Genomic DNA, 144,179 nt, shown 5'->3' on the forward strand with positions numbered 1-144,179 from the left:
GGCACACACTACCTGCCCTATCACCCCCATAGTAGTAGCAGCAATGAGTGGGCACACACTACCTGCCCTATCACCCCCATAGTAGTAGCAGCAATAAGTGGGCACACACTAGCTGCCCTATCACCCCCATAGTAGTAGCAGCAATGAGTGGGCACACACTACCTGCCCTATCACCCCCATAGTAGTAGCAGCAATGAGTGGGCACACACTACCTGCCCTATCACCCCCATAGTAGTAGCAGCAATGAGTGGGCACACACTACCTGCCCTATCACCCCCATAGTAGTAGCAGCAATGAGTGGGCACACACTAGCTGCCCTATCACCCCCATAGTAGTAGAAGCAATGAGTGGGCACACACTACCTGCCCTATCACCCCCATAGTAGTAGCAGCAATGTGTGGGCACACACTACCTGCCCTATCACCCCCATAGAAGTAGCAGCAATGAGTGGGCACACACTACCTGCCCTATCAACCCCATAGTAGTAGCAGCAATGAGTGGGCACACACTACCTGCCCTATCACCCCCATAGTAGTAGCAGCAATGAGTGGGCACACACCACCTGCCCTATCACCCCCATAGTAGTAGCAGCAATGAGTGGGCACACACCAGCTGCCCTATCACCCCTATAGTTGTAGCAGCAATGAGTGGGCACACACTACCTGCCCTATCACCCCCATAGTAGTAGCAGCAATGAGTGGGCACATACAACCTGCCCTATCACCCCCATAGTAGTAGCAGCAATGAGTGGGCACACACTACTTGCCCTATCACCCCCATAGTAGTAGCAGCAAAGAGTGGGCACACACTACCTTCCCTATCACCCCCATAGTAGTAGCAGCAATGAGTGGGCACACACTACCTGCCCTATCACCCCCATAGTAGTAGCAGCAATGAGTGGGCACACACTACCTTCCCTGTCACCCCCATAGTAGTAGCAGCAATGAGTGGGCACACACTACCTTCCCTGTCACCCCCATAGTAGTAGCAGCAATGAGTGGGCACACACTACCTGCCCTGTCACCCCCATAGTAGTAGCAGCAATGAGTGGGCACACACTATCTGCCCTGTCACCGCCATAATAGTAGCAGCAATGAGTGGCACACACTAGCTGCCCTATCACCCCCATAGTAGTAGCAGCAATGAGTGGGCACACACTACCTGCCCTATCACCCCCATAGTAGTATCAGCAATGAGTGGGCACACACTAGCTGCCCTATCACCCCCATAGTAGTAGCAATGAGTGGGCACACATTACCTGCTCTATCACCCCCATAGCAGAAGCAGCAATGAGTGGGCACACACTTCCTGCCCTATCACCCCCATAGTAGTAGCAGCAATGAGAGGGTACACACTACCTACCCTATCACCCCCACAGTAGTAGCAGCAATGAGTGGGCACACACTACCTGCCCAATCACCTCCATAGTAGTAGCAGCAATGATTGGGCACACACTAGCTGCCCTATCACCCCCATAGTAGTAGCAGCAATGAGTGGGCACACACTAGCTGCCCTGCCACCCCCATAGTAGTAGCAGCAATGAGTGGGTACACACTACCTACCCTATCACCCCCATAGTAGTAGCAGCAATGAGTGGGCACACACTTCCTGCCCTATCTCCTCCATAGTAGTAGCAGCAATGAGTGGGCACACACTAGCTGCCCTATCACCCCCATAGCAGTAGCAGCAATGAGTGGGCACACACTACCTACTCTATCACCTCCATAGTAGTAGCAGCAATGAGTGGCACACACTACCTGCCCTATCACCCCCATAGTAGCAGCAGCAATGAGTGGGTACACACTAGCTGCCCTATCACCCCCATAGTAGTAGCAGCAATGAGTGGGCACACACTACGTGCCCTATCACCCCCATAGTAGTAGCAGCAATGAGTGGGCACATACTACCTGCCCTATCACCCCCATAGTATTAGCAGCAATGAGTGGGCACACACTAGCTGCCCTATCACCCCCATAGTAGTAGCAGCAATGAGTGGGCACACACTACCTGCCCTATCACCCCCATAGAAGTAGCAGCAATGAGTGGGCACACACTACCTGCCCTATCACCCCCATAGTAGTAGCAGCAATGATTGGGCACACACTAGCTGCCCTATCACCTCCATAGTAGTAGCAGCAATGAGTGGGCACACACTAGCTACCCTATCACCTCCACAGTAGTAGCAGCAATGAGTGGGCACACACTACCTGCCCTGTCACCCACCTTAGTAGTTGCAGCAATGAGTGGGCACACACTACCTGCCCTATCACCCCCATAGTAGAAGCAGCAATGAGTGGGCACACACTACCTGCCCTGTCACCCCCTTAGTAGTAGTAGAAATGAGTGGGCACACACTACCTGCCCTATCACCCCGATAGTAGTAGCAGCAATGAGTGGGTACACACTAGCTGCCCTATCACCCCCATAGTAGTAGCAGCAATGAGTGGGCACACACTACCTGCCCTATCACCCCCATTGTAGTAGCAGCAATGATTGGGCACACACTACCTGCCCTGTCACCCCCATAGTTGTAGCAGCAATGAGTGGGCACACACTACCTGCCCTATCACCCCCATAGTAGTTGCAGCAATGAGTGGGCACACACTACCTGCCCTATCACCCCCATTGTAGTAGCAGCAATGATTGGGCACACAATACCTGCCCTGTCACCCCCATAGTAGTAGCAGCAATGAGTGGGCACACACTACCTGCCCTATCACCCCCATAGTAGTAGCAGCAATGAGTGGGCACACACTACCTGCCCTATCACCCCCATAGTAGTAGCAGCAATGAGTGGGCACACACTAGCTGCCCTATCACCCCCATAGTAGTAGAAGCAATGAGTGGGCACACACTACCTGCCCTATCACCCCCATAGTAGTAGCAGCAATGTGTGGGCACACACTACCTGCCCTATCACCCCCATAGAAGTAGCAGCAATGAGTGGGCACACACTACCTGCCCTATCAACCCCATAGTAGTAGCAGCAATGAGTGGGCACACACTACCTGCCCTATCACCCCCATAGTAGTAGCAGCAATGAGTGGGCACACACCACCTGCCCTATCACCCCCATAGTAGTAGCAGCAATGAGTGGGCACACACCAGCTGCCCTATCACCCCTATAGTTGTAGCAGCAATGAGTGGGCACACACTACCTGCCCTATCACCCCCATAGTAGTAGCAGCAATGAGTGGGCACATACAACCTGCCCTATCACCCCCATAGTAGTAGCAGCAATGAGTGGGCACACACTACTTGCCCTATCACCCCCATAGTAGTAGCAGCAAAGAGTGGGCACACACTACCTTCCCTATCACCCCCATAGTAGTAGCAGCAATGAGTGGGCACACACTACCTGCCCTATCACCCCCATAGTAGTAGCAGCAATGAGTGGGCACACACTACCTTCCCTGTCACCCCCATAGTAGTAGCAGCAATGAGTGGGCACACACTACCTTCCCTGTCACCCCCATAGTAGTAGCAGCAATGAGTGGGCACACACTACCTGCCCTGTCACCCCCATAGTAGTAGCAGCAATGAGTGGGCACACACTATCTGCCCTGTCACCGCCATAGTAGTAGCAGCAATGAGTGGCACACACTAGCTGCCCTTTCACCCCCATAGTAGTAGCAGCAATGAGTGGGCACACACTACCTGCCCTATCACCCCCATAGTAGTATCAGCAATGAGTGGGCACACACTAGCTGCCCTATCACCCCCATAGTAGTAGCAATGAGTGGGCACACATTACCTGCTCTATCACCCCCATAGCAGAAGCAGCAATGAGTGGGCACACACTTCCTGCCCTATCACCCCCATAGTAGTAGCAGCAATGAGAGGGTACACACTACCTACCCTATCACCCCCATAGTAGTAGCAGCAATGAGTGGGCACACACTACCTGCCCAATCACCTCCATAGTAGTAGCAGCAATGATTGGGCACACACTAGCTGCCCTATCACCCCCATAGTAGTAGCAGCAATGAGTGGGCACACACTAGCTGCCCTGCCACCCCCATAGTAGTAGCAGCAATGAGTGGGTACACACTACCTACCCTATCACCCCCATAGTAGTAGCAGCAATGAGTGGGCACACACTTCCTGCCCTATCTCCTCCATAGTAGTAGCAGCAATGAGTGGGCACACACTAGCTGCCCTATCACCCCCATAGCAGTAGCAGCAATGAGTGGGCACACACTACCTACTCTATCACCTCCATAGTAGTAGCAGCAATGAGTGGCACACACTACCTGCCCTATCACCCCCATAGTAGCAGCAGCAATGAGTGGGTACACACTAGCTGCCCTATCACCCCCATAGTAGTAGCAGCAATGAGTGGGCACACACTACGTGCCCTATCACCCCCATAGTAGTAGCAGCAATGAGTGGGCACATACTACCTGCCCTATCACCCCCATAGTATTAGCAGCAATGAGTGGGCACACACTAGCTGCCCTATCACCCCCATAGTAGTAGCAGCAATGAGTGGGCACACACTACCTGCCCTATCACCCCCATAGAAGTAGCAGCAATGAGTGGGCACACACTACCTGCCCTATCACCCCCATAGTAGTAGCAGCAATGATTGGGCACACACTAGCTGCCCTATCACCTCCATAGTAGTAGCAGCAATGAGTGGGCACACACTAGCTACCCTATCACCTCCACAGTAGTAGCAGCAATGAGTGGGCACACACTACCTGCCCTGTCACCCACCTTAGTAGTTGCAGCAATGAGTGGGCACACACTACCTGCCCTATCACCCCCATAGTAGAAGCAGCAATGAGTGGGCACACACTACCTGCCCTGTCACCCCCTTAGTAGTAGTAGAAATGAGTGGGCACACACTACCTGCCCTATCACCCCCATAGTAGTAGCAGCAATGAGTGGGTACACACTAGCTGCCCTATCACCCCCATAGTAGTAGCAGCAATGAGTGGGCACACACTACCTGCCCTATCACCCCCATTGTAGTAGCAGCAATGATTGGGCACACACTACCTGCCCTGTCACCCCCATAGTTGTAGCAGCAATGAGTGGGCACACACTACCTGCCCTATCACCCCCATAGTAGTTGCAGCAATGAGTGGGCACACACTACCTGCCCTATCACCCCCATTGTAGTAGCAGCAATGATTGGGCACACAATACCTGCCCTGTCACCACCATAGTAGTAGCAGCAATGAGTGGGCACACACTACCTGCCCTGTCACCTCCATAGTAGTAGCAGCAATGATTGGGCACACACTACCTTCCCTATCACCCCCATAGTAGTAGCAGCAATAAGTGGGCACACACTAGCTGCCCTATCACCCCCATAGTAGTAGCAGCAATGAGTGGGCACACACTACCTGCCCTATCAGCTCCATAGTAGTAGCAGCAAGGAGTGGGCACACACTAGCTGCCCTATCACCCCCATAGTAGTAGCAGCAATGAGTTGGCATACACTACCTGCCCTATCACCCCCATAGTAGTAGCAGCAATGAGTGGGCACAAACTACCTGCCCTATCACCCCCATAGTAGTAGCAGCAATGAGTGGGCACACACTACCTGCCCTATCACCCCCATAGTAGTAGCAGCAATGAGTGGGCACACACTACCTGCCCTATCACCCCCATAGTAGTAGCAGCAATGAGTGGGCACACACTACCTGCCCTATCACCCCATAGTAGTTGCAGCAATGAGTGGGCACACACTACCTGCCCTATCACACCAATAGTAGTAGCAGCAATGAGTGGGCACACACTAGCTGCCCTATCAACCCCATAGTAGTAGCAACAATGATTGGGCACACACTACCTGCCCTATCACCCCCATAGTAGTAGCAGCAATGAGTGGGCACACACTACCTGCCCTATCACCCCCATAGTAGTAGCAGCAATGAGTGGGCACACACTACCTGCCCTATCACCCCCATAGTAGTAGCAGCAATGAGTGGGCACACACTACCTGCCCTATCAGCCCCATAGTAGTAGCAGCAATGAGTGGGCACACACTACCTGCCCTATCACCCCCATAGTAGTAGCAGCAATGAGTGGGCACACACTACCTGCCCTATCAGCCCAATAGTAGTAGCAGCAATGAGTGGGCACACACTACCTGCCCTATCAGCCCCATAGTAGTAGCAGCAATGAGTGGGCACACACTACCTGCCCTATCACCCCCATAGAAGTAGCAGCAATGAGTGGGCACACACTACCTGCCCTATCAACCCCATAGTAGTAGCAGCAATGAGTGGGCACACACTACCTGCCCTATCACCCCCATAGTAGTAGCAGCAAAGAGTGGGCACACACTACCTTCCCTATCACCCCCATAGTAGTAGCAGCTATGAGTGGGCACACACTACCTGCCCTATCACCCCCATAGTAGTAGCAGCAATGAGTGGGCACACACTACCTTCCCTGTCACCCCCATAGTAGTAGCAGCAATGAGTGGGCACACACTACCTTCCCTGTCACCCCCATAGTAGTAGCAGCAATGAGTGGGCACACACTACCTGCCCTCTCACCCCCATAGTAGTAGCAGCAATGAGTGGGCACACACTACCTGCCCTGTCACCGCCATAGTAGTAGCAGCAATGAGTGGCACACACTAGCTGCCCTATCACCCCCATAGTAGTAGCAGCAATGAGTGGGCACACACTACCTGCCCTATCACCCCCATAGTAGTATCAGCAATGAGTGGGCACACACTAGCTGCCCTATCACCCCCATAGTAGTAGCAATGAGTGGGCACACATTACCTGCTCTATCACCCCCATAGCAGAAGCAGCAATGAGTGGGCACACACTTCCTGCCCTATCACCCCCATAGTAGTAGCAGCAATGAGAGGGTACACACTACCTACCCTATCACCCCCATATTAGTAGCAGCAATGAGTGGGCACACACTACCTGCCCTATCACCTCCATAGTAGTAGCAGCAATGATTGGGCACACACTAGCTGCCCTATCACCCCCATAGTAGTAGCAGCAATGAGTGGGCACACACTAGCTGCCCTACCACCCCCATAGTAGTAGCAGCAATGAGTGGGTACACACTACCTACCCTATCACCCCCATAGTAGTAGCAGCAATGAGTGGGCACACACTTCCTGCCCTATCTCCTCCATAGTAGTAGCAGCAATGAGTGGGCACACACTAGCTGCCCTATCACCCCCATAGCAGTAGCAGCAATGAGTGGGCACACACTACCTACTCTATCACCTCCATAGTAGTAGCAGCAATGAGTGGCACACACTACCTGCCCTATCACCCCCATAGTAGTAGCAGCAATGAGTGGGTACACACTACCTGCCCTATCACCCCCATAGTAGTAGCAGCAATGAGTGGGCACACACTACGTGCCCTATCACCCCCATAGTAGTAGCAGCAATGAGTGGGCACATACTACCTGCCCTATCACCCCCATAGTATTAGAAGCAATGAGTGGGCACACACTAGCTGCCCTATCACCCCCATAGTAGTAGCAGCAATGAGTGGGCACACACTACCTGCCCTATCACCCCCATAGAAGTAGCAGCAATGAGTGGGCACACACTACCTGCCCTATCACCCCCATAGTAGTAGCAGCAATGAGTGGGCACACACTACCTGCCCTATCACCCCCATAGTAGTAGCAGCAATGATTGGGCACACACTAGCTGCCCTATCACCCCCATAGTAGTAGCAGCAATGAGTGGGCACACACTAGCTGCCCTATCACCCCCATAGTAGTAGCAGCAATGAGTGGGCACACACTACCTACCCTATCACCTCCACAGTAGTATCAGCAATGAGTGGGCACACACTACCTGCCCTGTCACCCACCTTAGTAGTTGCAGCAATGAGTGGGCACACACTACCTGCCCTATCACCCCCATTGTAGTAGTAGCAATGAGTGGGCACACACTACCTGCCCTGTCACCCCCTTAGTAGTAGTAGAAATGAGTGGGCACACACTACCTGCCCTATCACCCCCATAGTAGTAGCAGCAATGAGTGGGTACACACTAGCTGCCCTATCACCCCCATAGTAGTAGCAGCAATGAGTGGGCACACACTACCTGCCCTGTCACCCCCATTGTAGTAGCAGCAATGATTGGGCACACACTACCTGCCCTGTCACCCCCATAGTTGTAGCAGCAATGAGTGGGCACACACTACCTGCCCTATCACCCCCATAGTAGTTGCAGCAATGAGTGGGCACACACTACCTGCCCTATCACCCCCATTGTAGTAGCAGCAATGATTGGGCACACAATACCTGCCCTGTCACCACCATAGTAGTAGCAGCAATGAGTGGGCACACACTACCTGCCCTGTCACCTCCATAGTAGTAGCAGCAATGATTGGGCACACACTACCTTCCCTATCACCCCCATAGTAGTAGCAGCAATAAGTGGGCACACACTAGCTGCCCTATCACCCCCATAGTAGTAGCAGCAATGAGTGGGCACACACTACCTGCCCTATCAGCTCCATAGAAGTAGCAGCAAGGAGTGGGCACACACTAGCTGCCCTATCACCCCCATAGTAGTAGCAGCAATGAGTTGGCATACACTACCTGCCCTATCACCCCCATAGTAGTAGCAGCAATGAGTGGGCACAAACTACCTGCCCTATCACCCCCATAGTAGTAGCAGCAATGAGTGGGCACGCACTACCTGCCCTATCACCCCCATAGTAGTAGCAGCAATGAGTGGGCACACACTACCTGCCCTATCACCCCATAGTAGTTGCAGCAATGAGTGGGCACACACTACCTGCCCTATCACACCAATAGTAGTAGCAGCAATGAGTGGGCACACACTACCTGCCCTATCAGCCCCATAGTAGTAGCAGCAATGAGTGGGCACACACTACCTGCCCTATCACCCCCATAGTAGTAGCAGCAATGAGTGGGCACACACTACCTGCCCTATCAGCCCCATAGTAGTAGCAGCAATGAGTGGGCACACACTACCTGCCCTATCAGCCCCATAGTAGTAGCAGCAATGAGTGGGCACACACTACCTGCCCTATCACCCCCATAGAAGTAGCAGCAATGAGTGGGCACACACTACCTGCCCTATCAACCCCATAGTCGTAGCAGCAATGAGTGGGCACACACTACCTGCCCTATCACCCCCATAGTAGTAGCAGCAATGAGTGGGCACACACCACCTGCCCTATCACCCCCATAGTAGTAGCAGCAATGAGTGGGCACACACCAGCTGCCCTATCACCCCTATAGTTGTAGCAGCAATGAGTGGGCACACACTACCTGCCCTATCACCCCCATAGTAGTAGCAGCAATGAGTGGGCACATACAACCTGCCCTATCACCCCCATAGTAGTAGCAGCAATGAGTGGGCACACACTACCTGCCCTATCACCCCCATAGTAGTAGCAGCAAAGAGTGGGCACACACTACCTTCCCTATCACCCCCATAGTAGTAGCAGCTATGAGTGGGCACACACTACCTGCCCTATCACCCCCATAGTAGTAGCAGCAATGAGTGGGCACACACTACCTGCCCTGTCACCCCCATAGTAGTAGCAGCAATGAGTGGGCACACACTACCTGCCCTGTCACCGCCATAGTAGTAGCAGCAATGAGTGGCACACACTAGCTGCCCTATCACCCCCATAGTAGTAGCAGCAATGAGTGGGCACACACTACCTGCCCTATCACCCCCATAGTAGTATCAGCAATGAGTGGGCACACACTAGCTGCCCTATCACCCCCATAGTAGTAGCAATGAGTGGGCACACATTACCTGCTCTATCACCCCCATAGCAGAAGCAGCAATGAGTGGGCACACACTTCCTGCCCTATCACCCCCATAGTAGTAGCAGCAATGAGAGGGTACACACTACCTACCCTATCACCCCCATAGTAGTAGCAGCAATGAGTGGGCACACACTACCTGCCCTATCACCTCCATAGTAGTAGCAGCAATGATTGGGCACACACTAGCTGCCCTATCACCCCCATAGTAGTAGCAGCAATGAGTGGGCACACACTAGCTGCCCTACCACCCCCATAGTAGTAGCAGCAATGAGTGGGTACACACTACCTACCCTATCACCCCCATAGTAGTAGCAGCAATGAGTGGGCACACACTTCCTGCCCTATCTCCTCCATAGTAGTAGCAGCAATGAGTGGGCACACACTAGCTGCCCTATCACCCCCATAGCAGTAGCAGCAATGAGTGGGCACACACTACCTACTCTATCACCTCCATAGTAGTAGCAGCAATGAGTGGCACACACTACCTGCCCTATCACCCCCATAGTAGTAGCAGCAATGAGTGGGTACACACTAGCTGCCCTATCACCCCCATAGTAGTAGCAGCAATGAGTGGGCACACACTACGTGCCCTATCACCCCCATAGTAGTAGCAGCAATGAGTGGGCACATACTACCTGCCCTATCACCCCCATAGTATTAGCAGCAATGAGTGGGCACACACTAGCTGCCCTATCACCCCCATAGTAGTAGCAGCAATGAGTGGGCACACACTACCTGCCCTATCACCCCCATAGAAGTAGCAGCAATGAGTGGGCACACACTACCTGCCCTATCACCCCCATAGTAGTAGCAGCAATGATTGGGCACACACTAGCTGCCCTATCACCCCCATAGTAGTAGCAGCAATGAGTGGGCACACACTAGCTGCCCTATCACCCCCATAGTAGTAGCAGCAATGAGTGGGCACACACTACCTACCCTATCACCTCCACAGTAGTAGCAGCAATGAGTGGGCACACACTACCTGCCCTGTCACCCACCTTAGTAGTTGCAGCAATGAGTGGGCACACACTACCTGCCCTATCACCCCCACAGTAGTAGCAGCAATGAGTGGGCACACACTACCTGCCCTGTCACCCCCTTAGTAGTAGTAGAAATGAGTGGGCACACACTACCTGCCCTATCACCCCCATAGTAGTAGCAGCAATGAGTGGGTACACACTAGCTGCCCTATCACCCCCATAGTAGTAGCAGCAATGAGTGGGCACACACTACCTGCCCTATCACCCCCATTGTAGTAGCAGCAATGATTGGGCACACACTACCTGCCCTGTCACCCCCATAGTTGTAGCAGCAATGAGTGGGCACACACTACCTGCCCTATCACCCCCATAGTAGTTGCAGCAATGAGTGGGCACACACTACCTGCCCTATAACCCCCATTGTAGTAGCAGCAATGATTGGGCACACAATACCTGCCCTGTCACCACCATAGTAGTAGCAGCAATGAGTGGGCACACACTACCTGCCTTGTCACCTCCATAGTAGTAGCAGCAATGATTGGGCACACACTACCTTCCCTATCACCCCCATAGTAGTAGCAGCAATAAGTGGGCACACACTAGCTGCCCTATCACCCCCATAGTAGTAGCAGCAATGAGTGGGCACACACTACCTGCCCTATCAGCTCCATAGTAGTAGCAGCAAGGAGTGGGCACACACTAGCTGCCCTATCACCCCCATAGTAGTAGCAGCAATGAGTTGGCATACACTACCTGCCCTATCACCCCCATAGTAGTAGCAGCAATGAGTGGGCACAAACTACCTGCCCTATCACCCCCATAGTAGTAGCAGCAATGAGTGGGCACACACTACCTGCCCTATCACCCCCATAGTAGTAGCAGCAATGAGTGGGCACACACTACCTGCCCTATCACCCCCATAGTAGTAGCAGCAATGAGTGGGCACACACTACCTGCCCTATCACCCCATAGTAGTTGCAGCAATGAGTGGGCACACACTACCTGCCCTATCACACCAATAGTAGTAGCAGCAATGAGTGGGCACACACTAGCTGCCCTATCACCCCCATAGTAGTAGCAACAATGATTGGGCACACACTACCTGCCCTATCACCCCCATAGTAGTAGCAGCAATGAGTGGGCACACACTTCCTGCCCTATCACCCCCATAGTAGTAGCAGCAATGAGTGGGCACACACTACCTGCCCTATCACCCCCATAGTAGTAGCAGCAATGAGTGGGCACACACTACCTGCCCTATCAGCCCCATAGTAGTAGCAGCAATGAGTGGGCACACACTACCTGCCCTATCACCCCCATAGTAGTAGCAGCAATGAGTGGGCACACACTACCTGCCCTATCAGCCCCATAGTAGTAGCAGCAATGAGTGGGCACACACTACCTGCCCTGTCACCCCCTTAGTAGTAGTAGAAATGAGTGGGCACACACTACCTGCCCTATCACCCCCATAGAAGTAGCAGCAATGAGTGGGTACATACTAGCTGCCCTATCACCCCCATAGTAGTAGCAGCAATGAGTGGGCACACACTACCTGCCCTATCACCCCCATTGTAGCAGCAGCAATGATTGGGCACACACTACCTGCCCTGTCACCCCCATAGTAGTAGCAGCAATGAGTGGGCACACACTACCTGCCCTATCACCCCCATAGTAGTTGCAGTAATGAGTGGGCACACACTACCTGCCCTATCACCCCCATTGTAGTAGCAGCAATGATTGGGCACACAATACCTGCCCAGTCACCACCATAGTAGTAGCAGCAATGAGTGGGCACACACTACCTGCCCTGTCACCTCCATAGTCGTAGCAGCAATGAGTGGGCACACACTACCTGCCCTATCACCCCCATAGTAGTAGCAGCAATAATTGGGCACACACTAGCTGCCCTATCACCCCCATAGTAGTAGCAGCAATGAGTGGGCACACACTACCTGCCCTATCAGCTCCATAGTAGTAGCAGCAAGGAGTGGGCACACACTAGCTCCCCTATCACCCCCATAGTAGTAGCAGCAATGAGTGGGCACACACTACCTGCCCTATCACCCCCATAGTAGTAGCAGCAATGAGTGGGCACAAACTACCTGCCCTATCACCCCCATAGTAGTAGCAGCAATGATTGGGCACACACTACCTGCCCTATCACCCCCATAGTAGTAGCAGCAATGAGTGGGCACACACTACCTGCCCTATCACCCCCATAGTAGTAGCAGCAATGAGTGGGCACACACTACCTGCCCTATCACCCCATAGTAGTTGCAGCAATGAGTGGGCACACACTACCTGCCCTATCACCCCATAGTAGTTGCAGCAATGAGTGGGCACACACTAGCAGCCCTATCACCCCCATAGTAGTAGCAGCAATGAGTGGGCACACACTAGCAGCCCTATCACCCCCATAGTAGTAGCAACAATGATTGGGCACACACTACCTGCCCTATCACCCCCATAGTAGTAGCAGCAATGAGTGGGCACACACTACCTGCCCTATCACCCCCATAGTAGTAGCAGCAATGAGTGGGCACACACTACCTGCCCTATCACCCCCATAGTAGTAGCAGCAATGAGTGGGCACACACTACCTGCCCTATCAGCCCCATAGTAGTAGCAGCAATGAGTGGGCACACACTACCTGCCCTATCACCCCCATAGTAGTAGTAGCAGCAATGAGTGGGCACACACTAGCTGCCCTATCACCCCCATAGTAGTAGCAGCAATGAGTGGGCACACACTACCCACCCTATCACCTCCATAGTAGTAGCAGCAATGAGTGGCACACACTACCTGCCCTAACACTCCCATAGTATTAGCAGCAATGAGTGGGCACACAGTACCTGCCCTATCACCCCCATAGTAGTAGCAGCAACGAGTGGGTACACACTAGCTGCCCTATTACCCCCATAGTAGTAGTAGTAGCAGCAATGAGTGGGCACACACTACCTGCCCTATCACCCCCATAGTAGTAGCAGCAATGAGTGGGCACACACTAGCTGCCCTATCACCCCCATAGTAGTAGCAGCAAAGAGTGGGCACACACTACCTGCCCTATCACCCCCATAGTAGTAGCAGCAATGAGTGGGCACACACTACCTGCTCTATCACCCCCATAGTAGCAGCAATGAGTGGGCACACACTAGCTGCCCTATCTCCCCCATAGTAGTAGCAGCAATAAGTGGGCACACACTACCTGCCCTATCACCCCCATAGTAGCAGCAATGATTGGGCACACACTACCTGCCCTGTCACCCCCATAGTAGTAGCAGCAATGAGTGGGCACACACAAGCTGCCCTATCACCCCCATAGTAGTAGCAGCAATGAGCGGGCACACACTAGCTGCCCTATCACACCCATAGTAGTAGCAGCAGTGAGTGGGCACACACTACCTGCCCTATCACCCCCATAGTAGTAGCAGCAATGAGTGGGCACACACTACCTACCCTATCACCTCCATAGTAGTAGCAGCAGTGAGTGGGCACACACTACCTGCCCTATCACCCCCATAGTAGTAGCAGCAATGATTGGGCACACACTACCTGCCCTATCACCTCCATAGTAGTAGCAGCAATGAGTGGGCACACACTAGCTGCTCTATCACCCCCTTAGAAGAAGCAGCAATGAGTGGGCACACACTACCTGCCCTATCACCCCCATAGTCGTAGCAGCAATGAGTGGGCACACACTAGCTGCCCTATCACCCCCATAGTAGTAGCAGCAATGAGTGGGCACACACTACCTGCCCTATCACCTCCATAGTAGTAGCAGCAATGAGTGGGCACACACTAGCTGCCCTATCACCCCCATAGTAGTATCAGCAATGAGTGGGCACACACTACCTGCCCTATCACCCCCATAGTAGTAGCAGCAATGAGTGGGCACACACTAGCTGCCCTATCACCCCCATAGTAGTAGCAGCAATGAGTGGGCACACACTACCTGCCCTATCACCCCCATAGTAGTAGTAGTAGTAGCAGGAATGAGTGGGCACACACTAGCTGCCCTATCACCCCCATAGTAGTAGCAGCAATGAGTGGGCACACACTAGCTGCCCTATCACCCCCATAGTAGTAGCAGCAATGAGTGGGCACACACTACCTGCCCTATCACCCCCATAGTAGTAGTAGTAGCAGCAATGAGTGGGCACACACTTCCTGCCCTATCACCCCCATAGTAGTAGCAGCAATGAGTGGGCACACACTACCTGCCCTATCACCCCCATAGTAGTAGCAGCAATGAGTGGGCACAAACTAGCTGCCCTATCACCCACATAGTAGTAGCAGCAATGAGTGGGCACACACTACCTGCCCTATCACCCCCATAGTAGTAGCAGCAATGAGTGGGCACACACTAGCTGCCCTATCACCCCCATAGTAGTAGCAGCAATGAGTGGGCACACACTACCTGCCCTAACACCCCCATAGTAGTAGCAATGAGTGGGCACACACTACCTGCCCTATCACCTCCATAGTAGTAGCAATGAGTGGGCACACACTACTTGCCCTAACACCCCCATAGTAGTAGCAGCAATGAGTGGGCACACACTACCTGCCCTATCACCCCCATAGTAGTAGCAGCAATGAGTGGGCACACACTACCTGCTCTATCACCTCCATAGTAGTAGCAGCAATGAGTGGGTACACACTAGCTGCCCTATCACCCCCATAGTATTAGCAGCAATAAGTGGGCACACACTACCTGCCCTATCACCCCCATAGTAGTAGCAGCAATGAGTGAGCACACACTAGCTGCCCTATCACCCCCATAGTAGTAGCAGCAATGAGTGGGCACACACTAGCTGCCCTATCACCCCCATAGTAGTAGCAGCAATGAGTGGGCACACACTACCTGCCCTATCACCCCCATAGTAGTAGCAGCAATGAGTGGGCACACACTACCTGCCCTATCACCACCATAGTAGTAGCAGCAATGAGTGGGCACACACTAGCTGCCCTATCACCCCCATAGTAGTAGCAGCAATGAGTGGGCACACACTACCTGCCCTATCACCGCCATAGTAGTAGCAGCAATGAGTGGGCACACACTACCTGCCCTATCACCCCCATAGTAGTAGCAGCAATGATTGGGCACACACTAGCTGCCCTGTCACCCCCATAGTAGTAGCAGCAATGAGTGGGCACACACTACCTGCCCTATCCCCCCCATAGTAGTAGCAGCAATGAGTGGGCACACACTACCTGCCCTATCACCCCCATAGTAGCAGCAATGAGTGGGCACACACTACTTGCCCTGTCACCCCCATAGTAGTAGCAGCAATGAGTGGGCACACACTACCTGCCCTGTCACCACCATAGTAGTAGCAGCAATGAGTGGGCACACACTACCTGCCCTATCACCCCCATAGTAGTAGCAGCAATGAGTGGGCACACACTATCTGCCCTATCACCCCCATAGTAGTAGCAGCAATGAGTGGGCACACACTAGCTGCCCTATCACCCCCATAGTAGTAGCAGCAATGAGTGGGCACACACTACCTGCCCTATCACCCCTATAGTAGTAGCAGCAATGAGTGGGCACACACTACCTGCCCTATCACCCCCATAGTAGTAGCAACAATGAGTGGGCACACACTACCTGCCCTATCACCCCCATAGTAGTAGCAGCAATGAGTGGGCACACATATATTGGAAAGCAGGGAGTCCCACAATTACGTTTTATGGCCCAATAGTATCTGCTGTAAATAAAACCCGACCTGCCAGGATCTTAGCTGCTAACGTTACTGTCATTGTGACGTCTCTGAAATCTTATCCCACATCCTGAAACTGAAATCTACCTCATCATCTGCCTGAGGGTGTCTGAACAATATCAGAGGAAAACATTAGACTTAATGATCATTGTGGCTTCTTAAGTAGTCTCTGGAATATTAGCGAGGAATAATAGCTACAGGAAAATGATACTTTAAGCACAAATTATTCCTGTGTGAGAAAATGAAAAAGATTCCTGTCCGTCATTTCTTGGCTACGAGTCATTGGGATAAAGAAGTGGAGATGTTGCCCATAGCAACCAATAAGATTCTAGTTTACATATAAGTAGCACCTTCTAGAAGATAATAGCTAAAATCTGATTGGTTGCTATGGGCAACATCTCTACTTCTGAAAGCTCTCACTTTAGTAACTATACTCCATATTGTCAATCTTGTACTTGCTAAATTTACCAACAACATAAAAGGACATATGACAGGGAAATAGTATCATGGACCAATGCATCTTCATTTCCTTTAGGAAGTCTTCCCAAACATCTGACATCCTCAATGGTTTCCAGAAGCTTAGTAGGACGCCTTCAGCATAGGAAACAATCTCCTGAGAACGCTGCAGCAAGAAAGCTCTGTACCCACATCCAGACTTGTGCCAGAAGCGTTTCTCTAACAGGTGGCGCCTCATTGATCTATACAACTATGGTCCAGAAGGGTTTAACAAAACCATGACCAGAGAAGTGGAATTGAATCTGTGTTCTAGTCCTGGGTCTGCTTTTATCTCCATCTTATGTTTGTAACACACATGATAAAATGTTGTCCTGTTATTATTAGGGCCTCATGCTGAATTGGACACGATTACCATCTAAGTTACAGTGTAAAATGCGTCCGGATAAAGGTGCATTATACTTAGCATGTAGAGCTGGCCGCATATATAACATGCTCTAGCTAAGCGAGGGAAGCCTATGCTCTGGGAATACTCTCGGAGAGAACTGTAGTAAAAGCGCTAAAGAGGTTGCACGGTGGGCATCATGGCACATCTATAATGGGTGCAGGGTGTGCGGTGTCCATGGGCCCCTGGGTACCACAGCAAGATACGGCTTACAGGGAGTGCTTTCATTGTCTGACTGCACATATAGAGCATCATGGCACATCTGTAATGGGTGCAGGGTGTGCGGTGCCCATTGGCCCCTGGGTACCACAGCAGGATACGGCTTACAGGGAGTGCTTTCATTGTCTGACTGCACATATAGAGCATCATGGCACATCTGTAATGGGTGCAGGGTGTGCGGTGCCCATGGGCCCCTGGGTACCACAGCAGGATACGGCTTACAGGGAGTGCTTTCATTGTCTGACTGCACATATAGAGCATCATGGCACATCTATAATGGGTGCAGGGTGTGCGGTGCCCATGGGCCCCTGGGTACCACAGCAGCATACGGCTTACAGGGAGTGCTTTCATTGTCTGACTGCACATATAGAGCATCATGGCACATCTATAATGGGTGCAGGGTGTACGGTGCCCATGGGCATCTGGGTACCACAGCAGTATACGGCTTACAGGGAGTGCTTTCATTGTCTGACTACACATATAGAGCATCATGGCACATCTATAATGGGTGCATGGTGTGCGGTGCCCATGGGCCCCTGGGTACCACAGCAGTATACGGCTTACAAGGAGTGCTTTCATTGTCTGAGTGCACATATAGAGCATCATGGCACATCTATAATGGGTGCATGGTGTGCGGTGCCCATGGGCCCCTGGGAACCACTGCAGTATACGGCTTACAAGGAGTGCTTTCATTGTCTGACTGCACATATAGAGCACCATGGCACATCTATAATGGGTGTAGGGTGTGCGGTGCCCATGGGCCCCTGGATACCACTGCAGTATACGGCTTACAGGGAGTGCTTACATTGTCTGACTGCACATATAGAGCATCATGGCACATCTATAATGGGTGCAGGGTGTGCGTGCCCATGGGCCCCTGGATACCACAGCAGTATACGGCTTACAGGGAGTGCTTACATTGTCTGACTGCACATATAGAGCATCATGGCACATCTATAATGGGTGCAGGGTGTGCGGTGCCCATGGGCCCCTGGGTACCAGAGCAGGATATGGCTTACAGGGAGTGCTTTAATTGTCTGACTGCACATATAGAGCATTATGGCACATCTGTAATGGGTGCATGGTGTGCGGTGCCCATGGGCCCCTGGATACTACAGCAGTATACGGCTTACAGGGAGTGCTTTCATTGTCTGACTGCACATATAGAGCATCATGGCACATCTATAATGGGTGCAGGGTGTGCGGTGCCCATGGGCCCCTGGGTACCATAGCAGTATACGGCTTACAGTGAGTGCTTTCATTGTCTGACTGCACATATAGAGCATCATGGCACATCTATAATGGGTGCAGGGTGTGCGGTGCCCATGTGCCCCTGGGTATCACAGCAGGATATGGCTTACAGGGAGTGCTTTCATTGTCTGACTGCACATATAGAGCATCATGGCACATCTGTAATGGGTGCAGGGTGTGCGGTGCCCATGGGCCCCTGGATACCACAGCAGTATACGGCTTACAGTGAGTGCTTTCATTGTCTGACTGCACATATAGAGCATCATAGCACATCTATAATGGGTGCAGGGTGTGCGGTGCCCATGGGCCCCTGGGTACCACAGCAGGATACGGCTTACAGGGAGCGCTTTCATTGTCTGACTACACATATAGAGCATCATGGCACATCTATAATGGGTGCATGGTGTGCGGTGCCCATGGGCCCCTGGGTACCACAGCAGTATACGGCTTACAAGGAGTGCTTTCATTGTCTGAGTGCACATATAGAGCATCATGGCACATCTATAATGGGTGCATGGTGTGCGGTGCCCATGGGCCCCTGGGAACCACTGCAGTATACGGCTTACAAGGAGTGCTTTCATTGTCTGACTGCACATATAGAGCATCATGGCACATCTATAATGGGTGCAGGGTGTGCGTGCCCATGGGCCCCTGGATACCACAGCAGTATACGGCTTACAGGGAGTGCTTACATTGTCTGACTGCACATATAGAGCATCATGGCACATCTATAATGGGTGCAGGGTGTGCGGTGCCCATGGGCCCCTGGGTACCAGAGCAGGATACGGCTTACAGGGAGTGCTTTAATTGTCTGACTGCACATATAGAGCATTATGGCACATCTGTAATGGGTGCATGGTGTGCGGTGCCCATGGGCCCCTGGATACTACAGCAGTATACGGCTTACAGGGAGTGCTTTCATTGTCTGACTGCACATATAGAGCATCATGGCACATCTATAATGGGTGCAGGGTGTGCGGTGCCCATGGGCCCCTGGGTACCATAGCAGTATACGGCTTACAGTGAGTGCTTTCATTGTCTGACTGCACATATAGAGCATCATGGCACATCTATAATGGGTGCAGGGTGTGCGGTGCCCATGTGCCCCTGGGTATCACAGCAGGATATGGCTTACAGGGAGTGCTTTCATTGTCTGACTGCACATATAGAGCATCATGGCACATCTGTAATGGGTGCAGGGTGTGCGGTGCCCATGGGCCCCTGGATACCACAGCAGTATACAGCTTACAGTGAGTGCTTTCATTGTCTGACTGCACATATAGAGCATCATAGCACATCTATAATGGGTGCAGGGTGTGCGGTGCCCATGGGCCCCTGGGTACCACAGCAGGATACGGCTTACAGGGAGCGCTTTCATTGTCTGACTGCACATATAGAGCATCATGATGCATAATGAATGTGAGTTGTGCGAGGAACACTTCAGGGCCGGCAGCGCACGCAGCGGATGCGGAATAAAGCGAAAGTTCCACGGAACAGGTTTTCTAAGTTTCGCCTCTCTCTTGTCTGTGTATTTCTACACCTACTGTATAGCTAATGGCGCTCAATCACTAGTCATCCTATGGCAGTCACTTAGCGAACCACGGTTCTGCGTGTGCATAACTCTATGAGATAGTGATATGATGTCACTCAGGGGCATAACTACCTTGGGTGCACTCGATGTGGTTGCTATGAGGCCCACAGTACCCCCGGGGCCCGCCTTTAGCCTTTACCCACTTTTGGTGAAGTACTGGATGTTGCCTGACCACAGGCTCAGGCACACTTCATCCAGTGATTAGGAAGCAGATTGCTGCAGGGATCATCAGGGCTGTGGGACCCCTGTCAGACTGATCAGCCCCTTCCCTCCTATCATACCACTCTCCTCAGCAGCCTCAGTGAGGGGAGACACTGCTAGCAGCACTCCATGTAAGATGTACTATAGGCCTCCTTTGCTGGCCTATTGCAGAGTGCTGGGGAATCTGTATGCTTGTTCCTGTCTAACTCATTCCTTACATGCACCTGTGATGGACCTATATATTGATCTGAGAAACTACCATCCTGTGTATCAGTGTTCTGAGAGGGATAGATGGGATCAGTAGTTGGGGGCATGCTGATCCTTGTAGTGCCATATTGGAGGATCTTGGGGTGCTTCCAGGTGAGTTGGCTCTCATTTTAGAAATACATAAATATATGACCCAAATTAGGTGTTATTATCATGTAGTGTAGGACCACAGGAGCAGAGACGCCTTGCCATGGATGGTGGATTACCCATTGTTTGCCAATGTATGAGATCTCTGCATTACTATTACCATGTACTCTAGGACCACCAGAGCAGAGACACTTTGCCATGAATGGTGGATTACCCTATGTTTGCATATAAGGTTATCAAGTTCCGGGATCAACATGTAACTAATTTATCACTTAATTAGCAACCCGCCCCAGTATCACAAAAGAGATATTTCATCTTGCCCCCGCTGCATCTCATAAAAACCTACGCCATGTGACCACAGTCCCCTGCATCTCAAAACTACCTACACCATGTCACCACAGCCCCTGCATCTCATAGCAACATACACCATGTCACCACAGCCCCCTGCATCTCATACCATCCTACACCATGTCACCACAGTCCCCAGCATCTCATAACTACCTACACCATGTCACCACAGTCCCCTGCATCTCATACCAACATACACCATGTCACCACAGCTCCCTGCATCTCATACCATCCTACACCATGTCACCACAGTCCCCTGTTTCTCATACCATCCTACACCATGTCACCACAGCCCGCTGCATCTCATACCATCCCACACCATGTCACCACAGCCCCCTGCATCTCATACCTACCTACACCATGTCACCACAGCCCCCTGCATCTCATACCATCCTACACCATGTCACCACAGTCCCCTGCATCTCATACCCACCTACACCATGTCACCACACCCCCTTGCATCTCATACCATCCTACACCATGTCACCACAGCCCCCTGCATCTCATAACATCTACACCATGTCACCACAGCCCCCTGCATCTCATAACATCTACACAATGTCAACACAGTCCCCTGCATCTGACACCATCCTAACCCAAGTCACCACACTCCCCTGCATTTCACACCATCCTACACCATGTCACCACAGTCCCCTGCATCTCATAACAACCTATGCCATGTTACCACAGCCCCCTGCATCTCATACCATCCAACACCATGTCACCACAGTCCCCTGCATCTCATACCGTCCTACACCATGTCACCACAGCCCCCTGCATCTCATACCGTCCTACACCATGTCACCACAGTCCCCTGAATCTCATACCAACCTACACCATGTCAATACAGTCCCATACATCTCATAACATCCTACACCATGTCACCACAGCCCTGTGCATCTCATACCATCCTACACCATGTCAACACAGCCCCCTGTATCTCATACCAACCTACACCATGTCACCACAGACCCCTGCATCTCATACCATCGTACACCAAATCACCACAGCCCCCTGCATCTCATAACATCCTACACCATGTCACCACAGCACCCTGCATCTCATACCATCCTACACCATGTCACCACAGCCACCTGCATCTCATACCATCCTACACCATGTCACCACAGTCCCCTGCATCTCATACCAACCTACGCCATGTCACCACAGTCCCATGCATCTCATAACATCCTACACCATGTCACCACAGCCCCTGCATCTCAAAACAACCTACACCATGTCACCACAGCACCCTGCATCTCATAACAACCTACTCCATGTCACCACAGTCCCCTGAATCTCATACCAACCTACACCATGTCACCACAGCCCCCTGCATCTCATAACATCCTACACCATGTCACCACAGTCCCATGCATCTCATAACATCCTACACCATGTCACCACAGTCCCCCGCATCTCAAAACATCCTGCATCTCATACCATCGTACACCATGTCACCACAGTCCCCTGCATCTCATACCATCCTACACCATGTCACCACAGTCCCCTGCATCTCATAACAATCTACGCCATGTTTCCACACCCCCTTCATCTCATACCATCCTACACCATGTCATCACAGTCCCCTGCATCTCATACCATCCTAAGCCATGTCACCACAGCCCCCTGCTTCTCATAACACCTACACCATGTCACCACAGTCCCCTGCATCTCATACCCACCTACACCATGTCACCACTGCCCCCTGCATCTCATACCAACCTACACCATGTCACCACAACCCCCTGCATCTCATACCATCCTACACCATGTCACCACATCCCCTGCATCTCATAACATCATGTGGAAACCATGTCACCACTATCCCCCGCATCTCATTCCATACTACACCATGTCACCACAGCCCCCTGCATCTCATACCATCCTACTCCATGTCACCACAGCCCCCTGCATCTCATACCAACCTACACCATGTCACCACAGCCCCCCGCATCTCATACCATCCTACAACATGTCACCACAGCCCCCTGCATCTCATACCATCCTACACCATGTCACCACAGTCCCCTGCATCTCATACCATCCTACACCATGTCACCACAGTCCCCTGCATCTCATACCCACCTACACCATGTCACCACACCCCCTTGCATCTCATACCATCCTACACCATGTCACCACAGCCCTCTGCATCTCATAACATCTACACCATGTCACCACAGCCCCCTGCATCTCATAACATCTACACAATGTCAACACAGTCCCCTGCATCTGACACCATCCTAAACCAAGTCACCACACTCCCCTGCATCTCACACCATCCTACACCATGTCACCACAGTCCCCTGCATCTCATAACAACCTATGCCATGTTACCACAGCCCCCTGCATCTCATACCATCCTACACCATGTCACCACAGCCCCCAGTATCTCATACCATGCTACACCATGTCACCGCAGCCCCCTGTATCTGATACCATCTTACACCATGTCACCACAGCCCCCTGTATCTCATACCCAGCTACACCATGTCACCACAGCCCCCTGCATCTCATACCATTTACACCATGTCACCACAGCCCCCTGTATCTCATACCCACCTACACCATGTCACCACAGCCCCCTGTATCTCATACCCACCTACACCATGTAACCACAGCCCCCTGTATCTCATACCATACTACACCATGTCACCACAGTCCCCTGCATCTCATACCCTACACCATGTCACCACAGCCCCCAGTATCTCATACCCACCTACACCATGTCACCACAGTCCCCTGCATCTCATACAATCCTACACCATGTCACCACAGTCCCCTGCATCTCATACCATCCTACACCATGTCACCACAGCCCCCTGTATCTCATACCCACCTACACCATGTCACCACAGTCCCCTGTATCTGATACCATCCTACACCATGTCACCACAGCTCCCTGCATCTCATACCATCCTACACCATGTCACCACAGTCCCCAGTATCTCTAACCCTCCTACACCATGTCACCACAGCACCCTGTATATAATACCATCCAACACCATGTCACCACAGTCCCCTGCATCTCATACCATCCTACACAATGTCACCACAGCTCCCTGCATCTCATACCATCCTACGCCATGTCACCACAGTCCACTGCATCTCATAACATCCTACGCCATGTCACCACAGCCCCCTGCATCTCATAACATCTTATATAATGTCACCACAGTCCACTGCATCTCATAACATCCGACACCATGTCACCACTGTCCCCTGCATCTCATACCATCCTACACCATGTAACCACAGTCCCCTGAAACTCATCTACACCATCTCACCACAGCCCCCTGCATCTCATAACAACCTACACCATGTCACCACAGTCCCTGTATCTCATACCATCCTACACCATGTCACCATAGCCCCCTGCATCTCATAACATCCTACACCATGTCACCACAGCCCCCTGCATCTCATAACATCCTACACCATATCACCACAGCCCCCTGCATCTCATACCATCCAACACCATGTCACCACAGCCCCCTGCATCTCATACCATCCAATACCATGTCACCACAGCCCCCTGCATCTCATAACATCCTACACCATATCACCACAGCCCCCTGCATCTCATACCATCCAACACCATGTCACCACAGTCCCATGCATCTCATAACATCCTACACCATGTCACCACAGTCCCCCGCATCTCAAACCATCCTGCATCTCATACCATCGTACACCATGTCACCACGGTCCCCTGCATCTCATAACATCCTACACGATGTCACCACAGCACCCTGCATCTCATAACCTCCTACACCATGTCACCACAGCCCCCTGCATCTCATATAATCCTACACCATGTCACCACAGTCCCCTGCAACTCATACCAACCTACACCATCTCACCACAGTCTGCTGCATCTCATACCATCCTACACCATGTCACCACAGCCCTCTGTATCTCATACCATCCTACACCATGTCACCACAGCCCCCTGCTTCTCATACCAACCTACACCATGTCACCCCAGCCCCCTGAATCTCATCTACACCATGTCACCACAGCCCCGTGTATCTCATACCATCCTACACTATGTCACCACAGCCCCCTGCATCTCATAACAACCTACACCATGTCACCACCTCCCCTGCATCTCATAACATCTACACCATGTCACCACAGTCCCCTGCATCTCCTAACATCCTACACCATGTCACCACAGCCCCCTGCATCTCATAACATCCTTCACCATGTCACCACAGTCCCCTGCATCTCATACCAACCTACACCATGTCACCACAGCCCCTTGCATATCATACCATCCTACACCATGTCACCACAAACCCCTGCATCTCATACCAGCATACACCATGTCACCACATTCCCCTGCATCTCACACCATCCTACACCATGTTACCACAGTCCCCTGCATCTAATACCATCCAACACCATGTCACCACAGCCCCCTGCATCTCATACCTGCCTAAACCATGTCACCACAGTCCCCTGCATCTCATACCATCCTACACCATGTCACCACAGCCCCCTGCATCTCATACCAACCTACACCATGTCACCACAGCCCCCTGCATCTCATACCATCCTACACCATGTCACCACAATCCACTGCATCTCATAAGAAACCTACACCATATCACCACAGTCCCCTGCATCTCATACCAACCTACACCATGTCACCACAACCCCCTGCATCTCACACCATCCTACACCATCTCACCACAGTCCCCTGCATCTCATACCATCCTACAGCATGTCACCACAGTCCCTGCATCTCATACCATCCTACACCATGTCACCACTGCCCCCTGTATATTATACCATCCTACATCATGTCACCACAGTCCCCTGCATCTCATACCAACCTACACCATGTCACCACAACCACCTGCATCTCACACCATCCTACACCATCTCACCACAGTCCCCTGCATCTCATGCCATCCTACTGCATGTCACCACAGTCCCTGCATCTCATACCATCCTACACCATGTCACCACTGCCCCCTGTATATTATACCATCCTACACCATGTCACCACAGTCCCCTGCATCTCATACCTGCCTAAACCATGTCACCACAGTCCCCTGCATCTCATACCATCCTACACCATGTCACCACAGCCCCCTGCATCTCATACCAACCTACACCATGTCACCACAGCCCCCCGCATCTCATACCATCCTACACCATGTCACCACAATCCCCTGCATCTCATAAGAAACCTACACCATGTCACCACAGTTCCATGCATCTCATACCAACCTACACCATGTCACCACAGCCCCATGCATCTCACACCATCCTACACCATCTCACCACTGTCCCCTGCATCTCATACCATCCTACAGCATGTCACCACAGTCCCTGCATCTCATACCATCCTACACCATGTCACCACTGCCCCTTGTATATTATACCATCCTACACCATGTCACCACAGCCCCCTGCATCTTATACCATCTTACACCATGTCAACACAGTCCCCTGCATCTCATAATATCCTACACCATGTCACCACAGTCCCCTGCATCTCATACCAACCTACACCATGTCACCACAACCCCCTGCATCTCTAACCATCCTACACCATGTCACCACAGTCCCCCGCATCTCATTCCATCCTACGCCATGTCACCACAGCCCCATGCATCTCATAATATCCTACACCATGTCACCACAGTACCCTGCATCTCATAAACACCTACACCATGTCACCACAGTCCCCTGCATCTCATACCATCCTGCACCATGTCACCACAGCTCCATGCATCTCATACCATCTTACGCCATGTCACCACTGTCCCCTGCATCTCATAACATCCGACGCCAAGTCACCACAGCCCCCTGCATCTCTTAACATCTTATATAATGTCACCACAGTCCACTGCATCTCATAACATCCTACACCATGTCAACACGGCCCCCTGCATCTCATACCATCCTACACCATGTCAACACAGTACCCTGCATCTCTTTACTACCTACACCATGTAACCTCAGCCCCCCGCATCTCATACCATCCTACACCGTGTCACCAGAGTCCCCTGCATCCCATACCATCCTACACCATGTCAACACAGTCCATGGCATCTTATTCCCACCTACACCATGTTACCACAGCCCCCTGCATCTCATAACATCCTACACAATGTCACCACAGTCCCCTGAATCTCATCTACACCATCTCACCACAGCCCCCTGAATCTCATAACAACCTACAACATGTCACCACCTCCCCTGCATCTCATAACATCCTACACCATGTCACCACAGTCCCCTGCATCTCATAACATCCTACTCCATGTCACGTCAGCCCCCTGCAACTCATAACATTTTACACCATGTCACCACAGCCCCCTGCATCTCATACCATCCTACACAATCTCACCACAGTCCCTGCATCTCATAACATCCTACACCATGTCACCACCTCCCCTGCATCTCATAACATCCTACACCATGACACCACAGTCCCCTGCATCTCATAACATCCTACAACATGTCACGACAGCCCCCTGCAACTCATAACATCCTACACCATGTCACCACAGTCCCCTGCATCTCCCACCCACCTACACCATGTCACCACAGTCCCCTGCATCTCATACCAACCTACACCATGTCACCACAGCCCCCTGCATCTCATACCAACCTACACCATGTCACCACAGTCCCCTGTATCTCAAACCATCCTTCACCATGTCACCACAGTCCCCTGCATCTCATATCATACTACACCATGTCACCACAATCCCCTGCATCTCATAACAACCTATGCCATGTTCGCACACCCGCTGCATCTCATACATACCTACACCATGTCACCACAGCCCCCTACATCTCATACCATCCTACACCATGTCACCACATCCCCCTGCATCTCATACCATCCTACACCATGTGACCACAGTCCCCTGCATCTCATAACAACCTACACCATGTCACCACAGCCCCCTGCATCTCTTACCATCCTACACCATATCACCACAATCCCCTGCATCTCATACCAACCTACACCATGTCACCACAGTCCCCTGCATCTCAGAACAACCTACACCATGTCACCACAGTCCCCAGTATCTCATACCATCCTAGACCATGTCACCACAGTCCCCTGCATCTCATACCATCCTACACCATGTCGCTACAGCCCCCTGTATCTCATACCCACCTACACCATGTCACCACAGTCCCCTGTATCTGATACCATCCTACACCATGTCACCAAAGCTCCCTGCATCTCATACCATCCTACACCATGTCACCACAGTCCCTTGTATCTCATACCCTCCTACACCATGTCAACACAGCCCCCTGTATATAATACCATCTTACACCATGTCACCACAGTCCCCCACATCTCATACCATCCTACACCATGTCACCACAGCTCCCTGCATCTCATACCATCCTACACCATGTCACCACAGTCCCCTGCATCTCTTAACATCCTACGCCATGTCACCACAGCCCCCTGCATCTCATAACATCTTATATAATGTCACAACAGTCCACTGCATCTCATAATATCCTACACCATGTCACCACTGTCCCCTGCATCTCATACCATCCTACACCATGTCACCACAGTCCCCTGCATCTCTTAACTACCTACACCATGAAACGACAGTCCCCTGCATCTAATACCATCCTACACCATGTCACCTGAGTCCCCTGCATCTCATACCATCCAACACCATGTCAACACAGTCCCCTGCATCTTATTCCCACCTACACCATGTTACCACCGCCCCCTGTATCTCATAACATCCTACACAATGTCACCACAGTCCCCTGAATCTCATCTACACCATCTCACTACAGCCCCCTGCATCTCATAACAACCTACACCATGTCACCACCTCCCCTGCATCTCATAACATCCTACACCATGTCACCATAGTCCCCTGCATCTCATAACATCCTGCACCATGTCTCCACAGCTCCCTGCAACTCATAACATCCTACACCATGTCACCACAGTCCTCTGCATCTAATACCAACCTACACCATGTCACCACAGCCCCCTGCATCTCATACCAACCTACACCATGTCACCACAGTCCCCTGCATCTCAAACCATCCTTCACCATTTCACCACAGTCCCCTGCATCTCATAACATACTACACCATGTCACCACAGTCCCCTGCATCTCATAACAACCTATGCCATATTCGCACACCCACTGCATCTCATACCTAACTACACCATATCACCTCATCCCCCTGCATCTCATACCATCCTACACCATATCACCACAGCCCCCTGCATCTCATACCATCCTACACCATGTCAGCACAGTCCCCTGCATCTCATACCATCCTACACCATGTCACCACAGTCCCCTGCATCTCATACCCACCTACACCATGTCACCACAGCCCCCTGTATCTCATACCATCCTACACCATGTCACCACAATCCCCTGCATCTCATATCAACCTACACCATATTACCACAGTCCCCTGCATCTCATACCATCCTACACCATGTCAACACAGTCCCCTGCATCTTATTCCCACCTACACCATGTTAACACAGCCCCCTGTATCTCATAACATCCTACACAATGTCACCACAGTCCCCTGAATCTCATCTACACCATCTCACCACAGCCCCCTGCATCTCATAACAACCTACACCATGTCACCACCTCCCCTGCATCTCATAACATCCTACACCATGTCACCACAGTCCCCTGCATCTCATAACATCCTACACCATGTCACCACAGCTCCCTGCAACTCATAACATCCTACACCATGTCACCACAGTCCCCTGCATCTCATACCAACCTACACCATGTCACCACAGCCCCCTGCATCTCATACCAACCTACACCATGTCACCACAGTCCCCTGCATCTCAAACCTTCCTTCACCATTTCACCACAGTCCCCTGCATCTCATAACATACTACACCATGTCACCACAGTCCCCTGCATCTCATAACAACCTATGCCATATTCGCACACCCTCTGCATCTCATACCTACCTACACCATGTCACCACAGCCCCCTACATCTCATACCATCCTACACCATGTCACCTCATCCCCCTGCTTCTCATGTCATTCTACACCATGTAACCACAGCCCCCTGCATCTCATACCATCCTACACCATGTCACCACAGCCCCCTGCATCTCATACCATCCTACACCATGTCACCACAGTCCCCTGCATCTCATACCCACCTACACCATGTCACCACAGTCCCCTGTATCTGATACCATCCTACACCATGTCACCAAAGCTCCCTGCATCTCATACCATCCTACACCATGTCACCACAGTCCCTTGTATCTCATACCCTCCTACACCATGTCAACACAGCCCCCTGTATATAATACCATCCTACACCATGTCACCACAGTCCCCCGCATCTCATACCATCCTACACCATGTCACCACAGCTCCCTGCATCTCATACCATCCTACACCATGTCACCACAGTCCCCTGCATCTCTTAACATCCTACGCCATGTCACCACAGCCCCCTGCATCTCATAACATCTTATATAATGTCACCACAGTCCACTGCATCTCATAATATCCTACACCATGTCACCACTGTCCCCTGCATCTCATACCATCCTACACCATGTCACCACAGTCCCCTGCATCTCTTAACTACCTACACCATGTAACCACAGTCCCCTGCATCTAATACCATCCTACACCATGTCACCTGAGTCCCCTGCATCTCATACCATCCAACACCATGTCAACACAGTCCCCTGCATCTTATTCCCACCTACACCATGTTACCACAGCCCCCTGTATCTCATAACATCCTACACAATGTCACCACAGTCCCCTGAATCTCATCTACACCATCTCACTACAGCCCCCTGCATCTCATAACAACCTACACCATGTCACCACCTCCCCTGCATCTCATAACATCCTACACCATGTCACCACAGTCCCCTGCATCTCATAACATCCTGCACCATGTCTCCACAGCTCCCTGCAACTCATAACATCCTACACCATGTCACCACAGTCCTCTGCATCTCATACCAACCTACACCATGTCACCACAGCCCCCTGCATCTCATACCAACCTACACCATGTCACCACAGTCCCCTGCATCTCAAACCATCCTTCACCATTTCACCACAGTCCCCTGCATCTCATACCATACTACAACATGTCACCACAGTCCCCTGCATCTCATAACAACCTATGCCATATTCGCACACCCACTGCATCTCATACCTACCTACACCATATCACCTCATCCCCCTGCATCTCATACCATCCTACACCATGTCACCACAGCCCCCTGCATCTCATACCATCCTACACCATGTCAGCACAGTCCCCTGCATCTCATACCATCCTACACCATGTCACCACAGTCCCCTGCATCTCATACCCACCTACACCATGTCACCACAGCCCCCTGTATCTCATACAATCCTACACCATGTCACCACAATCCCCTGCATCTCATATCAACCTACACCATGTTACCACAGTCCCCTGCATCTCATACCATCCTACACCATGTCAACACAGTCCCCTGCATCTTATTCCCACCTACACCATGTTAACACAGCCCCCTGTATCTCATAACATCCTACACAATGTCACCACAGTCCCCTGAATCTCATCTACACCATCTCACCACAGCCCCCTGCATCTCATAACAACCTACACCATGTCACCACCTCCCCTGCATCTCATAACATCCTACACCATGTCACCACAGTCCCCTGCATCTCATAACATCCTACACCATGTCACCACAGCTCCCTGCAACTCATAACATCCTACACCATGTCACCACAGTCCCCTGCATCTCATACCAACCTACACCATGTCACCACAGCCCCCTGCATCTCATACCAACCTACACCATGTCACCACAGTCCCCTGCTTCTCAAACCTTCCTTCACCATTTCACCACAGTCCCCTGCATCTCATAACATACTACACCATGTCACCACAGTCCCCTGCATCTCATAACAACCTATGCCATATTCGCACACCCTCTGCATCTCATACCTACCTACACCATGTCACCACAGCCCCCTACATCTCATACCATCCTACACCATGTCACCTCATCCCCCTGCTTCTCATATCATTCTACACCATGTAACCACAGCCCCCTGCATCTCATACCATCCTACACCATGTCACCACAGCCCCCTGCATCTCATACCATCCTACACCATGTCACCACAGTCCCCTGCATCTCATACCCACCTACACCATGTCACCACAGTCCCCTGTATCTGATACCATCCTACACCATGTCACCAAAGCTCCCTGCATCTCATACCATCCTACACCATGTCACCACAGTCCCTTGTATCTCATACCCTCCTACACCATGTCAACACAGCCCCCTGTATATAATACCATCCTACACCATGTCACCACAGTCCCCCGCATCTCATACCATCCTACACCATGTCACCACAGCTCCCTGCATCTCATACCATCCTACACCATGTCACCACAGTCCCCTGCATCTCTTAACATCCTACGCCATGTCACCACAGCCCCCTGCATCTCATAACATCTTATATAATGTCACCACAGCCCCCTGCATCTCATACCATCCTACACCATGTCACCACAGCCCCCTGCATCTCATACCATCCTACACCATGTCACCACAGTCCCCTGCATCTCATACCCACCTACACCATGTCACCACAGTCCCCTGTATCTGATACCATCCTACACCATGTCACCAAAGCTCCCTGCATCTCATACCATCCTACACCATGTCACCACAGTCCCTTGTATCTCATACCCTCCTACACCATGTCAACACAGCCCCCTGTATATAATACCATCCTACACCATGTCACCACAGTCCCCCGCATCTCATACCATCCTACACCATGTCACCACAGCTCCCTGCATCTCATACCATCCTACACCATGTCACCACAGTCCCCTGCATCTCTTAACATCCTACGCCATGTCACCACAGCCCCCTGCATCTCATAACATCTTATATAATGTCACCACAGTCCACTGCATCTCATAATATCCTACACCATGTCACCACTGTCCCCTGCATCTCATACCATCCTACACCATGTCACCACAGTCCCCTGCATCTCTTAACTACCTACACCATGTAGCCACAGTCCCCTGCATCTAATACCATCCTACACCATGTCACCTGAGTCCCCTGCATCTCATACCATCCAACACCATGTCAACACAGTCCCCTGCATCTTATTCCCACCTACACCATGTTACCACAGCCCCCTGTATCTCATAACATCCTACACAATGTCACCACAGTCCCCTGAATTTCATCTACACCATCTCACTACAGCCCCCTGCATCTCATAACAACCTACACCATGTCACCACCTCCCCTGCATCTCATAACATCCTACACCATGTCACCACAGTCCCCTGCATCTCATAACATCCTGCACCATGTCTCCACAGCTCCCTGCAACTCAAAACATCCTACACCATGTCACCACAGTCCTCTGCATCTCATACCAACCTACACCATGTCACCACAGCCCCCTGCATCTCATACCAACTTACACCATGTCACCACAGTCCCCTGCATCTCAAACCATCCTTCACCATTTCACCACAGTCCCCTGCATCTCATAACATACTACAACATGTCACCACAGTCCCCTGCATCTCATAACAACCTATGCCATATTCGCACACCCACTGCATCTCATACCTACCTACACCATATCACCTCATCCCCCTGCATCTCATACCATCCTACACCATGTCACCACAGCCCCCTGCATCTCATACCATCCTACACCATGTCAGCACAGTCCCCTGCATCTCATACCATCCTACACCATGTCACCACAGTCCCCTGCATCTCATACCCACCTACACCATGTCACCACACCCCCTGTATCTCATACCATCCTACACCATGTCACCACAATCCCCTGCATCTCATATCAACCTACACCATGTTACCACAGTCCCCTGCATCTCATACCATCCTACACCATGTCAACACAGTCCCCTGCATCTTATTCCCACCTACACCATGTTAACACAGCCCCCTGTATCTCATAACATCCTACACAATGTCACCACAGTCCCCTGAATCTCATCTACACCATCTCACCACAGCCCCCTGCATCTCATAACAACCTACACCATGTCACCACCTCCCCTGCATCTCATAACATCCTACACCATGTCACCACAGTCCCCTGCATCTCATAACATCCTACACCATGTCACCACAGCTCCCTGCAACTCATAACATCCTACACCATGTCACCACAGTCCCCTGCATCTCATACCAACCTACACCATGTCACCACAGCCCCCTGCATCTCATACCAACCTACACCATGTCACCACAGTCCCCTGCTTCTCAAACCTTCCTTCACCATTTCACCACAGTCCCCTGCATCTCATAACATACTACACCATGTCACCACAGTCCCCTGCATCTCATAACAACCTATGCCATATTCGCACACCCTCTGCATCTCATACCTACCTACACCATGTCACCACAGCCCCCTACATCTCATACCATCCTACACCATGTCACCTCATCCCCCTGCTTCTCATATCATTCTACACCATGTAACCACAGCCCCCTGCATCTCATACCATCCTACACCATGTCACCACAGCCCCCTGCATCTCATACCATCCTACACCATGTCACCACAGTCCCCTGCATCTCATACCCACCTACACCATGTCACCACAGTCCCCTGTATCTGATACCATCCTACACCATGTCACCAAAGCTCCCTGCATCTCATACCATCCTACACCATGTCACCACAGTCCCTTGTATCTCATACCCTCCTACACCATGTCAACACAGCCCCCTGTATATAATACCATCCTACACCATGTCACCACAGTCCCCCGCATCTCATACCATCCTACACCATGTCACCACAGCTCCCTGCATCTCATACCATCCTACACCATGTCACCACAGTCCCCTGCATCTCTTAACATCCTACGCCATGTCACCACAGCCCCCTGCATCTCATAACATCTTATATAATGTCACCACAGCCCCCTGCATCTCATACCATCCTACACCATGTCACCACAGCCCCCTGCATCTCATACCATCCTACACCATGTCACCACAGTCCCCTGCATCTCATACCCACCTACACCATGTCACCACAGTCCCCTGTATCTGATACCATCCTACACCATGTCACCAAAGCTCCCTGCATCTCATACCATCCTACACCATGTCACCACAGTCCCTTGTATCTCATACCCTCCTACACCATGTCAACACAGCCCCCTGTATATAATACCATCCTACACCATGTCACCACAGTCCCCCGCATCTCATACCATCCTACACCATGTCACCACAGCTCCCTGCATCTCATACCATCCTACACCATGTCACCACAGTCCCCTGCATCTCTTAACATCCTACGCCATGTCACCACAGCCCCCTGCATCTCATAACATCTTATATAATGTCACCACAGTCCACTGCATCTCATAATATCCTACACCATGTCACCACTGTCCCCTGCATCTCATACCATCCTACACCATGTCACCACAGTCCCCTGCATCTCTTAACTACCTACACCATGTAGCCACAGTCCCCTGCATCTAATACCATCCTACACCATGTCACCTGAGTCCCCTGCATCTCATACCATCCAACACCATGTCAACACAGTCCCCTGCATCTTATTCCCACCTACACCATGTTACCACAGCCCCCTGTATCTCATAACATCCTACACAATGTCACCACAGTCCCCTGAATTTCATCTACACCATCTCACTACAGCCCCCTGCATCTCATAACAACCTACACCATGTCACCACCTCCCCTGCATCTCATAACATCCTACACCATGTCACCACAGTCCCCTGCATCTCATAACATCCTGCACCATGTCTCCACAGCTCCCTGCAACTCAAAACATCCTACACCATGTCACCACAGTCCTCTGCATCTCATACCAACCTACACCATGTCACCACAGCCCCCTGCATCTCATACCAACTTACACCATGTCACCACAGTCCCCTGCATCTCAAACCATCCTTCACCATTTCACCACAGTCCCCTGCATCTCATAACATACTACAACATGTCACCACAGTCCCCTGCATCTCATAACAACCTATGCCATATTCGCACACCCACTGCATCTCATACCTACCTACACCATATCACCTCATCCCCCTGCATCTCATACCATCCTACACCATGTCACCACAGCCCCCTGCATCTCATACCATCCTACACCATGTCAGCACAGTCCCCTGCATCTCATACCATCCTACACCATGTCACCACAGTCCCCTGCATCTCATACCCACCTACACCATGTCACCACACCCCCTGTATCTCATACCATCCTACACCATGTCACCACAATCCCCTGCATCTCATATCAACCTACACCATGTTACCACAGTCCCCTGCATCTCATACCATCCTACACCATGTCAACACAGTCCCCTGCATCTTATTCCCACCTACACCATGTTAACACAGCCCCCTGTATCTCATAACATCCTACACAATGTCACCACAGTCACCTGAATCTCATCTACACCATCTCACCACAGCCCCCTGCATCTCATAACAACCTACACCATGTCACCACCTCCCCTGCATCTCATAACATCCTACACCATGTCACCACAGTCCCCTGCATCTCATAACATCCTACACCATGTCACCACAGCTCCCTGCAACTCATAACATCCTACACCATGTCACCACAGTCCCCTGCATCTCATACCAACCTACACCATGTCACCACAGCCCCCTGCATCTCATACCAACCTACACCATGTCACCACAGTCCCCTGCTTCTCAAACCTTCCTTCACCATTTCACCACAGTCCCCTGCATCTCATAACATACTACACCATGTCACCACAGTCCCCTGCATCTCATAACAACCTATGCCATATTCGCACACCCTCTGCATCTCATACCTACCTACACCATGTCACCACAGCCCCCTACATCTCATACCATCCTACACCATGTCACCTCATCCCCCTGCTTCTCATATCATTCTACACCATGTAACCACAGCCCCCTGCATCTCATACCATCCTACACCATCACCACAGCCCCCTGCATCTCATACCATCCTACACCATGTCACCACAGTCCCCTGCATCTCATACCCACCTACACCATGTCACCACAGCCCCCTGTATCTCATACCATCCTACACCATGTCCCCACAATCCCCTGCATCTCATACCAACCTACACCATGTTACCACAGTCGCCTGCATCTCATACCATCCTACACCATGTCAACACAGTCCCCTGCATCTTATTCCCACCTACACCATGTTGCCACAGCCCCCTGTATCTCATACCATCCTACACCATGTCACCACAATCCCCTGCATCTCATACCAACCTACACCATATTACCACAGTCCCCTGCATCTCATACCATCCTACACCATGTCAACACAGTCCCCTGCATCTTATTCCCACCTACACCATGTTACTACAGCCCCCAGTATCTCATACCATCCTACACCATGTCACCACAGTCCCCTGTATCTCATAACATCCTACACCATGTTACCACAGCCCCCTGTATCTCATACCAACCTACACCATGTCACCACAGTCCCCCGCATCTCAAACCATCCTTCACCATTTCACCACAGTCACCTGCATCTCATAACATACTACACCATGTCACCACAGTCCCCTGCATCTCATAACAACCTATGCCATATTCGCACACCCACTGCATCTCATACCTACCTACACCATGTCACCACAGCCCCCTACATCTCATACCATCCTACTCCATGTCACCACATCCCCCTGCATCTCATACCATCCTACACCATGTCACCACAGCCCCCTGCATCTCATACCATCCTACACCATGTCACCACAGCCCCCTGCATCTCATAACATCCTACACCATGTCACCACAGTCCCCTGCATCTCATACCCACCTACACCATGTCACCACAGCCCCCTGTATCTCATACCATCCTACACCATGTCACCACAATTCCCTGCATCTCATAACAACCTACACCATGTTACCACAGTCCCCTGCATCTCATAACAACCTACACCATGTCACCACAGTCCCCTGTCTCTCATACCATCCTACACAATGTCACCACAGTCCCCTGCATCTCATACCATCCTACACCATGTCAACACAGTCCCCCGCATCTTATACCATCCTACAACATGTCACCACAGTCCCCCACATCTCATATCATCCTACACCATGTCACCACAGCCCCCTGCATCTCATAACAACCTACACCATGTCACCACAGCCCCCTGCATCTTATTCCAACCAACACCATGTTACCACAGCCCCCTGCATCGCATAACATCCTACACATTGTCACCACAGTCCCCTGAATCTCATCTACACCATCTCACCACAGCCCCCTGCATCTCATAACAACCTACACCATGTCACCACCTCCCCTGCATCTCATAACATCCTACACCATGTCACCACAGCCCCCTGCAACTCATAACATCCTACACCATGTCACCACAGTCCCCTGCATCTCATACCAACCTGCAACATGTCATCACAGCCCCCTGCATCCCATACCAACCTACACCATGTCACCACAGTCCCCTGCATCTCAAACCATCCTTCACCATGTCACCACAGTCCCCTGCATCTCATACCATACTACACCATGTCACCACATCCCCCTGCAACTCATACCATCCTACACCATGTCACCACAGCCCCCTGCATCTCATACCATCCTACACCATGTCACCACAGCCTCCTGTATCTTATACCATCCTACACCATGTCACCACAGCCGCCTGCATCTCATACCATCCAACACCATGTCTCCACAGTCCCCTGCATCTCATAACAACCTACACCATGTCACCACAGCCCCCTGCATCTCATACCATCTTAAACCATGTCACCACAGCCCCCTGCTTCTCATACCATCCTACACCATGTCACCACAATCCCCTGCATCTCATACCAACCTACACCATGTCACCACAGTCCCCTGCATCTCATACCAACCTACACCATGTCACCACAGTCCCCTGTTTCTCATACCATCCTACACCATGTCACCACAGCCCCCTGTATCTCATACCATCCTACGCCATGTCACCACAGTCCCCTGCATCTCATACCATCCTACACCATGTCACCACAGCCCCCTGCATCTCATACCATCCTACACCATGTCACTACAGACCCCTGCATCTCATACCATCCTACACCATGTCACCACAGCCCCCTGTATCTCATACCATCCTACACCATGTCACCACAGTCCCCTGCATCTCATACCCACCTACACCATGTCACCACAGCCCCCTGCATCTCATACCATCCTACACCATGTCACCACAGTCCCCTGCATCTCATACCATCCTACACCATCTAACCACTGTCCCCCGCATCTCATACCATCCTACACCATGTCACCACAGTACCTTGCATCTCATACCATCCTACACCATGTCACCACAGCCCACTGAATCTCATACCATCCTACACCATGTCACCACAGCCCCCTGTATCTCATACCATGCTACACCATGTCACCACAGCCCCCTGCATCTCATATCATCCTACACCATGTCACCACAGTCCCCTGCATCTCATACCATCCTACACCATGTCACCACAGTCCCCTGCACCTCATACCATCCTTAACCATGTCACCACAGTCCCCTGCATCTCATACCTTCCTACACCATGTCACCACAGCCCCCTGCATCTCATACCATCATACACCATGTCACCACAGTCCCCAGCACCTCATACCATCCTACAACATGTCACCACAGCCCCCCGCATCTCATACCATCCTACACCATGTCACCACAGCCCCCTGCATCTGATACCATCCTACACCATGTCAGCACAGCCCCCTGCATCTCATACCCACCTACACCATGTCACCACAGTCCCCTGCATCTCATACCATCCTACACCATATCACCACAGCCCCCTGCATCTCATACCCACCTACACCATGTCACCACAGCTCCCCGCATCTCATACCCACCTACATTATGTCACCACAGCCCCGTGTATCTCATACCATCCTACACCATGTCACCACAGCCCCCTGTATCTCATACCCACCTACACCATGTCACCACAGCCCCTTGTATCTCATACCATCCTACACCATGTCACCACAGTCCCCTGTATCTCATAAAATCCTACACCATGTCATCATAGCCCCCTGCATCTCATACCATCCTACACCATGTCACCACCGCCCCCTGTATCTCATACCCACCTACACCATGTCACCACAACCCCCTGCATCTCATTCCAACCTATGCCCTGTCACCACAGCCCCCTGCATCTCATACCATCTTACACCATGTCACCACAGTCCCCTGCATCTCATACCCACCTACACCATGTCACCACAGCCCCCTGCATCTCATACCATCCTACACCATGTCACCACAGTCCCCTGCATCTCATACCATCCTACACCATCTAACCACAGTCCCCCGCATCTCATACCATCCTACACCATGTCACCACAGTACCTTGCATCTCATACCATCCTACACCATGTCACCACAGCCCACTGTATCTCATACCATCCTACACCATGTCACCACAGCCCCCTGTATCTCATACCATGCTACACCATGTCACCACAGCCCCCTGCATCTCATATCATCCTACACCATGTCACCACAGTCCCCTGCATCTCATACCATCCTACACCATGTCACCACAGTCCCCTGCACCTCATACCATCCTTAACCATGTCACCACAGTCCCCTGCATCTCATACCTTCCTACACCATGTCACCACAGCCCCCTGCGTCTCATACCATCATACACCATGTCACCACAGTCCCCCGCACCTCATACCGTCCTACAACAACACCATGTCACCACAGCCCCCTGTATCTCATACCCACCTACACCATGTCACCACAGCCCCTTGTATCTCATACCATCCTACACCATGTCACCACAACCCCCTGCATCTCATTCCAACCTATGCCCTGTCACCACAGCCCCCTGCATCTCATACCATCTTACACCATGTCACCACAGTCCCCTGCATCTCATACCCACCTACACCATGTCACCACAGTCCCCTGCATCTCATACCATCCTACACCATGTCACCACCGCCCCCTGTATCTCATACCCACCTACACCATGTCACCACAACCCCCTGCATCTCATTCCAACCTATGCCCTGTCACCACAGCCCCCTGCATCTCATACCATCTTACACCATGTCACCACAGTCCCCTGCATCTCATACCCACCTACACCATGTCACCACAGTCCCCTGCATCTCATACCATCCTACACCTTGTCACCACAGTCCCCTGCATCTCATATCATCCTACACCATGTCACCACAGCCCCCTGCATCTCATAGCATCCTACACCATGTCACCACAATCCCCTGCATCTCATACCCACCTACACCATGTCACCACAGCCCCCTGCATCTCATAACAACCTACACCATGTCACCACAGCCCCCTGCATCTCATACCATCCTACACCATGTCACTACAGCCCCTTTCATCTCATACCATCCTACACAATTTCAACACAGTCCCTTGCATCTCATACCATCCTACACCATGTCACCACAGTCCCCTGCATCTCATAACATCCTACACCATATCATCACAGTCCACCTGCTTCTTATAACATCCTACACCTTGTCACCACAGTCCCCTGCATTTCATACCATCCTACACCATGTAACCACAGACCCCTGCATCTCATACCATCCTACACCATGTCACCACAGTCCCCTGTATCTCATACCATCCTACACCATGTCACCACAGCCCCCTGCATCTCATAACATCCAACACCATGTCACCATAGCCCCCTGCATCTCATACCATCCTACACCATGTCACCACAGCCCCCTGCATCTCATGCCATCCTACAGAAAGTCACCACAGTCCCCTGAATCTCATCTACACCATCTCACCACAGCCCCGTGCATCTCATAATAACCTACACCTTGTCACCACAGCCCCGTGTATCTCATCTACACCATTTCACCACAGTCCCATGCATCTCATACCATCCTACACCATGTCACCAGAGTCCCCTGCATCTCATAACAACCTACGCCATGTCACCACAGTCCCCTGCATCTCATAACATCCTACACCATGTCACCACAGCCCCCTGCATATCATAACCTCCTATACCATGTCACCACAGCCCCCTGCATCTCATATCATCCTACACCATGTCACCACAGTCCCCTGCAACTCATACCAACCTACACCATGTCACCACAGTCCGCTGCATCTCATACCATCCTACACCATGTCACCACAGCCCCCTGTATCTCATACCATCCTACACCATGTCACCACAGCCACCTGTATCTCATACCATCCTACACCATGACACCACAGCCCCCTGCATCTCATAACATCCTACAGAAAGTCACCACAGTCCCCTGAATCTCATTTACACTATCTCTCCACAGCCCCCTGCATCTCTTAACACCATGTCACCACAGCCCCGTGTATCTCATCTACACCATTTCACCACAGTCCCAAGCATCTCATACCATCCTACACCATGTCACCACAGTCCCCTGCATCTCATAACATCCTACGCCATGTCACCACAGTCCCCTGCATCTCATAACATCCTACACCATGTCACCACAGCCCCCTGCATCTCATAGCCTCCTATACCATGTCACCACAGCCACCTGCATCTCATACCATCCTACACCATGTCACCACAGCCACCTGTATCTCATACCATCCTACACCATGACACCACAGCCCCCTGCATCTCATACCCACCTACACCTTGACACCACAGTCCCCTGCATCTCATACCAACCTACACCATGTCACCCCAGCCCCCTGAATCTCATCTACACCATGTCACCACAGTCCCCTGCATCTCATAACATCCTACACCATGTCACCACAGCCACCTGCATCTCATAACTTCCTACACCATGACACCACAGTCCCCTGCATCTCATACCAACCTACACCATGTCACCACAGCCCCCTGCAAATCATACCATCCTACACCATGTCACCACAGCACCCTGCATCTCATACCAGCCTACACCATGTCACCACAGTCCCCTGCATCTCATACCATCCTACACCATGTCACCACAGTCCACTTCCTCTCATACCATCCTACACCATATCACCACAGTCCCCTGCATCTCATAACAACCTACGCCATGTTCCCACACCCCTTGCATCTCATACCATCCTACACCATGTCATAACAGTCCCCTGCATCTCATACCATCCTACACCATGTCATCACAGTCCCCTGCATCTCATACCATCCTACGCCATGTCACCACAGCCCCCTGCATCTCATAACAACCTACGCCATGTTCCCACACCCCCTGCCTCTCACCACAGTCCCGTGCATCTCATAATTTTCACCACAACCCCCACTGCTTCTGCCCTGCAGCTGGCTGGGGCACGGCCTCTGGTATGTGCTGGGAAGGGCAGGAGGATCATGGATGAGAGATTTGTATTGCATCTACCATAAGCATTATCAGCAGCATCTTCCCGTGGCTGGGGCACCTGTGCATATTTCATCAGCCTCCATGCCCACCCCTCCACAGCTGCAGATCATGGCGATGAGCAACGTATTATTTTTACCCTGTATTTTCTGGGCTTCATGTTGAGCTTCCTCGCTGTGGTGCCCCTGTCTGTGAACAACTCTGACTTCCATGGGAGGTGCCTCCTGTTCACAGAGGGCATGTGGCTGCGTGGGAACATCACACTGGAGAGGGAGCACTTCACGATGGAGGAGTGGTGGCCAGAGTACCCCTGCAGGTTCAACATGGGGATGGACATCAGAATCCAATGTTACTAAATGTTTTTGTGCCAATGGTAGTGTTTTTACCATTTGATGGTGCCAGTCTAATGTTTGGTTTGCCACCATCTTAAGGGAAATCATTCATTGGTGTTCCGATGGGTTTTTTTTTGTTTAAAATCCATATAGCTATGCCACCCCTGGCTTCTTACTGGCTACTGTGTCTGCATCAGGGCATCTACCTGGGTTCATTTGAGGCTTTCTCTCTCTCTCTCTGTCTACCTCAGATGTGACCTTGATCAGTCCCTGACTCCCTCCGCTCTTTAGGCTGCTGCTAAGCAACAGGCAAATTGCTATCTGTAATTGGCTTTCACGGTCTCAGAGAGCCAATGAGAGCGCAGCCCATGGCCCTGCAGCAGCAGTCAGTCACTCACATAGCACAACAGGTTTTTTGTGACTTTCTTCATTCCAAGCCTCAGTTTCAGATGCTGTCTTGCTGTTTCAGCACCCTGGCCAGCTCCTATACAGCTGCTTAGTGCAAGATTTTTTTGTGTCACTTGCTTCACTAAAATCTTCAATGTTCGGCTCCCTTTTGTCACAGATGAATGGTCATACACCTAAACCTTACTCATCCAATGCTGTATAGAATAGTGAAAAACCAATCAGAGGGCCTGATTCACCACAGCTCACAACTGCAACAGCGTATGCACACTCGCAGAATGGGTCCAGCACATGCGCAGATTCCTGATAATCTGGAACGTGTGATCATGAGTGAATTTGCGTGCACAGCTAAATCAGGCCCTGTGTTCTGAGTATTCATGTTTGAAATGTGTTTAAACTAATTGAGTAACCAAATGTCCTTAATGATATTGTATAGGGACTGGTTGTGACTTGCCTTTTAGGAATGTATATTTTATTTGTTCCCATAGCTGTAACTGATATACAGCTTTGTGCTGATACTACATCTTGATTTCAAACTAAAGAATGTTCAGTCCCTTTCTCAGCCTTCCCAGAAGCTTAGCACACAGCATTATCACACATCAGGTATTGTTAAACAAACAGCACTAATCTTGTACTGTCTGCAAACTTGGAACTTAAGTATATTCAATGTTATCACCAGTGTAGTAGTCATTTGACAAGAAAAGACTTATCAGGGCACTTCCATTGCTATTATCTCAGCAATCTGCCTGCGCAGTGATGCAATATTTCAAAATGATTTCACTCAAATATTAAATGCATGAGAGAAGCTTTTTCGGTTTTATCAGATCGTGTCCGAGCTCATGGCTTCTGTGCTGTGGGTACAGCTCATGTTCTGTTACTGAGGGGCCCATTTATCATGGTATATTTGAGGTATAATCAACCAAAAACACTGATTTTCGGGGGTTAACCACAAATATTTACGACCCCGATACCTGCTGTGATCCCTTCATTCTCGCAGGCAGCCGCCTCTCCCATAGGTTTCTGTGGAGGATGCGAAGCTGCCAAATTTATCAACATCCAGAATTAGATGCATTCCAGATATTGACCCCCTCAGGTAACGCCTCCCCGGCAATGGCGGCTGTGCTTGTGCGGTCATAGGCGGGTCTGCTTGTCTAAGAGAACATGATAATTCATTTTATACTAATCAATGGTCTCATGATTTTCTGTACTAGGGTAAAGCTCAGAGGTTCTGTGCCAGTCTAAGGTCTCATTGTTTCTGTACTAGGGTAAAGCTTAGAGGTTCTGTGCCAGTCTAAGGTCTCATTGTATCTATACTAGGGTAAAGCTCAGAGGTTCTGTGCCAGTCTAAGGTCTCATGGTTTTCTCTACTAGGGTGAAGCTTAGAGGTTCTGTGCCAGTCTAAGGTCTCATTGTTTCTGTACTAGGGTAAAGCTCAGTGGTTCTGTGCCAGTCTAAGGTCTCATGGTTTTCTGTACTATGGTGAAGCTCAGAGGTTCTGTGTCAGTCTAAGGTCTCATGGTTTTCTGTACTAGGGTGAAGCTCAGAGGTTCTGTGCCAGTCAAAGGTCTCATAGTTTTCTGTACTAGGGTAAAGCTCAGTGGTTCTGTGCCAGTCTAAGGTCTCATGGTTTTCTGTACTAGACTAAAGCTCAGAGGTTCTGTGCCAGTCTAAGGTCTCATGGTTTTCTGTACTAGGGTAAAGCTCAGAGGTTCTGTGCCAGTCTAAGGTCTCATGGTTTTCTGTACTAGGGTGAAGCTCAGAGGTTCTGTGCCAGTCTAAAGTCTCATGGTTTTCTGTACTAGGGTGAAGCTCATAGGTTCTGTGTCAGTCTAAGGTCTCATTGTTTCTGTACTAGGGTAAAGCTCAGAGGTTCTGTGCCAGTCTAAGGTCTCATGGTTTTCTGTACTAGGGTAAAGCTCAGAGGTTCTGTGCCAGTCAAAGGTCTCATAGTTTTCTGTACTAGGGTAAAGCTCAGTGGTTCTGTGCCAGTCTAAGGTCTCATGGTTTTCTGTACTAGACTAAAGCTCAGAGGATCTGTGCCAGTCTAAGGTCTCATGGTTTTCTGTACTAGGGTAAAGCTCAGAGGTTCTGTGCCAGTCTAAGGTCTCATGGTTTTCTGTACTAGGGTGAAGCTCAGAGGTTCTGTGCCAGTCTAAAGTCTCATGGTTTTCTGTACTAGGGTGAAGCTCATAGGTTCTGTGTCAGTCTAAGGTCTCATTGTTTCTGTACTAGGGTAAAGCTCAGAGGTTCTGTGCCAGTCTAAGGTCTCATGGTTTTCTGTACTAGGGTAAAGCTCAGAGGTTCTGTGCCACTCTAAAGTCTCATGGTTTTCTGTACTAGGGTAAAGCTCAGAGGTTCTGTGCCAGTCTAAGGTCTCATTGTTTCTGTACTAGGGTAAAGCTCAGAGGTTCTGTGCCAGTCTAAGGTCTCATGGTTTTCTGTACTAGGGTAAAGCTCAGAGGTTCTGTGCCAGTCTAAGGTCTCATGGTTTTCTGTACTAGGGTAAAGCTCAGAGGTTCTGTGCCAGTCTAAGTTCTCATGGTTTTCTGTACTAGGGTAAAGCTCAGAGGTTCGGTGCCAGTCTAAGGTCTCATAGTTTTCTGTACTAGGGTAAATCTCAGAAGTTCTGTGCCAGTCTAAGGTCTCATGATTTTCTATACTAGGGTAAAGCTCAGAGGTTCTGTGTCAGTCTAAGGTCTCATTGTTTCTGTACTAGGGTAAAGCTCAGAGGTTCTGTGTCAGTCTAAGGTCTCATGGTTTTCTGTACTAGGGTAAAGCTCATAGGTTCTGTGCCAGTCTAAGGTCTCATGGTTTTCTGTCCTAGGGTAAAGCTCAGAGGTTCTGTGCCAGTCTAAGGTCTCATGGTTTTCTATACTAGGGTGACGCTCAGAGGTTCTGTGCCAGTCTAAGGTCTCTTGATTTTCTGTACTATGGTGAAGCTCAGAGGTTCTGTGCCAGTCTAAGGTCTCATGGTTTTCTGTACTAGGGTAAAGCTCAAAGGTTCTGTTCCAGTCTAAGGTCTCATGGTTTTCTGTACTAGGGTAAAGCTCAGAGGTTCGGTGCTAGTCTAAGGTCTCATGGTTTTCTGTACTATGGTGAAGCTCAGAGGTTCTGTGCCAGTCTAAGGTCTCATGGTTTTCTGTACTAGGGTGACGCTCAGAGGTTCTGTGTCAGTCTAAGGTCTCACGGTTTTCTGTACTAGGGTAAAGCTCAGAGGTTCTGTGCCACTCTAAGGTCTCATTGTTTCTGTACTAGGGTGAAGCTCAGAGGTTCTGTGCCAGTCTAAGGTCTCATGGTTTTCTGTACTAGGGTGAAGCTCAGAGGTTCTGTGTCAGTCTAAGGTCTCATGGTTTTCTGTACTAGGGTGAAACTCAGAGGTTCTATGCCAGTCAAAGGTCTCATGGTTTTCTGTGCTAGACTAAAGCTCAGAGGTTCTTTGTCAGTCTAAGGTCTCATGGTTTTCTGTACTAGGGTAAAGCTCAGAGGTTCTGTGCCAGTCTAAGGTCTCATTGTATCTGTACTAGGGTAAAGCTCAGTGGTTCTGTGCCAGTCTAAGGTCTCATTGTTTCTGTACTAGGGTAATACTCAGAGGTTCTGTGCCAGTCTAAGGTCTCATTGTATATGTACTAGGGTAAAGCTCAGAGGTTCTGTGATAGTCTAAGGTCTCATTGTGTCTGTATTAGAGTAAAGCTCAGAGGTTCTGTGTTAGTCTAAGGTCTCATTGTTTCTGTACTAGGGTAAAGCTCAGAAGTTCTGTGCCAGTCTAAGGTCTCTTTGTATCTGTACTAGGGTAAAGCTCAGAGGTTCTGTGCCAGTGTAAGGTCTCATGGTTTCTGTACTAGGGTAAGAGATCTGGGGTAATATGAATCAATCCTTGTACAATAGATCATGTTCTGGCTGTCTCATTTCTGTGAGTTGCCATCAAATATGATAAGAACATGGTTTACCATGGGAGTGTGGGGGTGGGGGTTCATGGACAGCCACAATAAAACTAAAAACTACAGAAGGAGGTTTTGTCCATATACCCTCTACTGCATACATTGGCCGGAAGAGAGTCCAGTGTTTTTATCCATGGCAGCCACGTACCTGTTTTAGATGCAGCAATTTTTGCCATTTAAGTGCTGACTGCACAGTGTACACTTTGTGGCAAGCTAGGTCTTGTTTCCCATGAGTGTAACAATGCAACCTGTTACCTGTGCGGTGAGGAAGGCCACCCCTAGAGTAGGTGCCCCTGGGCAAACCATAATATGAAGGATGAACAGGATCAAAGGGTAAAGGTGAGGAGAGAAGTAAATCAGGAGAAAGTACAGCAGGTCCTTCCAGGTAAGGAAATAAATAAGGACTGGTAGAAGTATCCAGGAAAAAGGAATGGTGGTGACCCTGTTTTCATGTCTAGACGAGTGGCAGGGAAAGTGTCAAAGAGAAGAGTTGCTTTGGTCAAAGGAGAAAGAGATAAAGGGAAGAGGAGAAAGGGGCATGAGGAAGATAGAGATGAGGTGGTGCTGGAAGCTTTGGAATGGGACTCGGTTGGAACTGAATTAGTAGTAGAGAAAGCAGTGGGTGGAGATCATCCTGTAGAAATTATGGTGGTACAGGAAACTCCAGATTTGGCAGAGGAGGAGAGGTGGTATCCATGGAATCTTCAGGTTCAGTAATAGAGCCAAGTGAGGCACCTGTCTGTGGGGTGGTGGAGGTACTGGACTTAATAAAAAGGTTGGAACATAAGCTGCCAGTTCTAGGGCCTTCCCAAACTTTAGATGACCTGTCTCAGGAAGAGGCAGACAAAACTGATGACACATTGGGTGTCATTGAGGTGGAGAAAGGCTTTTCCTAAAAGTGGAGTTATTTGGGGTCCTAGCTCCTCAGATAAAGGGTGCGGGAAGTATGTAAAGTAATGATGAGCATGGTCCTGCTTTTATAACCAAATGAACATGTATCCCCAAACAATGTGTCTTCCATAGATTCCGAACATGCTCTTTTTATGGCCTTTGATTTTTTCAACATGATCGAGATCGATTTTTTATATTTGTAGGAGACTAGAATAAGTAAGTATGACACCCTCTGCAGGATGAAGAGAGAGTGGAGGCATGAGCCTTCCTACTGGTCTCTTCTGGCCGAGCCGTACGATGGGATATGGTGGGGTGGAAGCATTTTTTTACTGGTATTGTAACTGTGCACAGGGTTATAGAATTACAGGCAGGTACTGTAGGTGTATGATTTTAGATGTCAACTTGAGGGGACATGAGCTGAGACTCATTAACATCTATGGGCTGCAGGTGTCATGTCTCTTCAGGGAGATTAAACCGTTCCTTTTTATGGCCCAGCAGATTGTCTTCAGAGGTGATTTTAACACCGTCAGTAGGCCAAAAGCCAGGGGAGGTTCAAGGACAACTCCTTGGCTCCTGATTGCAATTTTTTAGTGAGTATGGTTAGACCGGCAGGCATGGTGGATGCACATGTTCACCATTTCCCAGACCTCACCGGTTACACCTATTTTAGTGGTAGTCATAGGTCTAGGAAAAATACATTTTTTGTTAAGGCATCCTCAAAAGCTTGCCTCCCGAGGTAAGGCTAGTAGAGTAGTCTTTTCTCTCTGTCCCTTTGAATGCTTCAAAAGGCACTCAGAAAGGACAGGGCCTATGGAGCTTGAACTCTGAGCTCCTAAAGGAAGAAAGAGTTAGACAATCCATTAGAGACTTCTTTCAGTCACAGGAAACACTTTTGGAGGCAGGTTGGAGTAGATCTGAGTGGTGGGAAGAAATTAAAAAGAAAATTTGGAGACTCTTCCATAGGCTGGCAACTAAAAAGTGTGAACCGGACCATTTTTGCTGGATTTGGCTCTGATTTGTCATTTGGCTTTGGAATTGGATTTGTCAAACCACCATGAGTGGTTTTGGATTTGGATTTTTACAAAATTTACAAAAGCAAAAAACACATAAATTTGGCTTTTTTTGTTCCTAGAGTATTGCTAACCTCAATAACATTAATTTCCAGTCATTTACAGTCAATTTAGACCACCTCACAATATTGTTTTCACCATTATTGGCCAAAAGCTGCAGTGAGCAGGCTAGTTACTAAGCAACAGAGCAGCGGCACAGACAACACAGTTTAGGGAACATCTATGAAACAGTGCCACACAGCAGTGGCAGAAATGAAAGGTAGTGTAAGATGGAATTGTCCTTGGGCCCTCCTACCTACCCTTATGTTGGATATTAAAAAGAACATGTACATTTTAACAAACCAAGCTAATAGAGCAGGAAGCTCACTACTGATATCACGAGTGATGTCAGTAGGGCCGCCCACAAATGGCAGGTGTTCCTTCAGGAACGCCTCCATTTGTCCAGCCACCCCGCCTACAAAATGGGGCGACTGTCGATCAACATCGACAGCCACCCCATTTGTAGAGAGCCTCGGAGCGAGTGAATTTCTCACTCGCTACGGGGCTTGCGCACGTGCATGGCATGCGCGGCGCATGCGCAATGCCCCACCATTGACCCACTTGCAAGCACATAGCACTTGTGAGCGGGTCTGAATCAGGCCCTATGTTCCTTGTGACGTCTTAGTTGTGGACTTCGGATGCAGCCAGAGAACAGGAGCTATCAACAAGGCTCCAAATGAAAAGATTGTGATATGGAGTCGTTCGGCACTTCTGGGGCCACAGATGTGTATTTCTTTGCCAATAATTTAATTCTGAGATATGCGGGCCACAGACAGCATCTCCTGCACGCCCCTGTCATTTTTTAAAAAACCCTGCACCACTAAGTTGATCGTGTGAGCAAAACAGGGGATGTGTTGAAATTCACCCAGCTGTAATGCTTTTACAATATTTGTGGCATTATCAGAAATCACAAATCCTGAGGAGAGTCCAAGTGGGGTAAGCCATGTTTCTATGACATCTCTTAATTTTTCTAAGAGGTTGTCAGCGGTATGCCTCTTATTGAATCCGGTGATACACAGAGTAGCCTGCCTCTGAATTAGCTAGCATTGTTTGTTAGATACTGCTTCTGCTGCTGCTGAAGGCGATTCACCCACCCAGTGGGCTCTTGCAGTCATGTAATCTTTAGTTTGCCCACTATCGCTTGTCCGCATATCTGTGGTTAAGTGGACAGTGGGTACAATGGCATTTTGTAGGCCAATAATTAACGTTTTTTTTACATTCTGGTACAGTCAAGGAATGGCTGTTCAGGTAAAATGAAACTGAGATGGAATTTGGTACCGGGGACACAGGACCTAAATTAACTGTGTAAAACCCACTGCATTAATTGCAGATATTGGACACAGATCTAATACTAGCATAGCCGTCATGGCCTCAGTGATCCACTGTGCGACTGGGTGAGAGCTGTCATATTTGCTTTGCAAGGATTGATTAACAGTCAGTTGATTTGTTAAATTACTACTAGTAGTCTTTTTGGTCCACTTCTGGGATAAAAGATCGACCCCCAGCAGCAGCAGCAGGCCTAGTGCTCAAGGATTCTTCTATGGAGTGCTGGAAAGGGACAATAACTAGCAATAACAAATTGGATGCCGGACTACCTCTGATCATTACTGAGAATATTGAGGGTAAAGGTGTTGGCGGTGAAGATTGTAGGTGCTTTGATCTAGTAGAGAGAAGGTAGCTAGCTGATGCTTGATTGCTTGTTGTTATTTATTAGCACCAGTTTCTGACGTTATCAAATACATGTCATGAACTTGCTGCAGATGACGTAATAGCGTAGCGGTTCCTAGATGCTTAATGTCCCTACCTCTACTTACTGTGGTTCCACAATGGCTACAGATGGCTTGACAAATGTGGTTAAGATTTGGGTAAAAATTATTTCACACATAAAAGGTGGATTTGTTGATCCTATGCCCTGGCATGACAATGGCCTTCTTCTTATAATGGCCAAGAACTGCTTCCACTGGTAACTGACTTACATAAACAACATCCTCATCCTCAATATCCTCATTTGTGCCAGCATCAGCTACACAAATATCCCCCTCATCCTCTTGCAATTTCACAGTGACATCCTCAATTTCTATGTCATCAGCTATAGTTGTGCTGCTCATCCCCACAAATACAGAGGGAGCAGAAACTGTGGTAGGCAGCTTCTCTGAAAGGTCAGGCTCACACATAGCACTCGTGGACACACTTAGACTCTCCTCAGGGATTTGTGACATTTGTGTTTCTGAACGCACAGTTTGATATACTGCTTTAGTGGTTTTCAGTTTTTTACACTTATTCTAATGTCTGATTGAAAAGGTCATGAGAGTCAGAAGATGCCTCACTGACAGTTGCCTGAGCCTTTCCTTGCCACTGTGTGTGATGAATGGTATGTTGCCAATTTTCTGTTTTTCTGCACTAACCTTTAGAGGTGTTTTTGTCTTTAACCCTGTAAAATCTCGATTTTTTTATTTCAGTTACTCTGATTTTTTAAAGCCTCTACGCTCTTGAGCATCAGCTTTAGATGATAGTGAAGTACTAGTATCGTTATCATGACAGGTTGCAGCAGCTGCAGTACTAGCATTTGATTGCTGCTTCTGCTCTCCTCTCTTTTGGTTGTTGTGATCCATATTGATGAAAATACTGAAGTTGTAAAAAAACTACTTACTAGTATTATGTATTTACTAATCACCACTCACTGCAGAGTCACAGTACTGGTGTGGTATAGACACACAGTGGGGAATGGCCAGCAGAGTCACAGTACTTGTATACACAGTGGTTATGCCCCAAGGAGTCACATTGCTTGTATACACAGTGAGTTATGGCCTGCAGAGTCACAGTACTTGTATACAGTACACAGTGGGGTACAGCACTTTTTTATTACTTTTCTTGTGTTAACTTGTCACAGTACTTGTGTGCTATGAACACACAATGGGCTACGACCCAAGGAGTCACAGTGCTTGTATACACAGTGGGGTATAGCCCAAGGAGTCACAGTGCTTGTATACACAGTGGGGTACAGCCAACAGAGTCACAGTACTTGTATACACAGTGGGGTATGGCCCAATGAGTCACAGTACTTGTATATACAGTGGGGTACAGCTCCAAAAACAACTGTGAAATGGCGCCGAGTCCTGGCGGTAAATTTACTAAAGTTTGATTTTGTTTTCTGTTCGATTTTGCATTCGATTTTGGTTTGATTTTTTTTATGAAAGGATTTACTAAAAGCAAAATTGAATGTCAAATCGAATAGAAAAAGGAATTTGAAATGAAATCGATAGGATTACTTAATTTGCTAACATTCAATTTGTAAATCGAATGAAAGACAAACTTAAACTCGAACTGCAAATCCCCAAATGAAGTAAAGAACTGCATGCATTCATTTTCAGCATGGGCAGTTCGATTTCACACAGATACATGCATACATCAGTGAGATGCATGTATGTATCTTACTGTAACAAGCTTGTAAAGAGATCACGTTTAAAAATGATGTGGGGACCACCCCTAAATACACACCCAGCCCCAGACTTTTCATAGCCAGTCCTGGTTGTGTAAGTACAGGGAAAAAATTGCGTAGTTTACCCTGTACTTAGCACAATCAGCACCAGGCTCAGATCCTTCCTTGGTCTTGGTACAGTATAATAAAAAAACGAGAACCGCGATCCACGCAACAGGTAACATCCACAATGTTACCTCCTGAATGAAAAGCTCAGATGCAGCTTCTCCCTTTGTAGAGCCATATCTGAGCATTCATTGGCTGAGAGGTCAGCCCCCGCCTCTCTCAGCCAATGAACGTCTCCCTCCATTGAAGTCAATGGATACCAGCAGGGTTACTAAAGGTGATTCTGCGGTTCCCACCATTGACTTCAATGGTGGGAGCCATTCATTGGCTGAGAGAGGTGGGGCCTGACCTTTCTCGGCCAATGAACTGGCTGACTAGCGTTCAGGAGTAATGTCTCGGCTGGGGAACCCGATGACAGGGTTTTCCTGGCTGTGACATTACCCCTCTGCTAGAAAGGATTGTCAATGCTGGATAATTGGCTGACACAAGATCAGTTTAAAATTGGATCGCAGCGATGCCATCTTGCGACTGGCCGCAAGACGCCATCTTGGAAATGAGATCGTAAGATGCCATTTTGCGAATGGCCGCCTAAGTGCCATTTTAGATAAACTCACATTTTAGTACATGTGGCGATATTACTATTACCATCATGCGATTGCATCTGTGACCATCGCCATAAGTTACGGCGATTCATCAAAAGCCCATTTCATGACTTTACGTAGTTTGGGTGCTCTGGCTAAAGTGTGTGTATTATTATAATTCCCCTAAAGGATATATTTCAGAAATGGCTGTACAGTATGTCAAAATTGGATTGCATTAGCTGAACAGAGCAAATGGCCATGTGACAACTAGCTGGTGTAGACAAGCTTCCTGGACATAACGTCTGCTCTCACTACAGGTGGCCCTGCTCTAATACAGCAAGAGGGTCATTTGTAGCACCTTACATTAGCAGGCTTCCTACAATAAAATACCTTTAAAGCCAAGAGTGTTATCTGAGGTTTGCGTCTTGTAGCTGTGCTCATTTGCATCTACACAGGCCCTGGGAGAACAAAGACCAGTATTTTGGAGCCTGAAAAGGGTGGGGGCTGCTGGGGCATGAGCAAGTCATAGAACTATAATGCTCAGCATTCCACACTGCTAGGTGTTCTCATACACAAATTAATATGCAAAATTGCGCTGTTAACTAGTCGCATATTAGCGAATGCATAAGACCCTGTATGAAAACGCTGAATATTAGCTTCACGCACACGCATCTTCCCCAAGTTAACTAGCATCTTTACATCAAACCCCACATACTCACGCCTTACATATTCACATACAAGGGCCCTCATTCAGAGCCGTACGCTCTGAGCAGAGCGCACGCTCTGCATGAGGGCCGGGCTCCTTTTTCATGGAGCGTCCTCCTGGACGCTCGTATAGCTGTGGGTCACCACCCACAGGCTATACGAGCGTGCATTTTGATGGCCGCGATGGTCGTGACCATCGCGACCATCGAAATTGCGAGCCAGAGCCTGCGGTTGAGGTTTTCAACCGCAAGCTCTGGAGTGATTTTGGCTCTATCAGAGCCAAAATCACTCCCACTGACATCACTAGTGATGTCAGTGGGCCGGCTTCTGACGGGAGGCGTTCCCGTGGGAACGCCCCCGTCAGGGAGGCATGCCCCCGGCACGCCCACCAAAGGGGGCGTGCTGTCAATCAACATTGACAGCACGCCCCCTTTGATCGGACACAACGAGCGAAGGAAAGTCCTTCGCTCGTCGTGTCTGGCGCATGCGCACGACGGAGCTCCCTCCGTCGTGCGCATGCTCAGTGCAGACCATCGACCCACTTGCGAGCGTACAGCCGCTCGCGAGTGGGTCTGAATCAGGCCCAAGGTTCCATAAGCTTTAAGGTATAAGATTCAAGTATGCACATTTATTATAATTGTTAGGAAATAAAGATTATTTCATAACTAAGGTTTTATACATGATAAGTAAGCCATGTTTGGTATTGTACTGATGTGTACTCTCTCAACAGTATTCCTGTAACATCGATGTAGAGATCGCAATATGCATTCTCAACTTATGGACCGCAGAGACTTCAAGTAACAAAATGTACATTATATGAACACCTGTTAGGATGTTGCATGAGGCAGGAAACCAGAGACCCCCAGTTGTTAGAAGCTGGGTTGTGTCTATTTGAATCAACCTGTTAAATGCCTTGTAACATATGCCCTCTCCTTTAGGACCAATGGTATTAGCAACAAACTTCTCTATTGTGTTGTTTATTTCTGGGGGGTATAAATATGTGTGCTCTGACCCTGGGTTCCTAGTCTTTGTGCTGAATGCTGATTAACGAGGGGTTTCTTGCTGATGCCTAACATCTGGACCAGAGAGCGCTGCGTATAATTATACTTGGGTCTGTATAATCTCTTTGCGCTAAGATTATATGAGGATCATAGCGTGTAACTGCTGTACTTTTACTGAATAATACTTTGTGCTTTGGAACCACAGGTTCTAAGTCTGGAGTCTTTATTTACTGTATGACTGCGTACGCAAATTAGCGTCATCCTTAGAGGTTTATAGGAAGGATATTAGAAGGTATAGGCAGGGGTATTTATAAGGTTCAAAGACAGAATCCTTAGTTGGGGACTCATAGTGAAGTCACTTACCCACTCACACGGCACATGCGGTTATCGATTTCTCACCAAAGGGTGGAGTGACCACATACAGGGTTTACCTGCAACCGCTTTGTGCTGAGAGATCACTATCCGTTTTCGTGTGAGCAAAGGAAGCTGACTAGAATCCAGGGACAAGAGAGGAAAAAGTTTGTTTTCCTTTGTTGATAGAACCTAACATTTAAAGGGGTGCCGCAGTATTGAACACGCGGCTGAGTTGCAGTTTTGCGCACAGTAAAGATGCACTTTTGTGTGCGCAGCTAAAGGTTGTCATATGGTTGTGTGGTAGTCGCATTATTGTGTATGCGACTGGTCACACAATAGCGTATACGTACTTCCGGTCATGCTGCCACGTGTTTAAACAAAACCATTGAGGTTTACATTCTTTTCAATTGTTGTCAATATCTGGGTTAACGTGTATTTTTTCTGCGCAGGAAAAAAGTGTGTAACAGTGTTTGTTGGTAGGGGTAACTTGTTCCCTAAAGTTAGAGGTACCGTATGACCTTTAAGGGCTAAGTGCTAGCCTCTTGGTAAGCAGCTTACCATTCTATACACAGTAGCAGGTGTACATGTTGTCTTTGTTGTAGAGAGGTGCGTGGAAGTAGCCGACTTAAACTTCCATAGGTGTGGAAGTTGCCTTCTTCAAATCTTCACAGGTGTGTGGGCGCTGCCGTTTAAATCGTCCACAGGTAAGTGAAAGTATCTTGATTGTCTTTCACCAGTTTAAATCTTTATTGAAAAGCATAGGAGTTGTCTCAGAATGGAAGCCATGCAAACAATAGAGATGTTAGACAATGATGTGCTGCTAATGGAGGCGCCGATTGGATCGGCCCGTCGTATTATGCATACTAAGTACGGTACTTATGCAATAAGGTATTGTGATGTATGGTTTAAAATGACGATGAAGAGTGTTAGACCGTTTCCCAGAATTGGTAGTTTTGATAAAAATGTATTAGACAATGTCCGGGATCACATCAGTATGGTGCGATCCTGAACCCTCTCTTAAGCAACTATAAAGAAAATCTTCAAAATGTGGATGATGAGCCTATTGTAATGTCTGCCATTTCCCATGCTGTGCAGATGATAGATGCTGCATCACCACAATCACGGGTGGTGCCGCCATCTCCATCGGTAACAGCAAGGGAAGTGCTAACACACTCTGCACCCATAGAGGAAGTTGTTCATACCATACATATCAGCAGCAGACTAAACCCCCAGCCAGGTAACCAGGTCAGAGGTAGCAGCGCTACCGGTCTGCATCCCATTCGGACAATAACTGTTCCGAATGGAAATGCAGATGAGAACGGTGTAGTGCCCACGAGGGAAGTAATAATGCATTGTTCGTGGACAAGAGCAGAACTAAATTCCATCATAAATGATTTCCCCGATCCCAAAAGGAACTAGCCAAATGTCAGAGATTTTTGAGGAATTTGGGTAGTTCTCATGAGCCAACTAATAAAGATTGGCATGTGGTGTTAAGGGCCTGTCTGCCACGCAATACCGACATGACAAAATTTGTCACGGATTGTGTATTGGATGGTGACGTTCCCTTAACAGACCAAGTAAACCAAGATAATATTACCCGGGTTCAGACCTAACAGCCTGGCTGGAGGGGAGTCACAATAGATACCCTCATAGAATCTGCCATAGAACATGATAAAAACATCTCAAAGAAGAGAGAGACCCAGAGCGAAAAACTAATGGCTGTCAGTATCCAAGCTCTGGAAGGAATGACTGTAACATCACAGCCAGTAGACACACCTGCACTATACACACACTTGCACCTGAACAGTTACACGTCCTCACCAATCCCACACCACAGCAAACACATCCTTACCCCACATATAATACACAACCACAGGTCCCATGCTACCCACAAATTCCATACCTCCCACCATACCCTTATCCTCCATATTCCTACCCATACCCACCATCTTTCCCACTTGCTCAACTCCCACAACAATTCTTTCAGCCACCCCAATCAAAAAAGATGTTTTAACTGTCACCAAGTGGGACGCATAAGTAAGTACTGCAAAGTGAAGAACACCACACAGGAACACGAGTTTCCCATGGGTTCATAGGTAACCCCAGTATCTTCTCCCAGGCCTTATATGACTGTTTACAATCTTTTCAACCTGCCAATGGATCTGTTCTAATGTAAAATGTGGACGATTTATTGTTGTATTTAGGTCATGTTTAAATGATATTTAACTGTTGTGCTTTATCTCCCACTCATAGGACACAAGGTTGCTAAGGATAAATGGCAGCCATGCCAGGCTAAGGTCAAATACTCGGAATACTATCCAACCCAAGGGCCCAGGCATTATTTAGAGCAGTAGCTATTAATAACAATATTTAATTGCAGGAACCTGTATGCAGATACTATATCCCTAGAATTATTCAAAGTGATGGGGGGACTTATTTTACAGGTGACGTTTCCCAGAACATGTGTAAGGTGATGGGTAATAAAACCAAGATCATTCCAGACTGTCATTTCTTTTATCTGTCCCCCCTTTGAGATACAAAGATGAATAAGAATAACAGAAATTGAAAGTGTTATTAACTAACATGTCTAATGCAAACTGTCATGATGTCAAACCTGGGGAATTTGTTATGATCCGAATTCTTTTAGCTCAGGTTGTTTGACTGATTGGTGGAAAGGTCTGATTGTTGACAAAGTACCACATCCTCAAATGGTGGCCGGGGAAGATACGTGGGTCCATTCCACTCACTATAGGGAGGTTAACCAACCGGTGGAGATACAAGGCAGAGATGAGGCCCATAACGTGGACCTGTCAATTTGCGAGCTTATGCCAGAAGGATTAAAAAGGTGATGGTGAGATACCTGAGCTAAAGAAATGTGTAGATCAGTGCTCCCAGCAATGGAGTGGTCTGCTGTGGTCATCCTAGTTCTTTCTTCCAGAGTTTTTGTCGTGATGATCTGTTTGGGGATACCCAGTTTCTGTGATGGAGGACCAATAGAGGAGATGGGAGCAGATTTGCAGTGCTGATGGAGTGGAGTCAGGAGGAGTGCAATGCCAATCAGGGGAGTGTCTGACCAATCTTAGTACTGTTATTGTTAAGAGAGCCGTTATTCCGGATACTCGGGGATGGTGTGGAGGTTTATCGTCTGAAGATTCCTGTATTTGTGAGCTTTGTGGGTCCCTAGTTGATGAGAATTGTATTCAGCTGTGCCAGACTAAATATAACTCATACTGGGGTGGGTATCCTTTAGAGGATTATCATAGCATGGTAGGCAAAGTGTTAAATCAAACTGATTGCTGGGTGTGTTCACATGTGCCACAGGGACAGCATAATGTAGGGTTGGTGCCATTTCCGCTGAATAGCACGGAAATTTTAGAATTACAGAAAGGGAAAACATTGGATGGAAAATTCCTCTCATCCAAACCACCTCATTTCAAACTCTATCAATTCCAAGTAGATAGATCACTTTTGTGTTTAAACATAACCAACCCCAATAAACCTGGGAGTTGGGAAGTGACAGGGAATAATCAGACGATGACCTTTTCACAGAGAGCTGATAAATGAGCCCATAAACCATGATCTGTTACGCTCAATTATATCTAGTGGGAGACATTTTAGGTACCGGTATACATTGAGTTCCACCAAAGAAATTATTGGTAAATTGCCAGATGGTTATTGTGCTAAAATAATACAGCCAGAAACTTGCATGTACCAGATGGAAGACCCAGAAATAGGATTGTTTGCAAGGGAAATGTGCTTAATGATAATGATGCATACCATTCCTTATGTTCTCCCTGATAATGTATATTTTATATGTGGAAGAAAAGCGTATAAGTGGCTCTCCCTGAGTTCCGAAGGTTTGTGTTACCTGGGAAGAGTAGTCCCAGAAGTTATGACCCTCACACATGTTGAAATGCTTGGTATACATAAAAACACACCATCACCATATCTTCACACACAATATGAACACAGAGGCAAACGAAATATGATACCTGGTGACGTGCACAGAGCCACTCAGTTAATTAGTGAGACAACTGGCTTTCAAGTTTTAGTCGCATTGGATCCCACCAGGATCGCTCGGGGTACATTAAACTTCAGATATATTCAGGAACTTGCTAAATTGATAGATAATATCACCGAGATGTACAATGACACATTCAGGTATACAGGGAGAGAATTGCAAGTGTACAAGAAAGAACTGGTGCAACACAGGCTAGTGCTGAATTATTTAACTGCTGTTACTGGAGGGTATTGCGTAACATTAGCCACCCAGTTCAGAGTAAAATGTTGCACCTATGTCACCAATGATACCAGTAACCCTAAGAAAGTGATAGACTGAAAGATGGATGAAATTCTGCAGCTAAAATGGGAATTTCGTAAGAACCATAATGCTTCAGTGTCTGAAGTAGGGGAGAAGAAAGAAGGATGTGTTTCAGGGCTGAACCCAGTGAAATGGTTTTCAGATCTAGGGGAATGGGTCCAGGAAGTGATCGCCAGCATCGGCAAATTCTTAATCCTTATACTGATTGTCATCTTAATAATTGGCATATGTGTCCGGCGTGTTCCTATTGTGTTGAAGTGTGGAAAATGTAAAAATAGAGTAAAACAAAAGAACGAAATTATGATGGTGGTCAGTATGAATGCTGAGGTAAATACAGAACTGCATTACAACCCTGAACTAGGAAATACCATAATTTAATGTATTATATTTAGACATGCATAGAATGTATTATTGAAATGTTATTTTAAAACGCCTCAGATAATGTAAAGTCTCAAATTTCCCCTTCAAGACTACCTTTATAGGACTGGTGTATCCCCAAACCTTTCACATGATCTTCCAAGATCAGCAGTGTGCGTATAACAGTAGTTTTATGTCCCCACTCATAGACACATTATTGATGGATTAAGAACCACCTTGTGCCATCCCATAATAACACTAAATAGTATATAAATGTTAGCCTAAATTATATTTTAAAATCAGATTGTGATAGCATGTTGTTCACTATCAAAGGGTGGACTGTCAAAGCTGGATAATTGGCTGAGAAAGTATCAGTTTAAAACTGGATCGCAGCGACGCCATCTTGCGACTGGCCGCAAGACGCCATCTTGGAAAGGAGATTGTAAGACGCCATTTTCTGAATGGCCGCCTAAGAGCCATTTTAGATAAACTCACACTTTAGTACATGTGGCGATATTACTATTACCATCATGCGATTGCATCTGTGACCATCGCCATAAGTGTCGGCGATTCATCAAAAGCCATTTCATGACTTTACGTAGTTTGGGTGCTCTGGATAAAGTGTGTGTATTATTATAATTCCCCTAAAGGATATATTTCAGAAATGGCTGTACAGAATGTCAAAATTGGATTGCATTAGCTAAACAGAGCAAATGGCCATGTGACAACTAGCCTGTGAAGACAAGCTTCATGGACATAACGTCTGCTCTCACTCCAGGTGGCCCTGCTCAAATACAGCAAGAGGGTCGTTTGTAGCACCTTACATTAGCAAGCTTCCTACAATAAAATACCTTCAAAGCCAAGAGTGTTATCTGAGGTTTGGGTCTTCTAGCTGTGCTAATTTGCATCTACACAGGCCCTGGGAGAACAAAGACCAGTATTTTGGAGCCTGAAAAGGGTATGGGCTGCTGGGGCATGAGCAAGTCATGGAACTATAATGCTCAGCATTCCACACTGCTAGGTGTTCTCATACACACATTAATACACACAATTGCGCTGTTAACTAGTCGCATATTAGCGAATGCATAAGACCCTGTATGAAATCGCTGAATATTAGCTTCACGCACACGCATCTTCCCCAAGTTAACTAGCGTCTTTACATCAAACCCCACATACCCACACATTACATATTCACATACAAGGTTCCATAAGCTTTAAGGTATAAGATTCAAGTATGCACATTTATTATAATTGTTAGGAAATAAATATTATTTTGTAACTAAGGTTTTATACGTGATAAGTAAGCCATGTTTGGTATTGTGCTGATGCGTACTCTCTCAACAGTATTCTGGTAATATCGATGGAGAGATCGCAACATGCATTCTCAACTTATGGACCACAGAGACTTCAAGCAACAAAATGTACATTATATGAACAACTGTTAGGATGTTGCATGAGGCGGGAAACCAGAGACCACCAGTTGTTACAGGCTGGATTGTGTCTATTTGAACCAACCTGTTAAATGCATATGCCCTCTCCTTTAGGACCAATGGTATTAGCAACAAACTTCTCTATTGTGTTGTTTATTCCTGGGGGGTATAAATATGTGTGCTCTGACCCTGGGTTCCTAATCTTCGTGCTGAATGCTGATTTACGAGGGGTTTCTTGCTGATGCCTAACATCTGGACCAGAGAGCGCTGCGTATGTATAATTGTACTTGGGTCTGTATAATCTCTTTGCGCTAAGATTATATGAGGATCATAGCGTGTAACTGCTGTACTTTTACTTGAATAATACTTTGTGCTTTGGAACCACAGGTTCTAGGTCTGGAGTCTTTATTTACTGTATGACTGCGTACGCAAATTAGTGTCACCCTTAGAGGTTTATAGGAAGGATATTAGAAGATATAGGCAGGGGTATTTATAAGGTTCAAACACAGAATCCTTAGGGTCCAGTGCTTTTTGTGGAAATTACAGGAGAACTCTATGCATTTTTTCCCCTGTAATTCCAGAACCAGGACCGGATCAGAGCCTGGTGCTCGTTGTGCTAAGTACAGGGGGAACCCAATGCAATTTTTTCCCTGTACTTACACAAGCAGGATAGGCTATAAAAATTCCGGGGCTGGTTGTGTATTTAGGGTGGGACCCCACATCATTTTTTTTTTTTAAAGTAATCTTTCCAAGCTTTTTACAGTAAGATACATGCATGCATCTCACTAATGATGGCAGGTTTTTAAAAGTGGAGATGATTCCCATAGCAACCAATCAGATTCTAGCTATTATCTTCTATAAGGTGCTAGATAAATGTTAAGTAGAATCTGATTAGTTGCTATGGGCAACATCTCCACTTCAAAAAACCCACACGTTAGTAAATATATCCCCAGGTGTGTCCCTTCAGGCTTTGGTTAGAAGGAGGTCAAGTGAAGAGTCTTCAAAATTCAGCATGAGTATCTTCCAATCTACGTGGTCCAGTGCTTGAAAGTGATAAAGCGTTGGGGACTGTAAGTGGAGGAAGTCAAAAGACTTTCTAGGAAGGAGTTACCCCAAACGATGTAGCTTCGGCAGGGTTGGCTCTGATTAATTCAGAGAGATTACCACTGAAGTTCAGAGATACTGCTTGGCTTTCTTTCTATGGGAAGCTTTACATAAAGGGGAACATGATGTGGAAAAATGCCAGCGATCGTGGTTGTCCACGGGAGGAATGTCTAGGGGAGGTGGATACGATGGACCATTTCTTGATCAAGTGCCCCTTCAACATAAACATTTATAAGAGAGTTTCAAGAGATGTATATATCCTGTGGCTGTTGGGGCTTAGTTACCCAGACTTGGTTTATGGAGCATTCAAAGGATAAGGTAGATTTAATTTGACCACTATTTATTTAGTCAGTTTAGCGGTTAGATATCGCACATGTAGTGCACGGTGCAAGGTTTCCCTAAGGCATAAAATCCTTCCCTGTGACGTGGTGGTGGATTTGATTCTACACGAGGTTGAATGGATGATGATTCTGGATAAGGAGAGGATGGAGGTTATCAGGTGGTCCCATTGGTGAGGCCACTTGAAAGCCCCTTGAATGAATGGTGGAAGTCCTCTCTAAATCTAGCTTAAGGGTCTTTTTATTTTATTTTCACATCCCTGTAGATTTTGAGTATTTTTTTTTTATGGACTAGGTGTGCATACTTCTAATAGGGTTGCTCAGTTTTTCTTAAGCATAAGTGTATAGGTTTGGGTGGAGTGTAAAGGCGCATATCCACTACACAACTAATGAATGACTGAACGATATGTCGCCCTCCCTCATCCCTGAACATGCACAACCTGATGATATCGTCAGGTTGGGCAGTAGGTTCAGCCAATGACAGATGCCAACAACGACCAGCGGGAGCACGCATCGCTGGTTGTTGCCGGCATATTCACTGCACGATTAATGAACGATAATGATGTAATTATCGTTCAATCGTCCATTTATAACGTGCCGTGGATATGCTCCATTAGTAAGGGTGGTGGTTGGTTTAAGTAGTTGGTTTTGTTGTTATAGTTTATAAATATTTCTATATAGTTTTTGTTTTAAGCATGTAAATTTGAGTTCTGGTTATGTTTTTCATTCCAAATTATGTATTACTTTTATTTATTAATTTTATATTGTATATATTACAAATTATGTTGCAAGGTTTAAATAAATTAATCATTTCCTAATATACTCTGTGCTACTGGGGGACCTTGCTCCTTCCACTATAAAACTCTCAGTCTGTGGCTTCATGATGCCTCCATCCCCCTCCTCACATCCTGTCACTGCCCCTGTCACATGCAGCCCTGTCCTCACTAACACATCACTCATCTCCTGATATACTCAGTGCTGCTGGGGATCCTGCCCCTCCCACTATATAACTCTCAGTCTGTGACTTCCTGCTGCCTCCATTCCCCTCCTCATCTCATGTCACTGCCTGTCACATGCAGCCCTGTCCTCACTAACACATCACTCATCTCCTGATATACTCTGTGCTGCTGGGGATCCCTGCTCCTCCCACTATATAACTCTCAGTCTGTGACTTCCTGCTGCCTCCATTCCCCTCCTCACATCAGGTCACTGCCCCTGTCACATGCAGCCCTGTCCTCACTAACACATCCCTCATATCCTGATATACTCAGTGCTGCTGGGGATCCTGCTCCTCCCACTATATAACTCTCAGTCTGTGACTTCCTGCTGCCTCCATTCCCCTCTTCACATCCTGTCACTGTCCCTGTGAGAGAGAGGTGAGTCCTAGGAGGAGGAGTTTCCTGAGAGCTGCTGCTAGGCCCAGAAGTGGGGGCTTTTCCTGCAGGCTTCCCCAGGAAGGGAGCCTCCTCTTGGGGGAAAGGATTGCTGTGCAGTTGCTGGGAGAGGCTGCTGAAGTGGCAGCAGAGAGGGGGCTTCCCCAGAAAGGATGGATTTTCCTGGGTAAAAGACCCTTCTTCAGCCTGATGTTACAGCTACAAAGCCAAGGAGATTGAGTGTCCGGGTATCATCGGCAGCTGGCCAGCCCAGCGGGAGGGGGAGACAGTGCCAGTGCAGAAGCAGCTCCATTGAAGAAAGTGGAGTAACAGGCAGCTTCTGCCAAACCTTCGGCGGGTGCTTACCCAAGTGATGTAACTCGAGATGGAGTGGCGGCGGCCGTCAGCTCTACCAGGGGTGAAGCGGGGGGAGTGGGCTTGGTTGACACTGGGGAGGCTGGTAGCATCAGTGAGGCAGAATCCCATAGTGAAGATTAAGGTGAGGAGGAAGATGATGAGTATGCGAGCTATACGTCTGGAGGGAGGCTGAGAAGCTGTCGCTAAAACTTGCTGCCAAAAAGTAAAAAAAAAATTCTGTTATAAATGGGAGCGGACGGCTCTGCAGAAGGAATTTTCTTCTACTTCAGCCAACTTTGAAAGGGTTAGAAAGCATCTGGTGATGCTGAGGAAGGAGAGAAAGGAAAAAGAAATTGAGCTGCAAACTCAGAATGAGCGAGTTTGGAGGGAAAAACTGTAAAGGCTGAGGCTATGCAGCTGGAACAGAGGTGGCAGTGGTGTCAGGTGCTGGAGTGGATGACGTGGCAGTCATGGAGGAAGCGATCAGGTCTGAGGCTATGCAGCTGGAAGCAGAGGTGGCAGTGGTGTCATGTGCTGGAGTGGATGATGTGGCAGTCATGGAGGAAGCGATCAGCTCTGAGGCTATGCAGCTGGAAGCAGAGGCGGCAGTGGTGTCAGGTACTGGATTGGATGATGTGGCAGTCATGGAGGAAGCGATCAGCTCTGAGGCTATGCAGCTGGAAGCAGAGGTGGCAGTGGTGGCAGGTACTGGATTGGATGATGTGGCAGTCATGGAGGAAGCGATCAGGTCTGAGGCTATGCAGCTGGAAGCAGAGGCGGCAGTGGTGTCAGGTGCTGGAGTGGGTGACGTGGCAGTCATGGAGGATGTGATCAGGGCTGAGGCTATGCAGCTGGAAGCAGAGGCGGCAGTGGTGCCAGGTGCTGGAGTGGATGACATGGCAGTCATGGAGGAAGCGATCAGCTCTGAGGCTATGCAGCTGGAAGCAGAGGTGGCAGTGGTGTCAGGTACTGGATTGGATGATGTGGCAGTCATGGAGGAAGCGATCAGGTCTGAGGCAGAGGTGTTTGGTGATACAGTAGCAAGTTCTGGTGCAGGCAACCCAGTGATGGCAGCGGGGGTGCCCAGCTTGATGGTGATGGAGGATGGTACAGAATTGGGCATTTCGGAGATACCTGCTGTCCCACGGGTGAGTAGTGGTATGCGGGGTGTTGAGAGTATGTTGGGTGGAGGGTCCCATGTACCCGTTAATGCCCCGCATGGATCTGCTCCACCTGTGGAGATGGAAATTGGTGGTGCCAAGGAGATTGAGGATGAGGTGATACGGGCAGAGATGGATATAGTTTTGGCACAATTGAGGCGTGATGAATTGTTGTACAAATGAAATTGCGCTGAGGGGAAATCCTCTAATGGGTCTACGGAGGCGGAATGCCAGTATCCGGGGCGGCTCAGGGGATAATCCCCGAAGACGCGCGGGGCACAAAATAATTATGTACCAGGAGTTTGCAAGGTGTGATAAATGCTGGGCTAAGTCTGGGAAAAAAACAGTCTGCACAGGGAATGCCGGTGCTGTAAAAAGCTGGGCTGCTGGAGGATCAATTAAATGTAATCAAAACTGTGATAAATTGCTTGTCCCGGCTAGGGCTGCTAAAGCAGCAAAGATCATTAGTGTGGATGCAAGAAAGCGATAAGAAAGAATATTGGCTGATGTAACAGAGCCTGGTAAATCGATGTCACTAGGGAGCATATCATACTGTGCATCCGGAAAGTATTCACAGCGCTTCACTTTTTCCACATTTTGTTATGTTACAGCCTAATTCCAAAATGGAATAAATTATTTTTTGTCCTCAAAATTCTACACACAATACCCCATAATGAAAACGTCCAAAATTTATTTTTGAGATTTTAGCAAATTTAATTTAAATAAAAACTAAGAAATCGCATGTACATAAGTATTCACAGCCTTTGCCATGAAGCTCAAAATTGAGCTCAGGTGCATCCTGTTTCCATTGATCATCCTTGAGATGTTCCTACAGCTTAATTGGAGTCCACCTGTGGTAAATTCAGTTGATTGGACGTGATTTTGAAAGGCATACACCTGTCTATATAAGGTCCCGCACTTAACAGTACATGTCAGAGCACAAACCAAGCATGAAGTCCAAGGAATTGTCTGTAGACCTCCGAGGCAGGATTGTCTTGAGGCACAAATCTGGGGAAGGGTACAGAAAAATATCTGCTGCTTTGAAGGTCACAATGAGCACAGTGGCCTCTATCATCTGTAAATGGAAAAAGTTTGGAACCACCAGGACTCTTCCTAGAGTTGGCCGGCCGTCTAAACTGAGTGATCAGGGGAGAAGGGCCCTAGTCAGGGAGGTGACCAAGAACCCAATAGTCACTCTGTCAGAGCTACAGCATTCCTCTGTGGAGAGAGGAGTACCTTCCAGAAGGACAACCATCTCTGCAGGAATCCACCAATCAGGCCTGTATGGTAGAGTGGCCAGATGGAAGCCACTCCATAGAAAAAAGCACATGGCAGCCCACCTGGAGTTTGCCTAAATGCACCTGAAGGACTCTCAGACCATGAGAAACAAAATTCTCTGGTCTGATGAGACAAAGATTGAACTCTTTGGCGTGAATGCCAGGCATTATGTTTGGAGGAAACCAGGCACCGGTCATCACCAGGCCAATACGCTCTCTACAGTGAAGCATGGTGGTGGCAGCATCATGCTGTGGGGACGTTTTTCAGCAGCAGGAACTGGGAGCCTAGTCAGGATAGAGGGAAAGATGAATGCAGCAAAGTACAGAGACATCCTGGATAAAAACCTGCTCCAGAGCGCTCTTGACCTCAGACTGGGGCGACGGTTCATCTTTCAGCAGGACAATGACCCTAAGCACACAGCCAAGATATCACAGGAGTGGCTTCAGGACAACTCTGTGAATGTCCTTGAGTGGCCCAGCCAGAGCCCAGACTTGAATCCTATTGAACGTCTCTGGAGAGATCTGAAAATGTCTGTGTACCGATGCTACCCATCCAACCTGACGGAGCTTGTGAGATGCTGCAAAAAGCAATGGGCGAAACTGCCCAAAGATAGGTGTGCCAAGCTTGTGGCATCATATTCAAAAAGACTTGAGGCTGTAATTGCTGCCAAAAGTGCATCCACAAAGTATTGGACAAAGGCCGTGATACTTATATACATGTGATTCCTTAGTTGTTGTTTTTTTATTAAATTTCTCAAAAAAATGTTTTACACGTTGTCATTATGGGGTATTGTGTGTAGAATTTTGAGGACACAAATGAATTTACTCCATTCTGGAATAAAGCTGTAACATAACAAAATGTGGGAAAAGTGAAGCGCTGTGAATACTTTCCGGATGCTCTGTATACTAGTATGGTTACAAAGAAAAATGTTGCAAACTTGAATAACAGGGGTCCACAGGTGACAAGTGTGGCAGGTCAAGTTGGTAAAAGAAGAAACTTAATTCAGTTTAAGTGGGTGGGGGAGGGAGAGGTTCCCACAAAGGAAATGTTTCTCACATTTTTTTTTTATTTGTGGTTTTCAGCAGCAGACTTATATGCATGTATACACCCTGTAAAGACAGTTGAATTTGACTTAAGTTTTTTTATCATATCAGGGACTACAAGTGTTCTGGTCAAAATGGCAATGGATGAACCCTACAAAATGTATAAAGTGAAAAGTAATATCTTGGTAAGGAATTTTTTTTGGTAATTTTTATTTTTATTTTTATTTTTAATTTTTTACTCACCATGTTTGGACTAAAGAGGTTGGCAACCTATCATACATAATGTGAATGATGTTTATATTGTGGACTACCTATCAAACAGTGGAATTCTATAGGGAACGTACTGCATGTAGGTTCACATAGACATCTATAGAATGTGCATCGACTAGCAGGACTATTTATGGGTCAAACTGTATATAAACTGCATATAGGGTTAAATAGAAACCCACGATCTGAGACAGACAGCAAACAGACACCCTTTGAGTGACTGAACAGCCCACAAATCTGCACACGTCAACAAGGACCAATCAGATTTGAAGGCGGGAAATATAAGGACACATAACCAACTCCTGATTAATCACCTTTTACTACTCCCAGAGGAAGACCTTAATGGTTGAAACGCGTTGGAGACATATCAGATCATCATCAGATCAATCAACCATCACAAATCTCCTGCATGCCTAAGTAGAATTACACGTGTGAAGAATACTGCTACTCTCACTCACTCACGGCCGAGTCACGTGATCGGCAAACTACACGTGACCAGGAAGTAACAGAAGCGGAGAAGGAAGGACAGACCGGGACGACGCAGACGGGCGCCCACCTCCGCCATTACCGAACGGAAGAACAGGACACCCGTGCAGAAAGAGGAGGGATCCGGCCACACGGGAGGACAGTCAGACAGGTAAGTCTCTGACACAGGAGGGGGAAGTCGGATCAGGTCAGGAGTGATCGCGTCCGACGATTCCCCTCCCCAGACAGGCGAGTGACAGGTACTCAGTTGAAGTGCAGGATACAGTCTTTAATTAGACGTATCACTCACTTCACTGTACCCTGCATGAACCAGGTCCGGAGATCCTGCACTGCCACCCAGGTAATTCTCCTCTCTTCTGCAAAGAAGAAAGCCCGGGCCATTATCGATTGGAGCACATCATTTGGAAAAACAATTATGAACTTTTATGGGTGACAAAGCGGGACGCCGCTAACCACATACGCATTCACCCCAAGGACTATACTATCCCCCAAATTCCTATCAAGTGTACACAGGCAGTGTACACCATCGTCACTTAAGAACATTCAAGCCTCATAGCAGTATCTTTGCATTGCAGAAGATTGTGATCAATTGTATGCATTATTTCATATAATATTTTAGCAAACAATAAACAGGATTTATTTTGTATATGCCGCATTGTCAATTCCACTCTGATAGCTCATTACAATATTGAGACATGGGTATTAGGCATCAAACCTCAACCCAACAGAACAGATAAGAGCTCAAAAGGGATAGCGCTGTTACTTATTTCTTTGTATATTGTATCCCAGTGAAAGGTGAGAACACCCTTTTGTATACAGCAGCTCCCGAAACAAAGAATAGTTAGGTTGCTCAGTGCTCAGTACTACTATATTTTTTTTGGTAAGGAATGAGTCTACTCCGGCTCAGGACATTGTATTTTGGTTATGGAGATACTGTGATTTCCAGTCAGATCTGGTGAACTCAGGACATACGTTGGGGTATGGGGAGGAGATGGGAGGCCCTGGTGAAGCTACGGCACCCAGGAAAAGGCTTCATACATGTACCATTGGCCACGTACATCGGGAGAGATAGGGTGCAGTGCTTCTACCAGGGCCAACCAAGAACATGCTTCATATGCGGGGATTTTAGGCAATTAAGCAGTGAATGTAATGTGTTAAAATGTTCTTTGTGCAGGAAGATTAGGCATGTGTCTAATGATTGTGGGATGGTGAAATGTAATTTGTGTGGGGAGGATGGACATCCCTAATGTCGTTGTCCCCGGGCCAGTCACAATAGTGGACAAGGAGATGGGAGGAATCTAGAAAGCAGAAGGAATCTGCTGAAGTGAGAATGGAAGTGAGTCGGGTGCAGTATGATAGAGCGGAGGAAGCACCTTTCAGGAGGTGAGGAAGAGAACACAGGTGGTGATGTTCAACTGGTATGGAGCAATAAATGTCATGTTTTCTCCTCAGAAGAGGAAGGTGAAATTGTTAGGAAAGGAGGGGAACTTATTCTGGTGACAGGAGCGGATACAGTAAAAAGACAACAAAAAGATTGGTTAAAAAGGTAAAAAAGAATGGTGGGGAGGGGAATGTGAGAAAAGGATGAAGAAGAGAAGGAATGAGGTGGAGGATGGTGAGGGTCTAGAATGGGATCCAGGGGGGACCCATCTGGAAGAAATAATTGTAGATACTCAGAGTGGTATTGTGGGTTCCTGGTACTGAACACCAAATTATCCAGTTTGTGCCTAAACCTCCTGATTCTGGACCCTCTGGAGAGGGTCCCTGCTGGAAATCAGGGGTGTAGTGTGGATAGTGACAGGTGTCACTATAGAAGGGAAGACTTGCCCGGATGGGGTTGGTTTATAGATTACTGTGTTCAGGTGTTTGGTTGTACAAGGTAAAAGTAAGCAAGGTCTTGCTTTTTATAACCTGTAAACAGGGATCCCCATCCTATACGATATGCCACTATTAATGTGGCTTCCGTGGTTACCTAACAAGCTCGTATGTTGCCCTTTGATTTTTTCAACACGGTTGAGGTTGATGTTTTGTTTTTGCAAGAGACTAGGATTAGTATATTGGACATCCTCCACAAAGCGAAGTGTGAGTGGAGGAGGGGTCCTTCTTACTGGTCTCTTGTGGCCGAGCCGTATGGTGGGGTGGTAGCAGTGGCGGGTTGGGCCGGGGGGCAGGGTGCCATGTGCCCCCCTGGCCGCAGCGTCATGTGGGCCGTGGTGCAGATGGTGTCACTGTGACACAGACTGCACCGCGTGTGTAGCGCTGACCGGACGGATTTCGGTCAGCGCTACACAGCACAAACACACAGCCGCCGGCGCCGGCAGCTGTGTGTTTGCTTTAGCAGCTGATGAGAGTCAGACAGACTCATCGGCTGCTGCTTCCACTGCCAGAGCCGGACATCTTCCGGCTCCCGCAGTGGGTAATGGGAGTGACGCGTCACTCCCATGATGCATCACTCCCATAATGCAAAGCGGCGGACGGAGGAGCTGATCTCGGCGGCGGGACCAGGAGCAGGAGCGGGTGTCAGGTAAGTGTGGTTTTTTTTTTTGTTTTATTATGTCTCTACTGCGGGGGGCAGGACTACTGGGAGCACTACAGGGGGGGACTCCTGGGAGCACTACAAGGGGGGGACTACTGGGAGCACTACAAGGGGGGAATACTACTGGGGGCACTACAAGAGGGGGATACTACTGGGGGCACTACAAGGGGGGAATACTACTGGGAGCACTACAAGGGGGGACTACTGGGGGCACTACAAGGGGGGGATACTACTACTGGGGGCACTACAAGGGGGGAATACTACTACTGGGGGCACTACAAGGGGAGGTATACTACTGGGGGCACTACAAGTGGGGGACTACTACTACTGGGGGCACTACAAGGGGGGGAATACTACTACTGGGGGCACTACAAGGGGGGTATACTACTACTGGGGGCACTACAAGGGGGGGAATACTACTACTGGGGGCACTACAAGGGGGGTATACTACTACTGGGGGCACTACAAGGGGGGGAATACTACTACTGGGGGCACTACAAGGTGAGGACTACTACTACTGGGGGCACTACAAGAGGGGGGAATACTACTACTGGGGGCACTACAAGGGGGGGAATACTACTGGGGGCACTACAAGGGGGGGAATACTACTAATGGGGGCACTACAAGGGGGGGGGATACTACTGGGGGCACTACAAGGGGTGGGAATACTACTACTGGGGGCACTACAAGGGGGGAATACTACTACTGGGGGCACTACAAGGGGGGGAGACTACTACTACTGGGGGCACTACAAGGGGGGACTACTACTACTGGGGGCACTACAAGGGGAGGGGACTACTACTAGGGGCATTGCATAGGGGGGAGGGGACTACTACTAGGGGCACTGCATAGGGGGAGGGGACTACCACTGGGGGCACTGCATCGAGAGACCACTGCTGGGGGCTCTATATAATGGGCAATAGTGGGGGTACTGCATAGGGGGAAGACTACAACTGGGGCCACTATTTAAGGGGCACTGCATAAGGGTTACCACTACTGGGGGCACTATATAAGGGGCTTACTACTGGGGGCACAAGGGGCACTGCATAGGGGATCACTACTGGGGGTACTACTCGAGGCCTGCATAAGGGCGTCCTCCTGTGGCACAGGGTGGCACTGCATATGGGCACTACGACAGGGGGCTGCCCCTAATCTTTATTTTTACCTTGAATTAATCCCATATTTACCCGCCTCCTCCCTAGAACACTTGAGGGGGGTGGGCGTAGCACGCACGTTCTTTCGGGCACCCTGGCTACACGCTACTCCTCTGCCAGGGCCGCCTGCATGCATTTGCCCCCCAGGCTAAAAGTTGCCAGCCAACCCCTGGGTGGTAGTACGTTTTACTGACATGGAAACTGTGCACAAGGTTAAAGAATTGCAAGCAGGTAGATATATGATTTTGGATATCAACATTAAGGGACAGAACCTAAGGTTGATCAATGTTTATGGGCCACACACGTCCTGGGATAGGAAATGTCTCTTTATGGAGATTAAACCTTTTCTTTTTATGGCTCAGCTGGTTATCTTTGGCAGTGACTTTAATACTGTTATTAGGCAAAAGGACAGGGAAGGTTCAAGGAGACCTCTGGGCCTGATTCTTATTTTTTAGTTAGTATGGTTAGTCAGGCTGGTCTGGTGGACGTACATATTCATCACTCCCTCTGACCTCACGGGTTTCACTTATTTTAGTGGTAGCCATAGGTATAAAATAGACAGGTTTTCTGTTAAGGAGTCTTCTAAAACCTCATTCCCTGGGATGAGGTTGGTGGAGTTCTCCAATCACGGTTTTCTCTCAGTAACTTTGAATGACTTAGAAATCTTTCAGATAGGTCGGGGCTTATGGCGTTTGAACTTGGAGCTTCTAGAGGAAGAGAGTTAGGCAGTAAGTCAGAGTCTGCTTTCAATCTAAGGAGACACTTCTGCACTTCTGGAGACTGGTTGTAGTAGATCCGAGTGGTGGAAGGTGATAAAAAAGAGAATCCGTAAGTTTTTCTGTGGGCTCATAGCCAAGAAAAGCTTAATAAAGCAGAATGCCTACCATAACCTGAGAAAGAAATTAGATTTCTTGATCTCTGAGGAGGGAGATAGTGGGGAAATCTCCTGGGTGAGGGCGCAGATGAAGGAATTTCAGTATAACCGACTGGCATCCTTGGTCCTGGAGAGGGATTATGGAACGTACCACTCACCGGATCCTTACCAGAATTGTAGGAGGTCCGTCGATGCCAAACAGATCAGGGGACTGGCAGCCGGACAGGGTGTTCTTTGTATTGATAGGAAAGGCATTCTGGACGTCATTGTGTCCTATTTTTCAGATCTTTTGTCTGAGCACTCACTTGTCAGAGAGAGGACGGAGGAATTTCATGCCGTTGTGCCATTTTTAAAAGGACAAAAGGCGCCAGGCGCCCATTGTAGATGTATACTCTGTGCTAGGCGCCGAGTGTTTAAACATAAAAACGTATTCAAAATGGTCTGTGCAGCACTGAGCCAGGACATGGATTTAAAATGTAAAATGGGTTTAATGCACTTTTTGTATATGACATAACCCAGCCTCTGGCTGCAGACACTAGATGCTGATTGTGATTTCCTGGCAGGAGGTCTGATGAATAGGATGACCTGTTGTGGTCAGTGATCCCTGGCTGGAAGGTTACTGTGTGAAGGTGTCATATACCTAAACCCTTCAGTTACAGAACTTCCTATGAAAAGACAATTTGGTTGTTTGTAAGAAAATCCTTTTGGATGTCACTTCTAAAAGCTGAATGTGTTAAGGTTGGAAATGCCAAACTGATTGATACTTCCATTGGGAAGGATGAATGTCATTTACTATCTCCTGTGAAGTGTTATATCAACATGTTATACAGTTATACTGTATGGTAAATCAGTTTTGTTTAGGTTTGGGTGACTCCTTTGAAATGTAATATGTTGTTAATTTATATTTTGTGAGCTAGCATGATTTGCTAGAAGGAACCCAGGTGGTAATGTGTAATGGAGTGGCATAAAAAGAGGGACTGTGAGCCCTGTATGTGGTACAACCCTTTAACTTCTTTGAGGAGAAGAACTGATGACTTGATAATAATTCTGTATGCTGATTATTCCCCTTCATTCAGAAGGTTGAGTCTTCTTTAAGACTGAACAATAAACACCTTTTTGCTTTTACTTCAATTGTATCTCAATCCTGCGACCATCAGAATTGCGCAAAACGCTATTCTGTTCTCCTGCTGTTCTGTGTAAGAGCTCAGCGTCTCAAAGTTCAAGCCCTCTGCCAGCTACCGTGCAGACCTGGTCCATTGTGAGGGACAGGTGGGAATAGCCGACACCAAACAGGAGGTGTGTCCGCAGTTAGTCGACACATACGCAGCAGAGCGGTTCCAGGCGCCGGCGGTAGGAGCCTGAGTGTACCTAATAAGCAGTTCCAAACGCAGATGGTAGTGTTTGGTGGTGGCAGCTTCAGTAAACACCCACAGCGCAGTGGACGGAGTCAGTGACAGGCGATAACTGACAGAGAGTGGGAGTTCAAAAGCGCTAACCCGTGACCAGGGCCGGCCTAGACAAAGGGCGTCTGGTCATAAGCAATATAGGGGTTAAACCCCAAAAAGTCACCAGGACCAGATGGGTTAATATCTGAGTTTTATAAGACCTTTTCAGACCTCCTAATTCCCCTCCAAGTGGAAGTGTTTAATGAGAGCCTGGATTAGGGAATTCTCCCTCTTTATGAGGTTATCCGCTCTTATTTTACTGTCCAAAGGAAAGGATCCATCTGGTATTGAGAACTGGCGCCCCATAGCCCTTCTTAGTACGGACAGGCAGATTCTGGCAAAAGTACTGTTTAATAGGCTATCAGAATTTTCTGAGCTGTTGCTTTCACCTTCTCAGCACTGCACGGTGAAGGGTCATAGCACCTTTAGTGCTGTCCTTGGTGTCTGGGAAGCCATTGAGCAGTGCAGGGCTGAAAAGTGGGGAAAGTACCTACTGGCACTGGATCAGTCTAAGACCTTTGACTGGGTAAACCATGAGTACCTTTCGGCACTACTGAAATGGTATGGTCTTCCAGAGCGGGTGGTGAATTGGTTGCAGGCTATTTATCATCAGGCTGAAATGTTCCCACTTGTGAATGGTTGAGTGGGTCCCACATTTGGCGTAGGCTCTGGTGTCCGTCAGGGTTGTCCCCTGAGCCCCCTCCTATATGTTTTCGCAATTGATATCTTCATCAGAAGCGTAGAGAGTGAAACTGTGGGGTGGGTGCAGCTGGGGCCGAAGTCCCCACTGAAGGTGGTGGCCTATGCAGATGATGTCACGCTGGTTCTGTAGTCACAGGCAGAGGCACGTGATGTGGAACACCTCATCTGTGAATACTCTGAGGCCTTGTACTTCAGGGTAAATTGTGAGAAGTGTGAAGTTTTCTGGATGGGGGAGGAAGGTGATGAGTTCTGCCTTCCAGACAGCTTCCCTCAGGTCAGTCAGCAAATCAAAATCCTAGGCATCAAGTTTGACCATGGCCATTACGCCTACCTAAATTGGGATAAAAAACTGGAGGATGTGGCCAGGAAGGTAGAGAGCTGAAAAAAATGGAAGTTGTCTTTCAGGGAAAAGGTTGACCTGTGCAAAAGTTACCTGATTCCTATTTATTTGGTCAGTTATGTGGTTTTTGTCTCAATTTATGTGGTCCAAATTGAATTCCTTGTTCTTCCTGCTGGTGTGGGGGAATAGAATCAACATAGTCAAGAGAGGCATTACCTACAGACCGAGGAAATACGGGGGTTTATACATGGTAAACCCTGTCTTTTTTTTTTAACAGGCTTTTTAAAACTGAATGTTGGGAGTATATTTCTAGATGCTCCCCCTCGGTGGATAGAGGGATTCAGTTTTTGGATATCTCCCTTCCTCAGATTGTGGATAGAGGGAGGCCAAGTGAGAAGCTTTCGGATTCGGCATGATTACCTCCAATCTACGTCATCCAGAGCTTGAAGGTGATACGGCAATATGATGTGGAAGTGGGTGAAGTCAAAAACTTTTCCAGAAGGCAGTTGGGGAAAAGAATTTTACAGACCCACTTCCATGTACCGCTGTCACTGCGGGATTGTCCGGGCGATGACGTTTCGGCCGGGTTAGCTCTATTAAATTCCCAGAGGATACCGCAGAAGTTTAAAGACATTGCCTGGCTCTTTTCATGGAAAGCTTTATGTTGGAGCGATGCCAATGATCGTGGTTGTCAATGGGAGGAGAGTCCAGGGGTGGAGGAGACGATGGATCATTTCCTGCTTGAGTGTCCCTTTAATGTAAAAGTTTATGAGGCGGTATCAAGGGCCATTGGTATCCTGTGCCTTTCGGGTCTCAGTTACCCTGAGTGGGCTTATGGGGCAGTCAGGAAGGTACGGTAGATTTAATTTGAACACAATTTATTTAGTTAGTTTAGCGGTTAGATTTCACAGTGTAATGTTACCATATGGAAAAAATTCCTCCCTTGTGAAGAGGTGGTGGGTTTAATTCTACAAGAGGTGAAGAGGATGATGGATCTGGATAAGGAAAGGCTGGACGCTGTCAGCTTGTCTCGTTGGTGGGGCCAGGTGAAGCCCCAATGAGTGGGTGGTAGACAATCTTTACTATGTCCAGCTGTGGGTTCTTTTTCTTGTTTCACTCCCTCATAGAACATTTGATGTTATGATTGTATTTTGATGGAAAGGTTTGTATACATCTACCTGTAAGTGTTAGATAGGGGTGAAGGGTGATTGTAGGTTATGTATAGATAGATTGTTGTGTGAAGTAGATAGTTTAGGATGTATTTAAATTAGGGGTGTGCACCGGCCACTTTTCGTGTTTTGTGTTTTGGTTGTGGATTTGGATCTGGATTGGTTTTGCCAAAACCACCCTTCCGTGTTTTGGGTTCTGGGTTTTGTGTTTTGGATCTGTATTTTTTTGAAAAAAAGCATAAAAACAGCTAAAATCACAGAATGTGTTGGTTTTTCTGCTCCTATGCTATTATTAACCTCAATAACCTTAATTTCCACTCGTTTCCAGTCTATTCTGAACACCTCACACCTTACAATAGTGTTTTTATGGCCAAAAGGTTGCACCGAGGTAGCTGGATGACTATGCTAAGCGACACGAGTGGGCGGCACAAACACGTGACCCATCTAGGACTGACACTGCAGTGGCAGACAGGATGGCAGTTTGAAAAACTAGGCCCCAAACTGTACATAATGCAAAGAAAAAAAAGAGGTGCAAGATGGAATTGTCCTTGGGCCCTCCCACCCACCCTTATGTTGTATAAACAGGACATGCACACTTTAACAAAGCAATCATTTCAGTGCCAGGGTCTGCAGCACAACTGTGGCTAAAATGATTGGTTCGTTTGGGCCCCCACAAAACAGGCTGGCAATTAATCTGTCCCTGCACAAACTGACTCTACGGAGGCAAGATGTCGTCCTCATCCTCCTCATCCACCGATTCCTCACCCTCTTCAGTGTTGTGTACATCCTCATCCTCACAGAGTATTAACTCGTCCCCACTGGAATCCACCACCACAGGTCCCTCTGTACGTTCAGGAGGCTGGTCTCCCTGGAAGAGTTGATAATTCATTTTTATGAACATCATCTTCTCCACATTTTGTGGAAGCAACCTCCTACGCCTTTTGCTGACAAGGTTCCCGCCTGCACTAAACACTCTTTTGGAGTACACACAGGAGGGGGGGCAACTCAGGTAAAATAGAGCCAGTTTGTACAGGGGCCTCCAAATTGCCTCTTTTTTCTGCCAGTACAGGTACGGACTGTCTGACATGCCTACTTGGATGCTGTCACCGATGTAATCCTCCACCATTCTGTCAATGGTGACAGTATCATATGTAGGGACAGTAGACAAGTCAGAAATTGTTGCCAGGTCCTTCAGTCCGGCCCAGATGTCCAAACTTGGTCCTGCCTGCCCTGCATCACCGCCAGCGGGTTGCTTAGGATACCTAAGTTTTTTCCTTGCAGCCCCAGTTGCGGGAGAAAATGAAGAAGGAGCTGTTGACGTGTCACGTTCCGCTTCAGCTGACAGTGTGTTCACCAGCAGGTCTTTACACCTCTGCAGGATTGTGTCGGCCGGAAAGAGAGACACCACATAGGCTTTAAACCTAGGATCGAGCATGGTGGCCAAAATGTAGTGGTCTGATTTCAACAGATTGACCACCCTGGAATCCTGGCAAAGCAAATGAAGGGCTTCATCCACAAGTCCCACATGCCGAGCGGAATCGCTCCATCTTAGCTCCTCCTTCACTTTCTCCAGCTGCTTCTGCAAAAGCCTGATGAGGGGAATGACCTGACTCAAGCTGGCAGGGTCTGAACTGACTTCACGTGTGGCAAGTTCGAAGGGCTGGAGAACCTTGCACAACACGGAAATCATTCTCCACTGCGCTTGAGTCAGTTGCATACCCCCTCCTTTGCCTATGTCATAGGTGGATGTATAGGCTTGAATGGCCTTTTGCTGCTCCTCCATCCTCTGAAGCATATAGAGGGTTGAGTTCCACCGCGTCACAACCTCTTGCTTCAGGTGATGGCGGGGCAGGTTCAAGAGTGTTTGCTGGCGCTCCAGTCTTCAGCACGCAGTCGCTGAATGGCGAAAGTGGCCAGAAATTTTTCGGACCACCCAAAGCGTCTCCTGCACGCCCCTGTCGCTTTTCAGAAAATTCTGCACCACCAAGTTTATTGTGTGAGCAAAACATGGGACATGCTGGAATTTGCCCAGATGTAATGCCCGCACAATATTGGTGGCGTTGTCAGATATCACAAATCCCCAGGAGAGTCTAAGTGGGGTAAGCCACTGGGCGATGATTTCCCTCAGTTTCTCTAAGAGGTTGTCGGCGGTGTGCCTCTTACTGGAACCGGTGATACACAGCGTAGCCTGCCTTGGAACGAGCTGGCGTTTCTGAGATGCTGCTACTGGTGATGCTGCTGCTGTTGCTGCGTAAGGTGATACATCTACCCAGTGGGCTGTCACAGTCATATAGTCCTTAGTCTGCCCTGTTACACTTGTCCACATGTCCGTGGTTAAGTGGACATTGGGTACAACGGCATTTTTCAGGACACTGAGGACACTTTTTCTGACGTTTCTGTACAGTCTCGGTATGCTAGTGAAGTGGAATCTAGACGGGATTTGGAACCGGGGACACACTACCTCCATCAATTGTCTAAATCCCACTGCACTAATGGCGGATACCGGACGCACGTCTAACACCAACATAGCAGTCAAGGCCTCAGTTATAAGTTTTGCTTCAGGATGACTGCTGTCGTACTTCATCCTCCTCGCTAAGGACTGTTGGAGGGTCAATTGTTTAGTAAAAATAGTGGTGTTCCTACTTCCTCTCTGGGATGATGAACGACTCCCAGCAGCAGCAACAGCAGCAGCAACAGCAGCAGTGGCAGCAGTAGGCGTAGCAATGCAGGATCCTCGGGAGGAATCCCGGATAGGAGAGTCAGTCATGCCAGTGACATGACCTGCAGGACTACTTCCGATCCTGACTAAGGAGGAAATTGACGAGGAGGGAGTTGACCATGTGGTTTGCAGGCGCTTGGATACAACAGGACAACGGGACTTAGGTGTCCCTGGACTGCTTACGGTCTTAGCCAAAGTTTCTGAACTTGACAGTAACTTTTTATGAATGCGCTGCAGGTGCCGTATAAGGGAGGATGTTCCTAGGTGGTTAACGTCCCTACCCCTACTTATTCCACCTTTACATATGGTACATATGGCAAGACAGTTGTTGTCCAGATTTGGATAGAAATATTGACAGACCAAAGAGGTGGAACGTTTGGTCTTCAGCCCAGGCATGACCGTGATGGGCTTTTTCATCCCACGGACAACAACTGTCTCCCACGGAGCCTGATTTAAACAAACCACATCACCATCAGAATCCTCCTCGCCAACTTCCTCCTCAGCGCCAGCTACACCAGTATCCTCATCCTGTTGTACTTCAACAGTGACATCTTCAATTTGCATATCAGCAAGTGGACTGTGGGTGCTCCTTTCAGCACTTGCAGGGGGCGTGCAAATGGTGGAAAGAGCCACCTCTTCCCGTCCAGTGCTGGGAAGGTCAGGCATCGCAACCGCCACCACACTTGGACTCTCCTTGGGGATTTGTGATATCTTCTTAGAAAGCACAGTTCTTCGCTGTGCTTTTGCCAGCTTAACTCTTTTGATTTTTTTAGTGGGAGGAGGGCTTCCATCGTCATGTGAAGCTGAACCACTAGTCATGAACATAGGGAAAGACCTTAGCCGTTCCTTGCCACTCCGTGTCATAAATGGCATATTGGCAAGTTTATGTTTCTCCTCAGATGATTTAAATGTTTTTTTTAAGGTCATTTTCCTGAACTTTGTCATTCGGGATTGTATGTGGCTTCTACTATGACATTGGGCATCGGCCTTGGCAGACGACGTTGATGGCATGTTATCGTCTATGTCATGACTAGTGGCAGCAGCTTCAGCACTAGGAGGAAGTGGTTCTTGATCTTTCTCTATTTTATTTTTATCGGAGAAAGTTTGGTCCTCCATTTATGTTATATCGATTTGATATATACGTGCGGCTAAACACAGAAAATATTTTTTTATTTTTGCTGGAGAGTAGTGCACTTTGTGGGTTACACCACACTCTAAGAAATGAGCCAGCCGGCTCTTTACTTATGGGACACAGGCGCACGCTTGGTGCTGCTCCTTTGTTGATGCACGTGCGGCTACTGCGCACACAATTCACAAACACAGAAAATATTTTGTTATTTGGTTTGGAGTGTACTTTGGGGCTTACAGCACCCTTTAATGGTCAAGCCAGCCGGCCCTTTACTTATGACACAGGCGCACGCTTGGCACTACTTTGTTGATGCACGTGCGGCTACTGCGCACACAAATCACAAACACAGAAAATATTTTTTTATTTGGTTTGGACTGGAGTGTACTTTGGGGGTTACAGCACCCTTTAAAGGTCAAGCTAGCCGGCCCTTTACTTATGACACAGGCGCACGCTTGGCACTACTTTGTTGATGCACGTGCGGCTACTGCGCACACAATTCACAAACACAGAAAATATTTAGTAATTTGGTTTGGAGTGTACTTTGGGGGTTACAGCACCCTTTAAAGGTCAAGCTAGCCGGCCCTTTACTTATGACACAGGCGCACGCTTGGCACTACTTTGTTGATGCACGTGCGGCTACTGCGCACACAAATCACAAACACAGAAAATATTTTTTTATTTGGTTTGGACTGGAGTGTACTTTGGGGGTTACAGCACCCTTTAAAGGTCAAGCTAGCCGGCCCTTTACTTATGACACAGGCGCACGCTTGGCACTACTTTGTTGATGCACGTGCGGCTACTGCGCACACAATTCACAAACACAGAAAATATTTTTTTATTTGGTTTGGACTGGAGTGTACTTTGGGGGTTACAGCACCTTTTAATGGTCAAGCCAGCCAGCACTTTACTTATGACACAGGCGCACGCTTGGCACTACTTTGTTGATGCACGTGCGGCTACTGCGCACACAATTCACAAACACAGAAAATACTTTTTTATTTGGTTTGGAGAGTACTTTGGGGGTTACAGCACCCTTTAACGGTCAAGCCAGCCGGCCCTTTACTTATGACACAGGCGCACGCTTGGCACTACTTTGTTGATGCACGTGCGGCTACTGCGCACACAATTCACAAACACAGAAAATATTTTTTTATTTGGTTTGGAGTGCCCTTTGGGGGTTACAGCACCCTTTAGCGGTCAATCCAGCCAGCCCTTTATTTATGGGACACAGGCGCACGCTTGGGGCTGCTCCTTCGTTTATGCACGTGCAGCCACAGTGCACACAATTCACAAACACAGAAAAAAATTTTTTATTTTGTTTGGAGTGTACTTTGGGGGTTACAGCACCCTTTAACGGTCAAGCCAGCCGGCCCTTTACTTATGACACAGGCGCACTCTTGGCACTACTTTGTTGATGCACGTGCGGCTACTGCGCACACAATTCACAAACACAGAAAATATTTTTTTATTTGGTTTGGACTGGAGTGTACTTTGGGGTTTACAGCACCCTTTAATGGTCAAGCCAGCTGGCCCTTTACTTATGACACAGGCGCACGCTTGGCACTACTTTCTTGATGCACGTGCGGCTACTGCGCACACAATTCACAAACACAGAAAAAATATTATTTTTTTAGCACTTGGGGGGAGCACCCCTGATGGACAGAGCACCCCCTGGACAACACTACAGCACCCCTTTAGGACTGGGACACTGCACAGGAATTTGGAGTGGACACAGCCCCTATGGAGAACTGACTGCACAACACAGTCCAGCCAGCCCCTATGGACTTTGAAGTAGTGGACACAGCCCCTATGGACAACAGCAGCACAGCGCAGCACAGCACAGCACAACACTACTCTGCACTACACAGCCCAGCCAGCCCTAACTCCCACCCTCCATCTTCACTGTCCACAGCCGAGTGAGAAAATGGCGCCGGCGCGGGTACCTCATATAGGATCCAAAACCCGCGAGACCCGGAAGGCGGGATGATGATGTTTTGCCTTGATTTCAGATCCGAGTCAGGCGGGAAAAGTCGAGCCTGACAGGGATCTGCCTCGGATCGGGGGGGCTCAGGGGGGTTCGGATTTCAGAAATCTGAACCCGCTCACCCCTAATTTAAATCCTTGCTTAGTTTTTCCTAGGAGGGAGTAGACATACCTGCCTTCCCTCCCGACTCGGCCTGGAGCCTCACGAAAATCGAGTGCTGCTCCCGGCCCCCCAGAAAGGCGGGCAAGCCTCCCGGTCCCTGGCAAACTGTATGGCCCCCTCCACAAATACAGAATTAACTCCGGCAGCAGGGGGGTGGGCGGTGACACAATTAGCACTGAATCGCGTAATCGTGGCCCCGACCCCTGCTTCACAATGCCATTAATCTCGGAATTGTGAAGAGGGGGTGGGTCCGTGATGACGCAATCGCACTATCACGTCCATGATCTGCCCCCATTGATGCGTCATTTACCAGGCCATGCCCCCTTTTGCAACAACACACCCTCCTGCTGAGGAAGCCCGACAGCTCATTCCCAGAAGGAGGGAGCTAAAAGTCGGCAACCATGGGGATAGATTGTATATAGGTGGTAGGCTAAAGTTGTTTGTATTAGGTTTTTGATGTTAAGGATTAATATGATGAAATATTAAGTCTACCTATGTTTTCTTTGTAATTATGTATATTTATTTTGTTTGATGTATTTATTTATATTTTATACGTTGCAAGTTTTAATAAAATTAATCCTGCTCATGCCACTATATAACTGTCAGTCTGTGGCTTCCTGCTGCCTCCATTCCCCTCCTAACATCATGTCACTGCCCCTGTCACATGCAGCCCTGTCCTCACTGACATATCACCCATCTCCTGATATACTCTGTGCAGCTGGGGACCCTGCTCCTACAACTATATAACTCTCTGTATGTGGCTTCCTGCTGCCTCCATTCCCCTCCTCACATCATGTCACTGCCCCTGTCACATGCAGCTCTGTCCTCACTAACACATCACTCATCTCCTGACATACTTGTGCTGCTGGGGACCCTGCTCCACCCACTATATAACTATCAGTCTGTGAATTCCTGCTGCCTCCATTCCCCTCCTCACATCATGTCACTGCCCCTGTCACATGCAACCCTGTCCTCACATCACTCATCTCCTGATAAACTCTGTGCTGCTGGGGACCCTGCTCCTCCCACTATATAATTCTCAGTCTGTGGCTTCCTGCTGCCTCAATTCCCCTCCTCACATCCTGTCACTGCCCATGTCACATACAGCCCTGTCCTCACTAACACATTACTCATCTCCTGATATACTCTGTGCTGCTGGGGACCCTGCTCCTCCCACTATATAACTCTCACTCTGTGGCTTCCTGCTGCCTCCATTCCCCTACTGACATCATGTCACTGCCCCTGTCACATACAGTCCTGTCCTCACTGACACATCACTCATCTCCTGATATACTCTGTGCTGCTGGGGACCCTGCTCCTCCCACTATATAACTCTCAGTCTGTGGCTTCATGCTGCCTCCATTCCCCTCCCCACATCCTGTCACTGCCCCTGTCACATGCAGCCCTGTCCTCACATAACTCATCTCCTGATATACTCTGTGCTGCAGGGGACCCTGCTCCTCCCACTATATAATTCTCAGTCTGTGGCTTCCTGCTGACTCCATTCCCCTCCTCACATCATGTCACTAGCCCTGTCCTCACTGACACATCACTCATCTCCTGATATACTCTGTGCTGCTGTGAACCGTGCTCCTCCCACTATATAACTCTCAGTCTGTGGCTTCCTCCTGCCTCCATTCCTCTCCTCACATCATGTCACTGCCCTTGTCACATGCAGCCCTGTCCTCACTGACACATCACTCATCTCCTGATATACTTTGTGCTGCTGGGGACCCTGTTCCTCCCACTATATAACTCTCAGTCTGTGACTTCCTGCTGCCTCCATTCCCCTCCGCACATCATGTCACTGCCCATGTCACATGGAGCCCTGTCCTCACTAACACATCACTCATCTCCTGATATACTCTGTGCTGCTGGGGACCCTGCTCCTCCCACTATATAACTCTCAGTCTGTGGCTTCCTGCTGCCTCCATTCCCCACCTAACATCCTGTTAATGCCTCTGTCACATGCAGCCCTGTCCTCACAAACACATCACACATCTCCTGATATACTCTGTGCTGCTGGGGACCCTGCTCCTCCAACTATATAACTCTCAGTCTGTGGCTTCCTGCTGCCTCCATTCTCCTCCTCACATCATGTCACTGCCCCTGTCACATGCAGCCCTGTCCTCACCGACACATCACTCATCTCCTGATATACTTGTGCTGCTGGGGACCCTGCTCCACCCACTATATAACTATCAGTCTGTGAATTCCTGCTGCCTCCATTCCCCTCCTCACATCATGTCACTGCCCCTGTCACATGCAACCCTGTCCTCACATCACTCATCTCCTGATATACTCTGTGCTGCTGGGGACCCTGCTCCTCCCACTATATAATTCTCAGTCTGTGGCTTCCTGCTGCCTCAATTCCCCTCCTCACATCCTGTCACTGCCCATGTCACATACAGCCCTGTCCTCACTAACACATTACTCATCTCCTGATATACTCTGTGCTGCTGGGGACCCTGCTCCTCCCACTATATAACTCTCACTCTGTGGCTTCCTGCTGCCTCCATTCCCCTACTGACATCATGTCACTGCCCCTGTCACATACAGTCCTATCCTCACTGACACATCACTCATCTCCTGATATACTCTGTGCTGCTGGGGACCCTGCTCCTCCCACTATATAACTCTCAGTCTGTGGCTTCATGCTGCCTCCATTCCCCTCCCCACATCCTGTCACTGCCCCTGTCACATGCAGCCCTGTCCTCACATAACTCATCTCCTGATATACTCTGTGCTGCAGGGGACCCTGCTCCTCCCACTATATAATTCTCAGTCTGTGGCTTCCTGCTGACTCCATTCCCCTCCTCACATCATGTCACTAGCCCTGTCCTCACTGACACATCACTCATCTCCTGATATACTCTGTGCTGCTGTGAACCCTGCTCCTCCCACTATATAACTCTCAGTCTGTGGCTTCCTCCTGCCTCCATTCCTCTCCTCACATCATGTCACTGCCCTTGTCACATGCAGCCCTGTACTCACTGACACATCACTCATCTCCTGATATACTTTGTGCTGCTGGGGACCCTGTTCCTCCCACTATATAACTATCAGTCTGTGAATTCCTGCTGCCTCCATTCCCCTCCTCAAGTCATGTCACTGCCCCTGTCACATGCAACCCTGTCCTCACATCACTCATCTCCTGATATACTCTGTGCTGCTGGGGACCCTGCTCCTCCCACTATATAATTCTCAGTCTGTGGCTTCCTCCTGCCTCCATTCCTCTCCTCACATCATGTCACTGCCCTTGTCACATGCAGCCCTGTCCTCACTGACACATCACTCATCTCCTGATATACTTTGTGCTGCTGGGGACCCTGTTCCTCCCACTATATAACTCTCAGTCTGTGACTTCCTGCTGCCTCCATTCCCCTCCGCACATCATGTCACTGCCCATGTCACATGGAGCCCTGTCCTCACTAACACATCACTCATCTCCTGATATACTCTGTGCTGCTGGGGACCCTGCTCCTCCCACTATATAACTCTCAGTCTGTGGCTTCCTGCTGCCTCCATTCCCCACCTAACATCCTGTTAATGCCTCTGTCACATGCAGCCCTGTCCTCACAAACACATCACACATCTCCTGATATACTCTGTGCTGCTGGGGACCCTGCTCCTCCAACTATATAACTCTCAGTCTGTGGCTTCCTGCTGCCTCCATTCTCCTCCTCACATCATGTCACTGCCCATGTCACATACAGCCCTGTCCTCACTAACACATTACTCATCTCCTGATATACTCTGTGCTGCTGGGGACCCTGCTCCTCCCACTATATAACTCTCACTCTGTGGCTTCCTGCTGCCTCCATTCCCCTACTGACATCATGTCACTGCCCCTGTCACATACAGTCCTGTCCTCACTGACACATCACTCATCTCCTGATATACTCTGTGCTGCTGGGGACCCTGCTCCTCCCACTATATAACTCTCAGTCTGTGGCTTCATGCTGCCTCCATTCCCCTCCCCACATCCTGTCACTGCCCCTGTCACATGCATCCCTGTCCTCACATAACTCATCTCCTGATATACTCTGTGCTGCAGGGGACCCTGCTCCTCCCACTATATAATTCTCAGTCTGTGGCTTCCTGCTGACTCCATTCCCCTCCTCACATCATGTCACTAGCCCTGTCCTCACTGACACATCACTCATCTCCTGATATACTCTGTGCTGCTGTGAACCCTGCTCCTCCCACTATATAACTCTCAGTCTGTGGCTTCCTCCTGCCTCCATTCCTCTCCTCACATCATGTCACTGCCCTTGTCACATGCAGCCCTGTCCTCACTGACACATCACTCATCTCCTGATATACTTTGTGCTGCTGGGGACCCTGTTCCTCCCACTATATAACTCTTAGTCTGTGACTTCCTGCTGCCTCCATTCCCCTCCGCACATCATGTCACTGCCCATGTCACATGGAGCCCTGTCCTCACTAACACATCACTCATCTCCTGATATACTCTGTGCTGCTGGGGACCCTGCTCCTCCCACTATATAACTCTCAGTCTGTGGCTTCCTGCTGCCTCCATTCCCCACCTAACATCCTGTTAATGCCTCTGTCACATGCAGCCCTGTCCTCACAAACACATCACACATCTCCTGATATACTCTGTGCTGCTGGGGACCCTGCTCCTCCAACTATATAACTCTCAGTCTGTGGCTTCCTGCTGCCTCCATTCTCCTCCTCACATCATGTCACTGCCCCTGTCATATGCAGCCCTGTCCTCACCGACACATCACTCATCTCCTGATATACTCTGTGCTGCTGGGGACCCTGCTCCTCCCAATATATAACTCTCAGTCTGTGGCTTCCTGTTGCCTCCATTCCCCTCCTCACATCCTGTCACTGCCCCTGTCATATGCAGCCCTGTCCTCACTGCTACATCACTCATCTCCTGATATACTCTGTGCTGCTGGGGACCCTGCTCCTCCCACTATATAACTGTCAGTCTGTGACTTCTTGCTGCCTCCATTCCCCTCCTCACATCATGTCACTGCTCCTGTCACATGCAGCCCTGTCCTCACTAACACATCACACATCTCCTGATATACTCTGTGCTGCTGGGGACCCTGCATCTCCCACTACATAACTCTCAGTCTGTGACTTCCTGCTGCCTCCATTCCCCTCCTCACATCATGTCACTGCCCTTGTCACATGCAGCCCTGTCCTCACTGACACATCACTCATCTCCTGATATACTTTGTGCTGCTGGGGACCCTGTTCCTCCCACTATATAACTCTCAGTCTGTGACTTCCTGCTGCCTCCATTCCCCTCCGCACATCATGTCACTGCCCCTGTCACATGGAGCCCTGTCCTCACTAACACATCACTCATCTCCTGATATACTCTGTGCTGCTGGGGACCCTGCTCCTCCCACTATATAACTCTCAGTCTGTGGCTTCCTGCTGCCTCCATTCCCCACCTAACATCCTGTTAATGCCTCTGTCACATGCAGCCCTGTCCTCACAAACACATCACACATCTCCTGATATACTCTGTGCTGCTGGGGACCCTGCTCCTCCCACTATATAACTCTCAGTCTGTGGCTTCCTGCTGCCTCCATTCTCCTCCTCACATCATGTCACTGCCCCTGTCACATGCAGCCCTGTCCTCACCGACACATCACTCATCTCCTGATATACTCTGTGCTGCTGGGGACCCTGCTCCTCCCAATATATAACTCTCAGTCTGTGGCTTCCTGTTGCCTCCATTCCCCTCCTCACATCCTGTCACTGCCCCTGTCATATGCAGCCCTGTCCTCACTGCTACATCACTCATCTCCTGATATACTCTGTGCTGCTGGGGACCCTGCTCCTCCCACTATATAACTGTCAGTCTGTGACTTCTTGCTGCCTCCATTCCCCTCCTCACATCATGTCACTGCTCCTGTCACATGCAGCCCTGTCCTCACTAACACATCACACATCTCCTGATATATTCTGTGCTGTTGGGGACCCTGCTCCTCCCACTATATAACTCTCAGTCTGTGACTTCCTGCTGCCTCCATTCCCCTCCTCACATCATGTCACTGCCCCTGTCACATGCAGCCCTGTCCTCACTAACACATCACTCATCTCCTGATATACTCTGTGCTCCTGGGGACCCCGCTCCTCCCACTATATAACTCTCAGTCTGTGGCTTCCTGCTGCCTCCATTCCCCACCTCTCATCCTGTTAATGCCTCTGTCACATGGAGCCCTGTCCTCACAAACACATCACACATCTCCTGATATACTCTGTGCTGCTGGGGACCCTGCTCCTCCCACTATATAACTCTCAGTCTGTGGCTTCCTGCTGCCTCCATTCTCCTCCTCACATCATGTCACTGCCCCTGTCACATGCAGCCCTGTCCTCTCCGACACATCACTCATCTCCTGATATACTCTGTGCTGCTGGGGACCCTGCTCCTCCCAATATATAACTCTCAGTCTGTGGCTTCCTGCTGCCTCCATTCCCCTCCTCACATCCTGTCACTGCCCCTGTCATATGCAGCCCTGTCCTCACTGCTACATCACTCATCTCCTGATATACTCTGTGCTGCTGGGGACCCTGCTCCTTCCGCTATATAACTCTCAGTCTGTGACTTCCTGCTGCCTCCATTCCCCTCCTCACATCATGTCACTGCTCCTGTCACATGCAGCCCTGTCCTCACTAACACATCACACATCTCCTGATATACTCTGTGCTGCTGGGGACCCTGCTCCTCCCACTATATAACTCTCAGTCTGTGGCTTCCTGCTGCCTCCATTCCCCTCCTCTCATCCTGTCACTGCCCCTGTCACATGCAGCCCTGTCCTCACTGACACATCACTCATCTCCTGATATACTCTGTGCTGCTGGGGACCCTGCTCCTCCCACTATATAACTCTCAGTCTGTGGTTTCCTGCTGCCTCCATTCCCCTCCTCACATCCTGTCACTGCCCCTGTCACATGCAGCCCTGTCCTCACTAAAAACATCACTCATATCCTGATATACTCTGTGCTGCTGGGAACCCTGCTCCTGCCACTATATAACTGTCAGTCTGTGACTTCCTGCTGCCTCCATTCCCCTCCTCACATCATGTCACTGCTCCTGTCACATGCAGCCCTGTCCTCACTAACACATCACTCATCTCCTGATATACTCTAAGCTGCTGGGGACCCTGCTCCTCCCACTATATAACTCTCAGTCTGTGGCTTCCTGCTGCCTCCATTTCCCCCCTCACATCCTGTCACTGCCCCTGTCACATGCAGCCCTGTCCTCACTGACACATCACTCATCTCCTGATATACTCTGTTATGCTGGGGACCCCGCTCCTCCCACTATATAACTCTCAGTCTGTGACTTCCTGTTGCCTCCATTCCCCTCCTCAAATCATGTCACTGCCCCTGTCACATGCAGCCCTGTCCTCACTAAAACATCACTCATCTCATGATATACTCTGTGCTGCTAGGGACCCTGCTCCTCCCACTATATAACTCTCAGTCTGTGGTTTCCTGCTGCCTCCATTCCCCTCCTCACATCCTGTCACTGCCCCTGTCACATGCAGCCCTGTCCTCACTAACACATCACTCATCTCCTGATATACTCTGTGCTCCTGGGGACCCCGCTCCTCCCACTATATAACTCTCAGTCTGTGGCTTCCTGATTACTCCATTCCCCTCCTCATATCCTGTCACTAGCCCTGTCCTCACTGCTACATCACTCATCTCCTGATATACTCTGTGCTGCTGGGGACCCTGCTCCTTCCACTATATAACTCTCAGTCTGTGACTTCCTGCTGCCTCCATTCCCCTCCTCACATCATGTCACTGCCCCTGTCACATGCCGCCCTGTCCTCACTAACACATCACTCATCTCCTAATATACTCTGTGCTGCAGGGGGAACCTACTCCTCCCACTTTATAACTCTCAGTCTGTGGCTTCCTGCTGCCTCCATTCCCCTCCTCACATCATGTCACTGCTCCTGTCACATGCAGCCCTGTCCTCACTAACACATCACACATCTCCTGATATACTCTGTGCTGCTGGGGACCCTGCTCCTCCCACTATATAACTCTCAGTCTGTGACTTCCTGCTGCCTCCATTCCCCTCCTCACATCCTGTCACTGCCCCTGTCACATGCAGCCCTGTCCTCACTAACACATCACTCATCTCCTGATATACTCTGTGCTGCTGGGGACCCTGCTCCTCCCACTATATAACTCTCAGTCTGTGGCTTCCTGCTGCCTTCATTCCCCTCCTCATATCCTCTCACTAGCCCTGTCCTCACTACTACATCACTCATCTCCTGATATACTCTGTGCTGCTGGGGACCCTGCTCCTTCCACTATATAACTCTCAGTCTGTGACTTCCTGCTGCCTCCATTCCCCTCCTCATATCCTGTCACTGCCCCTGTCACATGCAGCCCTGTCCTTACTAACACATCACTCGTCTCCTGATATACTCTGTGCTGATGGGGATCCTGCTCCTCCCACTATATAACTCTCAGTCTGTGACTTCTTGCTGCCTCCATTGTCCTCCTCAAGTCATGTCACTGCCCCTGTCACATGCTGCCCTGTCCTCACTAACACATCACTCATCTCCTGATATACTCTGTGCTGCTGGGGACCCTGCTCCTCCCACTATATAACTCTCAGTCTGTGACTTCCTGCTGCCTCCATTCCCCTCCTCACATCATGTCACTGCCCTTGTCACATGCAGCCCTGTCCTCACTGACACATCACTCATCTCCTGATATACTTTGTGCTGCTGGGGACCCTGTTCCTCCCACTATATAACTCTCAGTCTGTGACTTCCTGCTGCCTCCATTCCCCTCCGCACATCATGTCACTGCCCCTGTCACATGGAGCCCTGTCCTCACTAACACATCACTCATCTCCTGATATACTCTGTGCTGCTGGGGACCCTGCTCCTCCCACTATATAACTCTCAGTCTGTGGCTTCCTGCTGCCTCCATTCCCCACCTAACATCCTGTTAATGCCTCTGTCACATGCAGCCCTGTCCTCACAAACACATCACACATCTCCTGATATACTCTGTGCTGCTGGGGACCCTGCTCCTCCCACTATATAACTCTCAGTCTGTGGCTTCCTGCTGCCTCCATTCTCCTCCTCACATCATGTCACTGCCCCTGTCACATGCAGCCCTGTCCTCACCGACACATCACTCATCTCCTGATATACTCTGTGCTGCTGGGGACCCTGCTCCTCCCAATATATAACTCTCAGTCTGTGGCTTCCTGTTGCCTCCATTCCCCTCCTCACATCCTGTCACTGCCCCTGTCATATGCAGCCCTGTCCTCACTGCTACATCACTCATCTCCTGATATACTCTGTGCTGCTGGGGACCCTGCTCCTCCCACTATATAACTGTCAGTCTGTGACTTCTTGCTGCCTCCATTCCCCTCCTCACATCATGTCACTGCTCCTGTCACATGCAGCCCTGTCCTCACTAACACATCACACATCTCCTGATATACTCTGTGCTGCTGGGGACCCTGCATCTCCCACTACATAACTCTCAGTCTGTGACTTCCTGCTGCCTCCATTCCCCTCCTCACATCATGTCACTGCCCTTGTCACATGCAGCCCTGTCCTCACTGACACATCACTCATCTCCTGATATACTTTGTGCTGCTGGGGACCCTGTTCCTCCCACTATATAACTCTCAGTCTGTGACTTCCTGCTGCCTCCATTCCCCTCCGCACGTCATGTCACTGCCCCTGTCACATGGAGCCCTGTCCTCACCAACACATCACTCATCTCCTGATATACTCTGTGCTGCTGGGGACCCTGCTCCTCCCAATATATAACTCTCAGTCTGTGGCTTCCTGTTGCCTCCATTCCCCTCCTCACATCCTGTCACTGCCCCTGTCATATGCAGCCCTGTCCTCACTGCTACATCACTCATCTCCTGATATACTCTGTGCTGCTGGGGACCCTGCTCCTCCCACTATATAACTGTCAGTCTGTGACTTCTTGCTGCCTCCATTCCCCTCCTCACATCATGTCACTGCTCCTGTCACATGCAGCCCTGTCCTCACTAACACATCACACATCTCCTGATATATTCTGTGCTGTTGGGGACCCTGCTCCTCCCACTATATAACTCTCAGTCTGTGACTTCCTGCTGCCTCCATTCCCCTCCTCACATCATGTCACTGCCCCTGTCACATGCAGCCCTGTCCTCACTAACACATCACTCATCTCCTGATATACTCTGTGCTCCTGGGGACCCCGCTCCTCCCACTATATAACTCTCAGTCTGTGGCTTCCTGCTGCCTCCATTCCCCACCTCACATCCTGTTAATGCCTCTGTCACATGGAGCCCTGTCCTCACAAACACATCACACATCTCCTGATATACTCTGTGCTGCTGGGGACCCTGCTCCTCCCACTATATAACTCTCAGTCTGTGGCTTCCTGCTGCCTCCATTCTCCTCCTCACATCATGTCACTGCCCCTGTCACATGCAGCCCTGTCCTCTCCGACACATCACTCATCTCCTGATATACTCTGTGCTGCTGGGGACCCTGCTCCTCCCAATATATAACTCTCAGTCTGTGGCTTCCTGCTGCCTCCATTCCCCTCCTCACATCCTGTCACTGCCCCTGTCATATGCAGCCCTGTCCTCACTGCTACATCACTCATCTCCTGATATACTCTGTGCTGCTGGGGACCCTGCTCCTTCCGCTATATAACTCTCAGTCTGTGACTTCCTGCTGCCTCCATTCCCCTCCTCACATCATGTCACTGCTCCTGTCACATGCAGCCCTGTCCTCACTAACACATCACACATCTCCTGATATACTCTGTGCTGCTGGGGACCCTGCTCCTCCCACTATATAACTCTCAGTCTGTGGCTTCCTGATTACTCCATTCCCCTCCTCATATCCTGTCACTAGCCCTGTCCTCACTGCTACATCACTCATCTCCTGATATACTCTGTGCTGCTGGGGACCCTGCTCCTTCCACTATATAACTCTCAGTCTGTGACTTCCTGCTGCCTCCATTCCCCTCCTCACATCATGTCACTGCCCCTGTCACATGCCGCCCTGTCCTCACTAACACATCACTCATCTCCTAATATACTCTGTGCTGCAGGGGGAACCTGCTCCTCCCACTTTATAACTCTCAGTCTGTGGCTTCCTGCTGCCTCCATTCCCCTCCTCACATCATGTCACTGCTCCTGTCACATGCAGCCCTGTCCTCACTAACACATCACACATCTCCTGATATACTCTGTGCTGCTGGGGACCCTGCTCCTCCCACTATATAACTCTCAGTCTGTGACTTCCTGCTGCCTCCATTCCCCTCCTCACATCCTGTCACTGCCCCTGTCACATGCAGCCCTGTCCTCACTAACACATCACTCATCTCCTGATATACTCTGTGCTGCTGGGGACCCTGCTCCTCCCACTATATAACTCTCAGTCTGTGGCTTCCTGCTGCCTCCATTCCCCTCCTCATATCCTCTCACTAGCCCTGTCCTCACTGCTACATCACTCATCTCCTGATATACTCTGTGCTGCTGGGGACCCTGCTCCTTCCACTATATAACTCTCAGTCTGTGACTTCCTGCTGCCTCCATTCCCCTCCTCATATCCTGTCACTGCCCCTGTCACATGCAGCCCTGTCCTCACTAACACATCACTCGTCTCCTGATATACTCTGTGCTGATGGGGATCCTGCTCCTCCCACTATATAACTCTCAGTCTGTGACTTCTTGCTGCCTCCATTGCCCTCCTCAAGTCATGTCACTGCCCCTGTCACATGCTGCCCTGTCCTCACTAACACATCACTCATCTCCTGATATACTCTGTGCTGCTGGGGACCCTGCTCCTCCCACTATATAACTCTCAGTCTGTGGCTTCCTGCTGCCTCCATTCCCCTCCTCACATCCTGTCACTGCCCCTGTCACATACAGCCCTGTCCTCACTAACACATCACACATCTCCTGATATACTCTGTGCTCCTGGGGACCCTGCTCCTTCCACTATATAACTCTCACTGTGATTTCCTGCTGCCTCCATTCCCCTCCTCACATCATGTCACTGCCCCTGTCACATGCAGCCCTGTCCTCACTAACACATCACTCATCTCCTGATATACTCTGTGCTGCTGGGGACCCTGCTCCTCCCACTATATAACTCTCAGTCTGTGGCTTCCTCCTGCCTCCATTCCCCTCCTCACGTCATGTCACTGCCCCTGTCACATGCTGCCCTGTCCTCACAAACACATCACTCATCTCCTGATATACTCTGTGCTGCTGGGGACCCTGCTCCTCTCACTATATAACTCTCAGTCTGTGGCTTCCTGCTACCTCCATTCTCCTCCTCATATCCTGTCACTGCCCCTGTCACATGCTGCCTTGTCCTCACTGCTACATCACTCATCTCCTGATATACTCTGTGCTGCTGGGGACCCTGCTCCTCCCACTATATAACTCTCAGTCTGTGGCTTCCTGCTGCCTCCATTCCCCTCCTCATATCCTGTCACTGCCCCTGTCACATGCAGCCCTGTCCTCACTGCTACATCACTCATCTCCTGATATACTCTGTGCTGCTGGGGACCCTGCTCCTCCCACTATATATCTCTCTGTCTGTGGCTTCCTGCTGCCTCCATTCCCCTCCTCACATCATGTCTCTGCTCCTGTCACATGCAGCCCTGTCCTCACTAACACATCACACATCTCCTGATATACTCTGTGCTGCTGGGGACCCTGCTCCACCCACTATATAACTCTCAGTCTGTGGCTTCCTGCTGCCTCCATTCCCCCCCTCACATCATGTCACTGCCCCTGTCACATGCAGCTCTGTCCTCACTAACACATCACTCATCTCCTGATATACTCTGTGCTGCTGGGGACCCTGCTCCTCCCACTATATAACTCTCAGTCTGTGGCTTCCTGCTGCCTCCATTTCCCTCCTCATATGCGCATGATAGGGGGCATCAGTCATGAGCAGAGCGGGGCGGGAGGACTGAGGAGCAGACAGCGTCAGGCGTGGGGATTCAGGTAAGTGGTTTTTACGTGTCTTTGTCCTCTATATGTAAGGGGCACTTTATAAGGGGGACTACTACTGGGGGCACTGCATAAGGGGGACTACTACTGGGGGCACTGTATAAGAGGCACTACTGGAGGCACTGTATAAGAGGCACTACTGGGGCCACTGCATAGGGGGGACTACTACTGGGGGCACTGTATAAGAGGCACTACTGGAGGCACTGTATAAGGGGGACTACTGGGGGCACATGTATAAGGGGCACTACTGGAGGCACTGTATAAGGGGCACTACTGGGGCCACTGCATTGGGGGGACTACTACTGGGGGCACTGTATAAGAGGCACTACTGGAGGCACTGTATAAGGGGGACTACTGGGGGCACTGTATAAGGGGCACTACTGGAGGCACTGTATAAGGGGGACCACTACGGGGGGTACTGTATAAGGGGCACTACTGGGGGCACTGTATAAGAGGCACTACTGGAGGCACTGTATAAGGGGGACTACTGGGGGCACTGTATTATTTATTATTATTATTTATTACCAGTTATTTATATAGCGCACACATATTCCGCAGCGCTTTACAGAGAATATTTGGCCATTCACATCAGTCCCTGCCCCAGTGGAGCTTACACTCTATATTCCCTACCACATGTGCACACACATACCCACTATGGGTAATTTTGTTAGGAGCCAATTAACCTACCAGTATATTTTTGGAGTATAAGGGGGACTACTACTGGGGGCACTGTATAAGGGGGACCACTACGGGGGGTACTGTATAAGGGGCACTACTGGGGGCACTATATAAGGGGGACCACTATGGGGGGTACTGTATAAGGGGCACTACTGGGGGCACTGTATAAGGGGGACCACTACTGGGGGCACTGTATATGGGGCACTACTGGAGGCACTGTATAAGGGGGACCACTACAGGGGGTACTGTATAAGAGGCACTACTTTGGCCACTGCATAGGGGGGACTACTACTGGAGGCACTGTATAATGGGGACTACTACTGGAGGCACTGTATAATGGGGACTACTACTGGGGGCACTGTATAAGGGGCACTGAATAGGGTGGACCACTACTGGGGGCACTGTATAAGGGGCACTGAATAGGGTGGACCACTACTGGGGGCACTGTATAAAGGGCACTACTTTGGCCACTGCATAGGGGGGACTACTACTGGGGGCACTGAATAGGGGGGACCACTACTGGGGGCACTGTATAAGGGGCACTGAATAGGGGGGGCCACTACTGGGGGCACTGCATAGGGGGACCACTACTGGGGGCACTGCATAGGGGGGACCACTATGGGGGGTACTGTATAAGGGGCACTACTGGGGGGAGGTGGGTCTTTAATAAACCATGCTGGCTGTATTTATTTGCCTTCTGCATTCATGTTTTGTAGTGATAGAGGTGTGTGTCTGTCTGTGTCAGTCAGTGTGTGTGTAACCCGTCATAGGCTGAGTGGTATATTTTACTGTAGTATATATATTTTTTATTTGTGGCCCGATGTTTTTTCATTGGTTCGGTAACCAAGGATTTGGAAACCCCCCTTTCAAAATCCTGTGCTTGCCACTGCCCCTCACACCATGTTACTGCCCCTGTCACCTGCAGCCCTGTCCTCACTAATCCCCGTACACAATGGGCAGAATTTATGAAGCAGCGCGCCGAGCTTTACACGGACTCCGAGTGTCGTTTAACAATTCACCTGTAACCCGCCGGGAAGAAGCAGTTTACAGAAGTCGCTGCTTCGGAAATTCTGCCCTATAGATGATTTTTATGAACGATAATGATATACTTGAACGATATATCGGTCTAATTGTCCAGTGTGTATGAACGATGCGCGCTCCCACAGGTCGTTAATGATATCCCCAGTCGCCTGTACATGGGATATTATTAATGATGCCATGCTTCTGAATGCAGCATGGCCCACTCCAAGCCCTGCTTCCACCGGCGATGATCGTTGTTGTCTGCATCGCAACTTACCGATGCCGGCACCCCTGCTGCGCCCGCAGCTGACAATATCGCTCCATACACACATCATTCACTGTGCATGGGGCTAAACATAATCAGGCAAGACCACGACACTCATCTCCTGCTGATGGGACCATTAGAATCTGGTTCCAGGTTGTTTTATCTCCACCCATCTCACCAGTGAGGACTCCCGGACAAGCAGGTGATGAAGATTATGCAAAAAGGAGCTCAGACACTTGTTAAATAAACAAAACTCTAATCCACCCACCTTCTTTACAATAACTGTATTATGTGCAAATTACATTTATTTACTTAAAGGGATTATGTTATTTACTAACGATGCAACATCACAGGATATATCAGATATTTGTACATTAAGCTGGAGAGGAAATCAGCCGTATATAATGTCTGACACATATCAGGAAACAAAAGGTTCTTGTGGTTATGGGTGAAACACATGTCTGGAATTCTTAATTAACGTTGGCCTAGTTAGAATGTTTTTGATCTGTCCCTGTGAAAGGAGGACACAATAATAAACGTTTTATCAGGACTGAGATATTCACTTGTAAAATAACTTTCAACAACTTTAATTAATGTACTAAGATTATCTAAGATATGTAAAGTTCCTGAGTGATTGTAGTAATTGACAGCAAAATATAACAAATAGTAACGGGTGTAAGTGCATAGGTTCTGAAACTGAGGAGTCAATTCAGACCAGGACGCTAAACTGTGCTCCACGCAGCCAAAAGGGGCCAGGTATGCAAATGCCGCGATCGCACTGTCTGGTGTAAGGACGCCCTCTATGCCTTAGAGAGCGATGGCAGAGTGAGCGCACGCCGGTATGAAGACGCCCACCTTTCTTTCTTAGCACGTCATCTCAAGGAAGTGTCTGATTAATCAGAACCATCGAGAGCCATCGGAGCTGTTTGCTGTGCTTGAGGGGGACCCTACCCCACCGCAAGCACTGCGATCACTGCAGGCTGGAATGCAACCAAGTGACGTGTACAATGACGCCTAATTCGGCACACCCATAAAATGCCGTTTAGATGCCCTGACATGCCTGCAATCGCACAATCACTCCCCCGTTCACAAGCACCTTCCCCTGTTACCACCCACAAACGGCGCTGTCACTCAAATTAGCGTCCAATCTGTGTACTACGAGCGCACTATTCCCGAGCACAGTGAGTGACTTGCTCATGAGCATATTGAAGCAAACGCATGCGCAACCGGGCGATTATCGTCCATAGCATGCTTCCGCGGCTTAGCATCCGGGTCTGTATCAGACCCTCAGTCCTGAGGACCCCAAACAGTGCATGTTTTCCAGGTCTACTCATAAAGGGCTCTATTTACTACAACCGCATTTGTAATGCAGATTGTAGTGTGATATTACCGACTGAATTCGCATTGCGAATTCAGGCAATATCACAGGGATTTACTACAAATCCCTTACAGGGACAGAGCTTGTAATAAAGCTCTGTCCCTGCGAATCCCCTTTGGAGCCTTATCACGGTATTTTTGCAAAAAATACCGTGATTAAGTGCCCGCGCATGCGCCGACCGACCGCCGCTGCTACCCCCCCGGTGCTAGGCCCTGCAACCCGGCGCTAAGTGGGGTTGCCATCGCAATCGTAGACCCCCGCGACCCCCCCTCCCTTACTTACACTTACCTGCATGCTCCAGGCCTCCGGTGAGGGTCTCCATTCCTCCGGTCAGGTGATCTCCCATACTGCACTGGGATATGATCACCTGAAGACCGGGCAGCAGGGCACTGTGGGAGACCAGCTGACCAGAGGGGAGACATCACCGGAGGCCCGATCACCGGTCCCTGGAGTCAGGTAAGTAATTTTTTTTTTTTACTATTTTTTTTTCTTTTTTTACTGTAATCAGCTTGCGGTCTGTTTAGACCACACAGCTGATCACTGGGACCAACTCCCGGCTCTGCTCTCCCCGTTAGAGCAGGGCAGGAGGCCGGTAACTGGGGGAGACCCTGGATAACGCCACCTCCAGGTGGCGTTATTATCACAGGGCTTTCCCCGATATTTTTTTCACATTTATTTTTAGTAACTCTGGTCGGATCACATTTCCCATTACAGTTATGGGAAATGCGATCTGCTTTACTAAAAATAAGTGATACTTAGAGGTTGGAGTAGAATTTTACAAATTCTACTCCAATTGCCCTGTAATAACTATAGGTGATACTAACATAATGTGAAACGGGTGTGAAAACACAAAACAGCCTTTTTCACTTTATTTTAGTAAAAATAATGTTAATAAATAGAGCCCTATATTACAAGTGAAATAATTTGCTCCACCTGTGGATCTTTTAACATGAGTAATGAATACACCTGTGTACCTGCTGGGTGACCTGGAAAACATGCACTGTTTGGTGTCCTGAGGACCAAGTTTGAGAATCACTGGTGTAGAGTATTTAGACTGGCTATGGGTTTTATTTAAGAAAAATTGGTGACAGTAAAGTATTTCTATCGCTGCACATGATTCTGCCATAGGGAGAGACTAATTGTAGGTGTTAAAGTGACTTGTACAGCTAGAGCTGAGAGGCGGGCCAGAAAATGTACTTATATCCAAATGTAAATGAGCCCCAAAGCAGTTACTAAGATCTATTTGTTGATGAAAACACAAATACTTTAGAAAATACATGTAACCATAGGGATCATTGTGCCTTATAATAACCAATGCAGGGAAATGATACTAATGATCCCATATATATATCTCTGTATTTTCTATATATAACAGCTTCATAATAGGGGCAAGATGCTATCAGGGAGATTTTTAGACTCTTCAGGGAGTCAGGGAGATTATTACTATTTCAGGGAGTCTCCCTGACAATCAGGGAGAGTTGGCAAGTATGATAGAAGGTTGAGAAATACATAGACCAGAGGTTACCAAACACGGGGCCTGATTCAGAGCCGAACGCTCTGACCAGAGTGCTCGCTCTGAATCAGGGCCCTCCTACATGTTCTTGGAGCGGCCTCTTGGATGCTCGCATAGCTGTGGGTTACCACCCACAGCTATAGCGAGCATCCATGATGATGGTCGCAATGGTCAAGACCATCGCGACCATCAGGCTTGCGACGAGACCCTGCGGTAGGGTCTCGCTGCCGCAAGCCCTGGAGTGATTTTGGCTCTATCAGAGCCAAAATCACTCCCACTGTCATCACTAGTGATGTCAATGGGGCCGGACCCAGACGGTTGGCGTTCCCATGTGAACGCCTCCATCTGGCAACCACGCCCCCAGCATGCCCACCAAAGGGGGCGTGCTGTCACTCACCATCGACAGCACGCCCCCTTTGGTGCGAGACCCCGAGCGACAGATTCCCCGTCGCTCACCGGGTCTCGCGCATGCGCACGACGGAGCTCCCTCCGTCATGTGCATGCGCATTAGGGCACCATCGACCTGCTTGCGAGCGTCCTGCGCTCGCGAGCGGGTCTGAATTAGGCCCACGGTCCTCAAGGCACCCAAACAGTTCAGGCATCCTAAGACCATTCATGTGTGGGGTTGTTTCTCAGCCAAGGGAGTGGGATGATTCACAATTTTGCCTAAGAAAACACATCCATGAATAAAGAATTGTACCAAATCATCCTCAAAGAGCAACTTCTCCAGACCATCCAAGAACAGTTTGGTGAGGAACAATGCCTTTTTCAGCATGATGGAGCATCTTGCCATAAGGTAAAAGTGATAACCAAGTGGCTTGGGGAACAAAACATCAAAATTTTAGGTCCATGGCCAGGAATGTCCCCAGACCTTAATCCCATTGAGAACTTGTGTTCACTCCTCAAGAGGCGGGTGGACACACAAACCCACAAATTCTGACAAACTCCAAACATTGATTAGGCTAAGAATGGGCGGCCATCAGTCAGTATGTGACCCAGAAGGTGAGTGACAGCTGCCAGGGCGAATTGCAGAGGTCTTGAAAAAGAAGGGTCAACAAATATTCACTCTCTGCATAAACTTAATGTAATAGTCAATAAAAGCCTTTGACACTTATGTAATGCTGTAATTTTACTTCAGTATACCATAGTAACATCTGACACTTATGTTATGCTGTAATGTTACCTCAGTATACCATAGTAACATCTGTCACTTATGTAATGCTGTAATATTACCTCAGTATACCATAGTAACATCTGACACCTATGTAATGCTGTAATGTTACCTCAGTATACCATAGTAACATCTGACGCTTATGTAATGCTGTAATGTTACCTCAGTATACCATAGTAACATCTGACGCTTATGTAATGCTGTAATGTTACCTCAGTATACCATAGTAACCTCTGACACTTATGTAATGCTGTAATGTTACCTCAGTATACCATAGTAACCTCTGACACTTATGTAATGCTGTAATGTTACCTCAGTATACCATAGTAACATCTGACACTTATGTAATGCTGTAATGTTACATCAGTATACCATAGTAACATCTGACACCTATGTAATGCTGTAATGTTACCTCAGTATACCATAGTAACATCTGACACTTATGAAAAGCTGTAATGTTACCTCAGTATACCATAGTAACATCTGACACTTATGTAAAGCTGTAATGTTACCTCAGTATACCATAGTAACATCTGACACTTATGTAATGCTGTAATGTTACCTCAGTATACCATAGTATCATCTGACACTTATGTAATGCTGTAATGTTACCTCAGTATACCATAGTAACATCTGACACTTATGTAATGCTGTAATGTGACCTCAGTATACCATTGTAACATCTGACACTTATGTAATGCTGTAATATTACCTCAGTATACCATAGTAATATCTGACACTTATGTAATGCTGTAATGTTACCTCAGTATACCATAGTAACATCTGACACTTATGTCATGCTGTAATGTTACATCACGATACCATAGTAACATCTGACACTTATGTAATGCTGTAATGTTACCTCAGTATACCATAGTCACATCTGACACTTATGTAATGCTGTAATGTTACCTCAGTATACCATAGTAACATCTGACACTTATGTAATGCTGTAATGTTACCTCAGTATACCATAGTCACATCTGACACTTAGGTAATGCTGTAATGTGACCTCAGTATACCATAGTAACATCTGACACTTATGTAATCCTGTAATGTTACCTCAGTATACCATAGTAACATCTGACACTTATGTAATGCTGTAATGTTACCTCAGTATACCATAGTAACATCTGACACTTATGTAATGCTATAATGTTACCTCAGTATACCATAGTAACATCTGACACTTATGTAATGCTGTAATGTTACCTCAGTATACCATTGTAACATCTGACACTTATGTAATGCTGTAATGTTACCTCAGTATACCATAGTAACATCTGACACTTATGTAGTGCTGTAAAGTTACTTCAGTATATCATAGTAACATCTGACATTTATGAAATGCTGTAATATTAGAGATGTCCGCCGACCTCCGTGTTTTGGATCTGGATTGGTTTTGCCAAAACCTCACCTCCGTGTTTTGTTTTCGGGTTTTGGTTTTGGATCTGGAAATTTTCTTAAATAAAAAAAAACAGCTAAAATCACATAAAATGGGCCTTTTTTTGTTCCTACAGTATTAATAACCTCAATAGCATTTATTTCCACTCATTTCCAGTCAATTTTGACCACCTCACAGCTCACAATATTGATTTGTTCATTTAGATTAGGTCCAAAATTTGCACCAAGATAGCTGGCTGACTAAGCTAAGCTGCAACAGTGGGTGGCACAAACACATGGCAGTTCAACTTCAAACATGGCACATCAGGAAACACTTTTATTATTCAAGAGAGGCATGAGGGAGTTGGAGTATGTATGTAGTTGAAGGTAGGGCAGGCACAGGAAGGGTTGATTGGTAGTAAATTTAACTTAGTTTTTTGATTCCAAAGAAAATTTATGAGGGAGAAGGGGAGGGGAGGAGGCATTTACAAAAAAATGTTATATAGTACATTTATATCAGTCCTTGCTACAGAATAATCCTTGAGCATGGCTGCTGCTGCTGGGAGTTGATTTTTTTCATCCCAGAAGGGGACCAGGAAGAGTGCTTTCCAAAAATAAATAAACGATTGACTTAAATAATGCTTTGCAAATCTTCTATAAAGGCATTCCCAACCTGTACAGGGACATAAAAAAACAGTTAGTTAGTGCCCTTCAAACTGCCGTTGTTCCCACTGTCCACTTAACCATATGAGATATTGTAAACAAGCAGAAGAAGACCAGGAAATGCAACATTTCAGACTTAAGGTTTAAGTATTACGTTGTGTCTTTCTTGGGAATTCTTTCTTGAGCGCCATGCCTGCTTCTGGGAGTTGATTTTTTTCATCCCAGAAGGGGACCAGGAAGCGTGCTTTCCAAAAATAAACAAACAATTGACTTAAATAATCCTTTGAAAACCTTCTGTTCTGTAACGGAATTTCCCAACCTGTACAGGGACATTAAATAAAACAGAGTTAGTTAATGGCCTTCAAATTGCCATTGTTCCCACTGTCCACTTCTTAGATATGTGAATGTTAGAATGTACAAGGCCAAAAATTGGGTGGACCACACATGGCTGATTGATCAACCATGGCGACTGGATTAGTGTCACAAGGAAGAGGAGGCTGCAAACTGGGTGTCATGTTATGAGTTGGCCATATGGGGTATGTTGCTGTTAAGGGATCAGGCTGCTTATCATCAGTTGACACATTATTATAGTTGTTGTCATTTTGGGTTGCCATCTCCTGAAGGGTGTTTACCAACAGACAGAGACTACCTACCTATCAGCTCAGGCGTAGACACTTCTTGAGGAACAGAGCTCTTTTCTCTGGAAGGAAGCCAAATAGGTGGGAGCCCCTGTTCCAACATCTGAAGCTCTTATCTCTCCACATCATCTATTGTAGAAGAAAAAAAATGTCATCGGGGACATCTAGCTCCTCCTTCTGTACCCTGCTTACCCTTTTTGGACAGGAAGTCCAGGATGGATGGTTTGGAATGCCTAGCAACAGATGGGGATGGTCATTATCAAGACCTGGTCCCCCCAGTGGGTGTGGTCTGGGAGGTATTGGTTGGCATGCAGGCAGCGGAATAACAAAGGCCTCCATGTTGTCTGTGCTTACTATTCCGTATTTCAGTTTGCGATTCAGGTAGGAATAAAGTGGGCTACAGAACACAGTGACAGACTCACTGGATGTCTCAGTGCATTCAGGCCAAATACGATCCATGAATTCCCAGACAGATTCCGGATAGATGGATCCTTTGCTTGTAATAATCTTTGGTAATTCCTGGCAAAGGTGGGTGTTATAGCCAGACACTTTGAATGCTGTAACTTTGAACTGCTTTATAGAAAACATGTGAATGAAACATTTCCACACTGCAAAACATGATGGAGGAATCCCTTGAAGTTCAGCATCTTTTTTCATGTTCTCTGAGGCCTCTCCTCACTTTTCTTTAAGTTTTTGAATAGAACAGTTTCAGAATTTAGGATGCCTATAGGTTTGTAAATAAATATAGGCTTTAGTTTTTTAGAGTATATAACTTTATAAGCTGTTAGGATAACATTTCTTTTTGTAACCCAATAAATTAAAAAAACATTTTCATTGCAATATTCATGCAGCCCCTTGACAGACAGCAGCACTGCACCCCTGCGCAGCTACACCGATGACAGGTGTGGCTAACATGCACACAATAAAAATGATTTATTATTTTGGGTAGCAGTCCCTCGACAGACAGGAACACAGCACCCCTGCACACCTACGCCAATGACAGTGACAGCCAGGTGTGGCAGACACGCACACAATAAAAATTGTTTATTATTTTGGGCAACAACCCATCGACAGACAGGAGCACAGCACCCCTGCGCATCTACGCAGATGACAGTGACAGCCAGGTGTGGCTTACACGCACACAAAAAAAATTTGACAAAAAAAAGACAATATGTTTTTATTTGTTTTCAGCTCCAGAACTTGGGCCCAGAGCACAGATTAATCACGACTGGAGTTGGGCAGCACTAGGTTGCAACTTGCATTGCTGGCTGGATACACGCATACACACAGACAGTTAAAGATAAAAAAAAAGACAATTGATTTTAATTTTTTTTATGCTCCAGAACTTGGGCCCAGAGCACAGATTGATCACGACTGGAGTCGGGCAGCACTAGGTTGCAACTTGCGTTGCTGGCTGGATGTTGTGTGGTACTGCGGTTAAGCCTAACACGCAAACACACACACACACAAAAATTTTAAACTTTGATTTTTTTTTTGACTATATATTTTTTTTTATTATTTTTTTATTTTTTTGAGTCCAGATGGACACAGCACCAGCCCAGATGTATCTACAGTTCTGCACCAGCCCAGTTGGACACAGCAGACATGAAAAACACCAGCCCAAAACAGCAGACAGCACAGACAGCCCAGATAGATCAGCAACAGCCCAGATGGACACAGCAGAGAGCACAGCGACAGCTGTCACAGGCACCAGCCCAGAATGGGTCAGCAGTCACCAGCCCAGGACACAGCAGACAGCTCCTCTCCCAGCCCTACACTACCCACCCTCCGTGTTCAGTCTCCACAGCTGGAGTGAAATGGCATCCGTCGTGTGGTCCATTATATACTACATTGATCATAGAGACGAAAGCTCGTGAACCGCGACATTTGAGACTATCGTTTTGCCTCGGTTTTGAAATCCGAGTCAGGCAGGAAACTCTGAGCCTGCTTGGATCCGACTCGGTTCTGCTAAATTCAGGTGGGTTCGGATTTCTGGAAACCGAACCTGCTCAGCTATAGTGATCAGTGTTATAGCTGCTGCTGTATTACTGTATGCAATCAGGGTTACAGCCGCTGTATTACTGTATGAGATCAGTGTTACAGCCGCTGTATTACTGTATGCAATCAGTGTTACAGCCGCTGTATTACTGTATGTGATCAGTGTTACAGCTGCTGTATTACTGTATGTGATCAGTGTTACAGCCGCTGTGTTACTGTATGTGATCAGTGTTACAGTCGCTGTACTACTGCATGCGATCAGTGCTACAGCCGCTGTATTACTGTATGTGATCAGTGCTACAGCCGCTGTATTACTGTATGTGATCAGTGTTACAGCTGCTGTATTACTGTATGTGATCAGTGTTACAGCCGCTGTGTTACTTAATGTGATCAGTGTTACAGTCACTGTACTACTGTATGTGATCAGTGTTACAGCCGCTGTATTACTGTATGTGATCAGTGTTACAGCCGCTGTATTACTGTATGCGATCAGTGCTACAGCCGCTGTATTTCTGTATGCGATCAGTGTTACAGCTGCTGTATTACTGTATGCGATCAGTTCTACAGGCGCTGTATTACTGTATGCGATCAGTGTTACAGCCGCTGTATTACTGTATGTGATCAGTGCTACAGCCGCTGTAGTTCTGTATGCGATCAGTGTTACAGCTGCTGTATTACTGTATGCGATCAGTTCTACAGGCGCTGTATTACTGTATGCGATCAGTGTTACAGCCGCTGTATTACTGTATGCGATCAGTGCTACAGCTGCTGTATTTCTGTATGAGATCAGTGCTACAGCTGCTGTATTACTGTGGGAGATCAGTGCTACAGCTGCTGTATTTCTGTATGCGATCAGTGTTACAGCTGCTGTATTACTGTGGGAGATCAGTGCTACAGTTGCTGTATTACTGTATGCGATCAGGGTTACAGCCGCAGTGTTACTGTATGTGATCAGTGCTACAGCCGCTGCATTACTGTATGCGATCAGTGCTACAGCCGCTGTATTACTGTATGCGATCAGGGTTACAGCCGCTGTGTTACTGTATGCAATCAGTGTTACAGCCATTGTATTACTTTATGCGATCAGTGTTACAGCCGCTGTATTACTGTATGCGATCAGTGCTACAGACGCTGTATTACTGTATACGATCAGTGATACAGACGCTGTATTACTGTATGTGATCAGTGCTACAGCCGCTGTATTACTGTATGCGATCAGTGCTACAGCCGCTGCATTACTCTATGCGATCAGTGCTACAGCCGCTGTATTACTGTATGTGATCAGTGCTACAGCCGCTGTATTACTGTATGTGATCAGTGCTACAGCCGTTGTATTACTGTATGCTACAGCCGCTGTATAACTGTATGTGATCAGTGCTACAGCCGCTGCATTACTGTGTGCGATCAGGGTTACAGCCGCTGTATTACTGTATGCGACCAGTGCTACAGCCGCTGTATTACTATATGCGATCAGTGCTACAGCCGCTGTATTACTGTATGCGATCAGTGCTACACCACCTGTATTACTGTATGTGATCAGTGCTACAGGCGCTGTATTACTGTATGCGATCAGTGCTACAGCCGCTGTATTACAGTATGCGATCAGAGCTACAGCCGCTGTATTACTTAATGCGATCAGGGTTACAGCCGCTGTATTACTGTATGTGATCAGTGCTACAGCCGCTGTATTACTGTATGCGATCAGTGTTAGTATGTGATCAGTGCTGCAGCCGCTGTATTACTGTATGTGATCAGTGCTACAGCCGCTGTATTACTGTATGCGATCAGTGCTACAGTCACTGTATTACTGTATGCGATCAGGGTTACAGCCCCTGTGTTACTGTATGCGATCAGTGTTACAGCCGCTGTATTACTTTATGCGATCAGTGTTACAGCTGCTGTATTACTGTATACGATCAGTGCTACAGCCGCTGCATTACTGTATGCGATCAGTGCTACAGCCGCTGCATTACTGTATGCGATCAGTGCTACACCCGCTGCGTTACTGTATGCGAACAGTGCTACAGCCGCTGCATTACTGTATGCGATCAGTGCTACAGCCGCTGCGTTACTTTATGCGATCAGTGCTACAGCCGCTGTATAACTGTAAGCGATAAGCGCTACAGCCGCTGTATAACTGTATGCGATCAGCGCTACTGCCGCTGCATTACTGTATGCGATCAGCGCTACAGCCGCTGTATTACTGTATGCGATCAGCGCTACAGCCGCTGTATTAATGTATGCGATCAGTGCTAAAGACGCTGTATTACTGTATGCGATCAGTGTTACAGCCGCTGTATTACTGTATGCGATCAGTGCTACAGCCGCTGTATTACTGTATGCGATCAGTGCTACAGCCGCTGTATTACTTTATGCGATCAGTGCTACAGCCGCTGTTTTACTGTATGCGATCAGTACTACAGCCGCTGTATTACTGTATGCTATCAGTGCTACAGCCGCTGTATTACTGTATGCGATCAGTGCTACAGCCGCTGTATTACTGTATGCGATCAGTGCTACAGCCGCTGTATTACTGTATGCGATCAGTGCTACAGCCGCTGTATTACTATATGCGATCAGTGCTACAGCCGCTGTATTACTGTATGCGATCAGTGCTACAGCCGCTGTATTTCTGTATGCGATCAGTGTTACAGCTGCTGTATTACTGTATGCGATCAGTTCTACAGGCGCTGTATTACTGTAAGCGATCAGTGTTACAGCCGCTGTATTACTGTATGTGATCAGTGCTACAGCCGCTGTAGTTCTGTATGCGATCAGTGTTACAGCTGCTGTATTACTGTGGGAGATCAGTGCTACAGTCGCTGTATTACTGTATGCGATCAGGGTTACAGCCGCAGTGTTACTGTATGTGATCAGTGCTACAGCCGCTGCATTACTGTATGCGATCAGTGCTACAGCCGCTGTATTACTGTATGCGATCAGGGTTACAGCCGCTGTGTTACTGTATGCGATCAGTGTTACAGCCGTTGTATTACTTTATGCGATCAGTGTTACAGCCGCTGTATTACTGTATGCGATCAGTGCTACAGACGCTGTATTACTGTATACGATCAGTGATACAGACGCTGTATTACTGTATGTGATCAGTGCTACAGCCGCTGTATTACTGTATGCGATCAGTGCTACAGCCGCTGCATTACTGTATGCGATCAGTGCTACAGCCGCTGTATTACTGTATGTGATCAGTGCTACAGCCGCTGTATTACTGTATGTGATCAGTGCTACAGCCGTTGTATTACTGTATGCTACAGCCGCTGTATAACTGTATGTGATCAGTGCTACAGCCGCTGCATTACTGTGTGCGATCAGGGTTACAGCCGCTGTATTACTGTATGCGACCAGTGCTACAGCCGCTGTATTACTATATGCGATCAGTGCTACAGCCGCTGTATTACTGTATGCGATCAGTGCTACACCACCTGTATTACTGTATGTGATCAGTGCTACAGGCGCTGTATTACTGTATGCGATCAGTGCTACAGCCGCTGTATTACAGTATGCGATCAGAGCTACAGCCGCTGTATTACTGCATGCGATCAGGGTTACAGCCGCTGTATTACTGTATGTGATCAGTGCTACAGCCGCTGTATTACTGTATGCGATCAGTGTTAGTATGTGATTAGTGCTGCAGCCGCTGTATTACTGTATGCGATCAGTGCTACAGCCGCTGTATTACTGTATGCGATCAGTGCTACAGTCACTGTATTACTGTATGCAATCAGGGTTACAGCCCCTGTGTTACTGTATGCGATCAGTGTTACAGCCGCTGTATTACTTTATGCGATCAGTGTTACAGCTGCTGTATTACTGTATACGATCAGTGCTACAGACGCTGTATTACTGTATGCCATCAGTGCTACAGACGCTGTATTACTGTATGCGATCAGTGCTACAGCCGCTGTATTACTGTATGCGATCAGTGCTACACCACCTGTATTACTGTATGTGATCAGTGTTACAGCCGCTGTATTACAGTATGCGATCAGTGCTACAGGCGCTGTATTACTGTATGCGATCAGTGCTACAGCCGCTGTATTACAGTATGCGATCAGTGCTACAGCCGCTGTATTACTGTATGCGATCAGGGTTACAGCCGCTGTATTACTGTATGTGATCAGTGCTACAGCCGCTGTATTACTGTATGCGATCAGTGTTAGTATGTGATCAGTGCTGCAGCAGCTGTATTACTGTATGCGATCAGTGCTACAGCCGCTGTATTACTGTATGCGATCAGTGCTACAGTCACTGTATTACTGTATGCGATCAGCATTACAGCCGCTGTGTTACTGTATGTGATCAGTGTTACAGCCGCTGTATTACTTTATGCGATCAGTGTTACAGCTGCTGTATTACTGTATACGATCAGTGCTACAGACGCTGTATTACTGTATGCCATCAGTGCTACAGACGCTGTATTACTGTATACGATCAGTGCTACAGCCACTGTATTACTGTATGAGATCAGTGCTACAGCCGCTGCATTACTGTATGCGATCAGTGCTACAGCCGCTGCATTACTGTATGCGATCAGTGCTACAGCCGCTGCATTACTGTATGCGATCAGTGCTACACCCGCTGCGTTACTGTATGCGAACAGTGCTACAGCCGCTGCATTACTGTATGCGATCAGTGCTACAGCCGCTGCGTTACTTTATGCGATCAGTGCTACAGCCGCTGTATAACTGTATGCGATCAGCGCTACAGCCGCTGTATAACTGTATGCGATCAGCGCTACTGCCGCTGCATTACTGTATGCGATCAGCGCTACAGCCGCTGTATTACTGTATGCGATCAGCGCTACAGCCGCTGTATTAATGTATGCGATCAGTGCTAAAGACGCTGTATTACTGTATGCGATCAGTGTTACAGCCGCTGTATTACTGTATGCGATCAGTGCTACAGCCGCTGTATTACTGTATGCGATCAGTGCTACAGCCGCTGTATTACTTTATGCGATCAGTGCTACAGCCGCAGTTTTACTGTATGCGATCAGTGCTACAGCCGCTGTATTACTGTATGCGATCAGTGCTACAGCCGCTGCATTACTGTATGCGATCAGTGCTACAGCCGCTGTATTACTGTATGCGATCAGTGCTACAGCCGCTGTATTACTGTATGCGATCAGTGCTACAGCCGCTGTATTACTGTATGCGATCAGTGCTACAGCCGCTGTATTTCTGTATGCGATCAGTGTAACAGCTGCTGTATTACTGTATGCGATCAGTTCTACAGGCGCTGTATTTCTGTATGCGATCAGTGTTACAGCCGCTGTATTACTGTATGTGATCAGTGCTACAGCCGCTGTAGTTCTGTATGCGATCAGTGTTACAGCTGCTGTATTACTGTACGCGATCAGTTCTACAGGCGCTGTATTACTGTATGCGATCAGTGTTACAGCCGCTGTATTACTGTATGCGATCAGTGCTGCAGCCGCTGTATTTCTGTATGCGATCAGTGTTACAGCTGCTGTATTACTGTGGGAGATCAGTGCTACAGTCGCTGTATTACTGTATGCGATCAGGGTTACAGCCGCAGTGTTACTGTATGTGATCAGTGCTACAGCCGCTGCATTACTGTATGCGATCAGTGCTACAGCCGCTGTATTACTGTATGCGATCAGGGTAACAGCCGCTGTGTTACTGTATGCAATCAGTGTTACAGCCGTTGTATTACTTTATGCGATCAGTGTTACAGCCGCTGTATTACTGTATGCGATCAGTGCTACAGACGCTGTATTATTGTATACGATCAGTGATACAGACGCTGTATTACTGTATGTGATCAGTGCTACAGCCGCTGTATTACTGTATGCGATCAGTGCTACAGCCGCTGCATTACTCTATGCGATCAGTGCTACAGCCGCTGTATTACTGTATGTGATCAGTGCTACAGCCGCTGTATTACTGTATGTGATCAGTGCTACAGCCGTTATATTACTGTATGCTACAGCCGCTGTATAACTGTATGTGATCAGTGCTACAGCCGCTGCATTACTGTGTGCGATCAGGGTTACAGCCGCTGTATTACTGTATGCGACCAGTGCTACAGCCGCTGTATTACTATATGCGATCAGTGCTACAGCCGCTGTATTACTGTATGCGATCAGTGCTACACCACCTGTATTACTGTATGTGATCAGTGCTACAGGCGCTGTATTACTGTATGCGATCAGTGCTACAGCCGCTGTATTACAGTATGCGATCAGTGCTACAGCCGCTGTATTACTGCATGCGATCAGGGTTACAGCCGCTGTATTACTGTATGTGATCAGTGCTACTGCCGCTGTATTACTGTATGTGATCAGTGTTAGTATGTGATCAGTGCTGCAGCCGCTGTATTACTGTATGCGATCAGTGCTACAGCCGCTGTATTACTGTATGCGATCAGTGCTACAGTCACTGTATTACTGTATGCGATCAGGGTTACAGCCCCTGTGTTACTGTATGCGATCAGTGTTACAGCCGCTGTATTACTTTATGCGATCAGTGTTACAGCTGCTGTATTACTGTATACGATCAGTGCTACAGACGCTGTATTACTGTATGCCATCAGTGCTACAGACGCTGTATTACTGTATGCGATCAATGCTACAGCCGCTGTATTACTGTATGCGATCAGTGCTACACCACCTGTATTACTGTATGTGATCAGTGTTACAGCCGCTGTATTACTGTATGTGATCAGTGCTACAGGCGCTGTATTACTGTATGCGATCAGTGCTACAGCCGCTGTATTACAGTATGCGATCAGGGCTACAGCCGCTGTATTACTTTATGCGATCAGGGTTACAGCCGCTGTATTACTGTATGTGATCAGTGCTACAGCCGCTGTATTACTGTATGCGATCAGTGTTAGTATGTGATCAGTGCTGCAGCAGCTGTATTACTGTATGCGATCAGTGCTACAGCCGCTGTATTACTGTATGCGATCAGTGCTACAGTCACTGTATTACTGTATGCGATCAGGATTACAGCCGCTGTGTTACTGTATGTGATCAGTGTTACAGCGGCTGTATTACTTTATGCGATCAGTGTTACAGCTGCTGTATTACTGTATACGATCAGTGCTACAGACGCTGTATTACTGTATGCCATCAGTGCTACAGACGCTGTATTACTGTATACGATCAGTGCTACAGCCGCTGTATTACTGTATGAGATCAGTGCTACAGCCGCTGTATTACTGTATGCGATCATTGCTACAGCCGCTGCATTACTGTATGCGATCAGTGCTACAGCCGCTGCATTACTGTATGCGATCAGTGCTACACCCGCTGCGTTACTGTATGCGATCAGTGCTACAGCCGCTGCGTTACTTTATGCGATCAGTGCTACAGCCGCTGTGTAACTGTATGCGATAAGCGCTACAGCCGCTGTGTAACTGTATGCGATAAGCGCTACAGCCGCTGTATAACTGTATGCGATCAGCGCTACTGCCGCTGCATTACTGTATGCGATCAGCGCTACAGCCGCTGTATTACTGTATGCGATCAGCGCTACAGCCGCTGTATTAATGTATGCGATCAGTGCTAAAGACGCTGTATTACTGTATGCGATCAGTGCTACAGCCGCTGTATTACTGTATGCGATCAGTGCTACAGCCGCTGTATTACTTTATGCGATCAGTGCTACAGCCGCTGTTTTACTGTATGCGATCAGTGCTACAGCCGCTGTATTACTGTATGCGATCAGTGCTACAGCCGCTGTATTACTGTATGCGATCAGTGCTACAGCCCCTGTATTACTGTATGCGATCAGTGCTACAGCCGCTGTATTACTGTATGAGATCAGTGCTACAGCCGCTGTATTACTGTATGCGATCAGGGTTACAGCCGCTGTATTACTGTATGCGATCAGTGCTGCAGCCGCTGTATTACTGTATGCGATCAGTGCTACAGCCGCTGTATTACTGTATGAGATCAGTGCTACAGCCGCTGTATTACTGTATGCGATCAGTGCTACAGCCGCTGTATTACTGTATGCGATCCGTGCTACAGCCTCTGTATTACTGTATGCTATCAGGGTTACAGCCGCTGTATTACTGTATGCGATCAGTGCTACAGCTGCTGTATTACTGTATGCGATTAGTGCTACAGGCGCTCTATTACTATATGCGATCAGTGCTACAGCCGCTGTATTACTGTATGCGATCAGTGCTACACCCGCTGTATCAGTGCTACACCCGCTGTGTTACTGTATGCGATCAGGGTTACAGCCGCTGTATTACTGTATGCGATCAGTGCTACAGCTGCTATATTACTGTATGCGATTAGTGCTACAGGCGCTCTACTACTGTATGCGATCAGTTTTCCAGCCGTTGTATTACTGTATGCGATCAGTGTTACAGCCGCTGTATTACTGTATGCGATCAGTGTTACAGCCGCTGTATTACTGTATGCGATTAGTGCTACAGCCGCTGTTTTACTGTATGCGATCAGTGCTACAGCCGCTGTATTACTGTGTGAGATCAGTGCTACAACCGCTGTATTACTGTATGCGATCAGTGCTACAGACGCTGTATTACTGTATGCGATCAGTGCTACAGACGCTGTATTACTTTATGCGATCAGTGCTACAGCCGCTGTATTACTGTATGCGATCAGTGCTACAGCCGCTGTATTACTGTATGCGATCAGTGCTACAGCCGCTGTATTACTGTATGCGATCAGGGTTACAGCCGCTTGATTATTGTATGTGATCAGTGCTACAGCCGCTGTATTACTGTATGTGATCAGTGCTACAGCCGCTGTATTACTGTATGCTACAGCCGCTGTACTACTGTATGCGATCAGTGCTACAGCCGCTGTATTACTGTATGCGATCAGGGTTACAGCCGCTGTGTTACTGTATGTGATCAGTGCTACAGCCTCTGTATTACTGTATGCGATCAGTGCTACAGCCACTGTATTACTGTATGCGATCAGTGCTACAGCCGCTGTACTACTGTATGCGATCAGTGCTACAGCCGCTGTACTACTGTATGCGATCAGTGCTACAGCCGCTGTATTACTGTATGCGATCAGTGCTACAGCCGCTGTACAACTGTTTGCGATCAGTGCTACATCCGCTGTATTACTGTATGCGATCAATGCTACAGCCGCTGTATTACTGTATATAATTAGTGCTACAGCCGCTGTATTACTGTATGTGATCAGTGTTACAGCCGCTGTATTACTGTATGTGATCAGTGTTACAGCCGCTGTATTACTCTGTGAGATCAGTGCTACAGCCGCTGTACTACTGTATGCGATCAGTGCTACAGCCTCTGTATTACTGTGTGCGATCAATGCTACAGCCGCTGTATTACTGTATGTGATCAGTGCTACAGCCGCTGCATTACTGTATGCAATCAGTGCTACAGCCTCTGTATTACTGTGTGCGATCAATGCTACAGCCGCTGTATTACTGTATGTGATCAGTGTTACAGCGGCTGTATTACTGTTTGCGATCAGTGCTACAGCCGCTGTACTACTGTGTGCGATCAGTGCTACATCCGCTGTATTACTGTGTGCGATCAATGCTACAACCGCTGTATTACTGTATATAATTAGTGCTACAGCCGCTGTATTACTGTATGTGATCAGTGTTACAGCCGTTGTATTACTGTATGTGATCAGGGTTACAGCCGCTGTATAACTGTATGTGATCAGTGTTACAGCCGCTGTATTACTGTATGCGATCAGTGTTACAGCCGTTGTATTACTGTATGTGATCAGGGTTACAGCCGCTGTATAACTGTATGTGATCAGTGTTACAGCCGCTGTATAACTGTATGTGATCAGTGTTACAGCCGCTGTATAACTGTATGTGATCAGTGTTACAGCCGCTGTATAACTGTATGTGATCAGAGTTACAGCCACTGTATTACTGTATGTTATCAGACCTAGCCTCATTAACTGATAAAGAAATAATGAAGAAACAGCCCAACCTGTCCATAAGACATTTTGGGCAAAATTTACTAAGCGGTGATTTTAAACCCCGGGGCATTGGTGGCGGTTGTAAATGACAGCCCTATTCTATTCTAAAATTTGTTTTGACAGCTGTTTTGGCTTTAGTAAATCTGCGGATAGCAAAACCACCGCCAAACCGCCTGACTCAAGTGTCCATACACTTTTGGTCCCTTGAAAAAGAAGGGGTGTGAATGGACGCCTTTCGTCTAGGCCGGCCCTGGTCATGGGTTAGCGCTTTTGGACTCCCACTCACCGTCAGTGAGCAACTGTCACTGACTCCGCCCAATGCGCCGTGGGCATTTACTGAAGCTGCCACCACCAAGCTCCTTTCAACGGCACTTGGAACAATCAGGCTCCTACCTCGGCACCTGGAACCACTTGTGCTGGGTATGCGTTTGATTAACTGCGGACACACCTCCTGTTTGGTGTCGGCTGTTCCCCTACTGATCCCTCGCAATGGACCAGGTCTGCGCGGTAGCTTGGCAGTGGGCTTGAACATGGAGACACGGAGCTCTTACCCAGAACAGCAGGAGAACGGAATAGCGTTTTGGCACAATTCTGTTGGTCGCGGGGTACAGATGTAGTCGAAGTAGAGGCAAAGGTGTTTATTGCTCTCAGTCTTAAAAAAGACCCTCCCTTCGAATTGAAGGGGAACAATCAGCATACATAAGATGTTACAGCAATTCTTCTCCACACAGGATTCACAAGGATGTACAATATTACCAGGCATGGAGCCTCCATTTATGCCACTCTAATACACATTTCCACAGGGGGTAAGTCTATCCTGTGGTTTCCAACCAATCATCATAAGTGCATGACCTGTGCATGTGCTGGCCACATTCACGTATAACATTGTCCCCTATGGACAGGGAGGAGTGGTCACTCCCCTGAGCATGAGACTGCCTGGGGTTTTGGTTGCCACCCAGGAGTCAGCTCGTCTTGGGCCGGGGGGAGGTGTCCCTCCAAAACCCTACTTTCAGGAATCTGCTAAGGGACCAAGCTTCCTACCTCTGCCTGAATCTGAGCTCCAGGGGTGGGCAAGCAGGGTCCCTGGGCACAGTTTCCTGGCCATGGAAGGGAAGCTCATTTGGAGCTCCCTGAACCACTTAGCTGGCTGCATTAGCCAGGTTGCTATGCACCCCCTCATACCACTTCCAGGCATGAGGCTGCATAGGAGAACATTTTATTCCCCTGGGGAAGAGGCTGGGGGACCCAGCAGCCAACAGACAGCTCCGGATCCCCTTGGACCTCCACAGACCACAGGTAAGTGCACTTTACTTTAAATTATACACTTAAAATACATTTTATTTATTGTCCACATTTTACACTGCCCAGCGCTCAGCGCTGGGCTCCACTAGTCCTGCAGTCTGGGACTGATGGGGGCTCTCTCCTAGTGCCTGCTGATAGCCCTGGGGGTCCAGGGAGCTGGCTCTCCCTGTCCCCCAGCATCAGCGCACAGGGAGCCGGCTAGCTCGGTCCCCCTGTATATCAGTTACCCTGGCTAGCCCCAGCAGCCAGCACCTAGCCCTGCTGCTTTCTGTAGGTGGCCCGGGGGCTGTAACACAACAGACAGCCCCCGGCCCTCCGGCGCAGAGCACCCTGCCGGGAAGCTGATCCCCCAGCGATCAGTATCCCGCACTGCCCTCCGCTGCCTGGCCGCAGTAAGCAGCCGGCACAGAGGGACCAGTTGTCACCCTATGGAGCTGGGGCACCGGAAGTCACACTCCCAGTTCCCAGCGTGGATCCCTTATTGTTGCACCGCCGCAGCCGCCGGAGATGTTCCAGGGCTGCGGCGCCATCATACAGCCCCTACCGAGGGGTTAAAACGTTGCTGCGGCAACATAAAACATTAAACACACGGCGCCTAGTGCCGGTAACATTTAAAAGATGGCGCCGATAATACAATTAAATGTGGCGCCTAGCACCCATTGTTCATTCAAAAAAATGGTGCTGCAGCACAGGGGGTTAACCCCTTCAGTGCCGCGGGAACCATTAACCACGTGTGGCCGGCCTCCGGCCACAGTGGGCTACATGTCAGATAACGTCAAATTAAAACTTATAGTCTGCACTTTAAAACCGTATTCATTATATAACTTGAATATGTTTTGGCAAATAGATAAAATAAATATTGTGTGTGTCCAAATATATATATATATTAGGGGTGTGCACTGGCCTCTTTTCATGCTTTGGTTTTGGATCTGGATCTTTCTTCATGTTTTGGATCTGGATTGGTTTTGCCAAAACCACCCTTCCGTGTTTTGGGTTCTGGGTTTTGTGTTTTGGATCTGTATTTTTTTGAAAAAAAGCATAAAAACAGCTAAAATCACAGAATTTGTAGGTTTTTCTGCTCCTATGCTATTATTAACCTCAATAACCTTAATTTCCACTCATTTCCAGTCTATTCTGAACACCTCACACCTCACAATAGTGTTTTTAGTCCAAAAGGTTGCACCGAGGTAGCTGGATGACTATGCTAAGCGACACGAGTGGGCGGCACAAACACGTGACCCATCTAGGAGTGATACTGCAGTGGCAGACAGGATTGCAGTTTGAAAAACTAGGCCCCAAACAGTACATAATGCAAAGAAAAAAAAGAGGTGCAAGATGGAATTGTCCTTGGGCCCTCCCACCCACCCTTATGTTGTATAAACAGGACATGCACACTTTAACAAACCAATCATTTCAGCGCCAGGGTCTGCCACACGACTGTGGCTGAAATGATTGGTTCGTTTGGGCCCCCACAAAACAAGCTGGCAATTAATCTGTCCCTGCACAAACTGGCTCTACGGAGGCAAGATGTCATCCTCATCCTCCTCATCCACCGATTCCTCACCCTCTTCAGTGTTGTGTACATCCTCATCCTCACAGAGTATTAATTCATCCCCGCTGGAATCCACCACCACAGGTCCCTCTGTACGTTCTGGAGGCTGGTCTTCCTGGAAGAGTTGATAATTAATTTTTATGAACATCATCTTCTCCACATTTTGTGGAAGCAACCTCCTACGCCTTTCGCTGACAAGGTTCCCGGCTGCACTAAACACTCTTTCGGAGTACACACTGGAGGGGGGGGCAACTTAGATAAAATAGAGCCAGTTTGTACAGGGGCCTCCAAATTGCCTCTTTTTCCTGCCAGTACAGGTGCGGACTGTCTGACATGCCTACTTGGCTGCTGTCACCGATGTAATCCTCCACCATTTTGTCAGTGGTGACAGTATCATATGCAGTGACAGTAGACATGTCAGAAATTGTTGGCACGTCCTTCAGTCCGGACCAGATGTCTAAACCGGCCCTTGACTTATGACACAGGCGCACGCTTGGCGCTGCTGCTGTGTTGTTGCACGTGCGGCTACTGCGCATACATTTCGCACACAAACACAGAAAATAAAGAAGAATTGTTTATTTTTTGTGGAGCGCACTTTGGGGGTTACACCACCCTTTAACAGACTTATGGGATACAGGCGCATGCTTGGCCTGGCTGCTTTGAGGATGCACGTACAGTGCACACAATTCACAAACACAGAAAAAAAAATATATATTTTTTTGCACTTGGGGGGAGCACCCCTGATGGACAGAGCACCCCCTGGACAACACTACAGCACCCCTTTAGGACTGGGACACTGCACAGGACTTTGGAGTGGACACAGCCCCTATGGACAACAAACTGCACAATACAGCCCAGCCAGCCCCTATGGACTTTGAAGTAGTGGACACAGCCCCTATTAACAACAGCAGCACAACACAGCCAGCCCCTATGGACTTTGGAGAAGTGGACACAGCCCCTATGGACAACAGCAGCACAGCGCAGCACAGCACAACACTACTCTGCACTACACTACACTGCACTACACAGCCCAGCCAGCCCTAACTCCCACCCTCCCTCTTCACTGTCCAACAGCCGAGTGTGAAAATGGCGCCGACGCGGGTACCTTTTATAGAATCCAAAACCCGCGAGATCCTACAGCGTGATGATGACGTTTTGCCTCGATTTCAGATCCGAGTCAGGCGGGAAAAGTCGAGCCTGACTCAGATACGACTCGGATCAGGAGGGTTCGGATTTCAGAAATCCGAACCCGCTCACCCCTAATATATATATATATAGACACACTAGCTGTTGTACCTGGTTTCACTTGGGTAGACCTTAGATATTTACTGTTTCCATTTCCATCTCACTACTCCGGTAACTTCAGTATCCTTCACCTCTAAAGTAATGCATTCTCTCCCTCACTGCTATAGTAACACATTCCCCTCCCTCACCTCTAAAGTAATGCATTCTCTCCCTCACTGCTATAGTAACACATTCCCCTCCCTCACCTCTAAAGTAATGCATTCTCTCCCTCACTGCTATAGTAACACATTCCGCTCCCTCACCTCTATAGTAATGCATTCTCTCCCTCACTGCTATAGTAACACATTCCCCTCCCTCACCTCTATAGTAATGCATTCTCTCCCTCACTGCTATAGTAACACATTCCCCTCCCTCACCTCTAAAGTAATGCATTCTCTCCCTCACTGCTATAGTAACACATTCCCCTCCCTCACCTCTATAGTAATGCATTCTCTCCCTCACTGCTATAGTAACACATTCCCCTCCCTCACCTCTATAGTAATGCATTCTCTCCCTCACTGCTATAGTAACACATTCCCCTCCCTCACCTCTAAAGTAATGCATTCTCTCCCTCACTGCTATAGTAACACATTCCGCTCCCTCACCTCTATAGTAATGCATTCTCTCCCTCACTGCTATAGTAACACATTCCCCTCCCTCACCTCTATAGTAATGCATTCTCTCCCTCACTGCTATAGTAACACATTCCCCTCCCTCACCTCTATAGTTATGCATTCTCTCCCTCACTGCTATAGTAACACATTCCCCTCCCTCACCTCTATAGTAATGCATTCTCTCCCTCACTGCTATAGTAACACATTCCGCTCCCTCACCTCTATAGTAATGCATTCTCTCCCTCACTGCTATAGTAACACATTCCGCTCCCTCACCTCTATAGTAATGCATTCTCTCCCTCACTGCTATAGTAACACATTCCCCTCCCTCACCTCTATAGTAATGCATTCTCTCCCTCACTGCTATAGTAACACATTCCCCTCCCTCACCTCTAAAGTAATGCATTCTCTCCCTCACTGCTATAGTAACACATTCCGCTCCCTCACCTCTATAGTAATGCATTCTCTCCCTCACTGCTATAGTAACACATTCCCCTCCCTCACCTCTATAGTAGTGCATTCTCTCCCTCACTGCTATAGTAACACATTCCCCTCCCTCACCTCTATAGTTATGCATTCTCTCCCTCACTGCTATAGTAACACATTCCCCTCCCTCACCTCTATAGTAATGCATTCTCTCCCTCACTGCTATAGTAAGAAATGACTTTTCCTCACCTCTGTAGTAACACAGAAATAGAAATAGTAAACTTACCCCCGCTGTCGGGATCTCCTCCATCGGGCTGCTTGCGTCAGGATTTGAACTGCCGGGCTCACGTCTGGCGGTCAAACATACTGATTCTGTCAACAGGGTTCAGTCCCAGAGCTTCTGTTTGGAAGACAACCCTGTTGAATTTTGGATATTCTCAAAGAAGGGTGGGAACAACAGGGACCCAAGGAAGCAAATATGGTACAGTTTGTGACCCAATTATAAGATCAATTACAACAGATCGGTCCGTTGGTAAATCAACAGCTAAAAGTGCAGGGGTGGCAAAAGAGGGGTCATGACACCCGTCCCACCATCTGCACCTTTAATCCAGATGGATTGGGTGCCAACCCAAGAGAGCAAATTGTACACGCATTGACAAGGCCCTTATGAAGGCCGTAGGATGTGCAAGCAGCTGGGTAGATGACGAATAAAGCAAGCTTATCACGTCAATTTGTTAAACCTGTGGGTGGAGGAAACCCTGATGCTAATGTTGGGAGTGGGGAAACCGAGGACTGCACAGTCCCATGGAGTATACCCTGACACCGACTCAGATAACAAGCGTTAGAAATGGTAGCTCGAAATAAAGATGTTTTCTCTCGAGGGTGTACCAAGATAACTGAGCATGATATTGGGGGAGAATGACAGCTCCCAACTGTCCTGTTACAGGCTGTGTTTAAAAAATGACAGTTGGGAGCTGATTGCCTGGTGGTTTATCACTCTCCAGTTTATCACTTTTCAGAGCTTAGTACATCACGAGGGGTTATGGTTAAGCAACAACACTATAGAATACCTGAGGCAAGAAGCGTCGCAGAGAAGAGAGAGGTGGAGGACATGTTGCAACTTGGGGTAGTGGAGGAGTCCACTAGCAAGTGGAATAACCCCATAGTCCTCGTACCAAAACCCTCAGGAGCCATTCGCTTCTGTAACGATTTTAGGAAATGAAATAAAGGTGTCCAGGTTTGACACCCATCCGATGCCAGTAGTCTGACTACCCTAGATTTAATATAGGGGTACTGGTAAATACCACTCACTACCTCAACCAAGCCCAAAAGAGTATTTTCAACAACGGACGGTCTGTTACAGTCCAGGAAGCTGCCGTTTAGCCTGGGGATGGCCATCGATCATTGATGTTTCAAAATCATCGATGGTTTATGGCCGATGTTGAATTTTTTACCATCGATGGCTAAGAGTCAACAGTTCTTAGCCATTAATGAACAAGTGGAAGCCGATGGGGTTTTTTTTGGACAGGACGGAGCTTAGCCCTGCCCATGTATTTTGATTGGCCCGTCGTTCTCCCCCGTAGCGGTTGCCATTGAGGGGTGCAAACCATCGATGATTAACCATAGATGGTTTGTGTGCCATCGATGGGCACCCCACCGATGGCCATCCCTAGTTTAACTTGTATGGGACTCTAGCCATGTTCCACTGGGCAATGAACAAACTGCTGAAACCTCACCGAGAGTATGCCACCGCTTACTTCGATGACATAGTCATCCTATCTTAGCAAAGTGGAGGCTGTTCTAAATTCATTGAATTGTCACAGCTTTACAGTAAATCCTGTCAAATATGTGCTAACCATAGCCCTGATTCAGAGCCGCTAGCTGCTGGCGGGGGCTCGCTCTGAATGTGGGCATTTTTATATTTTATTTTTTCTCTGGCCACTGAACTGCAGTTGCTCAACGGGGCTCACACACGCGCATGCCAGACATGGCGCATGCGCAGTGCTTTACCATCGGGCCGCTTGCAAGTGGCCCTGAATCAGCTCTCATGTAAGAAGCCAAGTACCTTGGCTATGTATTTGGCCAAAGGAACGTAAAACCCCATGTGGATAAAGTAGAGGCTGTGGGACTGGCCTAAGCCAGAAAGGAAGTCCGAACTACAGACTTTCCTGGGTTTGATCGGTTACTACCGGCGGTTTATTCACAACTTCTCCACCTGAGCCGTTCCATTTACAGAATTCCTTTAAAAACCCCACACAGGTTAAATTGGTCTGAATCCTCAGAGGCCATATGGAAGGATTTGAAGAAAGCCTTGTGTATGACACCGATGCTACAGGCACCTAATTTTGCGGAGAAGTTTGTTATTTTGTTCTGCATACAGATACCTCCGGGACTGGTCTGGGGACAGTGTTGTCTCAGACAGGTTGGAGGCTAAGGAGGGTCTGGTTCTTTTCCTCAGGCATAAACTCCTACCAAGAGAAAAGAAATGTGCTACAGTGATGCAGGTGTGTTTGGCCATTAAATGAGCAGTAGCGGCCTCCGGTACTATCTACTTGGTAGGGAATTCACCCTGGTCACCGACCATGCTCCGCTACAATGGATGCTCAGAAATAAGGAGGTAAAGGACAGGGTCATACATTGGTTTCTGGCATTACAACCATTCAGCTTAGTAGTGGAACATAGACCTAAGGCTCTCCATAATAATACCGATGCTCTGTCATTGAAGTTTACGCATCTCAGGGCAGCCAATTTATCTGAGTTGACAAAGCCAAGAGAGGTGGAGTTGTGAAAAGGGTAATTTTTCTGGAAGACGAGTCCACTTCACCAAGTATGGCAAAGCTAAGGGCAAAGGGGGTACTTTGCCACGTTATGATGTCCAGAACAGGACTCATTCCCTAAAAAAAGTCAGACAGGGTTTGGAATCCTGCTGTTACCTGAAGAAAGGGTTCTACACACAGGTGCACTGCATTGGTGTAATTGGTTTGGGATGTGTAGGTAGGATAAAAGGACTGTGGGATCCAGTGGGCAGGGTTTCCAACGCTGAATAGCAGCAGGACAATAGCTAGGGCTGGAGGATTCAGCTAGTGCCAGGAAGGCATGTAGTGTTTCAAGTGTTGTACCGCAGTGTAACTGTGACTAAATAAAGGAGCCATCTGACTAAGCAGACCAGTGTGAGTCATTTGTAAGCCGATTACTACAATTTATAGTCATACATACTGTCATCACATAGAGTCACACACACATACTTGTCACGCTTGTTATTGTTTGTGGAACCAGAGTCGAGAAGGTGTCTGTTATAGAAGTGGAAGGTGTGTATGCAAAGCTGGCAGGCCTGAAGAGACCTCTTGACATGTAGTTAGATGCCTCCCTGAGCGGGAATCGAACTCGGGTCTCGGCAGAGATGGCGTATCGTACCCACTAGACCACCAGGGATGTCAGAGTTGTTGACGATATAAAGTAGGTAGCAGAGAAGAGTGTAGCAGTAGATTAACCAGGAAGAAATGGTGTGACCGGACGCCTTTCGCCTAGGCCGTCCCTGGTCACGGGTTAGCGCTTTTGGACTCCCACTCACCGTCAGTGACCGCCTGTCACTGACTCCGCCCACTGCGCCGTGGGCATGTAACGATGCTGCCACCACCAAACTCTACCATCGGCGTTTGGAACCGCTTATTAGGTACACTCAGGCTCCTCCCTCGGAACCTGGAACCGTTTCTGCTGCATATGCGTTTGACTAACTGCGGACACACCTCCTGTTTGGTGTCAGCTGTTCCCACCTGATCCCTTGCAATGGACCAGGTCTGCAAGGTAGCTTGGCAGAGGGCTTGAACTTGGAGACACGGAGCTCTTACCCAGAACAGCAGAACGGAATAGCGTTTTGGCGCAATTCTGTTGGTCGCAGGATTGAGTCAATTGGTAAAAGCAAACAGTGTTTATTTGCTCAATGTTTTAAAGAAGACCTTCCCTTCCGTCTGAAGGAAAATATCACACAGAAATCAAACAGCAATTCTCCACAAAGGATTTCCAAAGATGTACCACATACAGGAATCTTATCAGCAAGTCTCCTCCACACAGAAGTTACAGGGTTGTACACATACAGGGCTTACAGTCCCTCTTTTTATGTCATTCACACATCATCACAGGGGGGCAAATCCACCCTGTGTTCCTTCTAGCCAATCAGGCTCGCTCAGAAAACATAAATTAACAACATATTACATTTCAAAGGAGTCACTCAATATCCTCCTTCCTAATCCACCAACACAAACTGATTTATCATACATTATACTGTCTCCTAAAATGTTGGTATAACATGTCACAGGAAATGGTAAATGACATTCATCCTGATTCCTTATCAATCAGTTTGGCATTTCCAACCTTAACACTATTCAGTGACATCCAAAAGGTTCTTAAAAACAGATTGTCTTTTCAAAGGAAGTTCTGTACATGTAGTGTTTGGCTATATGACACTATTCACACCTTCACACAGAGAACTTCCAGTCACCCTATTCATCAGACCTCCTGCTAAGGGAATCACAATCAGCATCTAGTATCTGCAGACACAGAGGCTGGTCATGTCTTATACAGACATATATTCAATAAGTGCATTTTCTCTACAAAATATACATTTAAACCATATAGTGCACAGCCTATTAAATATACGTTGCCTCATGCACTAATGCATTGCAGATCAGCTGCAGTGCATTACAGCAATACATATATACTTTAATACAGTTTACTATGAACCATGTGCAGTGTGCTTTTAAACTGTCCACTTAAACTGTTTCAGCGATGGTCGCAGTGGGAGCTGGCTCTCCCTGTCCCTCAGCGGCCATGACACACTCTACCTACACTCCCCCAGTGCAGCGAGTGCAGGCCGCTGCATATAAAACATTAAAAACACACTTAACACTCAGCGCATAGCGCAGAGTATACATTTACAATGGGCGCCTGGCGCCTTTTTGTCCTTTTAAAAATGGCGGCACAGCACGGGGGTTAACCCCATCACTGCTGTGGCAGCCATTAACCCCGTGTGGCCTGCCTCCGGCCACAAATTGGTTGCTACTTGATAATAATAAAGCACTCTTTACTTTGTTCTGTAGTTAATGGCAGATCTTGGCAGAAGGATTTTCCATGCTTGGACTGGGTTTTCTCTGTAGTCTAGAAGCACTCTATAGATGACAGGACCAGATACAGACCAAACACCGGAATGGATGATAGCTGTGAAATACTCTGGAATGGATGCAGGTAAACAGGGAAGGCAATATACCTGAGCAGACAGGTGGATGCTTTGTACAGATGTAGCACAGATATAGCATGCTCGAACACACTGAGATTACCTGTGCAACTTAATATACTGGTAACATAGGAGTAGAACAGCATAGAGAGTTAGTGCAGCAAACAGCAGAACTGCACCAGCCGGATAGCAATATGACTGTAATGGAGCACAGTTGAGCTTCTCTCAGTAAGGATTGAGCTAGACATTGCACTGGCAATGACTGAGAGCCAGAGGCTGGAATATATACCCCGGGGTTAGCCAGGATTGGACAAACGGCATCAGATGGTCCCGGCTAGCTAAGACTGGATAGGGATCGGCCAGGTCGCTCAGGTGATCGGGACAGCGGTACTCCAGGGCTGGCTGGTTGTAAACTGTGAAGCCTGTGTCTCACTGGAATGGTAGTGGAGGCACAACCCATGCTCAGGGAGAGAGCTGACTGGCCACAGGAGCAGTAAGTGACCCAGTGGCAAGGGTAACAAAACACGGGTTGTGACAGTACCCCCCACCCCCCTTGAGGAGTGGCCTCAGGACATCTCTTTGGTTTTTTAGGAAACTTGTCATGAAAGCCAGAAACAAGACGAGGAGCATTAACATCTTTGGCACTCACACAGCATCTCTCCTTAGGACAATGGACCTCATTCAGAGTCGGTCGAAGCGGCCGCACGGTCGTACGACCAACGACCGCAAAATCCGATCGTACGGCAGGGCGATCGTAAACAAAGTGACGCCCATTCGTTAGCACTGCACCTCCTCTAGCTACCGACTGATCTGAATGAACGAACAAGTCAATCGTAGTCAGGCGCTGTCAGTCGCTGTATGCTAATTATGTTCTGATGGTTGCGGCCGTATGTGCTGTTTTGATGGTCACATGTCATGTTTACATGGACTATCGATCAGCTTGTTATTAGCTTGTTGTCAATTATCTAATGAATTGTTTAACTCTTGTTGTTGTTTAAAACGAGTTTTTTATCATGTGTCAATAAACTTTATTGTTCATTTCGTGCTTGTTTTCTCCTTTGTTTTATTTTCACACAATTTTCAAAACAAAGTAAGGTTTATTAACTGTGAATGTACGTTTGCTAATTGCGTTAACTTTATAAATGTTTTTATAAATTTTGCGTTAGGATCATTTGCACTCTTATGTTTGCAATTGCACACTGCGTGTTGTAGCCAATCAAATGTGACCTTATTTTTTGGGCCACATGATTAAAGGATTGGCCAATAGTGGTTTTTTTGAGGAAAGTGTAAATATTTTAGCCAATCATATTTTTTGTACCCCATGTATATTTCATATTTTCTGTAAATTGGCCATTGCCATCATGAGAGCCGCAGCCTTTACCAGGAGAGAGTTGCTTATCCTGGTAAATATACTGGACAGGCGGATTACGTCCGCACAGCCGCCCATTTCTAATTGCATAAAGCGGGCGGCCTATGCGGAGGTGAGGCGAGCCCTCCGATCAGCGGGGTATAGGCGCAATATTGCCCAGTTAGAGAGGCGCTGGTCGGACCTGCGCCGCCGGTCGCCTGCGCTCCTCAGGAATTTGCGGGCGCAAATACGCAGACGTAAGTATGCGTTTGTTTAAAAGTAATAATTAGTGGACTGTTAAAAATGTATGTTCCTTTGCCAATTATTTTAGTCACTGTTAAAAATACCTCCTGTATGTTGTCCCTATTGTCCAGAATGTGTAAAGTGCAGTTGTATTGTGTAGCCGAAATTCAAAATTAATTTTATTTTGGGATTTTCTGTTTACATTTTAGAAGCACAGCAGAGACAGAGAAGGGCACGCAGAAGGCAAAGACATGCTGGTGGAAACCAGCAGCCCTCACCTGCATCTCCTCAACCCAGCCCTCCCTCCCCACCACCATACTCCCCCAGTAACCCTCCCTCTTCCAATACTCCCCAAGTCTTCCTCCCTCCCCTGCCCACTCATCCCAAATGTCTTAAATCTCCCCTCCCTGTGATCTTTCCTGCTCCATTTCCCCTTCAACCATTCCCCCCACTCCTGAATATTCTCCCTCACCTGAAGGATCTCCGGCACCATCTGTTGCTGTGTCGGCACACTCTGAGGGTATGGTTTTTTTTGTATTTTTTATTTTGGGGGGGGGGGTTGTTGTTATCCATGTATTTGTACAAATTTCTGACCTTTTTTTGTTGGTTAAAAAATTTGCTGTATGGGGTTCAACATCATTGCGCAGTAATGCTGTTTTTCAGAATTACGACCTTATGTTTAGTGGCTGGCCCTTTTTTTTGTGGACCACAAAAATATAGGTTTAGTGGTTTTTAAAAAATGTTTTGGAGTTTAAGGAAATAATGATTACATTTTGATTAGTATTTTACAATGTAAAAAAACATGTCACCAAACTTGGCAAGGTGCTAGGAACCAGACTACCCTTGTTGATGTTGTGTACACTGTGTTTAAAATGAACTAATGTACTTAGGCAAAGTGATGTTTTCCATAGCAAACAAACACATTCTATTTTTGGTTTAACAACAACATTCTACAACTGAATACGTGTGTTGTGTTTTAAGGATATGGCCATCATGACTTAAGAATATACCTCCCATTATTTGTAACATCATCCTAGTGGATTTTGGCTTATGCCACATAGTTAGGGTTTCAAATTAGTTTAACAACAGAAAAGTAGCAACCTATTACTAATGTTGTGTGTCTGATACTTTGAAACACACCGTAACATCAGTGTGTTTAAACACTTTTTGGTACATTGAATAATGTGTAATGTTCAAATGTTTATAATTTTAATGAAGTATTTAATCCACAAAAATTTTTTAAATTTCCACAGATCTAACCCACATCCTGAGGGAAATTCGGGAGGACCTGAGAGAGACCTCAGGCTATTTAATGCAGGCCTACCGCTGCCTACAAAGATTAGTGGGGCGTTTGGAGGATGTGTAGTTTTTTTTTTTTTTTTCATTTTTAAGATACTTTAAAAAAAAAAATTAAAAGTTTTTGTATTTCAAACATTTGTCCTCTTTTTTGCCACACATTAAAGGGTGTAAGTCTGCATGTAATAAAATTTTGGACCAAAGGTGGGTGCCTTTCCATAGTGTAAGAACTTAAAAAATTTATTAGTAAACCTTAAGAATATTTGCAGTAATGTTGAATATTTTTTAATTATGGGTTGGCATACATTATCCACCTCAAAATTGCTTTCAATTTTTTCAAACAAACAAAAAACAACATTTGTCTTTCATTTAAAACATTTATTAAATAACAAACATGTTGCCAACAGGCTTTTACTGGTAAAAAAAAATTCATAACAGATTCACACATAACAAAACATCTGGCTTAATCAAACATAAACAACTATAGTAAAAAACAGATTTTTGATTGGGAAACATTGAGATTACTAAAACAAAAGGCAAATTAAATAAACATGTTGGGGGATATCCGTGCAAAATGTGTTAGTTGTCCAAAGACATACAGGGTATTGCCAGTGGGTTAAAAAAAAAATTTCAGGTTTTGGAAAGTGTTGTGATTTAGTTGGTAGGAAGAGAAAACAAAAGAAAAAGGTACACATTAAAATATATTTTGTAAAATTTTTTGTTAAATTAAAAAAAAATGCCAATATGCCTACCTAAAAAAACGTGAAACAACATCATCGCATCTGGCCCCCCCCCGACAGCATCACAACACCTTCCTCCGGGGGGCCATCCTCTGGCAAGGCCTACTCTGGCTGCATGGGTACTCAACTCCTTATTGCAATGTTGTGTAAAATCCCCCACAGGACCACAATGCGAGAAACCATATCTGGCGAGTACAGAGTGATGGAGACACCGGAACCGGCCCTTTAAAAGGCCGATACAGCGCTCCACCACCTGCCTGGTGGCAGTAAATGCAGCATTATAGTGAGTTTGTGGCCCTGGTGTGAGAGTCAAATAAGGAGTCAGCAGCCAGGCCATGCAAGGATATCCACTGTCACCTGATGGAAATGGGACACCAAAAGATACATCCATTTACCATGAGAACCTGTTTACACTATTTCTAGAAATACATACTGGATTTTTACTTACCAAGAATCCACGCATCACCAGCTTGCAGTGTGCTTAATTTTGGCCAAATCCCTGAATGCTGGATCACGTACGCATCATGGCTGCAGCTTGGGAATTTTGCATTAAGAGAGAGGATCTGGAGGGAGGCATCACATAGCACCATTACATTTAGGGAATGGTAATGTTTTCGGTTCCTATATATTTGTTCCCTGCATGCAGGGGGCTGAAGTGCTATGTGAGTGCCATCCACTACCCCTATGATGTGTGGAAAGCCTGCAATTTCAAAAAACTTCTGCTTTACCACATCAAGGGCTTCCGTATCCAAAGGCATACTAATAAAATGTGCTAGATGATTGAAAAATGCATCTAGCACACGCCTCAGGATCCGTGAAAATGAGGGCTTGGAGAGGCCACCCACCAGCCCCACAATGGTTTGGAAGGACCCTGAGGTGCAGAAATGTAACACCACCAACAACTGTGTAAGTGGTGAGATTGCTGTAGGAATGTTAATCTGACTTTCTAGATCATTCTTTATTATTGAAAGAGTGTCTAGGATAATATTTGGAGGCAGGCGATAAGTGGTTACAACCACATCATCAGGCATTCCAAAAAGGGTGACACGTGTTTTATATATCTTGGCCCTTGCACGCCTCCTATGCCTACGCCCAGGAGGAGGCTGAGGAAGGTTGGTGGGGGTCAACATGGCCACTATTAGCTGTCCAACATCGCTCTGTAAAGTTAAATTTATAATTTTAATTGGTTCTACAGAGTGTTTTTTGATTATTTGTGCAAAAATACTTAGCTTTATAATAATGGTGCATATTCTTACAGGGTCGGGCAGTGCCATCTTCGGATATCACTACATGTGTATTTGTTGTACATTTTAAAAATTAGAGGGAATAAAATAAAAATTAGAATTTTTGAGGTCAAACCAATATTACTACTTTTAGTGTTAAAACCATGCTTAATTTTTTAAATCGCCAATATGAATTGTTGGAAAATGTACTAATTTACATTTAAAAAATAGATCAATAAACAATATTCCAAGTAAAATGTTATTAAAAATTTAAAACCAAAAAATAAAAAAAGTGTAGGTTTTAATAAATAGACACTTACCTGATTCAAGTCCAAAATGGAGTGTTAAACACCTTTAATAAATATTTTAAAAAAAAAATTAGTATCAAAAAATGAAATTTTTTTATGATTGTTGATCCAAAAAAAACAAAATCAAAATGGAGTAGGCTGGCACACTTACTTGATTCTTCGAATAACGTTGGATTTTTGAAGAAGACAAAAGCCTGGCCAACCAAACCAAACAAGTAACCGGCTCAAGCACACCAATTAACGGGGTTTGTTAAAAGTCCGAACCAATCAAATTTGTCAACCAAAAACCACCACCAAAAACAAAACACAAAAAATTTAAATAATAAAGGAACACATAAACCACCACCACAAAAAATTTAAAACACAAAAATAAAAACACCAAAAAGAAAGGAACACAAAAAAGAACCACCAAAAAGACCAACCACAAAAAAACACACAAGAACTTCTCAAACAACACACACAAGCACCTCTCAAACAACACACAAGCACCTCTCAATCAACTTCAAACAAGCACCTCTCAAACAATACACACAAGCACCTCTCAATCAACTTCAAACAAGCACCTCTCAAACAACAGACACAAGCACCTCTCAAACAACACACACAAGCACCTCTCAATCAACTTCAAACAAGCACCTCTCAATCAACACACACAAGCACCTCTCAAACACACACAAGTACCTCTCAATCAACTGCAAACTATTTAAGTACTATCAAACACCTCCTGCACCACCAAACACTCCAACTACAACCCACAAGTAAGGGAACATTTGGCTTTGCCTTAAATAAAGAAACCAAACCCCAATTATTGAAACATGCAGGAAAGGTGTGCATTTGTAGTTAGGGAAATAAGGATGCACGGGTAACCAATCCAGGGATGCGCTCACATCTAGCACAACCCACGCAGTAATTACGGAATGCAGGAAAGGTGTGCATTTGTAGTTAGGGAAATAAGGATGCATGGGTAACCAATCCAGGGATGCACTCACATCTAGCACAACCCACGCAGTAATTACGGAATGCAGGAAAGGTGTGCATTTGTAGTTAGGGAAATAAGGATGCATGGGTAACCAATCCAGGGATGTGATCACATCTAGCACAACCCACGCAGTGATTACGGAATGCAGGAAAGGTGTGCATTTGTAGTTAGAGAAATAAGGATGCACGGGTAACCAATCCAGGGATGCGATTACATCTAGCACAACCCATGCAGTAATTACAGAATGCAGGAAAGGTGTGCATTTGTAGTTAGGGAAATAAGGATGCACGGGTAACCAATCCAGGGATGCGATCACATGTATAAAAAAGTCTGCACAAGCAGTATCCTTCATGCTCTCTCACAGGTTAGCAGAATGTCAACCGAGGAGCATGGTGAGCAGAGGCCAACTGAGCCAGGTAAGTGCAAATCACATTTTTTACACAACACAAGAACTGATCATATTTCCCTAAAAAAAAATAAAAAAAATTTGAACTATTTTAAAAATTGTTGTAGTTGCTGGGAATCAAAGTCCACCAGTAGAGGAGGAGGAGGCGGGCCCAAGCAGACCAAGGCCAAGAAACCCTCCATTTTCACGGATCGAGCTTGAGACATTGGTGACCATGACAATGGAGAACCTTGTCAATGCACCCAGAAATATGGGGGCTGGAGCCAAAGACAGGATTTGGGAGGAGATATCCAGGGCTGTTAATGCTGTGGGGACAACCTACAGAACACAGAAAGTCGTAAAAAAACGGTAAGAAAATGATATTGTGAGTGTACTGAAGTCCAAAGCTTGATCTTCTTTAAAAAACTAACATTTTAAATTTCAAAAATAACATTGACAGCTGGACGGATTTCAAGTACCAACTGAAGAGGAAGCTACGGAGTAGGGTGGACCATGCTGCGGGGACAGGTGGTGGTCCCATCCCTGAGGAGCTGGCCTTGACAAGGTTGGAGACGTTGGCTCAGGGATGTGGGACGGAAGAGGAGATAGTCGGTGTGTCCACTATGGACACTGAAATGGCCTACTTCAACGCTCCACATGTGCAAGAAGGTAATTTAATTTTGTTAGACAAAAAGTATAAAACTGAAACATCTATGTTTTTTTTTTGGGAAAAACAAATAACATATTTTTTTTATATTCCAGACTCAGAGGAGGTAGTGCCTGCCTGAGGTCAGGTCTGGGACCAGCACAGATGGAGAGACTCTGCAGGGGAGGATCCAAGTACTCCATCTGGGGACCCTGTGGAGTCTACTCCAGGGCAACCAGCAGACCGAGCAGTGCCTCTCCTCACCAGGTTGGTCTCCCAAACTCAGGAGAACAGATGTGTTCTTCCGAGGATGGGAGACCACTCTGGTGAGGGTGGCGGTGGCCCTGGAGACCACTGCTGGGGCCTTAGATCGTTTGGCCAATACTCAGGAGCAGGCCAAACCCACCTGCCATGATGGAGCAAGGACTCCCTTCCTCCCAGGACCACCACCTCTGGCAGCCCAACAGCCACCCCCCGCAAGTATGGAGAGCCCTATGCCTAGGCCAGAGGAAATCCCTGGCGTGTTACACGCCAGTCGGCTGTCCGTAGCTTACCTCTTCCTCCGAGCCGGCCCAAACGACGCAAGTAGCCCTGGATATCTCCTCCCTCACCTGTTGTCCATTCCCCATATTTCTTGTCACCAATGTCTCAAGCTTTTTTTTTTTTAAAACAAAAATGTGTTTTTTTTTTTCACATTATTTTAATTTTATACAAATGTTGCCTAAACAATTATTATTTACATTGTGATGAAAGGCAAATTTCAACAAAATAAAAAAATTTCTTACCAAAAATGTCTATCTTTAACTATATAAATATTGACAAGGTTTAAACAGTGTGGTATCTGAAAAGGCTGCTACGCAAAACACAATGCTAGATGTTTTAAAAACTGTTTTAAACCAAAACTGTTTAAAAAGCACAAAGAAACATTTGTGTTACGAGTTCCCTAATGCACACGCAAGTGAAATGAGTTACAAGGTAATTAGCAGTGTTAATAGTTACAATGCAGCAATCTTAGCTGCTTGGTTTGTGTGGTTCCAGATCGAAGCATCGCAGGTAACATCAGATTAACGATTGTACTGTTGTGGCTTACGGACGCTTCTTGCCTACCTTAGCCTGGACTATCAGCCTGTTCGTAGAGTGACGTTTTCATGCATCCGCAATTCTTGGTCGTACGAAGCAGGTAATTTATGCACTCCCATAAAACGCCTGGAAACGCTGAAGAACGCCTCTGTTTCCAGACCACCACCCCCGTGTACTCCCACAAACGGTCTTTCCTGTCAATCAACTTTAGCAATCCACTTCTGTGTCAGAAGCCCTACGACCGACAGTATTTTTGATCGGTAGAGCTCGTACGCACATGCGCACTACTAGCCGTGCGCAGGCGCAGAAAGAAAACCATCATATGCGTACGACCGTGCGGCCGCTTCGACCGACTCTGAATGAGGTCCAATATCCTTTTCAATGGACCAGATACTGGAGTTTCCCAGTATCAATTTCAAACTCCACTCCACGCTGACTCTTAACTGGAGAAGTCTTGGGAAGCAAAGTCTGGAAGCTGTTGAGAACAAGGGGTTTGAGGAGAGACACTTGGAAGGATTTGGGAATTTTGAGTGATGGAAGAAGCTGTAGATGATAAGTCACTGGATTAATGATCTTGATGATGGGAAATGGACCGATGAATCGAGGTGCAAACTTCATTGAGGTACTCAAAGTCTGATGTTGTGTGTGGATAGCCAAACACGATCGGCCACCTTGAGGAGAAGAATAGCCCCTCTCTTCTTATCAGCAAAAGTCTTGTAGCAGGCAGATGACTTTTAAGTGTGGTATGCACTTCCAGATATTTGCAAAGTATTGAAGAGATGCTTTGGCAGCTGGTATATCAAATACTGGAAGAGCTTGAAATTCAGGAACTCGGGGATGTCGCCCATAGACAGTAAAATAGGGAGATGTACCAGAGGAAGTGTGATAGGAATGATTATGAGCAAATTTGGTCATGGCAAAAAATCAATCCAGTCATCTTGGGAAGTTGAGATGTACATATGGAGGAAAGTCTCTAAATCCTGGTTGACTCTCTCATTCTGTCCATTGGATTGGTAAGCTGTGGAGATTTTAGTTGGATCTGTAAAGATGAACAAAGAGTTCCCCAGATACGATCTACAAACTGTGATCCTCTGTCTGATGCAATCTCCGTGGGTATTCCGAGCAGGCGGAATATTTCGGAAATAAAAACCTGAGAGAGACGTGGAGCAGAAGGTAAGGCGATCAGGAGTACTAAGTGTTCCATTTTAGAAAACCGATCGACTATCACCCAGGTGGTGGTAAAACCTTTGGAGGCTGGGAGATCAGTGATGAAGTCCATTGATATATGGGTCCAGGGTTGTAATGGAATGGATAATGGTTGTAAATTACCCACTGGAGACTGGCGAGAGACCTTATGCTGGGCAAACTGAGGACACGAAGACACAAATTCCTGTACTTCTGAACGTAGGGAAGGCCACCAATAGGATATTTTAATGAATTCAAAAGTATGTTTGACTCCGGCATGACCGGAGAATGGCCCATGACATTAATTGCTTGCTAAGTTCTGGAGCTACAAATGTCTTCCCGGGAGGAGTGATAAAATCTGTAGCGGCAAATACAGTAGGAGTCAACAGTGAATACTGGCCCTGATTCAGCTTCAGACGGAATAGCTAAGCTGCTCTAAAGCAGCTTAGCTATTCTGTCTGTGCTGATATGGTAATGCACAGGAGGCATCACGCCTCCTGCTGCATTACGTATCCGAGCTGCATTGTCCAACACAGCATCGGATACTCTGTGGACCATCAGCTGGCTAAGGTAACCCATGGGGTCACGCAGCCAGCCGTCAAAGCTGCGAGGAAGAGGCCAGGAAATCTCAGTCAGCCAGAGATCCTGGCCTCTTTCCTCCCCCCCCAACAGCAGCAACACGTCTCCGTTTCAGGTAACCCAGGCCATTGCCGCCCCCAAACGGCAGCAGACTGTCAGTCATTGGCAGTCTGCTGCCAGTTTACATGCAGGCTCGCACACCCATTATCATTGGGAATCTGCGTTCAGTGGTGCACTAACGTGAACTGCTGAATTAGGCCCACTGTTCAGACATATTGGATTCATCCTCTGTGTTCATAGAACGAGATAAAGCACCAGCCTTGCAGTTACGAGATCCAGGATGGAAATCAATTTTAAATTCAAACCATGAAAAGAACAATGCCCACTGAGCTTGTCTGGGCATAAGACACTGGACAGTCTTGAGGTACACAAGATTTTTCTCCTTCATCCACTAGAGGACATTGGAGGCTAAAGACAGTGGGGTATAGACGGTGCTAAGCGGAGCTGGGCACTTTAAATTTCAGAAGTGTGACTAGCTCCTCCCCCTCGATAACCCCCTCCAAGCCCGTCTAAGTTTGTTCCCAAATGGAGCTGGGTGTGTAGCTACACTTCTCCTCAGGGTTTTTTAATTGAAAGAGTGCTTCTGCGCTGAAGTAAGAAGATTACTTTGAGGACAGACAGGCAGAAACTGCACTGCCTGTCTGTAACAATGGAGTTGCCGGGGGGACCCACTCGCAAGTGCATGCACTTCGCCTGGTGTCCCCGACTGCTTAAACATTGTCTATAATACAGGGGATTCCACATGCTGCTGCGTGCATACAGTCCCCCACCAGTCACACCACCTCCGGCAGTATACGCAGCTCGGTGAGTAGACCCTGGCTCCCCGAGTAGCGGGGTAGCCAGGTTGTTACATTAATGGCGGTGTAATAGCAGCCATGCTGCTCCAGAGTGGTCAGACAGCCAGAAGACAAAGCGCTCAAGGCGCTGTAATATACCCGGCTGTCACTTTAACACAGCCGGGAGACGAAGCCTGCTCAAGGCGCTCTATTATACCAGGCTGTCACATTAAGAGGTAATATACCTGGCAAGGCACTGTAATAGGCTGCACCATCTATCGGAGCAGCAACACAAGCCCCCGCGATCACAGACTACTCTAGTCTATGGGAGCAGCAAGTACAGGCTGCTGCATAATCCCCGGCTGTCACACTACAGGTTAGACAGCCGGGAGGCGCAAGGTGCTGTAAAAGACTGCTCCATCTAACGAAGCAGCAACACAAGCCCCGAAGGTGACAGGGACTGCTCCGACTAATAGAGCAGTAACAGACAAGCTGCTAAATATCTCAACCCCCGGCTGCTACACTGCAAGACTGTCACTCACAGATGGGAGGGAGAGCGTGTTCTTAGCTCTGAAGTAGCCTGCTCCGACTAACGGAGCAACAAGCTATAACCCCGGGCGGACATATAATCAACTCCAGTGTTGGCGCTCTGATAGCACTCTATGTGCAAAGAACACTCATTTGGAAAACTGGGCGCCATAGTGGGGGTGGAGCTTAGCTCCGGAGTCCTGCTTTCCCCTTCCAGCACCTCTCTGGAAGTGCTGACTGTACACCCTGTTTGATGAAAGATTGCTGAAGCTAAGAACTGGCAGCCTAAAGGTGAGCACTTAGGTATAAGTCATTGCTTCCTCCTCTGCATAGCGTTTCCCGGCACTGCTAGGAGCACTAGTAGGCTGGTGTGGATCTCTCCTCCATCTTGGTATTCCTGATTATTATTTTAACCTTTTGCTTCACTACACCTACCTTTGGTGTGTGGGTGATCTGTATAACTCCAGCCTGCTGGCAGGTCTTCTAAGGGTAGGGATCTGGGTTCTAATCTCAGCGTGATCTTTTTTAAAGAATGAGTCTGGCTGTGGCTCAACACAGTGAGCATATAGCCATTTACACAGATGACAGCGCTGGGGGTTCTGTTACCAATGTGGTCCTCGCTATGTGGAATTTGTATGTTCTCCCTGTAGTATCTATACAGCCTCTCCTCCCTGAAGACACCCTGGAAGTATTAGGTGTTTTAGGGTTATACATTAGCCATCTTGGAAGGGAGTACTAAATGCAGATCAGCTTTAAAGGCTTATTCCGGTGGTAGTAGTAGCGGCGACTTGCTCTCCTGGGTGCGATTCCCAGACTGGGAGCCAGCGGCTTCTCTATGATAATTCTATAGAGGGGCTTCCAGGTCAGGGACTCTAGTAGCATGACCTTGGCTAAGGCCTATGGATCTTCTGTACCACTATATCAGTATCAGATGCAATAGAGGCTTTATTTTCTACAATAAGCCAGGCTTGGCAGCTACAGAAGGAGGGCTCGAGTCCTGCTCCACCTTTTTCTTTTTAAATAAACAAGGAAATAAAGGTTATTGCTTTTCCAGTTTCTGTAAAGCTGTATTATGTTGGGGAACATCTGGAGAAACATGTTCTGACGGTTAATATCTTTTTCTTTCTTGTTCATAGATATAGCAGGTTCATCGGTTTAGCATTGTCGATGTTCCGGTTCCTGAGACCATGTCTTTTTAAGACATTATGATCGCTTCTTGGCCTTTTGGTTACGATCAAGTGTAGTAATGCCCCCTATCTGGGGGCCATATATAACTGCGACCTGTCAGGTGAAATTCAAACTGCTATTATTTATTTATTAACAGTTTCTTATATAGCGCAGCATATTCCGTTGCGCTTTACAATTGGAACATTAATAGAACAAAACTGGGCAATAACAGACAGATATATAGGTAGGAAGGCCCTGCTCACAATCGTATAATCCATACTATAAATCACTTTCATTAGTGGATAATATATTACTTGCAGTGGATATAGAGGTAACTACTTTTATATTCCGTCTGCGGCTCCATCTCCTAGCAGTTCTTTCTCAGGACTCTTGCCTAGGTCCTTTAGTGCTCCAGATTGTCACAGGACGTGTTTCTGGAGGTCATGGCAGAGTCGCAACAACACCTACTTAGCCTAGTGCTTGCTGGTTTCCTCTCACCTGGCGTTCTCAAGAGTGGGAGCGCGTCTTCTGGACCTCTTAGTAGTTAAGACGGAATCTGGTATGGACGCTAGGGTCCGGGTTCTCATCTCTTGAGATACAAGTTTGACTTTTTCGTCTTCTCCTCTTCCTTGGTTTTTTACCACTAGTTTGCAACAGAGGTGGTCCAGATTCCCAATCCGAGGAAAAAGGTTTACGCTGGTATCTTTGGTGTTCCGAAGGCGGATGGATCAGTCAGACCTTCTCCGATCTTCACATATCTCAATCTATTCTTAACTATAGAGGACCTCATTCAGAGGCGGTCGTAAGCGGCCGCTCGGTCGTATGCCTAACGACCGCAAAACTGAAAAAGGAAGTGATCGCATGGCTGGTCGGTCGCAACCAAAGTGACGCCCATACGTGAACACTGCACCTCCTCTAGGTAGCGAGTGATAGCAGCTAGCGATCGAGTCAATTATTGTCAGTCATTGTCAGTCGCTGTATGTTAAGTTTCTTCTGATGGTTGCGGCCGCTTGTGTTGTGTGCAAATTACACAAAAAAATTAACAAAAAAAATGCATAGAATAAGCCATCCCCATGAAATATATTTATTCTTGATATTCGCTAATGCAAACGCAGCTGAATCAATTACATGCCAATTAGCAGTGTTATTAGCTACAACAAACGATTATTAGCTGCTTGCATTGTGTGGCTCAAAATAAAAACATCACTCCTAAAATCAGTAACATTCGATGGTATCGATTGTACGCTGGGGCTTGAGAGAGCACATACCCAACCTCAAGCTGTACGATCAGCAAGGCCTCTAACCTGCTCGTAGAGTGACGTTTTACTTCTTCCGGCCTTCTATGTCGGTCGTAGCAGGTAATTTATGTACGCCCCTAAAACGGTAAGGAACGACTGCGTTTTTAGACCACCACCCCCGTCAACACCCACAAACGGCTTTTCATGTTAATCAACTCTCGGAAGCCACTTCCTGCTCATAAGCCATACGATCGACAGCATTTTGGATCTCAAGGTCTCGTACGCACATGCGCACAACTAACCGTACACATGCGTGGTTTGGATACATCAGATGCATACGACCGAGTGGCCGCTTACGACAGACTCTGAAAGAGGTCCAGAGTCCCTTCCCTCCCAGAGTGCGGGACTAGACACAATATCTCTGGATATTATAATTTAGCCCCCAGGATATTCAGGGCTGTGTTGAAGTCTCTCTGTCATTTACAGGGAATCACTATCATCCCTCATCTGAAGGATCTTCTGTTGAAGGCCCATTCCAAGGTCCTATTACGGAGTGACTCTCAGCAGTCTTATTCGTCATGGGGGGATTCTGAATTTTTCCCAAGTCTCCTCTACCAGCAAAGATGCTCAGGGACACCTTAGGCCAGTGAGGGTTCCTCCCTCAAAGAAAGCCACTTACATTCAGAAGATGGTGAGGAGGGTCTTTTGATATAGTTTATTTTCGGTGCATGTTTCCATTCGCCTCCATAGGAAGATGGTTACGGCATTCGAGGCTTTTCCTTATAGACAATTTCACTCTTGGATGTTTCAGCTTCACCTTCACTCTCAGATGACAGATTACCAACTTTTCCTTCCCCTAGGTTAAGTTCCAGAACTCGGATATCTCTTTTCTGAAGGTTGAACTTGGTACACCTACTGGAGGGAAGAGATTTGGAGTGTGACATTGGACTCTTCTTACTATAGAAGTGAGTTTGTACTATAGAAGTGAGTCTGAGAGTATGGGGGTTGCAATTAGAATTCAAGACCACTAGACATCACAGAGATGAAGAAAGCCGGTTTCTCACCTGGGCGACTAAGTTCGCTATGGGAGTAGTAATTTGGTAGGCAGACTACTTCAGCCAGCAGAATGCATCCATGGGCTACATCCACAGGTTTTCTACAACTGGTCTATCAGAGATGTCTTCCACAGATCAACATATTGGCATCAAGCAAAAGTCATCAATTGCCTCTCTACTGCTCTCCAACGAGAGACTCGGAGGTTGAGGCAGGATACGCAATGTAAACACGGTGGCAGTTTTATTTTTGCCTACCGGTTCCCTTTGTTTTCTCTTCTCCCTCAGAGTCTACAACGCGTCAAAAGGGAGACGGCCATTCTATTGGTAGCTCCAGATTGGCCTTGCGGAGCTTGGTATTGTGATCTTCGACTCCTGCTAATCTGCGATCCATGGCCACTGTCTCTGAGAGAACTTCTCTTCTACAGGGTCCTTTAGTCTATCCAGACTTAAAGCAGCTACTTTTCAGGGCATGGGTGTTAAACTGGCCATCTTAGGCTGTTAAGGGATCCCATCCACGTTAATCCCTAATTTACTTGGAACCCAAAAAGAGTAGTTCTTCTAAAAAATGACCACCTTTTTGGAAGTCTTATATTTCACGGTCTGAACGTAGAGAGGTTGTCCCTTCATAATTCAATCTAGCCAGATTTTTGCTTGCTATGCAAGCTATTTTCTCCACATGGGTTCTCTGAAAATTCAGTTTCAGCTCTGACGGTTTTTCTTCCAGAATTAGCTCAGAGGTACAGCCTCTTCTTCATGGTGTGATTCTGTGTCATTCACCCTTTGTTCCTCCTACGGCTCCATAGGATTTGGGTCTTGAACTTTCCTTCTTATAGTCTCCTCTGTTCGCACCTCAGGAGTCGGTGGATTTACAATACCTTTGTGGAAGGT

The sequence above is a fragment of the Taudactylus pleione genome, unplaced genomic scaffold (assembly GCF_031769625.1).
Source record: "Taudactylus pleione unplaced genomic scaffold, aTauple2 ptg001250l, whole genome shotgun sequence".
Classification (NCBI taxonomy): Eukaryota; Metazoa; Chordata; class Amphibia; order Anura; family Myobatrachidae; genus Taudactylus; species Taudactylus pleione.